Here is a 142,303-nt window from a genome sequence, read left to right as displayed (position 1 = left end):
CCAGTATCACATTAACATTTTTAGTTAAATGCCCCTGACTCACAGAAAGGCCAATTATTATAGCTCACTGACAACCTGGTTACCGACACATGAAAATTTAAGGAAAAATTCACCCATTCAAGAAGTAAGCATTGGCACAGCTCTTTTCTGGTTTCACGTCATCTGAAGTGTAACACCTAAGCACTGCTTCCTTCTACACAATACTCCTGTACCTGCCGGCATTTGATTGTGGGGGGGGGCTAACAGAATGTGTGTGTGTGTGTGTGTATGTGTGTGTGTAACACCAGACACTTTAGGGACAATTCTGCCCAACAGATATACATGAAATATGTCTAGCAGAGTAGTTCTCTACCTTGATTCTTCTTCTTTTTTTTTTTTTTTTTTTGGTAACTGTTATTTCTTCATCTTGACTTAATGTAAAAAGAAATGTTTTACTTCCCACCTTCCTTGATGAAGGTAGAGTCCTTGGGTGGACATGGCTGGGGGCTGATTTTGGCTTCCTGGAAGGGAAGCACTCTAGAGGTTAAAGTTGCCGGAAGACAACTGAATGGGACTTTTTGGACCAGAAAGTGGCCTGGTCTTGCGTGCATTTTCCCCCAGAGGCTAAATGACCATCTGTCCGTGTTGCACTGCCCCTTCCTATGCCAGGAATCCATATTCCCAGAAACAAACTAGGCCAAGAGCAGCCCTCCTGCCTCCCAACTCCAGGTCAAGAAAGGCACAAAGAAGACCAACAAATAATACCGAGGCGGTGCTTTGGGTCCGGGAGATCTTGAGGTACCAGGAGAAGAATACTGACGGCCCCATCTGGCCAATAGGAAAGGTGAGGCACGGAGAGATTGACTAAATACTTTCAGTTATAGGGGAGAGGGACGCAGGAATGTCAGAGGGAGATTCTCTTTTTCCTCACGTGGGGAAGGAGGGGAAGATACACTGCCAACCGTAGTGAGCACGACCCTCACAGCAAAGAGGCAATTCCAGCTCTTCTGCCACCACAGTAAAGTAATTGCCCTCAGAGCAGTTGTGACGATTCCTTCACAGAGGGAATCCGACACCCCAGACTCTCTGGGGCCCACTCTTGGGGCTGCATCCAGGGCTGGAGACTGAGGCAGAATTGGCCTGGGCAGGCACATAAGGTAGCTCTGCTTCTTAAGGCGTGGCTGCTGTCTGCGAGGAGTGGGCTCCACATTGGGAGGTGGCCATCGGACACTGCCTCCCCTGAAAATACCCTGCAGGAAAGCTCAATCGGGGGAAACACTGCTGCCTAAGGAATCCGCCTCCCCCGAGGGGCTGGGGGCTCCCACTAAAGCTAAACAGCATCACCAAACCAACTGATTTCTTGTGTCACTTGGGAGAATGAGGGGGAAAAAACCCAAACTGATCATTATTTGCAGATGATTGTCTAACTAGAATACCTAGCGGAATCAAGGGAAAACCTATCAGAAGACAGACCAGAATTTAGGCAGATTAAAAGTCTAGCACACAAAAATCAATAGCTTTTGGGTCACTTGAGTGTGGCCTAATACCCTGGAAGAGCTGTGCTTTTCTGCAAGGCCTCCGAGCTTTGTGCAACTTGCCATATGTTAAAAGACGAAGGGGAGCCAAGGAGATGCCTCCTCCACTGCAGTTCCCGCAGTCGCCTCAGACACCAGTATGTGAAAGATGCCTGCGGGGACTACTGCAGGAGGGGGCAGTCACCTCTGCACTGTCTCCTTGCCCTCCCCTCCCCCAGCCTCGACCCAGACCCTTTCTCCCAGCTTTTTTCTTTTCCAACTCAACAGACACAATGGGAACATTGGCAAGGACCGGTGCGATGCGGGAGCCACCAAGGTTGGATGTGGTCAAAGACTGTGCTATGTCATTTCCAAACGAAGTCAGTTTTTAAAAACAATGGCGGCGGACTGAAAGGTCTCACACGTCGGTCCTCTCATTGCCTCATTGGTCAGAAGCCTGGCGACGCTGCGGTGCCGCGCCCAGACTGGGGACTCCCACGGTCCGGTCAAAATGGCCAAAAGAGGCCCCACGGGGCTGAACGTGGCACTCCGGCCAGCGCACGGCGGCGGTCATTTACGGTCCAGGCTGGCGTGCAGCTGGGCCTCGCGAACCATGCGATCGAAGGAGCGCGTGTTGGTTTCCTGGCGTACCTTCTCGCGCACGTGGAAGGAGGCCCGGGCTGTGGAGCGGGCGCTCTCCAGCGCGCTGCGCCGGTCCCGGGACAGCTGCTCGCTGCGCTCCAGCTTGCGACCGATGGCTTGGAGCAGCTCCCGCCGGCGGCAGTCTTCGTCCCTCTCCACCTTCTCCTTGTTGGCCCGCTGGGCCCGCTCCTTCTCCATCCGGCTCTGGCCCACGCGCCGCGCCTTCTGCTGCACCGCCTCCTCGGCCGCCTGCGCCGCGTGCTGCAGCCGCCGCTCGCCCACCCGGGCCAGAGCCTCCAGGTGTGCCTGATGCTCCCGGTCTTTGCGCTCGGCCGCCTCCTTGGCCCGCCGGCCCTGCAGCTCCTCCCGCCGGGCCCGCTCGCGCAGCTCCCGGGTGCGCTGCTCCACCAACTGCTCGTAGTTCTCCTGCGCGCGGCCCAAGCTGGCCTCCAGGGAGCTCCGCAGGCCCTCGCGCTCCTGGCGCTCCAGCCGGGCCCGGCCTTGCAGCAACGCCTCATGGCGCGCCCGCTCCGCCCGGCTTAGCTCCCGCTTCTCTCGCTGCAACTGGCCCTCCTGACTCTGCTTGGCGCGGGCTGCGCGCTGAGCGCGCTCCCTGCGCACCTGCTCGGCCCGCTCGCGCACTTCCTGCAGCCCCTCCTCCCGCTGCTTCAGGTTCTGTTCCTGCTGCAGCTTGCGGAGTCGGTCCTCCCGGGCCGTGCGCTCCGCCCGCTCCCGCCGCAGCAGTCCCTGGCGCTCGGCCAGCTCCCGCCGCCGCTCCTCGCTGCGCTCGCACTGCCGCTGCCGCCGCCGCGCCTCCTCGCGCTCCTCGCGGCCCCGGCGGCCGCGCCGCTCCTCCACCTGCGCGGCCCAGGCTCGGCGGCCCTGCTCCAGGGCGCGCTGCTTCTCGCGCTCCTCGCGCTCCCGTCGCTGCTCGGCGCGGACGCGCTGCTGCTCCCACTGGCCGTGGGCCGCGGCGCGCTGCTCCAGCAACAGGCGCTCTTCCTGGTGCCGCGCCAGCATCAGCGCCGCGATCTTCCGGTCGCGCTCCGGCACCGCGCGCAGACCCCGCTCGGCGCGCACTTGGCGCACGATGCGTTCCACGTGCTGAGCCATCTGTGGCGAGTGGCTCAGGTCGCCGAGACTGAAGCTGCGGCCGGTGAGGGGAACCAGGGCCAGGGCGGATGGGCGGCCCAGAGGGTTGGGAGCAGAGGACGCCGACCCCGCCGGGCAGCTGTTCCTGGCCGAGGCCCGCGGCGGCCAGTGCAGCTCCCGCAGGCTCTCACCGCTGTAGGACGACGACGACGCGCCTGACTCGGAGCTCAGGGCGCCCTCCCGCCGGCGGGACAGGGAGTCTAGTGAGTGGCTCTTCCTTCCTGCCCGCGACCGCGCGGGCGTAGGTTGGGGCCGGGCCGGGCTGGAGGAGGCCTTGCGGGCGGCGCGCGGTGCGGGCGAGGCCGGGAGGCTGGCGCTGCTGCAGCTGCTGCTGCTGCCCGCACTAGGGGCCGAGGCCGCGGCGGCCGCGGGGCCCAAAGGCGTGAAGAGGCGCCGTTTCTCCTCGCGCACGATGCGCTCGCGCTCTGCCCGGCACTGCTGCAGCTTGGCGCTCCGCTCCGCCTCGTAAGCCTCGTACAGGCCAGTGGCTACTCGCATAGAGCGGCCGGGGGCCTCGCGCACCAGGTCCGCCAGGGCCCGTGGCAGCAGCTCCACGGGTTTAACGGCGCAGCGGGCGCAGGCCTCTAGCGAGCGGGGACTGGTCAGCACGTAGCGGCTGCCCTCGGCCTCCGGACAGTCGAAGTTGAAGAGGTCGAGGTGCAATAGCGGGGACTGCTCCCGCCGCCCGCCTTCTGCTGCGCACGGGACTTCAGCCTTACGGGGCGCCGCGGCGGAGGCCGAGGCCGAAGTCGCCGCGGGCTGCGGGGCGCCCTGGGAGTCAGGAGGCACGGACGCGGCGGCTTCGTCCCCTCCGGAGCCTCCCGGCTCGGCTCCCGCCTTCTCCTCTTCAGGCACGGGATCCACCATGGCTGAGCCCTGTCCCTTTGTGGAGGCTCTGCGGATGACAAGGGAGGACATCGAAGAACACATTTGAAAGCAGTTTCCCCCTCCCCGTTCATATTCACCGCCCCCCCAAAAAACTTAATCCGCTTTGGGATTAGGCTCAGAGGCCCGGTGGAATGTAAATCATAATACCGATGCCCTGAAACCCCAGCGGGCGGGAGGGTGCACAGAGAGCAGCCTCAGTCTCCCTCAGCGCCGGAGTGCTGGGCGGAGGCCTGTGGCCAGGCTCCCCTGGGCGTCTGGCCCGTTAGATGCATCTCCTCCCTGTTGCGAGTTAAAATGAAAAGATCGAGGAGCAGGCAGTAGCCGACCAGAGAGGCTCTGGAGGATTCCCGGGAGGATTAGCGTATTTGTTTGTAGCTTAGGCGGGCGACCGGGGATGCAGCTTTGCAGGAACAAAAAGGAAGAGGTCTGTTCATCCCCAGAGTGCACTGCTGTGAAGACCCCATTTGCCTAGGGAAGAAGTTTATGGTTGATTTCCATTTGCAAAGGAGACCCAGGCGCGGGGCCCAGGGGTGACGGAAGGGCGCAGAGAAATACCTCAGTCCGAAAAGACCTCCGTGGGACGGGTGATCGATTCTTGCTCTTGCCTCTTGGACAGGGCTTGCTAGGAGCTGTGCCCGCCTTCCCCCGTCCCCCCCACCGGGTGTTTGCCAGGGATGGTGAAGGAGCTTGGGTCCTCCCCGGATGCACCTAATCCTCTCTAAGTCCATGCTAAAAGCTCCATCCACCTCAGTCTAGGCTCGGACACCTGCCCCCAGATGTCCTCCGAGTCCCCCCCGCCGTATCCAGCTGGGCTACTGGAGCTCAGCGAGCCCGTCCGCTCCCGGGTCCCCCGGCCGGTTAGCTTACCGCACGTCCCGCGCGGCGGGCTTTTGTTCGCAGCTTGCCGCTCTCGCTTGCGCCTCTTCAGTCCCTGCGTCGGCGGGGTCGGATTACTGCCGGCCGCAGCCGCGATAGGAGCCCCAGCTGCCACCGCAGCCAACGCCAGCGTCTCTCCATGGGGCCCGCGCACACCCCAGACGCTACCTACCCGCGGGAGGGGGAGTGCGACAAGGTCTCCCTAAAATAACGCAGCTCTGCTCCCTTCCCTCACACTGATTCTTAAAAAGGGAAGCAAGCCGGCTTCCATCGCTGCGGCATCCACCGCCGCCTCTCCAATCGTGAAGGTACCGCAGGTCTTTCGACGGCCCCCCCACCGGCGCCTCCTGGTGGACGCTCAAGGGTGTTGATTTCCTTGCTTATAGGGCAAAGGAGAAGTTGTATGTGTGTGGGGGGGAGATGTATATATATTCTCTCTCATCAACAAACCCTGTTCTAGCAGCACCTTAACTAGGTAGAATGAAGGAATAGCTCATTCCTTCTCAAGGCGACCCTGAGAAGCAAACAAAGTTGATAGCAATAATTTGGTAGAACTCTGGCTCCTGATCCAAACCATGACTTTATTTTTTTAAGAAAAGCCAACCAAACACACTACTGTTTAATGCAACATTTTAGGACTTCCTGGTTCCAGACAGTACAAATTAAAACCAGTCAGTACCAGTTAATGAGTGCTATTTTGAGATACCTCCTCCCCACCTCTTCCAGTTTGAGTGGTAGTGGCCACAGCAGACAGATGGAAGGAATATTTAAGGGAGGGGGTTGGAGCGTGGGAGGGACATAACGTTTAGAGAGCACTGTGAACTCTGTCCTTAATAAACTTGACATTGTCAGATAGGCAGTGAGGAGCAGGTGAAAGGCCTAAAGCAGGGAGATGACATGATTTGGCTTATACTTTAGGAACATAACTCTGGCAACCATGGGTTGAGGGCTATAGGAGGGCCAAAGGGGGGCAGGAAACCCAGTTAGCTGGACACTACAGTAACCCAAGGCAGGAAGGATTGGGACCTGAGGGGGACAGCAGTAGGAGGCCTGGGTCTGGTGGGAGGTAAGGGTGAACAGGTTCCTGAGGTGGAGAGTCGAAGAAGCAATACTCAAAGGGAGCTTGGCTCTGGGGTGTGAGGAGTGGTGAAGGGGCAAGGATGGCTTCCTGGAGTGATGAGGTGGCTGGGTGAACCACAAACTGAGAGTGTGGGTCCAAGAAGGAGGATTGGGTGGTGTGGAGGGCCAAGGATGGATGGGTTCCTTTTAGGATCACTTGAGTTTGAGGTGGAGCCCCTCAGCAGGTGGCTGGGTAAGTTGTGTCACAGGTCTGGACTAGAGCTAGAGTTTGGCACATCAGCACCATATTTGAGGTTTCTAAAGCCAGAAGTGTGAGTGAGATCATCCAGGGAGGGCAGGCGGAGCAGTAGGGAGGTGGGCAGGACATTGACGGGGCTGCTAAAGGAAGAGGAGCCCATGAAAAGGACGAATAAGGATAGGCAGGCAAGTGTGGTCTCGTGGAATCTAATGGTAGAGCGCTTCAGAAGGAGGGTGTGCCCCTAGCGTTAAGGCTGCAGAGGTCCAGAAAGATTTTGCCAGAATCAAATACCCACTGAAACTGACAGTGAGAGGGTCTTTGGTGACGTCGGCAAAAATAGTTTCAGTATTGTCCTAGGAGCTGATGCCAAACCACAGGAGGCTGCGGTGCAGTGGGAGATGAGAAGGTGAGAGTTACTGACTCTTTTGACATTTGGATGAGAGTGTTAAAGACTGTGAAGGGCTTGAGATTTTATCCTACGTACATGCTAACAAGTTAGCCTGCCACCGGTTCATTGATGCCGGCAGAAGACGTGAAACTCGTGGGTCAGAAACAAAGGGCTTTGTTACGCATGGCACAGTAGGTAGCATGAGGTTTATGTTCTTGTTGGTCCCCCTTGCTCCCCAAGTCCCGTGGGGCAATGGAGAGGTGGGCTGAGATAGATATTTTACATATAATGGGTTTGTGTCCCAGCTGAGTGACCCTAAGCTTAGTAGACCCTACCCTTTTAAAGGGGACTGCTAGCAAACCTGTTTAAACTTTGCCCCAGAGGGAGCCATTATCTTTATTATCCTGGGAGAAAACAAATTTCCCCCCTGACGTAGAGGGAGACTCTATCTCTGTCTTCCAAGGATGTTTGCTGCACAAACATCCTTGAAAAGTAGTCCCGAATAAAAGCCTTTACAAGACATGCAAAAATGCCATGAATTGCTCTCAATAGAGAAAAGGAGCAATTGGTCAGATGGCCAGTAAGAAATGGGGCTGGGATTTGGACCTGGCTCTGTCTAATCCTGAAGTGGGTCCCATGTATTATATTTCTACACCAAATTGAACATCTGGAGAGATGTGGATTCAGATGGAGATAAGTGGGGTGGGCAAGTCAACCTCTTCAAACCTCTTTACTTCGGTTTTCCCTTCTTTACAGAAGATCCCACTACATTGCCTACCTCAAGGATTAATAATGTCTGCTATGTAAATGTCATCTTTGTCGTTAAATAGAGACAGTATTAGGTACCTTTCAGGGTTGTTGTCAGAACTGGAAAGACTATATGCGAAGTATCTAGACCAACACATTTCAGTAAACAGTGATAAAATTGTTACTATTTATTTTGATAAAGCTCATCTAATAGGGGTGATCAGAATAAGGACACGTGTAGTGTCTGCAAGATTTTAAGGGAAAACCCAACAAATGTTCCATCCTTGATTAAGAAACGATTCTTCATCTGGGAGGGTCGTGGAAGCAGCGGCCATGGGAAGGGGGCCCTAAAATAGGACAGTGACCTAGCCAGCCAATTCAGCAAAACTGACTTGGCAATCCATGGGGTGCCACTGGACAGTCAGATATCTCTCACCTCTCATCTCTGCGTGCCTTGGACATTTCAGGAGATGGGCTTCACACAGGTTAAGCATTGATTTCCTCCAGATCGGGAATCCCAGCCTGCCAAAGATCAAGGGTGTTAAATGCAACTTTATTAAAGCAGCCCAGTTTGGGAACACCCACCTGTCCCTTATGAGTGGGGTAGTGGACATAGTGAGCTTAAGAGTCAGACAGATTAATCATTCAAAATCTGGCCCAGCCAGGCTCTATGATTTGAGGCAAGTGTCTTAACCTCTCTGAGTCTCAGCTTCCTGAAAAGAAGGCACAATATGGACTGTTATTTTGTCTTGCAAAGACCCTTAGAGATAATAATTTATTAAGGACCCCGTTAGATCCTTTAATGTGATAGCTCACTGTCTTAGTCAGTTTGGGCTGCTATCACAAATTACCATAGACTGAGTGGTTTAAAAAACAAACATTTATTTCTCACAATTCTGGAGACTGGGAAGTTTAAGATACTGGCAGATCCGGTGTCTGGTAAGGACCCACTTCCTGGTTTCCAGATGACCATCTTGGTGTATCTTCACACGGTGGAGGGCAAGCTCTCTCCTGTCTTTTCCTATAAGGGCACTAATCCCATCATGAGGGCTCTGTCCTCATGACCTAATTACCTCCCACAGGCCCCATCTCCAAACATCATCACATTGGGGGTTAGGGTTTCAACATATGAACTTGGCGGGGGGTGGGGGGGACACACTCTACAAAGCACTCATCTAATTTGGACCAAAAAAATACAACATTAAATTCCTTTTTCTTAGTCTCCACCACCCACCTCAGCTCTGTGCGTTCATCCCCCTTCCTTTCAATGTAATCCCGTTCACAGAACAGAGATGATTCAATCTAAAGTTCTAAATCAGGAGTTGGTAAATGATGATCTGTGGGTCAAAACCACTGGGTATTTTTGTAAATCAAGCTTTATTGGAACAAGCCAGGCTTATTTGTTGACTTGTTGTCTATGCTGTGTTTCATGCAACAATGACAGAATTGAACAGTTTTGACAGATCGTATGACTCAGAAAGCTTAAAATATTTACTATCAGGCTCTTTATAGAAACAGCTTGGCAACCCTTATTCTAATTACTGATAGCAGTTTGTGCCAGCTATGAATTTATTGCCTTATACCTCCAGGTTCACCCATCAGTACTTGCTCTGGGATAAGCGTTTTCTACTTGACAGCACAGTGCTAAGGTTTGCCAGCAGAGGGCGCTGCAGGGTCCTCGCCGGAGGAAGGAGGCTTCTTTTCTTGGTTCCTGTGTGCTGTGCTTTTTGCTTTTTCTTCCTCCTGCTCCAGAGTGAGTGGTGCAGGTGTGTGGGACTACCCTGTGGCCCCCCCCTACTGCAGCTGCATACTCAGAGCAGTCCCTTGGCAACCTCGCAGCCCTGGCCCAGGCCTGCTAACCACTTTCCCATGCCTCCCTGAGGCAGACACCATGTGCTCTGAGCCTTGAGCCTGTACTGTCCCTCTACTCCCTGTCACCAGCCTCTGGACACCTGTGCCCATGACGATTGTTTCGTGTCCGCCCAACAACTGCAAAGCAGCTCTGCCCCAGACTTCTCTGCAACCCAGTGGGCTGTAACCACACCCTCTCCAATGAGGCAGGGGCTCCCCTTCCAAGTTGTCCTTCCTTGAGGACTCTCCCTCAGCCTTAGGGAACCTTTGAGCCTTCTCTTTATATCTTTTTATTTACTCCCTTTTCAGAGCTTAGTAACTTTTTATATTAAGCTTCCTCTGTTTACATTACTGCGTGGTTTCTGTCTCCTGATTAGACACAGTGTAAAGTGTAACCGTTCCCAATGCTTGAGACTAAGGCCTTAAGAAGAAATTTATGAAACAAGCTAGCAGGTACAGGTAATATTTGTTAAACATAAAGTGCTCTCTTTCATACTTTATTGAAATAATATATGTTCATCAGAGTGGGAAATTAAAAAGTAAGAAGGAAAAAAATTACCTGTAGATAAATAATCACCCAAAGCCCACCAGCTCAGTTACACAGCTTGGTGTGTAGGTGGTAGGGACTTATAACTTATGGGAGGACAAGTCCATGTCTGTTGCTGCTCACAACTGCTTAGGGCCTGGTACATTGTGGGCCCTCCTGCTGAACGCATCAATGAGAGGGAACAGGGTCTAATTGGTGCTACTTTGCCCAGTGTATGTCCCGTGAAACTGGCCTTGTCAAGATATTTTGAGCTATTAGGCCACTTGGATGAATCTTTAGAGTTAAGTATCTTAAGCAGGTGATGTTCATGTTTGAGGACTGTCCTGTGGGACAGGAGACCCCAACCTGCACTAAACCATGGAGGTGCGTCAGCAAGGAAATCTAGAGGGAGTCTTACAATTAATCTAGTGGGGTTTTCTCTCACTTCTGGAAGGGCCATACTCATTCCATTTTGTGTGATACTGGAGAAGGGTCCTCATTCCTGAGTATGGCCAGGCCCTGGGGGCCCCCTGGGCATTTTGACTATGAAATGTTTATAGGTCTACTCAAAAGAGGGGCTACTGCTCAGGAGCCAGACTTGTCTTCAGTCTCTGCCTCTTTTGCTGGGTCATCTGTGTCTGGCATGAAGCCACCTGCTCGCACAGTGCTTTAGGCCCCCTTCTGTTTTCAGAGGCGCTACTCTGAAGGTATAACTCCTGTTTCCACAGGCCTTTCCCCCCACTATCTGGCAACACACACACACACACACACACACACACACACACACACACTTCTTTTTTAAAAGACGGAAATTTTAACGCCAAACATTGTGCATCACTGCCTTCCACAATGTCTTAGACAGTCATCCTGATGTTTGTATTTGGAGATTCAGAGATGAGTCATATTCCATTACTGGAAATGGTGGCCCCTTTTTTGCATGTTTCTCTTGAGGACCGGGAATCTTCCACCAGGCTCCTTGTTGCCCATCCAAATGTGGCAATCAATCACACAGAACAAAGAATGCATTGAAAAGTTATTGGTAAAAAGCACCAAGCTGAGCTAGGAAGTCTGGGAATACTGAGAAGGGTAAGACCGTCCTGGTCCTGGGTGCCAGTTGAAGTAACAGTACCCAAATATTCAAGAAGTTAAATAATACATGAGATCAGTCAGTTATAAGAGTTGGTAAACAACATAAAAGAGTGATCACAAGACAGAATATGATTAACGGATTACTATTGAGTGTATTACTAATTAGTTATTACTACTTACCATCCAGTGTTGGCTAAGTCCTTCTACCTCTCTGAGAATGATTTCCTTTCTTGACTATATTAGTTTGCTTGGGCTGCTATACAAAATCCCACAGACTGGATGGCTTAAACAATAGAACTTTACTGTCTCACACTCTGGAGGCTAGAAGACCAAGATCAGGGTGTCAGCAGATTTGGTTTCTTCTGAGGTCTCTCTCCTTAGCTTGTAGACGACCGCCTTTTTGCCATGTCCGCACATGGTCATCCCTCTGTGTGTGTTTTCTGTGGACTAATATCTTCTTATGAGGACTCCAGTCATACTGGATTAGGGCCCACCCTAATGACCCCACTTTAACTTAATTACCTCTTTAAAGGTCCAATTTCCAGTCACATTCTGAAGTCCTGGGGGTTAGGACTGCAGTATATGAGTTTTGAGGGGACGCAATTCAGCCCGTAACATTGGTGAAATGGAAATAATTATTCCAGGCTATCTTCAGTCATTCAAATATTGGCTGAGTTCCCTACTGTGTGCCATGCACTGGGATTATAGTGGTGGAGCCCCATCGTCATGGAGTCTATAATGGGAGAGATGACTATAGATTGCTGGGAAGGAGAGAGACTGCTGGGAGAACATCAAATCAGGCAAGAGATGGCCCTGGCCTGGACTGAGGCAGCAGCAGTGAAGACAGAATAGAAAAATGTTAAAGATATCTATGAGCATCATAAATTGGAGAGTGATTAGGTGTGGGGTCAAAACTCTCAGGATGCTGGCTTAGGCAACTGGATGGGCAGAGGGTAGTGCCGTTTGCTGGGATGGGGAATGCAGGAGGAAGAGGAAGAAGCTTGGGGCCAATATGATGAGTTCTTCTTTGGACCTGTTTAATGGCCATATCCCTCAGGCGTCTAACCCAGTGGTTGAGAGCGTGAGCTTCTGAGTCCACAAACCTGGGTTCAACTCCCAGCTTGTCTGTGTCCTGGCTGTGTGATCCTGGGAGAGTTAGTCAACCTCTCTGAACTGCCCTTTGTTCACTATAAAATAGGTATAGTAGTATCTCCCTTATAAGGTTGTTGCTGAGAATTAAATGAGAGGAAATATGTTCAGCGCATAGCACAGTGTACCCATGTCGCTGGCACATGGTAAACACTCCACAAATAGGGACTTCCCTGGTGGTCCAGTGGTTGGGACTCTGCTCTTCTAACGCAGGGGATGCGGGTTCAGTCCCTGGCTGGGAACTAAGATCCCACATGATGAGCGGTGCAGCCAAAAAAAAAATTTTTTAATTAAAAAAATAAGTTTAAAGGCCAGAAAATCAGAAAATATTAAAGAAAACACTCCACAAATATAATATCACTATATGGCTACTAAATTTGGATGAAATGACAAGCAAATCCAAGCTTTCTTATGGCTAATTTCCTTTATGCCTCTAACTTGGATTTCAGGTCCTCGGCTCCATTTGGAAACATTGCCCTCTACTTAATTTGCCTTTTGTTCCTGGAGATCAGAGGATTTCCCTGATGCTTAGCTCTTTAGTAGAGCTGATGGCAGGCAGGATTGTTTTTGTTTACTGAAGGCAAGTTTTAAGGAGGGAACGCTCCACACTCTGGCCACCAGGTGGTGCCCCTCCTCTGTTCATCTGCTGGTGATTTTTTTTTTTTTTTTTTTTGGCTGTGTTGGGTCTTCGTTGCTGCGGGCGGGCTGTCTCTAGTTGTGGCGAGCGGGGGCTACTCTTGGTTGTGGTGCGCGGGCTTCTCAGTGCGGTACGGGCTCTAAGCGCGCGGGCTTCAGTAGTTGTGGCATACAGGCTCAGTAGTTGTGGCGCACGGGCTTAGTTGCTCCGTGGCATGTGGCATCTTCCCAGACCAGGAATCCAACCCGTGTCCCCTGCATTGGCAGGAGGATTCTTAACCACTGCGCCACCAGGGAAGTCCCTGCTGGTGGTTCTGGTGCTGTTCTCTAAAGTGAGAAACCAGGACCAAAAACACCACACCAAACCCCTAAAACCCGAGGGGTGTCAAATGCACTTGAGGGACAGTTCTACGAGGGAACTTGAAGAAAATGGCTTCCTCATTTTGGCCCTAGGAATCGACTGGTACCTACAATTCTCTCAGCAGGCCATGCCATTTCATGCTTCGGCGTCTCTCTGCATGTGCCCTTTGCCAGCAATACTTGTTTCTTGCCCCTCCGCCTCACGAATTCCTTCTTGTCTAGCAAAACTCAGCTCAGATGTCCTCTCCTCGATGACACCTTCCCTGACTGGCCCTTCAGTCTGGGTTGGACAACCCTCTACCGGGCTTTCTCCACACCCTGAGCACTACATTTGAATAGAGCTACAATATGTATTTTTAAACATTTTATTGTAGAGAACTTCAAGTATTTTAAAAATTAGAATGAGTGATCTAATGACATCAATTTTGCTAAAGTGTAATGTCTGATTTTTTATTCAGTTTACCCGCTAGATAATGACCTCTGTGAGGAGAAGGTCTGTATTTTATGATTTTGTCCCCAAACCCCTGTGCCTGACAGCGATCCTCAAAAGGTTTGAGGAATAAATGGACACGATGCATACTTGGTCTCATTTCTCTGTTCATACTCTGCCCCCTCTTTCCTCCTTTTTGGGGAGGCTCTCCCCATCATCGCCTTGGTCTTTGAGAGGCAAGCAGGGAGAGGCAGCCACGGGCAGTCCCAGCAGCACTCGGGGCTAAGGCTCACCATGACACCATCCTCCACTGAGGCTTGCTATGGGCTTCAGGGCCACGCACACAACTGTCCAAATTTCAGATCTTTTTTTATGAACGTGACAAATTTTTGAACATCTCTGAGCCTCGGTTAAAACAGAAATTGTTTGCTTTGAAGAGCTGTTTTGAGAGTCAAGTAAGATACCCAATGGCTTGGCACATAGTAGGTGTGCAATGAATGCTAGTTTCCTTCCTGTGGGTTTTATGTTGATCCCAGGGAAATGACTTCATCCGTGGGAAGAGTGGCTGTTATTCATTATGCAGGTGGAGCAGTGACAACACGAATCTTTGGGAAACACTGGCTTCCCCTGCCCGGGCATAGGAAACAGAACGTCAACCTGCCTGCGTTCCCAAGCCCTCTGTATCTGACCAGGGAGGCCAGGCAGGCTGAGGCAAATGACCAGGGCAGCGGGGCCTCTGCAAGTGCCCTCCTGTTCTGTTTGTCCCTTCTTCCACTCGTTTACTCCTTCATCTGATACTCCATGCTCTTGAGTGCCTTCCGTGTGCAGGCACGGGGTGAGGTGCTGGGACTGGCAGTGAACAGGCAGAGGTGGCCGCTGCCCTCACAGAGCTTACGGTATTCGTGGCTGGGGTGGAGGGAGAGACAGGTGCACATTGCAGCAAGGGATAAGGGCTGTGAATAAAGAGTGTGGTCTATGAGAGGGAAGAGCAGGGGGATCTACCCTAGTCTGGAGGAAGGGAAGGCTTCCCTGAGAAAGTGACGTTGAAACAGAGACATAAAAGATGAATGGAATACTACTCAGCCATAAAACAGAACAAGATAATGCCATTTGCGGCAACATGGATGCAACTAGAGATTATCATACTAAGTGAAGTAAGTCAGAAAGAGACAAATACCATATGATATCACTTATATGTGAAATCTAAAATATGACACAAGTGAACCTATCTATGAAACAGAAACAAAATCAGGGACATGGAGAATAAACTGGTAGTTGCCAAGGGGGAGGAGGGTGGGAGAGGGCAGGAGTGGGAGTTTGGGATTAGCAGATGCAATCTGGTGTCTACAGAATGGATAAACAACATGGACCTACTGTATAGCACAGGGAACTAAATTCAATATCCTGTGATAAACTATAATGGAAAAGAATATAAAAAATATATATGTATAACTGAGTCACTTTGCTGTATAGCAGTAATTAACACAACATTGTAATTCAACTATACTTCAATAAAAAATAAATTTAAAAAAATTTAAAAAAAAAAGATGAATGGGAGTGAGCCAGGCCCAAGTGTGTAGGGAGAAGAGAAGCTTTCCATCCTTCCACCCCTAGCTCATCCACTCTCCCCATCCGCTTGTGGGGCACTCCAGGTGGATCTCCCCCACCCTGAGCTCCCTGTCACACAGCTCTACTCGAGCCTCACCTCCCAAACCTCCTAGCTCAGCCCCTGTAGCCCTCTTCTCAAGTGGCTGCAGGAACTAGTCTCCTTCTCCCCAAGGAAGACTCCTAAGATGACAGCTGAGAACATGATGACAGCTGATGCCTCCCTAAGATGACAGCTGAGAACATGTCCACTCAAGGAGCACTTGCCGTCTACTCAAGGAGGCATACAGAGGAACTGTTTTTAAAGAACAGATTCCAAATACTGAGCATCTCAGGCACTTTCTGCCCAGTGTTTTGGGAAATCATAAGTGGCTTCCCTCCTCTCTCTCCTTCTCTCCATCACTGCACCCCTTAGCTTCCCCCCCACCCCCCGCGCCCCAGAGCAACGCAGCAACCCCCGGAGCCTGTCTTCCTTGCTTTGGTACAGCCAGAGGCCAGAGCCCTGAGCAGCCCAGGGGATCAGACTAGGACACGCAGGTGTTCTGTTGCCAGGCAACACGACCTGGCCCAGCCCAGGGCAAAAAGTGAACTTGACATCAGCCCTGGGTGAGGTCAGCCAACAAATGGCCTGTGAGCCTCAAAAGGAAAAGAAGGATCACCAAGAACAGAACCAGGGTGCTTTCATTTCCTTTTCTTGACTAAGTTGGCAGATCAGGGCAACACTGGCAATCAAAGGCAAGGTCCTGGACACCCTTTGTGGATGGGGTGGGGAAGCGCGTTCCCGGTCAGACTCCAGCCTTCTGCTGTCACCTCTAGTGGCAGTGCCCTCCCGAATGCTGTTCAAGGGTTTTATCCACAACTTGGTTGTAGACGGGGTGATCAAAGATGACACTAATCTGGGCAGAGAAATAATAAAAGTAACTGTAACTAGATTTATATGCCAGGAACTTTTCACCCTGTCACATAATTTTTACTTTTTAGTTAATGGTCGTAGTCCTGGAGAAGTAGGGATTATTACAGTCCCCAGTAGACAGATGAGGAAGCAGTTTTCGAGGGGCTAAGCAAAATGCCCAAGGTCCCACAGCTAGCAAGTGGTGAGATGGGCTTGGAAAACCCTTTAAAGCTCACATCAGCACTGACAAACTGCATTCATTCATTTGTTCATTCATCCATCCATCTATCCATGCAACATATATTTATCGAGGTCCTTCCACGTGCAGTATGTGAGGTAAAGCAGACAAGATCCCACTCTCTTGGAGCTTACATCCTAGTGGAGAGAAGGGGCATAAAGAAGTAAGCAAATTAAAAAGATGATTTCACAGAAGTGCTATAAAAAATAAAGTGGGATAAAAGGAGAGGGCCACTTCAGGTTGAATGGTCAGGGCCGGTGTCTCTGAGGAAGTGACATCTGTGCAAAAAGGAACCATGGTGGGGAGGACCTGGGGGAAGACCCCAAGGCAGAGTGGGTTTGGCACCTTTGAGAAACAGAGCACCAGACTTTACTGGGTACCAAGGGAGCTGTGATTCTGGACTGAGTTTCAAGAAATTGATTAGGATACACGTAGAGTCTTGTACCTGGACTCAGCACAGCAGTTGCCTAAGTCCAGGAGACTGCCTAAACTGGGCTGGCATGAGAGAGGCTGGAGTCTCAGCTGACCTGGTAGAGTCAATATAATCTGAAGTTGCTCTGAGGAAAGCGGGGTAGAGTCGGGGAATGGGCCCTCTGCTCTTGGCACTGGTCAGACCCTGCCTGGACCCTAACAGACAAACTAGATTGTCTTACCTCGATGATGGCCACACTGCGGCAGTGAGCGGGATGGGCCAGAAAAACCATTTATCCCAGGTGGAGATGTCTGGGGCAGCATAAGAGCTGTTTCCAGAAAAACCTGGGGTCTGTGGGAAGGAGTTTTAAGGGAATCCGATTTCTTTTTCTCTTTTCTTTTCTGCTGATAAAAGGAATCTGTGCAGACATTCCTTAAAGTAGAAGAAAAGTATAAAGAAGGAAAAAAACCACTTTTAATTCCATTATCCAGAGGTAATCATCGATAACATTTGCCATAACTCCTTGTAACACTTTTTCTAGGCTTTACAAGATGTAGCGAGAGCATACTGTGCAGACACACAATTTTGTTGATGCGCGCGTGTGTGTGTCTGTGTGTGCGTGTTTGTGTGTGTATACACGTCTAGAGAGCAGTGAAGCGGAGTGGTCAGAGGGTCGACTCCGGGGCCCTCGGCCCGGGCTTGAATCCTGGCTCTGCCCCTCATCTGATGTCTGACCGTGAGCAAAGCACTCCACCTCTTATCCCTGTTACCTCATTTGTAAGATGAGGATAATATTAGTATTTACCACATAGAGTTGTTTGAGGTGTAAACTAGCTAATTACTTGTAAACACTAAAAAGAGTGCCAGCACATACCAAAGTTACATAACGTTTGATAAATAAACACCACCCTTCTTTTGTTTAACCTTATGTCATAAACACTATACACTGGCATCAGATGTTTTATGTAAACATCTACTGTCTGAATAAAATTCCATCACTTATTTTTGCCATCTTTTTTTTTTTTTTACATCTTTATTGGAGTATAATTGCTTTACAATGGTGTGTTAGTTTCTGCTTTATAACAAAGTGAATCAGTTATACATATACATATGTTCCCATATCTCTTCCCTCTTGCGTCTCCCTCCCTCCCACCCTCCCTATCCCACCCCTCTAGGCAGTCACAAAGCACCAAGCTGATCTCCCTGTGCTATGCGGCTGCTTCCCAGTAGCTATCTATTTTGTTTGGTAGTGTATATATGTCCATGCCACTCTCTTGCTTTGTCACAGTTTACCCTTCCCCCTCCCCATATCCTCAAGTCCATTCTGTAGTAGGTCTGTGTCTTTATTCCTGTCTTACCCCTAGGTTCTTCATGACATTTTTTTTTCTTAAGTTCCATATATATGTGTTAGCATACGGTATTTGTCTTTCTCTTTCTGAGTTACTTCACTCTGTATGACAGACTCTAGGTCCATCCACTTCATTCCAAATAGCTCAATTTCATTTCTTTTTATGGCTGAGTAATATTCCATTGTATATATGTGCCACATCTTCTTTATCCATTCATCCGATGATGGACACTTAGGTTGTTTCCATCTCCGGGCTATTGTAAATAGAGCTGCAATGAACATTTTGGTACATGACTCTTTCTGAATTATGATTTTCTCAGGGTATATGCCCAGTAGTGGGATTGCTGGGTCATATGGTAGTTATATTTGTAGTTTTTTAAGGAACCTTCATACTGTTCTCCATAGTGGCTATATCAATATACATTCCCACCAACAGTGCAAGAGTGTTCCCTTTTCTCCACACCCTCTCCAGCATTTATTGTTTCTAGATTTTTTGATGATGGCCATTCTGACTGGTGTGAGATGATATCTCATTGTAGTTTTGATTTGCATTTCTCTAATGATTAATGATGTTGAGCATTCTTTCATGTCTTTGTTGGCAGTCTGTGTATCTTCTTTGGAGAAATGTCTATTTAGGTCTTCTGCCCATTTTTGGATTGGGTTGTTTGTTTTTCTGTTATTGAGTTCATGAGCTGCTTATAAATTTTGGAGATTAATCCTTTGTCAGTTGCTTCATTTGCAAATATTTTCTCCCATTCTGAGGGTTGTCTTTTGGTCTTGTTTATGGTTTCCTTTGCTGTGCAAAAGCTTTGAAGTTTCATTAGGTGCCATTTGTTTATTTTTGTTTTTATTTCCATTTCTCTAGGAGGTGGGTCCAAAAGGATCTTGCTGTGATTTATGTCATAGAGTGCTCTGCCTATGTTTTCCTCTAAGAGTTTGATAGTTTCTGGCCTTACATTTAGGTCTTTAATCTATTTTGAGTTTATTTTTGTGTATGGTGTTAGGGAGTGATGTAATCTCATACTTTTACATGTACCTGTTATCATCGTTTATTTAAATGCTCCCCTGTTAGACATCGTTTATCTCTAATGTTTCACTATTTATAAATGTGCCAGTGATTGTGCCAATCATTTGGTCTATATTTTCAATTAGTTCATTTGGATCGAGTTACAGAAGTGGAATTACTGGGATAAAGGATGTGGACTTTTTGGGTATTTTTATTGTATTAAATATTTTATTTTTAGACAGGAAGATGTACAAGTGGTAAAAAAGAATTCAGACGGTATAAGAATATACAGTGAGAAGGAGGTCTACCTGAGACTCCTGTCTCCCAGTTTCCCACTCAGTGGCACCAAAATTGCTTTCTTGTGCATGTTTCCAGAGATGATGAGTGTAACATCAGATATATGTCTATATAACCCACAGTTTTTTAGAAAACTAAAATTGGTATACTACAAACACATCTTACCCTTTTTACATAGTATAAATTAGAGATGTCTCCTATCATTACATAAAGAACTTCCTCATTCATATTAATAGTTGCATAGTATTTCTTGTTAAGGATAGACAATAATTTAGCTAGGGATATGGGTGTTTTAAAGATGTTTGATGCATATCAATTAATCAGCAGAAGTGAGCTCTGGTTTACAAGAGAGAAGTCCCTAACCCCGGCTAATTAGTGGAACCAGGATTAAAATCCAGATCAGCTCAAAGCCATGCTATCTCTGCAAAGATGTTCAAAGACTAACAGTCCTGGAGAGGGAACCAGTTGTGGGAGAATACCTTCCTCATGCCTCCCAGAGAAGATCTGACTGAAAACGACTCATGAGGTGTAAGGCCTTCCGTTTTTAAAAGAAAAAAGATTGGATACCATCCAGATAATTGAATCCTTAGAGGAGGAGCTTGCAGTGCAGAGCAGAGGGCCCATGGCTGTGTGAGAACAGGCTTGCTCTACCTAAAGGCACTCATGTTCAAACACATGTATAGGCTATGTTGAGCAACGTCAGCTTGAGACCTTCAAGATGGCAAAGAGATCAAACTGCAAAGCAGCAAAAACAGCAAGCTCTGTGTGGGCATGTGGCTGGCTGTCTAGGTAGGTGGACACGACCTCCATCAGAACCCTGAGTATCTTTTCTGAGGTCTGAGTCTTCTTGCAAATCCTCTCAGGTGTAGAATGGAGAGGAAGCAATGCTGGTGAATGCCTTCCCCAAGTGGCAGGGAGAGTGGCCTACAGAGGACATTCCTGGGGGGGACAGAGCCTATCTCGGTCCCATCCAGGGCCAGCTTCCTGGGCATGAGGCCTGTGCAGTCTCCCAGGGTCCCACATTTAGTATAACTCTGCCCTTAGTTTAATGGTTTACTGTTTTCAACTTGAAATTCTTAATTTTTTTTTTTTTTTTGTGGTACGTGGGCCTCCACTGTTGTGGCCTCTCCCGTTGCAGAGCACAGGCTCCGGACACGCAGGCTCAGCGGCCATGGCCCACGTGCCCGGCCGCTCCGCGGCATGTGGAATCTTCCTGGACTGGAGCACGAATCTGTCCCCTGCATCGGCAGGCGGACTCTCAACCACTGCGCCACCAGGAAAGCCCCTGAAATTCTTAATTTTTGACCAAGGGCCCCCAGATTTTTATCTTTGCTCTGGGCCCTGCAAATTACGTAGCCAGTCCTGTTCCTCTCATTTATAGGAGAGTGGTGACACAATTTTTTGGCTGCCTTAACCCTACAAAGGCAAGACCCTGGATCTGCCTGGAAGGCTCCTAGGCCTCCTGTCTTAGAGCAGAGTTGTGAGCGCAAGAGTGCTTTGCCTGGAGATAAAGGGGGAAGAGGGCGGGAGGAGGTGGACAAGAACCCTGGAAAGGTTTTGTGCCCTGCCCGCCCTGAAATCTCACCCACTTTCTTCACCTCACCACAAAGGTGAGGTACCCAGGGGAAAAATGTGGCCAGCAGCCAGCACACACCAATGCACTTAGGGTCTGAGCCTGGCTGTGTTTTGGTCTGATCCAAAACCTGAAGGGAAAGAGCTTGGGCGCCTGCTCTGGGCTGGACTCTGGGATAAGCGCGTTATATTGAAACAGGTACTGTACAGATAGTATTACATCTCTTTTACCAAGGATGAAACTGAGGCTCCATGGGGTTAAATAATTGGCACAAAATCTCAACAGTATAAAAGTATAACAAACAAGGAACGGGAATCACTTCTAATCCCATGATTCACAGGCAACCACTGATAATATTTGGTAATTTCTAAATTAGGAGCTATCTCTGGAAAGATACACAAAACTCACTGCAATTGTCTCTGCGAAGAAGTGGTGGGAGACCGGTTTTACTTCTCACCTTGGTACCTTTTGAATTTTGTACGATGTACATAAAAAATGTATTATTTATATAAATAATAGTAAAGAGTAGGCTCTTTGAACTTTATAAGAAATAAATTAGAAGTCTTGTCATTTGGACTGTTTGGAGTATATAACATGTGGTTTCTTTTTAAATTAAGCTCATCTGCGGCGCGCTTAAAATGTGTTTATAAATCTTCACTTTAAATATAACCTCCCCGAAGCAGACCTCAATCTAAGCAGGCACTCCTGTGTCGTTTCATCATGGCTCCGGGCATCATCATAAAAAGTCAGCTTCCCATAGGCCTCTTTTCCCTATGTGCTCACCTTAGAGTTAGAAAACCCATATTCCAGTTTTGGCTATCGCACTTACAGCTGTGTGACCTTGAGTGAGTTACTTAACTTCTCTAAGAAAGAAGAGCCTTGCTCTCTCCCTAAGTAAAATAAGGATACAGAGCCACCATTCCTCATTCATAGCTGCAAAATCCCAGAAATTCTAAAAATTGAATTTTCCCCTAAGTTTGGCTGTAAAAACTGGTTAGGTGATGAAATCTGACCTGGGCTGATGTGAGGCCATTTATAGTTTTATTTATCACACTTAATGTGACTCAAACATTTCACTATGGAAAAGTTACTGTGTGGGCTACCTAGTGCTGTACCAGACCCCCAGTGGGGGCATTATATGACACGCAGTATAAGCTCCGTATCACCTTTATAAAACCCAAGGAATTCTGACTTCTGAAACACATCTAGCCCAACAGTGACGAGAAAGATAAGGTACAAAAATAGCAGGGCAGGTATTGCTAATTGCTTACCCGATATCCATTCTTATCGTCTTGCTTAATATAGAACCCGGATTGATTTGATTAAGAATAGAAATGTGCCCAGCTAAAGTACTGCTTTCCAGTCTTCCTTGCAAATAAAAGTGGGCAATGAGATGTAATTGGAAGTGGTTGGGTGGGGCTTCCAGGAAAACAGCTCTTTTCTTCTGGCCCGCCTTATTTATTTATTTATTGAAGAATAGTTGATTTACAATGTTGTGTTAGTTTCTCGTGTACAGCAAAGTGATTCAATTATGCATATATGTATCTATTCTTTTTCATATTCTTTTCCATTATGGTTTATTACGGGGTTCATAGTTCCCAGTGTTATACAGCAGGACCTTGTTTATTTTATATATAGTAGTTTGTATCTGCTAATCCCAAACTCCTAATTTATCCCTCCCCTACCTCTTTCCCCTTTGGTAACCATAAGTGTGTTTTTCATGTCTGTGGGTCTGTTTCTGTTTCATAAATAAGTTCATTTGTGTCATTTTTTTAGATTCCACATATATAAGTGATATCATATGGTATTTGTCTTTCTCTTTCTGACTTACTTAATATGATAATCTCTGTGTCCAACCATGTTGCTGCAAATGGCATTATTGCATTCTTTTTTATGGCTGAGTAATATTCCACTGTGTATATATACCACATCTTCTTTATCCATTCATCTGTTGATGGACACTTAGGTTGCTTCCATGTCTTGGGTATTGTAAAAAGTGCTGCTATGAACACTGAGGTGCATTTATCTTTTCAAATTATAGTTTTCTCTAGGTATATGTCCTAGCCCATCTTCTTACTGCCTGAATATGGATGGGATGGCTGGAGCTACAGCAGCCATCTTGAGTGTGTTTAAGCCACAGTTTGATATCTTTTAAAGGTAATACTAACTGAAGCAATGGCCTAATAAAAAGTCTGAAGGCTTATAAGTGTCAAGAAAGTCCGTAAGAGCACAAAAGAAGAGATGTGGTACCCATGGAGATGTTCTGATGATGTTAAGGACAGCCCAAAAGGAAGGAGTGAGCTGGTATCCCCTCAGCTTCCATTTGAGCCTGAGTTCCTGCCATGGGAAAGAAGCACTCAGGAGTCTTATTGGTGTTCAATTTTCCAACCAATGACGCTAGCTTCAGGGAGAGAGGGATGAGGCCTCTAGGGTGGGAGTATAAGAGCCCAGGAGGGGCCCTTGGCCCCTTGGAGGACTTGCAGAAAATGATCAGTCAGTGGTGGTGGGCTTTCATCTAATTCTGTTCCTGAACCCAACAAGTCCTGAGAGGGTCAGTCTTATGAGGGTTAGGGTGGGGTGAGGGTTGGGGGTTGCGAGAGCCTTGGCTCTGAGTGGTTCTGGGGAGGACTGCACGTCTGGAAGGCTAGAGTCAGAGGGTGGAGCCTGAGGCACGCTGCAGGACTGCTGTGGTCGGGGGAAGCCTAAGACATGGCTCACAAAGTGAACACTCATTGCTTCCACAAAGGCTACCGAGGGGCCGACTGGGAAAGGACAGGAGGGCTCTTGGTGCTGGGACCGGGTAGAGGGGTCTAGAGGACCTTCTGCAGGGCTCTGAGACCAGAGAGACCATGGGGATGTTGGGACCCTGCGTTAGTTAATTGTTTGAGATCATTGGATTGTTCATGATGTGGTTTTCTCTGCAAAATTCCTGTGACTTCTGTCCAATTACTTCTTGTTTTTGAGTATCTATGTCGTCGCTTGTCACAAAAGCCTCGTCCTCTTCCAAGCCATATTACAGAGCAATACTTTAGAATAATCTGTGAAGCTGGGAAACCCAGAGAGCAGTACTGTAGACAGAGTGTCTTTGTTAATATGATTACAAAATATTGAAATGTCCCATAACTGGATGAAAAAATGCATTCATAGATGCTTAACTCCGAAAGATAAAACCGTGCGTCCTTCTTAACTCCAAGTTCCACGATATACTGCTAGAACTGACAACTGTTTATGCCTGAAGGTTAGTATCAAAGCTGAATTGTGAAAGTGTAAGTCACATTTGTTGACTCCTCGGGGTTGTACAGAGCCTGCAGGTGCTGGGTGGAAGGTCCTGAGCAAGTGTGTGCAGGCCTTCCTGCCTTCTCGTCTCTGGCCTCCTTCCTCCATCCCCAGCCCTTCCCAGCTCCATGGAGATCAGAGCTGCTCCCTCGACCATACAAAGCCATTGCTGGAAAAGCCACAGCAATGCAGCAGCCCTTTGATGACTGGGGCTGGGAGTGGTGCCAGGCCAGAGATTTCGGAAGGGCAACCTTCCAAAGGCTGGATTAAGCCCCTGGAGCAGATGTTGCCTGTGGATCGCCAGCATTCAGAGAGTTGAGCGGGAGGTAGGCGTGGATGGGAATTTGGCTGGCTCACAAAACTGTTGAGCAAAGCCCTGGAGACACTGTTCCGATGGACAGGCCGAGGGAGGGTCAGCTGTCAGGGTCCCCAGGAGAGCCCCTCTCAGTGCCTCAAGAGACTGGAGTTGCAGTGACTCATTTCAGACAGAAAGAAAGGGCACAGAACAGGCATTCCTATGAGCACCTCCCCGATACCATGACCACACGGTACTCCATGCATATTCCTCCTTCTTTCAGCTTTACACTCAGCCTCCTCGTTTGGAAAATGGGAACAACTTAATGCCTGAATTTTGCTTTCAGCAAAGGAGTCAGGCTTTAAGAAACAGTAGGAATAACATAGGCATCATATCCATAAACCATGTGTTTTGTACACGGAGCCCAGAGCCTCAGACAAAGCTGATCTTGCCCTTTGGCATAAGTGCATGAGGGACCAGAGAGGTATGCCGACCGGCGAACATCCCTCTCCATGGGCATGTTATCATGCCTGAAATTCTACCACTGCCAGTCGGAAGAAGTGGGTGGCTGAGTCAGGTCAACGACGACCCACAAGGTGAGGCCAGGAGGCCTAAAAAGATGTGGTGAAAGATACACTTTGCTGACTGTGCTAATCTGCTTAAGGACAGCTTTGGGACAAAGACGTATTATTCAACAGTGTGCCTTGGACTTGGAGTCAGGTAGACCATAGTTTGAATCCTGCTTCTGACAATTACTGGCTGGGTGACTTTGAACTTGTTACTTGACTTCTCTGATTCCCCATTTCCCGTCGCTAAGGCAGGGTATTGATTTCTGCCTCCCAGGCTTGTGATTGTGAACACGCTCTCTTACTGAGACCTTGAGCACATGTGTAATTTATTAGCAGTGGCAGCCCCGAAGTGTCACTGGCATTGCCGGCGCCGGGACGTTCTGTTAGCCGAGGAGATTCTCTCTGCTGTGATTGTTCTTCTCAGCCCAAGGCCCCTACTTGTTCTGGGGCGGTTACTACAGAAGCTGTGGTGACATTCCCCGCAAGCTGTTGAGAGGCTGGCAGCTTGGATTTCACCGAAGCCTTAAAAGGTATTTACATTTTGAGGCTGGTTTCCCTTTGTCATATTTTTTCCATTTATTTTCAGCCTTAGGGAAAAGGTTTTCATCTTTCTGAAATTAATCTTTCTCTGGAAGTATTTCTTACTGCCAAGGAAGATCTAGGCCTGCCCCCAGGCACATTTGCAAAGGAGAGCAGGACAGAGAAGGAAGAGCTGGAGAAAAGTTGGAGTGAAGTCGGGAGAAGGAATGGTGTGACAGCAGCAAATAGAGAAAGTGCAGGAAGTCAGAGGGCAGAGGAGGGGGGCCTTGAACCTGGAGGGTCTCTCCCTGAGTAACTGTGGGAACCAGCAGTCCCCATGGACATACTTTCTCCCAGGGACTCCTGTCCGCACCAGAGCAGCCTGCTTCCATGGAGCTGTGCAGGGGATGCTTATGTGTAGATTCTAAAATCAACATCTCAGGACTTCCCTGGTGGCACAGTGGTTAAGAATCCGCCTGCCAGTGCACAGGACACGGGTTCGAGTCCTGGTCCGGGAAGATCCCACACGCTGAGGAGCAACTAAGCCCGTGCGCCACAACTACTGAACCTGCGCTCTAGAGCCTGCCAGCCACAACTACTGAGCCCATGCGCCACAACTTCTGAAGCCCGCGCGCCTAGAGCCCGTGCTCCGCAAGAGAAGCCACCACGATGAGAAGCCCGCGCACCACAACGAAGAGTAGCCCCAGCTCACGGCAACTAGAGAAAGCCTGCACGCAGCAATGAAGACCCAACTAAGCCAAAAATAAAATAAATTAAAAAGACACAAAACAAAACATCTCATTTGCCCTCAGAGTCTTCTAGCTCTCCTTTCCATATGCCCTCCTGCTGCCTCTGAGAGGCCCATGGATTCTGCTGGTAACTGCTCTCACTAAGCCCCCTTTCATTCACTACCTATCACTACCCTTTGTGGGGTAGGCTTCCTGGGTGTGCTACCTGTGTGGTTATACCAGGTCCTATGCTCCAAAAGAGCATTAAGTCTGCCTTGGTTTTTTGTTTTTTGGCCATGCCATGCAGCTTGAGGATCTCAGTTCCCCAGCCAGGGACTGAACGCAGGCCCCAGTAGTGAAAGCCTGGAATCCTAACCACTAGGCCACCAGGGAACCCCCAAAATCTGCCTTGGTTAATGCTCTTCTTCTGTCTCCATCTTGAAATTCTTAATAATTTATCCTTTGAAATAGATAAGTGTTTTGTAAGTGAAATCCAGTGGATCAATGGAGCACACATGAGACAAGACAACAGATTGGGTAGGCAACAGGAACACAGAACAATGGGCTTAGTGGCCCCACGTGCACATGCATGCCTGGCACAGTCTGGGGCACCACTGGGCTCCAACGTCGCTGGGCCAGACCTGGGCCCAGATTGGTGGCAGTGACAGTGGTGGCAGCAGTAACCGCAGGAGCGGGGAGGGGCTCTACAGGAAGGCAGCACTAGATACCCCACTGGGAGGCCTACTTGTGTCCCTGGAGCCCATCCTTGCAGTGTCCGTACAAAAATTAACTCTTGGATCTGAGCTCCCAGACAGGAATTCCTGGCCTTCAGGCAGTAGACTTTGTCAGTAAATTATTACAAAATAAAAACATATATCTAGACGTTGTAATAGAGCATATCAGGGAATTATTAGAATTCTTCAAGGAGTTTAGAATCTTTAAAGACTACTGAAAAATTGCAAAGCAAGTATTCACAGGCTTAGAAAGAAGGATCAGATTGAAATCGAATTGTCTCATTCAATGAAAAAGAACACTGTATTCATATGAAGCTTGGATTAAACCAATCATTAACAAGCAAGACAATTTCAAAATTAATGTTTCTTGTAATTGAAGATACAATGAAAGAATGAAGAAATAGGTGTTTTAAATTATATACGAAAGATGAAACCACTTTCAGTTTCTTATATGACCTCAACATACAGGAAATGTCAGAAGAAACATTAAAAGGCCATTGTGTAGTTTACATTTAAAATCAAATTCAGACTTGCATGAAACTGATTTGTATGAAGAATTCAATCTGCCTGGAAAAATTTTTCCATGAGAATCTTCAGCTCTAAATGTACTAAAATTTATATTTTGAAATAATTTATCAGAAATGTATTCACAGCCCATAAAATACTCTTAACAGCTTTAGTAACAGTTGCATCGGCAGAAAGCGCCTTCTCAAAATAAAAAAATTATTGAAAATACTGCAATCTGGGCTTCCCTGGTGGCGCAGTGGTTGAGGGTCCGCCTGCAGATGCAGGGGACGCGGGTTCGTGCCCCGGTCCGGGAAGATCCCACGTGCCACGGAGCGCCTGGGCCCGTGAGCCATGGCCGCTGAGCCTGCGCGTCCGGAGCCTGTGCTCCGCAATGGGAAAGGACACAACAGTGAGAGGCCCGCGTACCGCAAAAAAAAAAAGAAAAAGAAAAAGAAAAAAAAAATATTGCAATCTTACATTTGCCAAGAGCAACTAACATCACTCTCCATTATACTGATTGAAAATAAAGTTGCTAAAATTATACATTTTTATGACCTAATAAATGAATTTGCAGAAAATCAAGCCAGAAAATTTTTATAATCAATCAAGATCTAACACTAATGAAGTATTATTATATACTGAATTATGTAAAATAAGTTACCAAAATTACATTTTTACAATTTGTGAGTTTATGTTGTTACTCATGTATCTCTATTACCCCTCGTAGATTCTACAAGTAATAAAAATATTTCAAAGGCAAAACCTTTATATTCTAGTACCTTTAGTGGCACATTTTTCCTGCTCTTTGAACAGGGGCTCCCACATTTTAATTTTGTACCGGACCCACAGATTATGCAGTCTGCCCTGCTCGGTACCTTGAAGGCTCTCTAAATTCCAGCAAAGCCCATAGACATATAAACTCTTACAATTTTTTTTTTTTTTTTTTTTTGCGGTACACGGGCCTCTCACTGTTGTGGCCTCTCCCGTTGCGGAGCACAGGCTCCGGACGCACAGGCTCAGCGGCCATGGCTCCCGGGCCCAGCTGCTCCGTGGCACGTGGGATCTTCCCGAACCCGGGCACGAACCCGCGTCCCCTGCATCGGCAGGCGGACTCTCAACCACTGCGCCACCAGGGAAGCCCAACTCTTACGTTTTAAGAGTTTCTCCAGACTCCAGAGCAGTGGTTCTCAACCAAGGGCGATTTTGTCCCTCACGCAGGGGACATGCGGCAGTATCTGCAGACATTTTTTGTCGTCACAACTAGGGGGCTGGTACTGGCATCTAGTGGGTGGAGGCCAGCGGTGCTGCTCAATGTACAGGACAGGCCCACAACAAGGAGTTACCGGCCCACAATATCAATAGTGGGGCTGTTGAGAAACCCCGATCCAGTCTCCAAGTGTGATTCTGGACCAGCAGAACGGCGTCCCTGGTGGGTTGTTTGAAAGGCAAACTCTCAGGCTCCACCTCAGACCTGCTGAATCAGAATCTGCATTTTCACAAGCTCCCCCAGGTGATTGGTGTGCACAGAAAAGTTTGAGAAGCGCCGAGCTAGGGGATGTGAATCTCTAACGGTGTATTTTAGACATGTGGGAGGAGCTGTCTCTGACCCTTCAGTCATGCCAGGTCAGGCCAGCCCTGCAGAGACCCTAAGGACCACACTGTTCCTGCCACTTTCTTCATGCTTCTTGTTCATCTCCCAGGCCCCAACCCCAGACGTGTGATGGGTGGGCCCAGGTGCAAGGACACCGTGAGCAGTGTCTGGTAGCACCTCAGCCCAGGCACTCACTCGGATTTTGACCTCGTACCTCTGTCAAACAAGTACGCAGGGAAAGACAGCAGGCTGGTCTCAGACCTCGGAACTTCCAAGTGCTGGCCTGACTCCAGCTGGTCCCAGGCTTCCCTCTGCAGCAGTGGGCCCGAGGGCTCTGCCACATGCCTCCATGTCTTCGCGACTGGTCTGCAGGCATGCCCCTGCTTTCAGAGCACCGTTTCCTCCTCCAGTGACAGGTCCTTTCCCTCTTTATTTGCCTCCCGCTGAGGGTTCAAGGCTCACTCACTTGCTCATCCTGGAGGCTTTCTGTTTTCCTCAGGGTCCCCATAGCTACCAGCAGACAGATCTGTGACAGTGGCCCCAAGCTCCAGGGTCTTCAAGACAGGGAAGGTAAATGAGGGCCAGCTGGAGACGGTGGTATACGCAGAGCCCACGACCAGACAAACAAATGCAGGCCCAGCATGTACAAAGCTTTGGATTTTGAAAGAGAAGCAGGAAGTCTTGCTTTTTATGTGAAATCTTCTCCTTTTCAAATACTGGTAACTAAATAAAAAATTAAAACAAACTGAAGGCTGACCACACCCCTCTACAGGAGGCTAGAATCTCCGATAGACAATTTGCTGGTCTATGTAAACACTTACTATCTTGCGTTGTCATTATTTGTGGACATCCTGGTCTTCCCACTCAGCCTGGTGGCAGCTTGAGGGTGGGACCTGGAAGAAAGTAGTCCTTAACACATATTTGGTGAGTGAATGAATGAATGAATGAATCAGTGGGTGCTGCTGCTACTTCTTGTGCTACTTCTTGTGAGCCCTGGTCATCCAGTGGGTTTAAAGCCATGGTTCATTATGGGCAGTGTCACCTCCTAGGGGTTGTTTAGACACCTGTGAGGGTATTTTTGGTTGTTATGATGATTAACAGCACCACTGGCATTTAATGGGTGGGAGTGGTCAGAAGGACAAAAATAATATTTAAACACTTACTTTGTGCTCATTGTGTGCCAGGCTCTCTTCCAAGCACTTTATTGAAAAGAACTTATTTAGTCTTTACAACAGTCTTACAAGCTAGATACTGCCATCATACCCATTTCACAGACGGCAGGGTGGGTGAGGGGTGCCAGTAGGTCTGCAATGGACAGGACAGCCCTGCACGTCAAAGAACCACCCTGTGTTCCACAGCTTCTTGTATGCCCTGCTGGATGTTTATGCAGGAAAAAAAAGCTCCTTTGTATAACAATCAGAAATACAACAATCACAACAATTGCAGGAAGAGTGTGCTTTATTTTTCAGCACTTTACCAAGAGCTCACCGTTTCAGAAAAATCATGCAACAGGCAGCAACAACGCTGAAGGCATTTGAGTCACTAAAACTACATACGTACATCCATCTGTGTTTATAGTTACCAAAGTCATGGTAATTCTAGGTGCAAGCATTGGATTGATTGATGTTTTAGGGTTTTTTAAGTAAATTTTTTATTAACTAACTACATACTTCAAAGAAGTGAACAAATCATAAGAATATACCTTATGAACTTTTGCAAAACGAGCACTTGTGTAACCAGGACTCAGGTCAAGAAACAGAACGTTCTCAGCACCCCGGAAGTCCCCTCATACTCCCTTCTACTCACAATGCCCCCCTAAAGGTAACATCCTGACTTCTAACACCTTACATTCATTTTGCCTATTTATCTTTGAACTTTATGTAAATGGAATCATGTAGTGTATACTTCTTTTGTGTCTGGCTTCTTTCAGTCAAGATCATGTTCGTGAGATTCAGCCACATGTTCTGTGACTTGGAAGTTTGTTCATTCTTGTCACTGCATAGTATTTCATTGTATGAATATACCACACGTGTTTATGCCTTCTGCTGTAGTTGGACTTTTGGGTTGTTCCAGTTTTCGGCTATTGCAAATAACGGTTCTGTTAATATTCTTTTTTTTTTAACATCTTTATTGGAATATAATTGCTTTACAATGGTGTGTTAGTTTCTGCTTTATAACATAGTGAATCAGCTAGACATATACATATATCCCCATATCTCTTCCCTCTTGCATCTCCCTCCCTCCCACCCTCCCTATCCCACCCCTGTAGGTGGTCACAAAGCAACGAGCTGATCTCCCTGTGCTATGCGGCTGCTTCCCCCTAGCTATCGATTTTACATTTGGTAGGTTCTCCCCTAGGTTCTTCATAACCATTTTTTTTAAGACTCCATATATATGTGTTAGCATATGGTATTTGTTTTTCTGTTTCTGACTTACTTCACTCTGTATGACAGACTCTAGGTCCCTCCACGTCACTACAAATAACTCAATCTTGTTTCTTTTTATGGCTGAGTAATATTCCACTGTATATATGTGCCACATCTTCTTTGTCCATTCATCTGTCAATGGACACTTAGGTTGTTTCCATCTCCAGGCTATTGTAAATAGAGCTGCAATGAACATTGTGGTACACGACTCTTTTTTTTTTTTTTTAACATCTTTATTGGAGTATAATTGCTTTACAATGGTGTGTTAGTTTCTGCTTTATAACAAAGTGAATCAGCTATACATATATCCCCATATCTCTTCCCTCTTGCATCTGCCTCCCTCCCACCCTCCCTATCCCGCCCCTCTAGCTGGTCACAAAGCACCGAGCTGATCTCCCTGTGCTATGCGGCAGCTTCCCACTAGCTATCTATTTTACATTTGGTAGTGTATATATGCACATGCCACTCTCTCACTTCGTCCCAGCTTACCCTTCCCTCCCGTGTCCTCAAGTCCATTCTCTACTAGGTCTGCATCTTTATTCCCATCCTGCTCCAGGTTCTTCATGACCATTGTTTCTTTGTTTTTAGATTCCATATATATGTGTTAGCATACGGTATTTGTTTTTCTCTTTCTGACTTACTTCACTCTGTATGACAGACTCTAGGTCCATCCACCTCACTACAAATAACTCAATTTCGTTTCTTTTTATGGCTGAGTAATATTCCATTGTATATATGTGCCACATCTTCTTTATCCATTCATCTGTCGATGGGCATTTAGGTTCCTTCCATGTCCTGGCTATTGTAAATAGAGCTGCAATGAACATTGTGGTACATAACTCTCTTTGAATTGTGGTTTTCTCAGGGTATATGCCCAGTAGTGGGACTGCTGGGTTGTATGGTAGTTCTATTATTAGTTTTTTAAGGAACCTCCATACTGTTCTCCATAGTAGCTGTATCAATTTACATTCCCACCAACAGTGGAAGAGGGTTCCCTTCTCTCCACACCCTCTCCAGCATTTATTGTTTGTAGATTTTTTGATGATGGCCATTCTGACTGGTGTGAGGTGATACCTCATTGTAGTTTTGATTTGCATTTCTCTAATGATTAGTGATGTTGAGCATTCTTTCATGTATTTGTTGGCAATCTGTATATCTTCATTGGAGAGATGTCTATTTAGGTCTTTTGCCCATTTTTGGATTGGGTTATTTATTCTTTTGACACTGAGCTGCCTGAGCTGCTTGTATATTTTGGAGATTAATCCGTTGTCAGTTGCTTCGTTGCAAATATTTTCTCCCATTCTGAGGGTTGTCTTTTTGTCTTGTTTATGGTTTCCTTTGCTGTATAAAAGCTTTTAAGTTTCATTAGGTCCCATTTTTAAATTTTTTTTTAATTTTTTAATTTTTTTTTCTGCGGTACACGGGCCTCTCAATGTTGTGGCCTCTCCCGCTGCGGAGCACAGGCTCCAGACGCGCAGGCTCAGCGGCCATGGCTCACGGGCCCAGCCGCTCCGCGGCATGTGGGATCTTCCCAGACCGGGACACGAACCCGTGTCCCCTGCATCGGCAGGCGGACTCTCAACCACTGCGCCACCAGGGAAGCCCCCCATTTGTTTATTTTTGTTTTTATTTCCATTTCTGTAGGAGGTGGGTCAAAAAGGATCTTGCTGTGATTTATGTCATAGAGTGTTCTTCCTATGTTTTCTTCTGAGAGTTTTATAGTGTCCAGTCTTACATTTAGGTCTTTAATCTATTTTGAGTTTATTTTTGTGCAGGGTGTTAGGGAGTGTTCTTATTTCATTCTTTTACATGTAGCTGTCCAGTTTTCCCAGCACCACTTATTGAAGAGGCGATCTTTTCTCCATTGTATATTATTGCTTCCTTTTTCAAAGATACGGTGACCATATGTGTGTCGGTTTATCTCTGGGCTTTCTATCCTGTTCCATTGATCTATATTTCTGTTTTTGTGCCAGTACCATACTGTCTTGATTACTATAGCTTTGTAGTATAGTCTGAAGTCAGGCAGCCTGATTCCTCCAGCTCTGTTTTTCTTTCTCAGGATTGCTTTGACTATTCAGTGTCTTTTTTGTTTCCATACAAATTGTGAAATTTTTTGTTCTAGTTCTGTGAAAAATGCCGTTGATAGTTTGATAGGGATTGCATTGAATCTGTAGATTGCTTTGGGTAGTATAGTCATTTTCACAGTGTTGATTCTTCCAATCCGCGAACATGGTATATCTCTCCATCTGTTTGTATCATCTTTAATTTCTTTCATCAGTGTCTTATAATTTTGTGCATACATGTCTTTTGTCTCCTTAGGTAGGTTTATTCCTAGGTATTTTATTCTTTTTGTTGCAATGGTAAATGGGAGTGTTTCCTTAATTTCTCTTTCAGATTTTTCCTCATTAGTGTATAAGAATGCAAGAGATTTCTGTGCATTAATTTTGTATCCTGCAACTTTACCAAATTCACGGATTAGCTCTAGTAGTTTTCTAGTAGCATCTTTAGGATTCTCTATGTATAGCATCATGTCATCTGCAAACAGTGACAGTTTTACTTCTTCTTTTCCAATTTGAATTCCTTTTATTTCTTTTTCTTCTCTGATTGCTGTGGCTAAAACTTCCGAAACTATGTTGAATAATAGTGGTGAGAGTGTGCAACCTTGTCTTGTTCCTGATCTTAGTGGAAATGGTTTCAGTTTTTCACCATTGAGAATGATGTTGGCTGTGGGTTTGTCATATATGGCCTTTATTATGTTGAGGTAAGTTCCCTCTATGCCTACTTTCTGGAGTGTTTTTATCATAAATGGGTGTTGAATTTTGTCGAAAGCTTTCTCTACATCTATTGAGATGATCATATGGTTTTTCTCCTTCAGTTTGTTAATATGGTTTATTACATTGATTGATTTGTGTATATTGAAGAATCCTTGCATTCCTGGGATAAACCCCACTTGATCATGGTGTATGATCCTTTTAATGTACTATTGGATTCTGTTTGCTAGTATTTTGTTAAGGATTTTTGCATCTATGTTCATCAGTGATATTGGCCTGTAGTTTTCTTTTTTTGTGACATTTTTGTCTGCTTTTTGGTATCAGGGTGATGGTGGCCTTGTAGAATGAGTTTGGGAGTGTTTCTCCCTCTACTATATTTTGGAAGAGTTTAAGAAGCTTAGGTGTTAGCTCTTCTCTAAATGTTTGATAGAATTCGCCTGTGAAGCCATCTGGTCTTGGGCTTTTGTTTGTTGGAAGATTTTTCTTTAAAATTAATTAATTAATTAATTAATTTTTGGCTGCATTGGGTTTTTGTTGCTGCGTGCGGGCTTTCTTTATTTGCAGCAAGTGGGGGCTACTCTTCATTGCGGTGGCTTCTTTTGTTGTAGAGCATGGGCTCTAGACATGCGGGCTTCAGTAGTTGTGGCACGTGGGCTCAGTAATTGTGGTTTGCGGGCTCTAGAGCACAGGCTCAGTAGTTGTGGCACACGGGCTTAGTTGCTGCGTGGCATGTGGGATATTCCCGGACCAGGGCTCGAACCTGTGTCTCCTTCATTGGCAGGTGGTTTCTTAACCACTGCGCCACCAGGGAAGTCCCTGTTGGAAGATTTTTAATCACAGTTTCAATTTCAGTGCTTGTGATTGGTCTGTTTATATTTTCTGTTTTTTCCTCATTCAGTTTCAGAAGGTTGTGCTTTTCTAAGAATTTGTCCATTTCTTCCAGGTTGTCCATTTTACTGGCATAGTTTTGCTTGTAGTAGTCTCTCATGATTCTTTGTGTTTCTTCAGTATCAGTTGTTACTTCTCCTTTTCCTTTTCTAATTCTACTGATTTGGGTCTTCTCCCTTTTTTTCCTGATGAGTCTGGCTAATTGTTTATCAATTTCATTTATCTTCTCAAAGAACCATCTATTAGTTTTATTGATCTTTGCTATCATTTATTTCATTTCTTTTTCATTTCTTTTTGATCTGATCTTTATGATTTCTTTCCTTCTGCTAAGTTTGGGATTTTTTTGTTCTTCTTTCTCTTACTGCTTTAGGTGTAGGGCTGGGTTGTTTATTTGAGATGTTTCTTGTTTCTTGAGGTAGGATTGTATTGCTCTTAACTTCCTTCTTAGAACTGCTTTTGCTGCATCCCATGGGTTTTGGGTCATTGTGTTTTCATTGTTATTTGTTTCTAGGTACTTTTTGATTTCCTCTTTGATTTCTTCAGTGATCTCTTCGTTATTTAGTAGTGTATTGTTTAGCCTCCATGTGTTTGTATTTTTTACAGATTTTTTCCTGTAATTGATATCTTGTCTCATAGCATTGTGGTAGGAAAACATACTTGATACGATTTCAATTTTCTTAAATTTACCAAGGCTTGATTTGTGACCCAAGATATGATCTATCCTGGAGAATGTTCCATGAGCACTTGAGAAGAAAGGGTATTCTGTTTTTTTGGATGGAATGTGGTATAAATATCAATTAAGCCCATCTTGTTTAATGTATCATTTAAAGCTTCTGTTTCCTTATTTATTTTCATTTTGGATGATCTGTCCATTGGTGAAAGTGGGGTGTTAAAGTCCCCTACTATTATTGTGTTAGTTTCTATTACAGGGGAAATTAAAAGAAATATTCATAGTACACCTCAGGGGAGGTGATGGAACTGACATACTTTGGGGGCATCAAATCTTTTTCACACACATTCCCTGGTAAATGGAGACTGTCTAGGGTCTGGCTGTCTCTTAGGGGTACCCCACATATTCTCTGCCCTCATTCACCTACTGGCTTTACTGTTGAGTGTGTCTAACCCTGGGCCACCTATGCTGGGTTCACTGTTCCTACATGGCAGCTTCTGCAGGCACACGTGCTGGTAAATATTTAACAACTTGTTCTGGGAGTGAGGGTTGATTTGTAGGGGTTGCTAATTTCTGTGGTGTAAGTACTTCTACCATGTCTAATTTCAAGGTTTTAATGAGATGTTGTTGAACCTGGAATTGGGAAGAGATTCTAAGTAATATAATATTATACAGTATTTCCACCATACGTACATAATGGATGTAAATGGACTTGAAAGCATAGGTAAAAGCACAATGTAGTACAACTAGGAACTGATAAGTTGGGGTATTTATTACTTTAATGGTTCTTGAGAGACAGCATGAGCAGGCTCCAGCACAACACTGCAGGTAACTGGCTCTGGTTTCCCTTTAAAAAAATCACCTTTGGGGGACTTCCCTGGCAGTCCAATGGTTCAGACTCTGTGCTCCCAATGCAGGGAGCACGGGTTAGATCCCTGGTCAGGGAACTAAGATCCCGCACGACCAGGCCAAAAAAACTACCCCCACCAAAAAAAAAAAAAAATCACATTTGTTTTTTGCAGTGCAAGTTGCAGTTGCATTCCGTAAGAGGTAAGCAGGCCTGGCCCTGCTACTTAAGTGTAGCCTTGGCCTTATCTTTAACCTCTCAGTACCTCAGTTTCCTTCCACAAAATGCGGATAACAGTATTAATACTAACTTCACAGGTTACTGCAGGGATTAAATGAGATCATGTAGGTAAAACCATTAGCACGGTGCCTGGCAGACAGTATGGGGTACTTAGTAAATCGGCAGTGGCACCAGAGCTTCACAGCCCTGCCTCTGCCTCCCAGGCCCATCTGAAGGGAGGGGGCCACTCCATCCTCATCCACTTGCTGTCAGAGGTAGCAGAGCCAATCACACCATCTGCCTTCCCACCATTAAATCACTTGAAAATGAATGGTCAGGACAGACTTGAGAAAGAAAGGGAATGGGTGTCAAGTGACCAGGAGCAGCAAGGGCGGAGGGCCACTTGTGTCTGGAAGGAGCTCAGGACACCGCTGCCCCCAGGGCCTTCCTCCTTCCCTGCTGGCAGCCCCCCAGAGCCACTGCCCAGCCCTCGGGCCAAGGCCAGGGAGAAGAAGCAGGAAATGAGGCTGGCTGGCACCTGTGCAGGCGGCATCTGGGCAGTTCCCGTCTGAAGACACAGCGGGTAGATGCTCTCTTTGCTGCCTTGGCTTATCTTGAGTGTAAAACGGGGCTGATACTTTTACCCTGCTTACCTGGTCTGTGTCAGAGATACAGATGTCATCAAAGACTTGTCAGTGCTTCAGAACAACAGGAGGGGTTGGCTCATCCCCTTACACACACCTGCTGACCGGGCAGCCTCAGGTATACTTTTTCCAGGGCTGGGCTCAGGGTTGGGGTGAGCAGGGAATCACAGTTGCTGCTCTGGGAAGCCCCGCTCTGACCTCTGACCTCTGCAAAGCCCCTGGAGATCGGTGGCCAACAGGGACTGGGCCACCAAGCCTGACTCTCACAGTTTCCTGACACACTTGGGGAGAGGTGCCACAGTTGACGCACAACCACCTGAGCTCAGGGTCTTCCTCCCCCGCAGTGGGAACTGCTCTTCAACTCTGCGTGCCCAGCCTTGCCTAGCCCACCCACCTTGGATTCTGACTTGCTGTGGGGAAGGTGGCTTGAATACCTCCACCTCCCCTGGGGTCAGATGGGTTTACTTGTTTACTTTGAAGGCTGCCCAAGGAATCTTTAATCAAAACAAGAAACCCCATGCTAATTCCCGCCTCAGGTTAGGCAAGCCAGAAGTCTGCTGGATGCCTCAACTTCCTTACAGGTAAAACTGGAGGATAATAATGTCTCACTTTATGGGGAGGATGTGTAGATAAAATGAGCTGGTGTGCAAGAAAGTCCTTTCAAAAAGATCAAGAAATATGTAAAGACCATTTGGGTCATTATTTGCTCTTTTTAAAAATTGGGGACAGGAGAAGGCATATGATTTATTTGAAAAAGTGTGACTTTTTTTTTTTTTAAACCCTGGACATAGTAGTATCTGCCCAACAAATTAACAAATTAGGGCTTCACATTTCTTTTTTCTTATGAGTTCTTGTTATTTTTTTTTTCTTTTACTATTTATTTATTTATTTATTTAGGCTGCGCCGGGTCTTAGTTGTGGCACGCAGGATCTTCGTTGCAGCATGCAGGATCTTTAGTTGCGGCATGCGGACTCCTTAGTTGCAGCATGCAAACTCTTAGTTGCGACATGCGGGATCTAGTTCCCTGACCAGGTATCAAACCTGGGCCCCCTGCATTGGGAGCGCAAAGTCTTACCCACTGGACCACCAGGGAAGTCCCGAAAAAGTGTAACTTTTGGAACAGACAAGAGTGGATTCTGGTTTTGCAATGCTATGTAGTTTCTGATGTCACAGAAATCTCTGAGAGACTGTTTCCTCACGTGTAAAGTGGTGTTGACAATATTTAACTTGGGGGTGTTGTCAAAATTAGTGGTTACATGTATAAAGTCCCTACCAAGTATCTGGTACACAGTAAGTGCACAATAAATAGCTGTCATTCCTGCTGTTATACGTAATAGTGATAACAACAGAGATACCGAGTACAGTTGACCCTCGAACAACACGGGTTTGCACTGCTTGGGCCCACTTACATGCGGATTTTTTCCAGTAAATATTACAGTACTATATGATCCCCATTGGTTGAACACTGGGATGTCAAACCATGGATACAGAGGAACTGCATAAAGGTGGATTGACTGTAAATTACAAGTAGATTTCTGACTGCAGAGAGGTTGGTTCCCCTAACCCCACCCTGTTCAAGGGTCAAGGTACAAATTCTGAACCTTTTCTCGCTTTCGCTTTCAGGGAGCCACGCTCCTCTTTCCTGCCCTCTAAGTGGTAGAGGCACAAGCTTCTAGATTCCTGGGAGAGGGAGAAGGCATACCGTGCCCTCTGACTCATTCCATGGGAGTGACCGATTCTTCCTGGTTTGCCCAGGACTGTACTAGTTTTAGCACTGGAAGTCCATGTCCCTGGAACGCCCTTTGCCCCAGGCAAACTGCATGATTGATCACTCTACTCACCATCAACCTGGGTCTAGCCACCAAGCCATTTTCCAGTACCTAGATTTAGAGTATAAAGATTTGTACTGGAAATCTGGATGGACCTAGGAATATTAGCTTGAAGAGCCATCTTAAGCCCTTTTAGTACAAGGCAGGGGCTATATAAATAAGTGAAAATTAAAAAATTAGCTCTGGCCTTAAAATTTATTATGCTAGGTGTAAGATACAAAAAAATCAATTATGAAGACCACATCTTGTAGGATTCCATATACAAAATGTCCAGTATAAGCCAATCTATGGAAACAGGAAGTAGATTATTGGTTGCCTAGGGCAGGGGTTGGAGTGGGAGGAAATGGGGAGTGATTGCTAATGAGTATACAGTTCCTTTTGGGGATCATGAAAATGTGCTAAAATTGATTGTGGTAATGGTTGTACAGCTCTGTAAATATACTGAAAACCATTGAGTCGTACATTTCAAATATACAATTATATATTTAAACTGTGAGTAGTATGGTATGTGAATTGTATCTCAGTAAAACTGTTAAATTTTCAAAAATATTTACAAATTTTAAAACAATTTTTTAAATTAAAAAAAAATCAACTGTTCCTCCCACTTGAGAATCTCTAAATTTAAATTATTCTTAACTCTCATCTTGGAAATTATCTCTTTAATGGCCTAAAATTATTTAACCTCTGCCAGGGCGTACCATCTCCATTTTGCAGATGAGACGAGTAAGGCCCACAGGCAGAATGTAACAGGGGCTTTTGCTCAGCTCTATAGAGGAGGCCACTGGAACCTGGCAGGAGGGGAAGTGGTGGGAGAGGAGGGGCTGGGGAGCCAGCATTTACAAAGGGAGAAAAGAGATTCACCCCTGATCCTGGCAATATAAAGCAGAAGGAAATATGTGCTAAACTGAGGATCATCCAAAATGCCACAGAAGAGCAGAAGGGAAGCTCTAGAAAGGTTGCGAAGGGTGACTGGGGAGGGCATTCCAGGCAGAGGAAACAGTGTGGCATGGGCTCTGAAGTGTGAAAGTAGGTGGCTTGTTAGAGGCGTGCAGGTGGTGTGGGGAGGCTGGAGCGTGGGATGTGTGGAGGGATGGAGAGGATCTGGGCCAGACTGTAGGGTGCACAAGACACAGTCCAAGACATGCTCCAAGTTTGATTTTGTTCTGTGGACACTGGGATGTCCAGGATAAGATTTTTAGATAGTAACAGATTTGCATAGGGTCTCAGAAGCCATTTTACAATGTGAGGTAGAGGGTCTTGCATGAAGTCACCCATCAGTTAGTGGCCAAACTGACTGCAGTGCAAAACTAGGGGCTCCAATGCCTGGCTTAACCCATCTTCCATCACGCCAAGCTGCCTTCTAGGATGATTTGCCCGCTTTTCTTTTCTTCTTCTCTCATCTGTCTTCTCTGACTCCTCCCTAGCCCTTCCTTTGCTTCCAACCCCCTTGTTGCTTTCCTGGCCCTTGGGTCCGCCTGGGGTGTTCCTGCAGCCGACAGCAGGTTGCTGAACTCTGTTGCAGATCCAGGCAGATCTAATGTTTGCTTTCAACCCCCTTAGTGGTCTGGGCAGTGAGGCCCCAGTAGAGGAGGAAATGAGTAGGAAGGGAAGGTGTCCATCAACTGCAGTGAGTCTGGATCTAGGAGATGTTAGAAAACAAAATTCAACCAAGTAAATTTGAAGATCTAATTGTCTTTATTCAATGATTCAGGAATCAGGGAGCATCCCATCTAGCAACTAGAAGGGTGCTCAGAGGAGTTGTACAAAATGGAAGGATTTTATAGGAAGAAGGCTGGGGCAAGGGAGCTATTATTAAAAGAAAAGAAACGATAATTTTTAGGCCTGAAGGTCTTCTTTTTTTTTTTGGTGGGAGGGAAGAGAACTGCCAAGGGTTCTATTATGCAGATTGCCTCTTCTTCCTCTGGGGAATGGAGAGGGTCCATGTGACAGATTACTATGTGATAGCACCTCATTGGTGCTGACCAGAAGATTCCAAACTGGTTGATTACATTTATGGTGAAGGTCAAAACTGCAATTAGGTTAGGTATTAAATCTAGGTTTGGTATCACGGGCTTTAGCACAAGTGATGCCATTTTGGGCCTGTGGGTTTTCTCTTTAACAGAACTCAAGGAGGAAAGAAGGCAGAACAAAGACAGGCTTATGGAAGAGGAAGCAGCAGCCATACGTTCTGTGGGGCCCAGAATGGGATGGGTGTGTGTGCCTGGTGGTGGGGTCGGGCGGGACTGGGGTCGGCATGACACCCTGCTTGCTTTGTTTGAGCTACCTCAAAAATTCAACCAAAAATTCAATTCAATTCACAGCACTCTTCCAGAGAACCTGTTAGAACTAGGCTAGGTGAGAGGCCCTGAGAGGGTGTCCAAAGGGCATCAGAAAGGAGAGCCTGCCTTACCCAATCTGCAGCAGAGGCTTAAGTCTCTGGGTCCGAGCGCAGACTCTGCCACTGTTTTTCAAGTAGGAACGCCTCAACATTAATTGAGCTCCTCTGAGACAGGCACTGTTCAAGGCCCTGGGCCACAAAGTCAAAACTGTTGTCATTAAGGGGTCACAAGCCCTGTAAATACAGAGGACGTATCTCCTAGGGCCGCAGTGGGATCACTTATAGATGCTGTAGCTATAAAGTCCACAAACTAGCATATGTTGGAAAATAGCCCCAGGAGGCAAGGCTCAGGATGGGAAATAAAGTTAGGTGGTGGCGGGGTTCTAGCCCGGACTCTGCCAGTCCGCACTCTGAACTTCAGTTTTCTGAACCTTGAGATCCGTCGCGTGCTTTTAGTGTGCTGAGGAATCCCTTAGGAATGCTTTTTAAGATAGATTCCAGAGTCCAATCGTAGCTTTTTCGAATCAGAATGATGGGACGTTGGACCCTAAATCTGCATTTTTACACCTGCACTCCTGGGACAATTTTGAGGTTGGTAGGCTTTGCAACATAGTTTGAGGAGTACCGCTTAATAGGGAGAAGTACCGCTTAGCGACAGGCCTGGAGAGGGATTCCTGAGCTAAGAAGGCAACAGGAATGAAAGCGCCTTGTCGACCGGAGAGTAAACCAATTCTTTGCAAATAATAGTAATCCAAATAATATCCGAATAATCCAAAAAGTAATACAATAATAATAGTAAAAGAACTGGAGAGTGCAGCGCAAAGGCATCTCAGTCTGAATCTGTACCACCGCCCGGTCCACTCTAGCAGCGCTGGCGTGACGGTGCCTTTAAGAACACCCCCCGCCCACCCAGTCTCGCCTACCGCGGGGCTTGCGGGCCGACCGGCGGCGCTTGCGTGCTGCCAGCCGTCGACCGGCGGGGCTTCCCAGCGGGGCGGTCGCGGCAGCGCGACGCCGGCGCTGGTTGCGTGCGCGCCTGGCCCCGCCCCTCGCCCGCCCCTTCCCCTCCCCCGCCGCGGGCCTCCCCCGCCCGCGCGGTACAGCTGGGCCGGTGACGCGCGTGCTGCTGCCGTTGCCTCTGCTACGGCCGCCGCGTTCCATTCTCCTAAGCCGGCGACATCCTCGTCCCCTGCCTCCCGCCTCCTCCTCCCGCAGCGCCGGCCAGCGCCAGCCAGACAAGGGCCCACGGGGTCTCGCCTAGACCCAAGAGGGCTGCGGGCGCGCGCAGGCGGCGGAGCGGATCCCGGCGCCGCGGAAGCTGCGAGCGTCCGCCTCCCGGAGGTCGCCGCGCCGTTCCCCGGGTGAGTTGTCACCGCGGCCGGGGGGCGGCGGGGCCGGGCATTGTGTCACTGGCGCCCTCGGCCGGCTGTCAGGGGCGCAGGACCGGCGCACCGCCCGGGAGGGACGTTGGGGAGCCCGGACGGCCGCCCCGCGTCGGCTGCTCTCCGCGCTTCCTGCGCCGGCCCGGCTGTCACCACGACGCCCGGCGGCGAGCCCGGTGCCGGCTTGGGCGGAAGGGCGGCGGGGGGGAGCTGTGCCGAGGCCGGGAGGAAGACCGGCCGGCCGGCTTGCGGCCGGGAGCTTGGTGGCCGGGATCGGGGCGCTCCGCCGGGGCCTCGTCGGGCGTGCGGGGTCGCGCTCCGGCTCGGAATTCACGGTGGAGACCACATTTTGCAGGTCGCTGGGAGGTAGTCACAGGCTGGCTGTCTTTATTACTGTTAATGTTTTTTCGTCAAGCCAGCTAAAGTTGCGGGTCCTGCGCTGGGGCAGGGTTGGCTTAGCGATGGTGGACTTCCGAGGGTACCTTGGAGCCCGGGTGTGCGAGCACCGGAGCTTTCTGGAGCCCCCGCACCTCGTGTGGTCTTTAATCTCAAAAACTTTTTTTAGTATCCGGGCTGAGACGCACCGAAACCACTTCCTGTTTATGTATGTAGACTTTCTTTTTTCACTTCTGGTTTTTAGAGACAAATACTGGTGTCGGTCTGACCCTCCCACAGGGTTGTGACTGTGGGGCTGCTGAAGTGGGAAAAGTTACCTGTAAGGAGGTCAGGAGGGGGAGGTGGTTTTGGGGACCGAAAGACCCAGGAGAAAAGAGGCGTCGAGAACAAATCTCCAGCTGGTTCGAGGGAAGTTCAGCAGTGAGGCCTGATGCTGCTGTTCCCATAGAATGTCCCCTGGTGGCAGGCAGCTCGCTGGGCTTTACTGCTCTTGCTAACTGGGCTTGTGTGTGCTCTGTACAGAGGTGCAGTGAAACTACCCAGTTCAATTAAACCGTAGGTATTTTACACCCTTTCTAGGTCTGCAGAGGTGACAAGAGTGTCTTTCCATCCTTTACACTGGTTAATTCACTTCTGTTATTTTCATTGCTCTGATTTAAAAAATATGTATGAATGGGGTGAATGCATACATACACCTTTTCTGTTTTGGGAATTCCACACCCAGATTGTCACCACGTAGTGAGGCTAGTAGAGACATGTACTTGGCATTGAGTTTTGAATTTTCTGGGCTTTCCATTTTTAGCTAGATGCATATTCAACCAGAAATGAAAATTTTCAGAGTTTGGGGCATGGGGAGTACATCTACCTTCCCCTCAGTAGAGGAGATATTTAATAATGAAAAAATAATAGCAATAACAGAGGAAAGTTCTTGAGGACTTAATGTGAACTGAGTTTTGTGCCAAGAACTTTACTTTTTTGATCTCATTTAATAAACAGCAAACTTTTGTGGTAGATTTTGTCATTATCCTCATTCTTTCAGATGAGAGCAAAGCCAAACAAATAACTTGCCCAAGGTCACAAAGGTATCTCATAGTAGAGCCCTCACCCTGAACTACTAGATTATACTGTTAATTTCTAGTTTGCTTACCATCTGGTAAAATTGAAACTGGAGTCTTTCTAGACTCTGTCCAAAGCACTACTTCCTCAGGCTTTCTCAGATCATGCGCATCCTTATTTCTTTCTCCAAGGTGCACATTTATGGTATGTTTGCACAACATTCGTGGGTTCATTCATTCTTGTTTTTAATTTAGTACTCACAAGTATTTGTGATACAGAATATATGCCGGGCACTGTGCTAGGTATTGGGGTTACTGCAGTGAATGGCAGTGCAGAACCCTGCCGTTTCTTGCAGAGTTCATGGTTTTTAAGTCAATTTATTTTGGCTTATGTTGTTAATTTTCATTGGTGGCCATTTGCTGCTTAAGGAAGTCCTGAGCAGTGCATTAAATAGAGAACAATACTGATACCAGTCCTGATAAATAGAACTTCCTGTCCACAGGGTGGTCTTTTGGGTACTGTAGTAGAAATGGCATATGAAACCAAACCTTGCCTACAGCTAGACGGGGACAGGTCCCTGAGTGCTCAGAGTAGGACCTGCCTCTCTGCCCTGCAGTGCTTAAACCCGGAGAGCAAACCCATTGTCAAATGGCAGTTCAACTTATTTACTGAGGCTTGCCTTCTCAAAGCCCAGAATGTGGGCAGATAGAAAGAAGAGGAAGAAAGGTAGAATGAGGTGTTACAGATGCAGGCTGGCAGATGAAGAGACCTCAGCACTTTGTCTGGTTTCCTGGCAGGTCTCCATTATGTGGTGACTGAACTTGTGCTCTTACATAATGGTGCATCTCCTGGCAGGGGGTTTCCTCCTTGCCGTTCCCAGGGCAGCAATTCCTCTAGCTACCCTCCCCCTCGATACACACACATATGCACCGTCCAAAGGGAATAATTTATCTGGCTTCTTAAAAGTAAGAACTTATTTCAACTTTATTGCTACTCAGCGTTGTTTCACTTCCTCTATGCTTTTACATTCTCCAGAAAAAAACTTGCCTTATGTTTTAAATCTTTCCTAGTACTCTCTTTCCGCATTCTTAGCTCTTCTGATAGCCAGGTAACTACTGGTATCTGTCTGTGGGCTCAGAGAATTACAGTATTTTTTTAAAAGTTAGTGAGCCACGTAATCTTCCTCGTTTCCGTACCAAAACAAGTGAACTGGGGAGAATGTCTTTAGCAGAGCCTCTTGCAGGCAGAGAAGGAAGGCCAGAGAGCACATGTGCTTGTCTTTCCCTCTAGTTTCCCATTTACTCAGGGGCGATTCACCGAGAGGCAGCAGCAGGGATGTGATTTCTGTTTACAGGCCTGAACTGCCTGCTTGGAGGCCTGAATGTCTGCAGACCCGCTAGGCCCGGTTGTGTACTTGCCATGCGTGAAGTGTTTTACTGAGCTCCTAAATTTGACATGCGATCTCCTAGTGAAAGCTGCCGAGCAGGATTCATTTTCCCTCTTTCATCCACCTAGACAGTAGGGAAGTCTTGTGTAGAGTGCATTCCCTCAAGCAGTAGGAGAAAGATGGGAAGGAACAAGGAGAGGAAGAAGCCCAGTGCCTTTTTTTTTTTTTTTTTTAACTTTGAAAGCAAATATTGCTGTGGTGCAGACTTGAGTGTTGAGGATTAGGACACCTGCTTGTATGATAATAGAGACTCTTTCCCCTGGTTTCTCCTCAAGATGGCTTCAGTCTAGGGGCCACCCACATATCCCACCGTGGTGAGGCTTCACTTAATGGGAATGGTTGTTAAAAAATTAGTATTTTTAAGTTATGTTGCCGCATTGCAGGAAACTAGAGCAATGAGAAATGATACCTGTAATGTGGTAGGGCTGTTTCCCCATTGGCGGGAATGAAGGATGCAGCTCAGGGTTGGGGCTGGGGTGTGTGTGTGTGATGAGTATTTGAAGGTGCTAACAGCTGTGGATCTGAGACTAATGACAGTTTCAGGACAGCATGGGGGTGACCGTCCTTGAGTATCAAGATGTGTTCACTCCTGCCCCGGCTAGGATTCAAGGCAGCAGCTGTTGTTCCCTTAGATGGCTGTAAGTTCCAGTGTATCCGTGTGAAACCTTTATCTGAAATAGTAGAGGTACTGCGGAAAGAGGCACCTCTTACAAGGGTTAGGTTTTAGTGGCAGAGCCTGTCAGGCACCTGTGGATGTTTCCTTTTTCTTGTGCTCACCTGTGTCCGTGATGCTTTTCTTTTTCTTTCCCTTTTAGTTCTTTGGCCTAGAAACCAGCAGGATTCCTCTATTTGCTCTCTCATCCTCTGGTTCTTACCTGAGTGTGGAAGTCTCCACTCTGTTGGTAGGCCTCTCGGTGGTGCCAAGTTGGGTCACTTCAGCTGTGAAAGGCCACCTGTGCTGCTGTCAGGACTAGGGGACAGTTGAGTCTCCGTGAGAGACTCATGGAGCAGAAAATGCAGCGACTGTGGTGAGAACTGAACGGGTTTCACAGACTCTCGTGTTGCCTGTGATGTATTCTCCCTCCCTGGCTCTTATATCTCAAAAAAGGAAAATAGCCACGCTTGAAGCATCTGAAGCCGCGTGCCAAGAATTCATGCAGTACTCCAGAGACAGGATATTATTGAAGCATTTTTCTCAAGCAGAAACAGATGTAGCTCCCTGTTACTGTCGCCAGTGTTGGTGGATCCTTAAAATTACCTGATAGCAGTGTGCCCTTAAATGTATTCTCCCCTCCCACACACACGTACCATTATTATTATTATTTTTTGGCAGAGCCCCATTGCTTGATTTGGGGACAGGTAGCCTGGGATTCCTGATGATAGTAAGAGGTTCTCAGTGGGTTTGCAGACGGCAGAGGTGGTGACTGACAATTATTTACTACTCAGAAGAGGATCTTCTGTGGTGAAAGATTAAATGACTCAGGATTCTTTCCTCCTGTAGTTGGAGATTGGACACAAAACCTCAGAGGACAGACACAAATAGGGGCTTTTCCCCAGCTTCCCCTTTCTTTCTATCATTTTTTAAGGAGGGGGAAAGTCTGATCTTTCCAAATCCAGCCTCCTGCCAGCAGTGACTTGCCTTCGCCCACAGAAGTTTAAGAACAGAACATGAGTTGCCCTGTGTGTAGACTCTCCTTGCTGAAATTTTGGCTAGACTTGGCTTTGGTTTCTGACAAAGCCAGGAAAATGAAACTAGCTTCTGGGAATAGGAGAGGAGGAGTGTTTATCCCATTCTTCCTTCTTTGGGTTCTCAGTTGATCTCAATAAACTAAGTGGATGGAAGTTTAAAAAAGGGAACTTGAAAAAGAGAACAAAGTGGTTTTGCTTATTTTGCATTTTACGTTGTAGTCAAGGCAAACTGAGGGAAGACTGAGGGGTTTTTTTTGTTTTGTTTTTAATCGTCAATACGCTGGGACAAGATTGCCGAAAGCTTGGAAAATAGAGGGGGGGAACCACTATGATTCTACCAACCTAACACAAACATCATTTCCATGTATTCTACTTTTTCTTTTAGTTGGTAGTCCTTGTAACATTCAATTTTGTATTTAGTTTTTTTTTTTCATTTAATGTTATAGCATAAACATTTTCCTATAATAACACATAGCCTTTATAATTATTTTTAGTGGCTTTATAAAATTCCATCAAATAGATCAGCTGTGATTTAAATACCCTCTCTCGTACATCTCTCATCATCTCATACATCTCTCATCATCTCATACATCTCTCATACAAAACTTAGATTATTTCTAAGTTTTCTCAAGGAGATATTTTTTTTTGGAGGGGTGATTTTATTTTGTCATATGACATTTTTTAAAAACAGCTTTAAGACGTAATTTATATATCATAAAGGTCATCCATTTAAAGAGTACAAGCGGTGAATTTTAGTATATTTACAGAGTTGTCCAACGATCACCATAATCTTACCTAATCTAATCTTAGAACATTTTCATCACCCCCAAAAGAAACTCCATTAGTAGTCAGTCGCTATTCCTCTATAATCCTCCTAGCCCAGGGGCACCACTCATCCGCTCTATAGTTTACCTGTTTGGACATTTCGTTTGAATAGAATCATACAATATGCGGTCTTTAATGATTGGCTTCTTTAACTTAGCATGATGTTGCTGAGGTTTATCCATGTTGCAGCATATATCGCTACTTCATTCTGCTTTATTGCTGGATAATCTGTTGTTTAGATATACTACTGTATTTTGTTTATCCATTCATCAGCTGATGGTCATTTGGGTTTTTTGTGTTTTTTGGTTATTATGGATAATGCTGCCATGAACCCATGGGTTTCATGTAGACATATGTTCTCATTTCTCAGGGAGATATTTTAAAAGCTGCATCCATATTTCTACTTTGGAGTTAACGTTCTACTTGGTTATGTAGTTTGTTTGGGCAAGAACAGTGTAGCGAAATCTCTTGGTCCTGTGGTGTTGAGGGTGTTGCCCTGAATTAAGAAAAGGTGCTACATACACATATACATATATATACCTATATTATATATATGTGTGTATACATATGTATATATATACACGTGTGTGTGTATATGTGTGTGTGTGTGTGTGTGTGTGTGTGTGTGTGTGTATATATATATATATATATATATGTATAGTGTTTAAGAGGGTTGAACTCTCCAGTAGCATTGTTTCCAAATCTTTGGTGCGGAACTTTAAACAGTAGTGAGTTGACAGATGCGTTAGTGCCTCGATTCAGTGCACATGTACTGCTGCTTTAAAAAAGGAGGGGGGCGTGGTTTCAGCATGAAGCCTCAGTTGTAAATTGCATCATTGTGTCTTTTGGAGAGAGTGTTGCCATGAACCCCACAGAGCCTTCCTTATCAATGTAATTTATAGTTCTCAGAAGTTTTCCCTTTCCTTATAAAAAATTCCACGCGAGGGTTCTGTGCACCTGCTTGGAGGCTGCTGCTAGACTGGGGAGTGGCATGCTTGCTGAATAGAGAGCCAGCCCGTGAGCGGGGGAGGGAGAGGGGCTGTGAGTGTGGTTTAAACGCAGGCCTGAGAGAGAATGTTCTTTAGAATGGCTCTTATGGGTTCTTACTGGTGGACCTTAGTTGCACCCGAGGTTTAAAATATAGATCAGGCCAGACACAAAGAGGAACAGATGGTGCTGCTGGGAGTGTCATTTCCTCTACAGATTAATCTACCCCTGGGTGGTTTTACATCATAGCAGCCTCAGTACTGAAATAGTGCAGTGCCTCCTTTCACTCTTGTTCTAATTGGAATTCCTAGCATTCGCGACCAATAGCTGGTCTTGCTTTTCCTGCTCCTAGATCCCTCCCAGAAGCTCTTGAAATTGTGCATGTGTAGGCCACCTAAGGGTCAGAGAGTCAAGATGGTTCTACCTCAGAAACACATGGGACACAGGGCACATGCCCGTTGTCCAACAAGCCAGACAAAAACTAGGAAGTTGAATCATCTTCCCCTGTACCTGTTTCAGGTTCCTTCACCTGGAGCCAAGTCCAAGGACCAGTTTTTCCAGAAAGTTCCCTCGTGTGTGTGTATAAATGTGTATGAATACAGCCATAGCTTCCCTGCCACTGTTCACTGCCAAAAGTTTTAGATTTGGAGTGGCTCTACCTGGTAATACAAATTCTGTTCCCAAGTACTAGGAGTCTCAGAAGGCTGAGTAAGGAGACAGGACTCTTATCTGAAGATTTGAATGCTTGACTGTAGTATCCAGATGTTACCAAAACTTCTTGCACAACAAGCCGAGCATGTGACCAGAGAGAGCTCATGAAATGCTCGAGTTGGGAGGATGGGACTCCGAGGATGGTCTCATTTTACAGCCTCACTTTATAGAATAGAAAAATGGGAAATGGTTGCTCAGAGCTCATTTTCCTGAGTGATGACAGGGCCAGGGGAGAAGCCAGGGCTGCAGATTCCTAGTCTGGTACTTTTTCTATCCCAGTGTGATCAACTTCTCTTCTCTGGGCCTGTTCCAGGAAAGGGGATTGGAGCCCAGAAGGGTATGTGGTTGATATCGTTAGGAACAAACTCCTATCCCTTCTGTGATTGTGGTTTTGAGTCTAATAGTGAAATTACAAAAGGGAATGAGTCTTTAAATTCAGTTCTTAAGAAGAACTGTTCTTAAAATGGGAGTTGTGCTTAGGCTGGGCCTGCTTAACTCTTTTATCTCTGTACTGTGCTTCCTTACAATTTAGAAAACACCACCTGACTCCAGGCCAATGGGATGTGGTTCCTGAGTCATTTTCCCCTTTGGGTCTTGGTCACCCAGGTGGGACAGTGGCAGGTAGGTGCTGGTGGCAGCCTAGATGTAGTAGGACTGCCCAGTATTTGAAAACATGCTGTCTAGGACGGCTGATGGCCCCTCCCTCCTAGCAGACTGAAACCCTTCACAACTGTGGTTCTGATATCCTCAGGTTTATTTCATGTGGGTCAGCCACCCGTCCAAATGCAGTGTGAACACACGTCTCTAACTGTGTCTCTAACCAGCCAGGAAGGAAATAGACTTCTTGGGTTGAGGTGTCATATATGCTAGCTTTCTCCATCCCAGAAAACCAGTGAGCAGTTTGGTGTTCAGTGGGTGTTGTTCTTTCAGTTGGCATGCTCAGAACATTTTTAGAGAATTAACAAATGGTATGTTGGCTGGTGCGCACTTTTATCAATCCTTGATTCTCATCCACTCCCAGGTAGACACTCTGCCGTGGGAAGGCCATCTACCGCCTCGTTTCAGTCCTGTGGGAATTTTGCTTGTTACACAGCAGGATGGCAAGAAAAACAGGCTCTGGGTTGCATAAGATTTCATTGGTCCATCTTATTTTCCCCTTTACATGCACCTTCAAGTTCTCATAATTTGTGAGCTGAAAATCTGGTTGGGCTGTGATGTCAGGCTGGTGGGAGGTGGCTAGAGGGTTGCTGCAGAAACCAAGAGGAAGGAAGGAAGTCAAGTCATTTGTGTGGCCGGTATTCAGTGAATGCCCATGGTGGTTAAGTGCTAGGTATGCAGTTGTGAACAAGAACAAAATGCACACAGCACTTGCCCTCATGAAGTTAACAGTCTGAGGGAATACCCACGCTTTATTTAGTCTGACAGTAGCGTTGGAGGAATCTGTTGTGTAAAGCAGACTTTCAGCTTGGCTGCTCTGAAGGAGTGGCTCTGGCTTTTTCAGGGACATTTGTGCTCCAAACCAGCAACCACCCTGGAAGGGAGGAGGACTTGAAAAATACCCTTGAAGAATTCCTCCTGGCCTCTCTAGCAAGAGAGCAATTGCCTTTCTCTGTAGAGCAAGCTCGGTCTAGGAGTTTGGCGTGAGGATTCCGTTTTTCCAGCTTTACTTAACTAACCAGTTTTTAATGTGGGAATGTTTTCTGACCCTGACGTGGTTTTTTTTTGTTTTTTTGTTTTTTTTTTAGTTTAGAGAGAAAAGCGGGTGTGAATTCAACAGTGCGAAACTGGGAGAAGGGAAATAGGTAGGATCAGTGGTGTGAATTCCTTAGGGAATCTTTTTTTTCTCCATGTCCTTCAAGCCTCAATTTTAGATATGTTAATTTGTGTCTCTTCCTGATATATCTGGCTTTATAACCTGCTGGAGGCAGTAAAGGACCTAGAACACTACTGGCACAAATAAGGGTCCCAATAAAAGCACATCCCCGTATGTTTTACCTCTGTGGGTAAGCCATCTCCGTGTAGGCTCAGGTTCTAGGCTGAGACTGGAAGTTCCCTGAGGTCAGTGACTGTCTTGTCCACTTCTTTATACTCAGCTGGTTGAGAAGGATTGACCAGGTATAGAGGATTAAAGTAAAAAGGGTGAGAGGGCAAGGTGACCTTGAGTCCATAAGCCTTGATGACAAGGAATGTAAGAGTGGTATTATTGATGAAATTCCAAAAAAGAAACATTTGGAGGGAGGCTTGGTTTGAGTGAAAACCAAATAGAAACAAGGTGATAAAAAGCTGTTAACATTTACTAAGTTTACTCTGACTGGTGGCAGGAAAAGAAGACAGCTCGGGAACCATGGAGGTGGGAGGAGGAGAAGCAAAGAGAGGGTATCGGCTGTTGTCCAAAATGTTTTAGCAAGGCCAGTCAAAAACAATCTATAGGAACCCGTAGGAATTTTGATCCGAGACCAGAGAGTCACCCCTTCTAATTTTCAAGTGCAGGTCTTTGTTTCTGGAAAACTCTGTCATTCTTTTAAAAGCCTCAGGAGGCATCAGTCATACCCTAAAGCAAATTTACATGTGTGCATCTACTGGTTTGGCCTTTTTTACATATATATATGTTATCCACTGTGAATCTGGTTGCAGGCAAGGAAGTAGTTAACACAGGATGGCTTGTTTCTGTTTGTTCTCCAGAACTGAGCTCTTCTGGGGGCGGTTCTTTTGCTCCTGGAATTACAGAATATAATTGTGTGGGTCATCTCATTTGAAGGTCTGTGAATGCTTTTGAAAAATCACATCTTTGAAAGAAGGGCTGCTCTCTGCAAACGCTGATGGTTTTTCTTGGGATGTGTGTGTGAGTGACAGTGAATGAACAAATTCCAGAGCCTTTGGTGTTGGTACAACTTTCTGTGGATGGTAACAAGTAGATGTTTGTTAAGCAGTGCATCTGAACTCATTTATTAATTGAACAAGTATTGGATGCTCTTTCCCATATAATCATCTCCTCACAGGGATTCTTTGCAGCACAGTATAAGCAAGGTTTTGAATTGTCCTCCAGTGTTTTGGTTAATCTTTTCCCCTCATAGATGTCAAACCCCTTGAGGAGGGAAGGGGTGGTTTAAGTTTCCTCTTCATTTACTTATGTAGGTGGGGCATTCATATTAATAGCAATAAAGATATATTTATTTTACAAAGTGCTTTCACATAAGAAATCAGATTATTACTGTGAGGAAGGTTTCAGTCCCGTTTTACAAATGGGAAAGCCAAGGCCTTTGGTAACCAGTGGACATTTAGCATCCACTGTGCTTGTAAATAGGGATGCTGAGTCAGCCAGGGCTGAGGCTGAATCAAACACTGGTATGCTGCTGGGGAATAGGAAAGCTCTTGGAATTGCAGACTTGATAAATTTTAACTTCTGTGTGGAAAGCAATGTAACAACCCCTTTCCTCGTCCCTACCCCCATCTCAGCATAGGTACTCTAAAGGTCGGTATGTTTTTGTGTACTGATGGGACAGAGATGTGAAAGTGTGTGTAATTAGAAAGGGCAAATTTCATCTCCTAACTAAGGAAAAAGCATTGCCATATAGTCTGAGAAGGTTTTTACTTTTATTTTTTGGAGGAGCAGGGAGGCCACAGGGGCAAAGCCCTGGTATCTAGAATCCTGTGCAGTTTTCAGGTTATTAGAGGTCCATTTGGGGGTGAGCCAGAGCGGAAATTCTAAGTTCCTTGGGTCTCAGGGCCCTGTGATGGGGGTTTTGAGGGCTCTGCAGTCTGTATCAGCATTGCTGCAGTCTTGTTCTGTTTTTCTGCAGGTGTGTTCTGACTCTAGGCACCAACTGTGGGTCCGGGCCTTCCTGAGATGCCCCCCGCAGCTGTTTCCAAAGGTGGACTGTCTTCGCTTCAGTACTCCTAAGAGCTCCCTGAAGAGTGTCCTTTTTTGCTGACAGGGGGATCCAAGGTCTCCTGTAGGCCTGGCTTGACCTCCTCTTCCCCATTGTCCTGGCTTTACTTTCAGAGGCAGAAGATGAGCCTGCCTGGGCAGTGAGGAGGTTGGAGGTGAAGGTCCTGCCTCATCCAGGACAGCTTAGATTTGAAAAACATAAAGCAGTGCCAATGTTCCTGGGGCAGGGTGTGCTCGGACAGCCTGTCTGCTTTTTCCATTTGGTTGGGAAAGTGGAGAAGTGAGACTGGCTGTGGGCCAGGCAGAGCTTCCCCCTTTCCTATGGTGAATGAAAATGGACGATTGTTTCGAGGAGTGGGTACTGAGTGGGAGGCAGTGGAGGAGAGCGGCCTTGGGATCAGCCTCGCCCTGCTTCCCGTCTCAGCTCAGCCACTTCCCAGCTGTATGGCCTTGAGCAAATTTAACCTCTCAGATGCTCAGTTTTATCACTTGTAAAATGGAGGTGATAATGTTACCACTACCTGTCTGTAGAGGGGTAGCTACCAGAATATTAACGATTACCTGGGGTGGGAATTCTGGGGTGATAAAGGGTAACAGGAAACTATAGCTTCTTAAACTTTCTTTTTGTTTCATTTGAATTTTCACTATTGGCATGTATAACTTAAATAATTAAAATTATGTTGAAAAGTAACCCCTCATGGGATTGTTATGAAAACCAAATAAAATGGGATAGTTAAAACACTAGATTCAGTGTCTGTCAAGTAAAAGATACTCACGGCAGTTTATTTGGGGAAGAAGTGGTATTAATTAGTATTTGACCCTTGCTTTTTGTAGTGTTAGATTTTCTGCCTGGCTTGTGTACTTCGGATAAGTTTCTTTGTTAAGCCCCAGTTCTTAAACTGAAAATGGGGGTTAATATCAGTATCTACTACATAGGGGGGTTTGGAGGAGACATGGAAAGCAGCTAGCCTGGTACCTGGCCCATAGTAAGTGCTCAGTAAATATTATCTGTTACTGGCTATTATCGTCTCAGTTACCCTGGAAGTGAGGTGGGAGTGACGCCCACTTTAAAGTTACAGAATGAGAGGCACAGAGTAGTTTAGGACAAGTGTCCTGTCTTAAGGCCAAGGGCTGAAGTTAGCAGCAGAAATGGTGATGCTGGTGTGGCCTGTTGGCCCACGTAGCAAACCAGGGAGGTCTCACCGATGGGCAGACACGAAGCACTGGCCAGGTGCCGGATGTGAAACATGCTGCTGGTCTGGACAGCGGAGATTATTGAGGGTCAGTTTGTCCGAGAAGGGGAGAGGCCAGTTTAGGGCCACATCCTTCCTCTACTTTCTAAGGCAGATGGACCGCATCCAGACTGACAAAAGGGAGGGGATTGTTTCCTCTTGCTTTTCTTTCACATCCTCCTGGCTTGTCAGGTGGTGGACTCCTGACCACTGCCTTTGTTGTGGGTTCAGTTTTCTCAGCTCCTCCAGTCTGGCCTTCTCCGTTAACTGCCCTGCTGCTGGAGTCCACGCCGACAGCCTCCCAGCCCTCCTCCTTCTGTCCTGGAAGGCCAGCGCAAGGACGCTCAGCTTCTCTGGGGTAGGCCTGTTTCCACACCACTTCGGTACTGCTGGTGGCTTCCTACCTGCTCCTCAGCCAGCTGCCTGTCTGTGCGGCTGAATGGGTGAGTTGAAGCCACACTTGGTGGGAAATCAGTTTTGAGCTTCTCTGTGGGCTCCTGTTCTGTGTATACACATTTTGAGAGGAAAAAAACGCTGAGTGATTTCTGCCCAGCATTGTTTTCAGAGAGTGAGAGATTCTCATCCCCAAACCCAGTTGTGAGGCCAGAGCTGATTATGCCCCAGTTTCTCACCTTCGGTTTGTACTGCATGCTTCTCACCCTTGCCTTCTCAGTTCTCTCTTTACCACATTTGCCTTGCTCCATCTTCACAAGGGTCATGAAACACCAAAAATTGGTCAACAATACGGGCAATACAGTGTTTAAAGCTTTACCACCCCAGGTTTGCTTAGTGGGCTAGAAGAAGGAGTGTGCCTATTTGAATATTTATTTATTTGGCTGCATCGGGTCTTAGTTGTGGCACGCAGGATCTTTGTTGTGGCATGTGAGATCTTTTGTTGCAGCGTGTGGGCTTCTCTCTAGTTGTGGTGCACAGACTCCAGAGTGCGCAGGCTCAGTAGTTGCAGCACGCGGGCTCTCTAGTTGTGGCGTGTGGGCTCCAGAGTGCATGGGCTCAGTAGTTGCAGCAGGCGGGCTTAGTTGCCCCACGGCATGTAGGATCTTAGTTCCCTGACCAGGGATCGAATCCGCGTCCCCTGCGTTGGAAGACGGATTGTTAACCACTGGACCACCAGGGAAGTCCCAGGGGTGTGCATATTTGTACAGGCTCTTGCACATGATAGTTTTTATCCTGTTTTCGTGTGTTTCAAATACACCTTTTTCCATTTGTGTTTAGTGGTGGCTGGTGAACCCTGTAGTCCATTTTTCTTTGGGGTACATCCTTGCTGTAGGTGTTGGGTTCACATTTTATGCTTAATTCCCCGTCAGGATCTGAAGAATAGGCCTGCTGTTGAGGCATCACAAACCAAGTCATTGCACCTTGAGACAAGTCTGCTCTGACTCCCAGGCTGCTTTCTTTCCCTTATCTATGGTGGCCTGAAGACCTCCATGAAGTGCATCAAAGTGTTTCCTGTTGGCTTGGCAAAAGGAAGGTACTTGGAGGAGCTTAAAGACCTCGTGGAGGGGACCCTCTTACTCTTAGCTAATTGAAAAATAAGACTCTTCAGTGGAGAAGCTGCCCTCCCACCTGGTTTATGAAAGCCCCTCTGAAACACAAGTTGTTCCTGCTGTTTGTCATGTTTCTGTAGTATTTATCGGGTTTTGAAGAGACTTGCTTAAATTAATTCTGGATATAAGGGTGATGCTTGGAAGTTTTCGAGGAGGTACTTACAAAAGAGTCAAGCTCCGGGCTTATTTCAAGTCTAATCATGAACTAGCAGTAGCAGCCTTCGGGCCCCAGGGAGGGAGGGGTGGCACACTGCCTTGGAGCTGTCGTGGAGGATGCCACCTTTTGGGAACCAAACTGTAGGCAGTTCCTGGCCTGTGCGAAGTTGTGCCTGGGGCTTATCAGAAATGAACCAGATGGTGTTTCTAGCAAAACTGGCAGATGTTCTTGCTGTCAGAAGTGATTTAAAAATTTTACATGTAAATGTGGAATTATGGGAATTTTCCTTTTGGGGTTTTTAGTTACATGTGGAAATGCTACCCTTACCTTACAGAGGCCTTTATTTATCTCCTGCTTCTGCCACAAGTGACTCTCAACTCCGTGTCCTCCCATCCCCTCTGGTTACTTTTCTCATTAAATGGGTCATTTGTGGTGGGGAGATAGAAGGTGACCAGTCCTCTCTTTAGTGTAATTTGAAGGTTGCTGATGGGACCATGTGCCCAGAATGTGCCTGCTACACAGATAACATTGGGGACTAAAATGTTCCTCATTTGAGTCACTCCTTTGAGTTGAGACCTTTGGATGTAGCAGGTGTGATACCTAGAAAGAGTGACTGTATCAGGGTCCCAGAGCCCAGGAAAGAAGGAAGAAAAATCCCGTGGGGAGCGGGACAAGGCAGGAAGTATTGAGTGCACGCTCTGTGCCAGGTCCTGTGCTAGGTGTTGTACCTAGGAGGGCCTGTCTCCACTTCATGGATCAGAAAACCAAGCTCTGAAAAGCTAAGTACTGTAAGTAGCTGTGTGCAGCTCGAACCAAGGTTGGGAGGATTCCGAAGCCTGTGTTGTTTTCATGGCAGATAAAATACACGTGCATTAGGAAGTTGTTGGCGTGGAGGATGAGGTGGTGAGGGAGGCAGAAAACAAATGCCTGGAGAGCAGAGGACAGGGTCAGGTGGGGAGCTGCCGGGGGGCCGCTGGGGAGTGAGTGGTGCTGGGTGCAGGATGCGGAAAGGGGAGGTTGCTTAGCAAAGTGATCTGAAGTGGAAAAAGAGAAGAAGAAAAAGGGTTACGGTATCACCCTGAGGGGGTGCACCATCGGGTGATGGCAGCTCTTCCCTGAAGGAAGTGCTGCGGAGTTTGGGGTCTGGAGGGCCAGGTAGACTCTGTCTTTAGGCCGGTGGCAGTCGGGCCCCACAGTAAGCCTTTTAATCCCTGGTGTTTATAGACTGGCCTGTACTCTACTCAAAAGCAACTCCCATCTCAGTTAGTGAAGGCAGCATTATTCGCCTTTGAAACACCGCATTTATGGATCCCCGTTTGGCCCGGCAGGAGGGGCTGGGTAACGCCGTGTTATATTTTCCTGATTCCCTGCTGCCTCCGAGGTTGTGCAGGGACAGTTCTGCTATTTCCCTCTAAGTGACCTCTGGCTGCTCCCTCTCCTGCAGCTGCTCCTTTTCCTCTCGGGGATGAGGTGGGAGTCAGGACTAGGAAATTAGCCCTCTTGTCTCTGTGTTCAGGGTAGGCAGGGATTCCCTAGAACAGGGACTCTGATTTGTTCTCCCGCTCCCTGCCTTAAGGCTGGGGTTGCTCTGTTTATAGCACGGCTAGCCCTTGCTGTAAACCTTCAGTGCAGTTCAGCCTTGATTTACTGACGCCTGCTGGCATGTGTGTGGGGAGTGGTATCCAAAGATGATGGAGATGGGTCTCTGACCCAGTGACTGGGACTAATGAGCAAACAGCTCATGAGGAGCAGGCCAGGCCAGTTCCTTTTCCTTATAGCAGGAAGCATCCATAAACTTTTAAGTCCTGTCTCACTTAAATGGTTATTGTGAGGGCTGATTGTAGTAATAATGCATTGAGACTGCTTCAAAAATATAAAACTCTAGATTCATGCAAAACTTTCTTAGCACTGCAAGGTGGAGTCATAATAAAAGAGAACACGTATTGAGTGCTTTCTGTGTGCCAGGCATTGTTCCAAGTGATTTATATATATGAGTTTGTTTAATCTTCGCAGCAACTTCAGAGTAGGTTGCTTATATTATACCCATTTTACAGTTGTGAGAATTGATGCCAAAAGAGGATAAAAAACACTTTCTAGGATGGCACAGCTGGTATGTAGCAGTAGAAGCAGACAATCTGAAGTCTTGGCTGGACTGTGTGGCCTCTGTGAAGACCCTGCGGAAATCAGAGAATAGAGGGGGTCCCACCTCAAGGGCAGGCAGCAGCCAGGACTTACCCTCAGAGACCAGAAAGGATCAGGGAAAGATCACTGGTGCCCAAGAAAGCACTAGCATTTCTGTACAACTTAATCAAATTACCAAAACCGTTTCCGAACTTGGAGCCATCTTTCTTGGATAGTAATGCAATTGACATAGAGATAATTTAAGCCAAAGAGGAAGGACAGAATCGGTGAGCTCACACATGTGGATGGACACTTACTAACTCTGACTAAAACACAGAGAGGCAAAACCTTAAAGCGAGAGTGCATCTTTATTCAATTTACAAATGAGTGCAAAGACCTAGGCAACAAGCTTTGTGTTGGGACTTCGAAAAATCACACATTAAAAAAAAAATAACTCTTCCCCACTCAGCCTTTTGGTGTTGAAGTTTCTATTAAGGATATCTGAATTTGGTCATTAATATGCAATGTTAACTGCTTCTTTGGCAGTTCTTTTTCAGAGGAATCAATCTCATTTTGGGGGGCAGCTTCTAGCCAGGTTATTTCAGATGTGGAAGATTAGGGGCACATGGCTTCCTCAGATGATGCAGGTCTGTAAAGAGAGCTTTGGGAATTGAAGTCTCTGAATTCCTGCTTCCCCCCACTCCATTCTATCAACAGCTTTCTTCACATGCGGTGCCTATGACTGAAAGTGATTATCTGTCTCATTAGCGGTTCGGGGGAATTAGCCATCAACATCTAATGACCTAGTTCTCAAATCCTGCAGTGGCTTCAGAAGTTTGCTAGAGGGGCTTCCCTGGTGGTGCAGCGGTTTAAGAATCCGCCTGCTAATGCAGGGGACATGGGTTCAAGCCCTGGTCCGGAGAGATTCCCACGTGCCGCAGAGCAACTAAGCCCATGTGCCACAACTACTGAGCCTGTGCTCTAGAGCCCGTGAGCCACAACTGCTGAAGCCCATGTGCCACAACTACTGAAGCCTGTGCGCCTAGAGCCCGTGCTCTGCAACAAGGGAAGCCATCACAATGAGAAGCCTGCGCACCACAACGAAGAGTAGCCCCCGCTCACCACAGGTAGAGAAAGCCCACGCGTTGCAATGAAGACCCAACGCAGCCCAAAAAATAAATAAATCAATTAAAAAAAAAAAAGTTTCCTAGAATACCCCAAAGCAGTGTTTCTCAATGTGTGCTTTAGAATCACCGGATCCACCCTATACCTGAGGACTCCTTCCCTTGTTGGGGCCCTGGAGTTGGTCTGCATGTTAAAAGACTTCCCTCTGCTTAGGTTCTGAAGTAGAGCTGGGAAGCCAAGTCCAAGCCCACTCAAGAGGGTGTAGAGCTGCAAGCAGCAGTGGGAACAATCTTCAAAGCTTCCTGTTTTCTTTTTATAGTGAATGGAAGTTTTGCCTCTTATTCCATAGTATATCCAGGATAATTCTAATACTTAAAATGAATTACATTATCTAACATGGAATTGATTTGAACCTCTAGCAAGACTATATGCTTTGGGGTCAGCCTGCTTAGTTTGTAACCTTGCTATCTCTGTGACTTTGGACAAGTTATTTAACCACTGTCCAGAAATGGAGATAGTAGTAGTACCTACCTTTTAAGGTTCTTGTGAAGATTAAATCAGATATTAGATGGAAAATGCTTAGATTCCTGTGCAGTGATTAGACAGTCAGGCTCCAGGTAATAATAACAATGTTGTTATTATTGTTGTTATTTTTATTATCCTGAGGTTTCATGTGACTGGGAGTATGACCACCCCAGTTACAGAGTAGAGTCCTGCAGGGTCACAAAACATCCCTCTCCCACTGACACAGCCAAGCCACCGGCTTATGAAAGGCCTTTTGCCAACCATAGGAAGCCTAAACCAAGCACTGGGAAAAAGCTTTGTGATAACATATTCTCAGCATCCCAGTTTTAGTCCTCCGAGCCCCTGTGTGAAGGGTGTGGGTGACTGTTCTCAGGCAGTCAGGATATGTCACAGGTGGGAGGGAAGCACTTGTTTAGAAAATGTCAGAGAATCCACCAAGTTGTTTTAACCAATAACTGTTCTTCATTCAGTCTGCACTCTTTTTTTCCTCTTCTTCTTGTTTAATGGTTAGGAAAGAGGGCTAAGTTGCACTTTCCCTTTGTAATGATACACATGTCAAATTCATTTCCGCCATCAACTTACTTGTTTTCAAAACATTTAAGAAACCACAAGTTCTACTTGTTTCTTGAAGAAAGGATAGGAAAAACAGGTCACTTGCAATCATGGAGGGAGAAACTCAGCCGTGACTTTTCCTTCCACAGGTCACCACCGTTCTCCTGTTATTGTGCTGCTTTGGTCTAGGATGATCAGGGATGGCGGTGGCTGGCAGGGTGTCCGGGTTCTGAGGAGGGGCCGCCTTTTTGGGAGCCAGGCTGGCCTTCTGTGGCTCAGAGCCTTGCACTGGGCAGCTCTACTTCGGGATGAGCGCTTGGCCAGTCCTCAAGCGTCGTCTCCCCTGGAGAGCAGTTACTGTGGAAGGCCAGCTGCTTGATCCGTTGATTCTGTGTACTCCGAGTGTTTGGGGCCTGCTTCGCGCTGATTCTGCCGTCCTGATCGTGTGCTCATTTTTCATGTAGCCAGGTGGGGTGGGATCTTGGGCCTCTTTTCTCTGTAGGAACTGGTCCTGGCTCTCAAGGTTGATACTTTTCCATCTCTTGCCTCTGCCTTGCTAAATGTCGCTGGGGAGGCTCTGCCTGGGAGGAAAACTCACTGGGTAAGGAGAACACTGCCTCAAGGCTTTTAAAATGTAACGCTTCCTCCCCCTTTTCTCCTCTTCACAGAATACGAGCTGCCAGTAAAACTTTAGGGCAGGACTATTGAGATGTATTTATTACTGTTGTGATGGACAATGGAATTGTCAACTCCTCATCGATCTCCTTTACCCCCTTGCAGATGGGAATTACAGGAAATCACAACTAGCATAAAGAACTGTGTGTGGATGGGAAGGATGGAGTGTGTAACCCTCATTCCCAGAAATGGGCAGAATGGTGGAGCCGACTGACCTTAGCATTAGGCGGTCAGTGGGCCAAAGCATGGGCTGAAGGTATGTCACCATCTGGGAACTGAAATCCGAGTCGTCCTGCTCTCTGACTTTGTGTCATCGTGACTCCCCTCTTACGAGCGCCTCCTGTCTAGTCAGGAACCAGCTCCTGCCATTTCTTTCTTCTGTAGGTTTCTGTCACCACCACTCTGGCCCAGACCTTATCATCCTGTCTGGCCTCCCAGGCTACTTTAGTCTCTCTTGCCAGGTTCATGTCCGGTTAACATTGTTCTTATCTCAAGTGAGACTAGGTAAGAGAATGCAGCCCTATGTGTGTGGGCGGTCATATTACCATCCCTTCCCATGGTGGCGGTGCTCCTTGAGGGCGAGGACTGAGTATTCTGGCGCCTCTCACATAGTAGGCCTTTAGTAAATGCCCGTTGAATTGGATTAGGTCATGTTTCCTGCTCGAGAACATTCATTGGCTCCCCGCTACCTACTGATCCAAAGCTGAATTTCTCTGCCTGTTTTTCATAGCTGTACAATCTGGCCTTATTTTAAGTATTCGGTTGAATACTTAATACTTTGTGGAATAACCAGAGTCTGCTGTGTGACAGATACCAGGAAAACCGTAAGAATTGTCCCTTGCCCTGAACGATCTCAGATGGATTTTTTTTCTGTTCTTCCCTGATTCTTGACTTCTTTCCCCACCCCTACCTTCCTAATTTATCATGCGTACTTAAGCCTTCCAGCCCCAGAAATTCTCTCTATCTCCATACTTACTCAGCACTCAGGGCTTTCAGGTCAGATCTCCCTTCCTTCCTTTTTACGGCCCTCTTTAATTGTCTTGGTTCAGATCCCTTTCTGTATCTTTTTTCTTTCCATTATTCTGTCCATAACTCTCAAGTAGTTGCTGTTCTTCCTTATTTTCTAAAATTCATACCTCACGATTTAGTGGTTGTGTGTTTTTTTGGCCGCACCGCGCAGCATGTGGGATGATCTTAGTTCCCAGACCAGGGATCGAACCCATGCCCCCTACAGTGCAAGTGTGGAGTCTTAACCACTGGGCCACCAGGAAAGTCCCGACTTAGTGTTTTATTGCACCCACATGGACTACTGAAATAGATACTCCTGCCTTATTGTGTGCCTTGATTGTTTGCTGTCAGGGTAGACAGCTTCTCCAGCTCCACTGAAAGTTCCTGGTGGGCCGGGGCCTGTGCTTTTTGTACATTTTGCAAGCTTTATATAGAGGACCGTCAGGAAACGATGATTCACAGAGTGGACAAAGGTGAAAGGTGATCTGACAGTGCTTGGGAGTGGGGTGCCTAGCGGGATTTTGGATGGCCTGGAGCAGAGCATGGGCTGGAGGCTGGAAGACCATCAAGGAATTTTAGGGCTCTGGAAACCCAAGACCTGAGAGAAAATGGAAATGTCAGAAAGAGTCAGGCTTGTCCCCCAGGAGCTGGTCTCACTCTGAGATTCTCCTGAAAACCCAGTTCACATGGAAATTTTGTTCATCCTAGAAGTTGGCCAGTGTTTCTTGGGGAATTGTAGTGAGGCCAGATGCACGTGTGACGAATCCTCTCAGAAGTAGGATGTGAAAGGTACGTGGCCACAGGGAAGCTTGTAGCTTCAGGGAACAGACCATTAGGGGCAACGGTGATTTATTTGTATTAATGGCATTTGTATTGATTCCTCTGGGAAGTTTAGGGATTTAAATATATTCCGTAAATACGTTTTTTTCTTTGCTTTGTCACTGATGGGGCTTATGGCTTATGTTGCATTTTTCCTTCTAATAATAGACTCTTGCATGAAATTAAAAGCAGTGTCTTCCTCTTCTGACTTGGGCAGAATTATAAGTGTAGCACTGACTCCCTGCCCTCCTTCCCCCACCCCCCTTTATTTCTCAGATCCAACTAGGACTGTGAAAACAGGTTGGTAACATTTATGGGCTGGGACCAGTTTCAGCCAGCTAAATTCCCTGTAATCCAGTCTAAATCTGAGGGGCACACCTAAACTTCCTGGAATTCTAGGTAGGAAGTGTGGTTACGGAGGCAAAGCCATTTAATTGTAGCTTGTATGAAAATAAAACCAGCTTGAATACTCTTCTCACAAACTTTCTCTGAAACACTTCTTTAGATCTTTTATTTTTGGCAAATGGGTTTTGGGGTGGCAGCCTCATTACTTGTGATGGAGCGGTATAATAAGCCAGTGGGTGATTTCCCAGAATCCTGAGCCTTTGAAAACTGCTGTTCCTTTTGGGAAGTAAGACGTGCAGAAGCCAGGCTGCGCGTCTCAGATTTATACCCTCTCCCCATTCTCTCTCCACTAGTAACTACTGTGGCTTCAGTCTGCCTAAAAACATAATGGCTTAAATTTGTTTAAATGTTCGTAGCAGTTTGGTAATGAAGTTTAGCCCTTTAATGATTATGATGATGGTGATAAAAATAGACAATAGCAGGCAGACTGAGTTGTGAACTGCTTCTTTTAAGGTTCCCAGGAAGAAAATCACTACCTCACTTTACATGTCAAGGTCTTAGTGTTGAGTAGAAGAGGCAGCATAGTGGAGTGTAGGGAAATCATCTGCCCAAAGGTTACCCTCTAGACAAGTACTTTGAAGGAAGTTGTGTTTTTCTGTTTGGAATGGGCTGTGTTGCTTCTTCTGAGAAGCCTTTTTACAGTAGTATAATTGTTCCTCTGGAACTCCTAGCAGGGTTCTTTGTCTGCCCTCTCCTGTGTTTACAGCTGCTTTTTCTCCCTAGGGGAGCAGTCGTCTGTTTTAAAAAGTGAAGAGAGAAGACCAGAAGTTCTCTCAAACTGAGGTTTGGAAGTCAGAACTGCATTTGCCTTTCAGGAGGGCAGGTTCTAAAGGGGTGTGGTTTGGGCAGAAGTAAAGGAAGTAGTGTCCCCATTCCCTACCCTTACTGCACACCCCACGCTCTACCCAGAGCTTCCTTGTGGCGGCTGTGAAGGAGTTTGGGGTACAAGGTGCCCATTATGGCCCTTTGTTGTACTGGACCAAACATTGCTTTTCAGCTCCTGAGTAAGTCAGTTTTTCAGGCAGGCTACTTTCTGGCCCTGAATATCCATGTCCAGGGTCCTGGGCTGGTGTTGGCCCTAAAGGCCAGGACGAGCCTCTGGTGATAGCACTGGAGCGTAGGGTCAGAAGCAGCATCTGAGGGCGTTTAGGGCAGGACAGATTCTGATCATTAGGATGCTTTCATTATACCAGTGCTTCAGGGCCTTGAAGCTGGCGTTTGCCAGGCATCTAGATGAGGTTAGTAAATCAGCTTAACCTCAATGCCCCTTAGCCTCTTTCCACCCAGTTTTTACCAGATAGCTGGTTGTGGACGTGCATCGTTGTTTTATAAGAAGAGGAATCCTGCTTTGCAGTTGCATAACTGTGCCTTCTATTTAGGTTCTGTAGAGGGTTACATTTGAAAAGCAAATGAGTGTTTTCTTCCACTGTGCGCGCACACTGATCCAGAGTGGGCTGGAGGCTGGGGGACCTTTATGGAGCAAATGCTGTTGAAGGTGGATACTGAGGTGACAGTAAGGGCAGCTGGTGTGCCGAAGCTCCAGTGGCCTGGCTCCCTGGCTGATGGCCCATCCCCCAGGGCTAGGTCAACTGAGAGGGCTTCGGCTTCCCTGAAATGACTGCTTCTTACAGCTAGGTTAGTGTGACCAGCCAGGGGAGAGGGTGGGTTTCCTGGGGAAGAGGGTGGGAGGGTCTTAATTAAGCCAGTCTGGTTTGGCAGTAACTCAGACTCGCCTCCGTTTCTGTGTTGGCTGATAATTCCCTTCAGCTCTCAGAACAGCCCTTTTTCGTTTCCAAACACACACACACACTCACACTCTCACACACACTCTCTCTCACACACACTCACACACACACACACACACACACACATACTCACACACACACAGTTCTTGGAGACTAATGCTGCTGGACTTCCTAATCTGGCAGAATTACGAATGGGCGGCAGCCATTCCTTGGGGGCTCAGAATGGACGGAGCACAGTGAACAGTGCTGGGGCTGGCACTCTGAGGGGGCTCAGTGGTTAGACTCTGATTGGGAGATATTTGGGGAACCTTGTTTATTAGTGAGAGTTGGGAGAACTTAGTTTTGGTTCAGCCACTAACAAGCCCTGTGTCCCCAGGGCAAGTCATAATACCGCTCCAGGCCTCAGTTTTTCCCTCTTAACACGGATAGGTTGGACTTCGGGCTGTACTGTGTTCGGATCCCAAGACAGACCCATGAGTCTGCTCCTGGTAAAGAAGGTGACCAGAGGCAGCAAAGGTGGGTGCAGGAGAACCTTGGATAATGCTAGAGTTGTTTTTGAGGCTCATCCCACCGTGGCAGAGCATTGGGTGACGTTGCTACCCCACCCCCAGGGTGCGCTTTCCAGAGGATGCGTCCACCTGGGTTTGGGCCTGGACCTTGCCCTGCTCCGCCCCATCTTCAGCCGTGGGGGAGGGGCGGGCAGGCACGTGCAGATGGCTGTCTGCCAGCTGCCTGGGGCTGGGCCATCTGCTGCCTGTACCAGCGGGTGGGGTGAGGGGCGAGCAGCAGCCTAATCTCCTCCACTACACTGACTTCTCAGCAGAGTCCAGCCCCCCTGCCCCCCACATTCTGTGCTCTGTTCCAGGGCTCTGTTGTGCTACCCTTCAGCATGGTCTTGCTTTGTTCCAGCTGCCCCCACCCCCAGGAGAACCCTTGCTGCGTTTTTGTTTACTCTGTGTGTGTGCTTTGCCCTTTAGCCCGTGCCCCAAGAATCTTTCTGTAAGGTAAGACAGCAGCAGCAGCAAAAAAAAAAAAAAACAAAAACAAAACTTTAGAAATGAAACTTTGGACTCCTGTTGGTCTCTGTTGAGATGCAAATGATGAATCTCTTCCCATCAGAGTTTGTACCTTTGGGTTCACCTTCCCTTTCTCCATCCCGCCTCCTGGGGAATCTTTGAACAGCAGGGGTGGGCTGAATCACTCTCAGAAAAGCTCTAATTTGGCCTGTGCTTCAAGCCTAGCTTCTTTCTCCCCTTGTGTGGATGTAGGAAAGAGGCAAGGAGAAAGGAACCTGTCCCCATGACTCTTGTGACTCTGGATTTGGAAGTTCTGAACTGGTGTGTGTGTGTGTGTGTGTGTGTGTGTGTGTGTACATGTGCACAGGGTGTACAAGGAGGTGGGGTTAGGGTAGAATGTGGACAGAGTCTTGAAAGTCATCTTTACAAGCGAGGAGATGACAAAGCAGAGAATAATAGAAGGGCAGCATACCCTAAACCAGGACTTCTCAAACTTTATTTATTTTTCAGTTTTTAAAAATTTTATTTTATTTATTTATTTTTTACATCTTTATTGGAGTATAATTGCTTTACAATGGTGTGTTAGTTTCTGCTGTATAACAAAGTGAATCAGTTATACATATACATATGTTCCCATATCTCTTCCCTCTTGCGTCTCCCTCCCTCCCACCCTCCCTATCCCACCCCTCAAGGTGGTCACAAAGCACCAAGCTGATCTCCCTGTGCTATGCGGCTGCTTCCCACTAGCTGTCTACCTTACGTTTGGTAGTGTATATACGTCCATGCCTCTCTCTCGCTTTGTCAAACTTTAGCATAGGAGTCACCCGGGGAATCTTATTAAAGTGCAGATTCTAATTCAGTAGATCAGGGATGAAGGCTGAGATTCAGCGTCTCTAATAAGCTCCCAGGTGATGCCGGTGCTACTCTTCAGTGGCCCTAGCCTCCCGCTTCTCCTCCAAACACTGGTGAAAAGATTGACACGGGAAAGGCAGGAGGGAGGCTAGTAAGGACTTTCATATTTTAAACCTGAGGGCCTGGGCTGGACTTGCAGCCAGTGTTTGCAGAGCCCTTTCTGGGTCGCTCATACCTGAGCTCCAGGCTTCTCTGGACCTCCCCTTGGCCGGGTTCGGTTTCCACAGTAGAAGAACCTCTGTCCTTCAGAGGGTGGATGTGCATACTCACGACTAAGCTGGATCCTTCCCCTTTCTCTTTGGCTCATGATAAGGCCAAAGCTAGCATTTCAGATAGAGCTGGAAGAACGCTCAAGTCATCTTTTCCAACCTCTCTATTTTACAGAGGAGGAAATGGGCCCAGAATAGTTTTGTGACATGTCCAGCCAGTATCAAACAGCTAGTGGCAGAGATGGGGTGAAAACCCAGAAGTCTGAACCCGTAAGCTCCTCTCTCGAGGGCCTATAAGCCTGAGTTAGGGACAGCGGATCAGGGGACAGGTGGTAGGACAGGAGGCTTTCCAGTGGTGTGAGGGAATTTGCAAGACATGCACATCTACTGGCATCTGCTGCAGCTCAGTGCTCATCCACTCAGGCCAGGGTTCTCACCTGCAGCACAGTTGACGTTCGGGGCCAAATTCTTTGTTCTGGGGGCTGTCCTGTGCATTGTGGGATATTTAGTGGTATCCCTCACCTCTACCCTCTAGATGCCAATAGCACCCCCCAAGTTATGACCATCAAAATGCCTCCAAATGTTGCCAGAAACCCTGGGACTGGGGTGGAGTGTAGAAGTGTCCCCAGTTGAAAACCTCTAGTTCAGGCAGTAAAGTATTTTGGGAAGGAGGGTCCCTCTTGGACACCTATACTGGGTTTTTTTTTGAGAGTGTGGTGGTCTCAGAGTTACAAAGAAAGCATAAAAAACAGATGGGGCCCCAGCTTTCCCAGGACCTTATAGTTTAGTGGGCCCAGAACAGATAAATTGCCATTTTAATGGTCCCTCCAGGGTAAGGCCCCAGGCTGGACTCTGAAGAATGGGGTGCCAGCCCAGGTGCTTAATGAGGAGGAGGCTGTGCTACCCTGGGCTGGATCGCATAGCTAAGAATTGAGTAACTCTCATTCAGCTCTTAAGTTACTCTTACCTATTTCTCAAGGAGCATTCTTCCATTCTGAAAAAAACCTTTTATCTGAATCTGTAAAGGCCAGTCAGACACATTAACCAATAGAAGTGTACACTTGAGGAGAGGGAGGCCTCGTCAGGCCTGATGCTGGTGAGGCTAACTCATTCCTTCATGAGATTTACTTTTTATTTTTTGATTTTCTTCTGCTATGGGATGAATCCTCTGATAGACCTTTCTTGTCTTTTCCAGTGTGTTAAGGAACATGACTACATAAGAGCTATAGTCTGTAATGTTGTGAGTCCATAGGTATAAAATATGGGTAAAACATGGCTCTGTATGAACCTGAGAGTCTTCACCCCTTTTTACTCTTCATAGGATGCTGCACTTGCAAATGTTTGTAAGGCCACTGGGCTTCCATCTTGTGCTCAGCACAGGCCTCCGTGAAAAATATTACTGCAGAGCACAGAAAGCATTTGTGATGGGGACTTCTTAGTTCTTGTCAACTTTTCCTTCACCAGTGTCAGACTGATTTTTTCCCAGTGCTTTGAACATGATGCTCCATTGCCTCCTGGGCTGTTTTGTTTATAACAATAGACTTGCTGTAATTCTTTGTTCCTCTGCACCGTCTCTCCTCCTAACCCCTCATGGCTGCTTTTAATATGTTCTCTTTAATGCTAGTTTTCATCATTTTGATTACAATGTACCTTGTGTTTTCTTTTTGTGCTGCTTCTTGGGATTTGATGAGCTTCTTGAATCTGTGGTTTATAGTTTTCATCAAAGTTAGAAAAATTTCAGCCATTGTTAAAAAAAAATGTTCGTGCCTACCCATATGCCCTCCCCGTGCCCCAATTATATATATGTTAGGCTGCTTGATAGTGTCAACACTTCTGACTGATGTTCTGTGTATGTCACTTTGGACAGTTTCTATTGCTGTGCTTTCAAGTTCATTAATTTTTTTCTTCTTCAGTGTCTAATCTGTTAATCCCATCCTGTGTATTTTTCATTTTAGATATTTGTATTTTTCCCTCTAGAAGTTCAATTTGAGTCTTCATTTTGTTTTCCATTTCTTTCCTCATCATGCTGACGCCTTCCTTTTTTCTCTTGAACGTACAGAGTATATTTGTAATAGAGATTTGAATATCCTTGTCCACTAACTCTGTCATCTGTGTCATTTCCTTGTCCATTTCTATTGTTTGATTATTCTCCTCATGTGACCATATGTCATGGTTTTAATTTCCCGCCTCTTTGCATGCCTGTTAATTTTTTTAAAAATAAATTTATTTATTTTTGGCTGCATTGGGTTTGTTGCTGTGCATGGGCTTTCTCTAGTTGCGGCAAGTGGGGGCTACCTTGTTGCGGTGCGCGGGCTTCTCATTGTGGTGGCTTCTCATTGTGGAGCACGGGCTCTAGGCACGCGGGCTTCAGTAGTTGTGGCATGTGGGCTTCAATAGTTGTGGCTCGCGGGCTCTAGAGCGCAGGCTCAGTAGTTGTGGCGCACGGGCTTAGTTGCTCCGCGGCATGTGGTATCTTCCCAGACCCGGGCTCGAACCTGTGTCCCCTGCATTGGCAGGCGGATTCTCAACCACTGTGCCACTAGGGAAGCCCTGCCTGTTAATTTTTGCTTTGAAGCTAGACATAGTTGGCACAGACATAGTTGTGTGTTGGTGGGTGCTGGAACTTTTTGCATTCCTTTAAAAACTCTTCAGCTTTGTTTTCAGAAGCAATTCAGTTAGTACTTACAATTGGTTTGATCCTTTCGAGGCTTACTTTTCAGTTTATTAGGGTGGGTCCAGAACAGCCTTTAGTCTAGGGCTAGGATGGTCCCACTGCTGCGGCAAACCCTTCTGAAGATTCCTTCCAATGCCCTGTGGGTTAGGAGATTTTTTCCATCTTGGCTGGTGGGAACATGTAAATTTCTGGCTCTGCGTGAGTGCCGGGGGTTATGCTGCCTATTTCTTTCCTTTGGTTCTTTCCTCAGCCTTGCTAGTTTCCTCAAACACCTGCACAGATCAGCATACTCACCTCTGCAGATCTCTGCACTTTTTTCTCTTTGCAGCTCCCTCCTTTCGATTACTTTGCCCTGCACTTTCTAGCCACCTTGGCATCCCCAAATTCCCAACTCTGTCTCTTCAACTCATTGAAATTGTTGAACACTTTCAGGTTTTTTCTCCCTACTCTGTGACCTGAAGGCTCCTTTAGGGGATTGGCTGGGGCACTAGTAGGACTCACTGCATTTCTTCCCCTTTTTTCAAGGATCACTGCCCTGTGCTGCCTATTGTTGAATGTCTGCTACCCCACTTTCATATATAAGGAAACAAGAGGCTCACAGCAAGCAGGTAAAACAGTACACCTAGCACCCCTAAGAAGCAAGAGGCAGAATCAGGATTTGAACTCCCTTTTGTATGACACTGAAACTCACATTGTGATTGATTCTGTAATTAACTGTTTCATTTCCCTCTTCTGGCTCCAGCTTACTTCCCTGTTTTGTCCTTGACACTTTGGCTGTATATCTCCAATGTGTTTTCACTTTTTACCTCATTATAGTTATTTGTGTATGTATCTTATCTCCCCCAGTGGACTATAAACTCTTTAATGGTATGAGCTTTCCCCCATCTTTGTACCTTTCGTGTGAATCTAGGGTAAGTAGGTGCTCGTTATATGTGTTGAACAAAGTCAGTAAGCTTCTTAAGAAACGTGTGTTGGGAATGAGGGAGATATCAGATGATTCCCTTATTAAGTTATGCTGCTTCTTTTCTTTTTTATTTTTTAACATCTTTATTGGAGTATAATTGCGTTACAGTGTTGTGTTAGTTTCTGCTGTATAACAAAGTGAATCAGCTATATGCATATATATATCCCCATATCCCCTCCCTCTTGCATCTCCCTCCCACCCTCCCTATACCACCCCTCTAGGTAGACACAAAGCACCGAGCTGATCTCCCTGTGCTATGCGGCTGCTTCCCACTAGCTATCTATTTTACATTCGGTAGTGTATATATGTCAGTGCTACTCTCTCACTTCATCCCAGCTTCCCCTTCCCCCTCCCTGTGTCCTCAAGTCCATTCTCTGCATCTGTGTCTTTATTCCTGTCCTGCCCCTAGGTTCTTCAGAGCCATTTTTTTCTAGATTCCATATATATGTGTTACGGTATTGTTTTTTTTTTTTTTCTGACTTACTTCACTCTGTATGACAGACTCTAGGTCCATCCACCTCACTACAAATAACTCAGTTTCGTTTCTTTTTATGGCTGACTAATATTCCATTGTATATATGTACCACATCTTCTTTATTCATGCATCTGTCGCTGGACACTTCGGTTGCTTCCATGTCCTGGCCATTGTAAATAGTGCTGCAGTGAACATTGTGGTACATGACTCTTTTTGAATTAGGGTTTTCTCAGGGTATATGCCCAATAGTGGGATTGCTGGGTTGTATGGTAGTTCTATTTTTAGTTTTTTAGGGAACCTCCCTACTGTTCTCCATAGTGGCTGCATCAATTTACATTCCCACCAACAGTGGAAGAGGGTTCCCTTCTCTCCACACCCTCTCCAGCATTTATTGTTTGTAGATTTTTTTGATGATGGCCATTCTGACTGGTGCAAGGTGATACCTCATTGTAGTTTTGATTTGCATTTCTCTAATGATTAATGATGTTGAGCATTCTTTTATGTGTTTGTTGGCAATGTGTATATCTTCTTTGGACAAATGTCTATTTAGCTCTTCTGCCCATTTTTGGATTGGGTTGTCTGTTTTTTTGATATTGAGCTGCATGAGCTGCTTGTATATTTTGGAGATTAATCCTTTGTCAGTTGCAAATATTTTCTCCCATTCTGAGGGTTGTCTTTTGGTCTTGTTTATGGTTTCCTTTGCTGTGCAAAAGCTTTTAAGTTTCATTAGGTCCCATTTGTTTATTTTTGTTTTTATTTCCATTTCTCTAGGAGGTGGGTTAAAAAGGATCTTGCTGTGATTTATGTCACAGAGCATTCTTCCTGTTTTCCTCTAAAAGTTTTATAGTGTCTGGCCTTACCTTTAGGCCTTTAATCTATTTTGAGTTTATTTTTGTGTATGGTGCTAGGAAGTGTTCTAATTTCATTCTTTTACATGTAGCTGTCCAGTTTTCCCATCACCACTTATTTAAGAGGCTGTCTTTTCTCCACTGTATACTCTTGCCTCCTTTATCAAAGATAAGATGACCATATGTGCATGGGTTTATCTCTGGGCTTTCTATCCTGTTCCATTGATCTATATTTCTGTTTTTGTACTAGTACCATACTGTCTTGATTACTGTAGGTTTGTAGTATAGTCTGCTGTTTCTTTCTTATCTGCTGTGTTTATCACAATCTCTTAACGTCTTCTAAGATGATACCTGGACTTTATGAAGTTCTTCATTTGATACCTCTGCCTGAACTTTGACTAATTTGAGATAACTTTCGAGTCTGTATTTGGAGATTTAAGGGAATATTCCTTCTTGTGAGTTAACCAGATTCCTTTCTTCTCCGGTCCTGACTTAGAACCCCACGTGGAGAGAACTGGAGGTATGGTTGGAGCTAGACCTAGAGCATGCAGGCATTGGTGGAGGGGCTCTGTAGAATGAGAGGGTCATGTAAGGGCAGAGGTGGTGCTGGGGCGTGGCACTAATCAAAGGGGAAGGAACAGTAGGCAAGTTCCTGCTTCTCGTTTTTGCTTGGGGCCTTTCAGTCCAACCTTGACAACTTACAGGAAGTTTGGGTAATTTGTGAGGAGGAGGATGGGAAGAGTCATGGTTTGGTTATAAATTAGGAGGCTTCTTGGAACTTATACAAGATGGAGAACAGTTTGGAGCCAGAGGCAGTGTCTTGTTTGTTCTAAATGTGTACCTCACTGGGGCTGTTAAGCTTCAGTAGATGGAGGTGAAGAACATGCTTCTGGAATCCTGAACCTTAGGGGAAAATACTCGGCTGACATTTGAGTAGAAAGGAGGGAAATGGCAGAAATCGAGACCATATTTATGGAGCACCTTAAGGCCTGAGAGACACTAAGTCCACTTCTCTGGCCCTGCCATTAGGTTGACTGTTTCTTCTCACTCATGAATCCTACAGAAGAGGTAGTAGTTTTGGAAAAAGGGTGATGGGGTGGAGAGGCTTTTGTTGTTGTTGAACATTAAGGAAGCAGGCAGGTCTTAAATATTCATCCCCAGCGTCTCCACAGCTTTGGCAACCATAGTGTGTGTGTCTGGGTGCTCATTCGGAGGGACTCTCGATTGGGTTTGGGGGGAGGGTGTTTCAGAGCTATCTGGGCAGTTCCAGAAGCTTTAACTGAAATCCTTGGGTTAACTGAGAAAGTACAACTCATAATATATTTGGAGCCAGAAGCCATCATCCAGTGTTTCTTCTCCCTTCTTTTCCAGTTCCAGCCACCCCCAATTGTTTTGCCCTTATTGTGTCTGCTTTCTCACTTTGAATTCATGTTAAAGTCAGCATGATCTGCCCTCACCACTCTAATAAATGTGCTCTTGAGGAGGTCACTAGTGATATCCTAGTGGCCAGATCCAGTGGGTATTTTTTAGTTTTTATTTACTGGACCTTTGCTGCATCTGCCACTGTGCCCCCTCACATCCTCCTTGAATCACTCTGTCCCTACCTTGACAGCTGTGATGCACAGGGTTCCGGTTTCCTTGTGCTTTTTGGAGTGTCTTTCATGGTGTCTCCTTCCTTGATAGGCCTCTTTAAAAAGTTAGTGTTCTCCTCAGGATTCTGGCTTGACTCTCTGCTCACTCATCTCTCTCACCTAGGTGAGCTCATCGTCTATTTTGCATGGTTTCAGCCATCACTTTCAGGCCAATCACTCCAGGGCAGTACCCCAAGTTCGGAGCACTTTGCAGACTTTCATACTCATTTCTAACTTGCCTGCTAGACTTTTCTACCTGGATATCCTTCAAGTACCTACAATTCAACCCACCCAAAAATAACCTGAACTACATTCATCATATTCTTCACCAAAACCTGCTTGTCTACCTGTGTTCTCTCCCTCCTGTGGTAGCTTCTACCATTCACACAGTCACAAGCCAAAAACCTAGGTGTCATCCTTTATCTTACTCATCCCATCCTATTAGTTTCTGGCATCTTCTACAGCCTTTGGCACATTATGGACACAGAATGAATAAAAGAAAACGCTTATTAATTTCATCTGAAATTAACTACAGTTTAGCACTTTGGTTTTGATAAATCCAAACATCTCTGATTACACTTGTAACTTTCGGGGAAGGGCATTTGATTTTTGACCACATTCAAATTATATTAAGGAGAAGGCACTTTTTTGTTTAAAACAGGAATACTTTGTGGGGGGATTAGTTATTATTAGAAATGGGTGGATTAGCCACATGCTGTCTTTTCAGGCTCCCTAAGGAGCTGCTCACAGTTAAAGATAAGGTGGATGAAGCCGGATTGTGCTGGCCCAGGAGGGTGCTGTCCTTCATGAACATGGGAGTAGAGGCAGCAGTTGTGGGTGAACTCGCCATGTGCTATGGCTTTCATGTGAGTCATAGATAGACTTTTCCCTTGGGGAGGGTAACACGCCCCCTTCAAGCTCATTGATGGATTTCCTTAATTGTATTCTGGTGTTTCTAACATAAACATTGAGGATGTGTCAGTAACTGTCATGCTTCTCCAAGTTGATCTCCCTTCCTTTCCATCTAACCCCCCCCCCCAAAAAAATAGAAAAGAAAATAAAGAAAAAAAAAAAAGAAAAGGAGAAAGTGACTTAAAGACTCATAGGATTTTGGAGCCAGAGAATTTCTTCAAGTACTGGTCATCTAGCTCAGCCCTTCCGTTTTCAGATGATGATGACAGTAAAGATAGGTGGTGATATAACTATAACACCATTTTTGATGACTTACTGAGTGCCAGACACTATACTAAGTGCTTTATATATATTTCCCATATGATACTTACAATAGCCCTATGAGGTAGCTGTTATTAGTGCTATTTTATAGATAAGGAAACTGAGGTCCAGAAAGATTGGAGAACTGTATTGGGGTTAAGAGGATGCTGAAGCAGCTGTTGTGCAGAGAGATGAAGCATCTTGCTTTTTCAAGGTCCGGTTTTCCACTTAGAGGCAGAACATTAGTAGAATCCAAATCCCCTGACCTTGAACTCAGTAAGCCTATATTTTTGTTTTCACCTGAGAATTCATTCTCTGTGGTCATTTTTGTCTCCTCTCTCGCTCAGCCCCTTTTAATTACAGTGAAATTGAATGAAGTAGAGGAAAAAGTAGAGTTGGGGTTTTTGGTGAGTTTTTAGTTTATTTTTAAATAGGCAGCATTCCCAGACTGACTGGGAATGTAGCAGAAGGCCTGAGAACCAGGAAGTGACACAGACCTGTTTATACCCTTCCACTTGGGAGCCTTTGGAAAGCGATCCACAGAGACAGTAAAAAGTAAACACAACTGCTTCAACCAGTTCTCTTGGGTTTGCTATTTTTGACCTGGAGGAGGTGTTTCCTACACAGCTATGAGTACATACTTTGAAAACCAAAATCTAGCACTGAAACATCCCCTTGAGTGAAGGTATATAAACAGATATTTATTTCCTGTTACCAGACAGCAGCATTCAGTGACTCCTGGCAGACAAAATTATCACTTTATTTTTCCTCTCTCCCTCTGCCATCCTTTTTTTTTTTTTCTCTCTCTCTCTCTTTATAATTAGCGCTGTGCATGCAAAACTGCCCCGGGGGCTTCCCTGGTGGCGCAGTGGTTGAGAGTCCGCCTGCCGATGCAGGGGACACGGGTTCGTGCCCGGGTCCGGGAAGATCCCACATGCCGCGGAGCAGCTGGGCCTGTGAGCCATGGCCGCTGGGCCTGTGCGTCCGGAGCCTGTGCTCTGCAATGGGAGAGGCCACAACAGTGAGAGGCCCGCGTACCGCAAAAACAAAAAAACAGAAAAACTGCCCCGGGAGCGCACTGAATCCGTGTGTGATCTTCAAGGTCCAGCTCAAAGCTTTCTCTGTCACCTCCCCCTACTCCCAACCAGAAGCCTTTGTTCTTATCTCCTCTGTGTTCTCATAGCACTTTTTAACATTAAAAAACAAAACAAAAACACAAACCCTTGTAACAGTTTCACAGTGTGATGTAGATAAACATGTAATTCCTCTCACATAGATTGAGAATTCCTTGAGAGTAAGAACTATGCCCCACTTCATCTCTGTGATCACCCAAGTCTTGCACTGAAGACAGCCAGTAAATATTTGCTGAATTGCAGTAGAGTCACTGCAAACACTGAGCCCTAAGAAATCAGATTTAGCAGATCAGCTTCCCAGACTTTATTTGCCAAGTGGGTATTGAAGCCTGCTCCACTCAGCTCTGATAGGAACCAAGAAGAGGGGTGTGATGACACATAGATGTATCTCTGGGTCTAGGAACCAATTACAGCCACTTCTGCCAAACATCTGTTTTGCTACCTGGCAAAACTTCAGGATTTATATACCCTTTTCCCCTCCTGTTTTATATCTGCTGCTACTTTGCCATCTTGTATTTCCTATACAAATTATGGGTTTGGGGTTTATCTTTTCTTCCCCTTCCTGAACAAATAAATGTTGAGCACTTTGGGGCACAGAAAGAGGCGGGAGTTGGTGCTCTGCAGGAATTTACTACCTGCAGTAAATGTAGCATACAACAGTTAAGTAACTGTGAGTGGGCCTTGGGGGAGGATATGACTGGTTCTCCCAGTCTTCCAGGCAGTGATGCTATGGGTTCAGAAGAGCCTTCCATGCTTGTGGGCTCAATTGAAGAGTTTTCCCAGAGGAGATGCAAATAAGCTTGACCTTGTATTTGGAAAAAAGAACAGGGAGTCCTTTGCAGTAGGAAAGCAAGAGGAGGAAAGACTTCTAGGCCCCTTTGATTCCATCTATCTGTAAAATAGGCATAGTGGCACCTATATAATGAGGTAATGAGTGTGTGTGTGTGTGTGTGTGTGTGTGTGTGTGTGTGTGTGTGTGTGTGTGTGTGTGTGTGTGTGTGTCTCAGACATGTAAGCTCTGTGCCCTTATCCTCTCCTGTAGCATATTCAGGCTAGAAAACCTCCTTGGTCCCTCTAGACACACATATCACTTCAGTATAGTCACATACATGATTATTTAATTTTGGGGGGGAATGTTAAGTTCCTTAAAAATATATATTTTCAGAACTTCATGGGAGAGACCTTTGGAGGTTCATTTGTTTAAGCTCTTGGCTCTTCTTTCATCTAAATTAACTGTGTTTCGAGCCTAGTCTGGGGGCATGTGTTTTCAGCCCAGCTGAAACAGTACCCTTCGGGGGTCTAGTGGGGGCTCAGTAACATCCTTTTACAGCAGGAAGGGGCCTTCAACAGCACTGATTTGAGGGCCCAGTGTTCCAGACATTGTCCTGATCCTTCACGTTGATCCCATTTCCACTTCACGACAGCCCAATAAGGTGGGTGTTATTTATCCAGTTTGTAGATGGGAACTGAAAATAACTTGCCCTAGGCCACCTAACTAATAATATCCAAGCAGACCAGAGATTCCGGCACAGCCTACCAGAATCTTTCCACGGATCCAGGCTCTCTGAGAGAGAAGTATTTGAATTGTTTCGTTTTACTGATGAGGAAACAGAGGCATCAAGAGGCGAACTGATTGGTTCTAGTTTAGCCCATCCGTCTAGAGGAGAAGTGGTTTCCTGCCTTCACTGTTGGAAATTTATGGCCTGAGCCAAGTGCCTGTGAGCAGGCACTCTGCCTTTTCTCTCCTTTTTTCTGTCCTGTCTTGAGCCTGTCTTGTTTTGTTCTCTTGTGTCCTTCTCTCTTGCATTTTCTCTTTCTCTCTGGGCCCCTACAGCTCTGCAGTGATGTGTGTGTGTGTGTGTGTGTGTGTAGGCTGGGGTTTTTTGGTCAGATGTTTGTTATTTTTGGAAAGCACTTTAGGAACACTGTGTACGGATGGCCTATACAAATGTGCTGATGGATTGATTAAGCTCTAAATGGAAAAGTTGGAGTCTCCTGAGTTTGCTGCAGTGCAGAGGGAGATAGATTCTAGGATAGGTCTGGGGAGATGCAGGGGGAAAGGACTGCTCTGCGGAAAAAAGAGGATGGATTTAACATTTCTTCCTTCTAGTCAGAACTTTTGTTGACTTACGTTTTCAGGAGAAATACTTCTGGGCTTCTCCTTTTTCCTAAAAGACGTTCCAGATTCCTTAGAACTCAGAGGGCATTTGGGGATCATCCAGACCTACCCCGTGAGGACCAGGAAGAATGATTGACTTGCCTGAGGCCAATCTGCTGTTGGTTGGTGGAGCTGGGACTTAAGGGCTGTCTGCTGCACTCAGATCCAGGCTGCAGTCATCCTGCTGCTAGGTTCTAGAAAAGAGATGCTGGAGACTATTGAGGAGAAGGTTTAGTGTGTCTGCTGGTGTCCCTGCTGTCTGAAGCCTGAGCAGTAGTGTAGGGGAAAAGTGGGACAACAAGAGGATGTAGTGAGCAGTTCTGGGGAGTGAGACAAGAATACAAGGAATATTAAAGCAATTCAAAAAAGCCTCAAACACCTACCCTACCCTGGCTTCAGTGGTTTCTGAGAAAAGCTGAGGGTTATTTTTGTGATTTGTAGGAGGTAAATTTTTTTTTTTTAGGAATTTTATTTATTTACTTATTTATTTAATTTGGTTGCACCAGGTCTTAGTTGTGGCAGACTCCTTAGTTGTGGCTCATGGGCTCCTTAGTTGCCGCGTGCATGTGAGATCTAGTTCCCTGACCAGGGATCAAGCCCAGGTGCCCTGCATTGGGAGCGTGGAGTCTTAACCACTGTGCCACCAGGGAAGTCCCTGTAGGAGGCAAATTTTGACAAGAGTTTGATGTTTGTGTCCTTTGGGCTTTGGAGCTGGAGATGAAAAGGAAATGGATAAAGGAACTTATGGCTGTCAAGGATCTCAAAGTCCGATAGACAACTTCGTGCCTATTGAAGGTACTCAGCTGCTGGTGGCACAAAAGAAAGGGGAAGATACAGAGGTTAGGAAGATTGGAAGGAGCCATTTATCCCCAGGGAGGAAAAAAGTAAACTGAAGACATCTAGAAGTAATACAGTTTTGTCATTTTGTGGGAGAGGAGTGGGAGGCACTAAGGTCTGATACACATTGAGATACCTTTTGCTGCTGTGGCCTAGGCATTTCAGGGCGAGTGGGAGTGAAGGGGGGGACACTGCAGGCAGAAAGGGAGAGGTAAGGGGGGGCCTCCCAGCACGTTATTCCCTTCTCTCGTCACACCCTCTGGGGAACTTTGGACTCCAGAGTTAGCACTTCTTATCTTTACAGTCTAAAATGTAATGGTTAAGTTCTGTTCCAACTTCATGAACTGTTCTTTGTCTCCCCCCATCACATGGTAGTATTAATCAAAGGAACAGACTCTTATTCTAGATTCTCCCACCACCACCATCCCCTTTCCAGACTAGTCTGAGGCAAGAAAAGGATTTATGTTGGTTGTACCTGTCCAGTTCCCTCTTGTAACTAATGGAGAGATGGCCATGGTATAGGAAATAATCTGTCCTGAGGATTACATGTAAACGGAGGCTGAGCTCACAGAGATGTAGAGAAACTCACGTAGCCCCTGGGCGCCAAGCGTGGCTGAGTCAGGACCCTTTGCCTTCACAGAGGAGCGCTCGGTAGAGTGTGACATGACTGCGCCTCAGCAGGACTGTGACAGTCTCCACCCGCAGGGATAGGCCCCAGGGCAACCCAGACGCATGAGCTGCGGAGATCTGGGCCCTGCCCTGCGTGTCTAGGGGACTGGGCGCCCTGGCTGTTCCATGGCTCCCCACTCCCAGCCCCTCCCCCAGCTGCTGCTGCCTCCCTAAGCTATGAGCCATTTTTCAAGGTGACTCTAAGGATACATTTCACCTTAGGCAGGCTTTTTGGTTAATCTGGAAGCATCTGTGGCAACAACAAGTAAGCAAATTGCGTGAACTTCGAGCTCGTGTTACAGGTTCTCCTCAGCACCAGAAGCCTGCATGCTTATCATCATCTTTTTTGTGAGCGGTTCCTCAGGTCACCCTCTGCTGTCTTGGCTTACAGGCTAAGACTGTAAATAGGAGGACCTGAGTCTTACTAGTTCACAGAGCAAGCAGCCTTTTATATTTTGTCCCTTTTAAACCTCACTATAGACCGGTGAGATATTCACTGGTGAGATAGTCAAAGCAAGCAACACCTCCATTTTACAGATGAGGAAACAGAGGCAGAGATGTGGGACGGTTCTTCCCCAAGTTCAGAGCTGTGGCTTAAGGGCAGTGTCCTTCCTCTTGGAGGGTCACTCTGGGCAGGAGACGAGTGTTCATGACATCACATTCAGCAGAGCAGTCACTCAGCTTTTGATGTTTTGGGTTCACAGAGGTGGGGAAAGGCCAGATTCTGACCTTAAGGGGCTGGCAGTCTAGCTCATGGGGGTCTCCCCTTGCTACAGGCTGTTGAGGCGGCAGTGTTGGTCCCAAGAAGGAAAGTCAGAAGGGTGAATGCAGACTTCCCATGACCCTGCCCCACCCCGTGTTTTGGAAGAGCTGGAGGAAGAGGTAGGTTATACAGAGAGAAGCGTGGATGCCCTGGAGAATTCTGTGATTGAGAGAGACCTTTGAGCTGCTTTTAGGTATGAAGACGGAAGCCAGAGGAGAGTGGTGTGAAGTACGTTCATGATGTTGAGCAGCCATCACCACCATCCGTCTCCATAACTCTTTTCATCCGGCAAAACTGAAACTCTGTACGCATTAAACAATAACTCCCCATTCCCCCCTCCCCTTAGCCCCTGACATCCACCATTTTACTTTATCTCTAAATTATAATGTTTTTAAATCAGGGGAAGTGGTCACTAACACACCAGCGGAATACTGAAGCAAAATGAATTCTTTTTTTTTTTTTTTAACTACGTTTTCGTCTATGTGTTTCTCTAAGGGTAATAATGAATACTTTGTCTTAATTTGTTCTAAGTGTTCTTCTTTTCACTTGGTCTAAAGCCATGATTCAAGGGCAGGCTTTATTTTGTTTTTTAAAATTCTGTGTTCTAAGTGGATTCTTTCTGAAAATGATTAGATGTCGTGTGACCCTTTCTTCGTAGTAGCTGGGTTTTCCCATTTGGGGTGATATCCTGGGGCTGTGGGGATTCACTTTTCTCTGTATTATTGTATTATTTCTGAAGCACTGACCCTTGGCTCAGCCTAGCATATAAACATTCCTTGACTCTCCTCTGTTCATCTTTTCTCTTCTCTTTGCAGAGCCCCTTTTTCCATCACCCCATTTGTTTTGCACTTGATCAGGTCTTAGGCTTCATGGTGGAATCGGTCCCTTGGCCCAGGTAACTGCTTAAACAGTAAGGGAGGAACCGGCTGTTTCTAGAAAACGAAACAGAACGTGGGCTCATTTGTGTGCATCTTCTCCCCAGTCCCATACTGGCTCCTCCCCCACAGTGTTCATGAGTTAGGCAGACATTTGCTGCCTGCCTGTCAGGTGCCAGGCCCTGTGCTGGCTTATGAAGATTCCAAGTTGAGTAATTCACAGTCCCTGCCTTCAAGGAACTTTGAGCCTAGTGAGGTGAGACAGATAAACAGATATAATAACTTGATAGAGGTACAGTCAGAGTAGGGTGCTCAGGGCACTTTGGGAGTAAGGAGGGGGTTAGTTCTACTGGAGGTGGGCGTGACATGTCAGAAGAGTTCCTCCAGGAGATGAGGCTTGTGCTGAGCCCTGAAACTTGACTGTATTCCTGGCAGAGAGAGCAATCAGGTTTATTGGAGTGTCAGTCAGTTTGTTGAGGGAGGAGACAGGTGGCTTACAGGAATGCCTTGCTACATTAATTTTATTCTGTATTTTATCTGTCTGAATAGGTAATGCATACACAAAGTACAACACTCAAGAAGATGAAAAGGGGATACGTACAGTGAAAAATGAGCTTCCTTCTCTGTTAACCACTAGATTCCCTCGCTGACAGCACTTGGTAGCTACCAGTTTCTTGCGCATCAATTCCAGAGAGAGACTTCCAGTGCATACAGGGGTGTGTGTGTGTATGTGTGTGTGTCCTTTAAAAATACATGCATACACACACATAGTTTTCTTCACATACTAATTTTGGAAGTCATTCCATATTAGTACAGACTGAACTGCCCAGTTCTTTTTAAACCACTGCGTGGTATTCTATTATGTGGGTGTATGACAACTTATTTAACTAGTAACCCTTCAGTCTTGTGCCAGTAAAAATAATGCACTGAATATCCTGCATATATATCATTGCACACGTGATTTCTCAGGACAGATGATAGAAGTAGAATTGATAGGTCAGAGAATGTGTGCATTTTGGGGACATATATTGTCACACAGTTCTCCAAAGAGCTCTATATTAATTATAAAATACGAAATGTAAGATTCTTTACCACTTGGTAAGCCCCCCACCACGCCAGTCCTCTAAAATCCTTGCCAGAGTGATCTTCCTAAATGAATTTGGTGTTGTAACTTCCCTGTTTATAATCCTCGTAAGCTTCACGTGGTCTTCAGGATAAAGTTTAAACTTAGCCCAGCCCCTGCCTCTAGCATCTGCCGGGAGTGCTGGGTTCCATTGCTCTGAGCCACTTGGACTTGGTGTCTCTGTTTCCTTTTCCAGTAGACACATCCTTTAGCAATCTGTTTAGCATCCCGTCCTGTGGGTAATCTTTCCTCATTCCTCCAGGCGGGCACGGAACACTACGCGTCACCCTGATCCAGCCTCATCCATTCACTGCAGAAGTATTTGTTGTGCATGTGCTGTGATGTGGCACGGGCAGGTGTCATCCTTGATGATCCATTGGTTCTTGCCTTGAGGGGATGATGACTGCCTGGTAGGGTTACCTGCTGTGGCTGCATGTACAAGGGCAGCACCAAGGACCCATTGCTGACTGGCTGGTGGCCCTGGGCATATCCTTTAACTTTTTGGACCTTGGTTTTGGCATCTGTCAAAAGAGGAGGTGAAGCCTGATGACCTCCAAGGTCCTCGACGCTCAGATCTTATTAATAATTACGATAGCAACAGCCGCTGGTGTTTACTGAGGACTTGCTAAGTGCCAGGCACTGTGTTGAGCACTTTGATCCTACTCCTTACATCAACCCTGTGAAGATGATGGTATCGTTACTGTCTCCATTTTACAGATGAGAAAACTGAGGCTAAGAGAGTAATTTGGCCACAAGGTCATAATAAAGGAAATAGATTTGAATTCTGGCATTCTGACTCTACCATTCTTAGCCACAAAACTGTTTACACATTCCACACATTTACGCATGGTTTTGTGTACTGTTTTGGGTCAGTCACAGACTCCACCCCTAGACCTCTCCATGAACCATCCCTGTTCTGCAGCCATAAAGGCTCAAGTTGGAATCTGGGTAAAAGCTGGGGACAGAGGACTGCTACAGTCCCAACTACTTGGGGGTAGTGGATAAAGACCCGGTGGCTAGCTCTGTTCTTGAGCCCCTGGCTCATTCTCATTGGAGACCCTCATAGCTGCTTTTCCTTTGGACTGAGACAATTCATACTGCTGTTTGAAGTAACTCTCTTCAGAAGGGGTGCATAGGCTTGAGTCAAGGCTTCATACATGGATTAAAGTCAGGCCTGGGTGTTATCCCTCAGGGGCATCCTTTATTAGGGTTGTAGATGGCAGCCTTCTTTATCTATTTACATAAAGCCTTGTTGGAGAAGGAGGTGTATATGGAATTTAAAAAGGAAGTGTAACATTATTTGGAATACCTGTTATAAACTAGGATAAATGAAATCCCATGGGTTAACTAAAATATAATAGGCCTATATCATAATGTATCATCAACCCTTCTGCTTCCCTGAAGGCAAATAGAAAAAAATCCTGAAAAGTCTTAATCCTTGCTTTTATTATTATTTTTTTAAGATACCGGTTCCTATTCTTCTTACGTTTTTGTCTGAGCTAGAGTGGATGGTGGGGTAATTAAGAGTTACAGCCCGTTCTCCGCTCAATCATTGTCAAGTGTAGCCAACAAATGTGGGCTCTGGGGTCACAGGTGTGTTGGGTGAGCCTTGATTAATTAGTCCGTTTTTGAGATTCGTGGCTGTGGAGTCAGAGCCAGGTCCTCAGGGGCTCATCCAGCCAAGCCCCGGGCCCTTGGCTCCCGCTGCTGCATTCCTTCTCTCTAGGTGGTGTATTTCTCCCTTTAAGACATGTGTTCTCTATTTTTTTTTCTTTTCTTTTCTTTTCTTTTTTCTTTTCGGTTAGTTGAACTTGCTCTGAGTCCGGTGGCAAAGGCAAAGCCAGACTCTGGTGTAGCAGCTCTGAGTCAACAGCCATCTATCTCCTCCTCTTTGCTCGAGCCTCCAAGGCAGGCAGCAGGGCAGAGCCACAGCAGTTTCTGAAAGCTCTGCCGAGCCTGACAGATCTCCAGGTGAGCCGGCGCTTGTCTCCTTGTCCCGTCGCAAGGATCTGGCGCCCGGATGCTGACGCCAATGGCAGCTTGCTTCGGGCCTTGGCATTTCCCCGGGGAGGAGTTGGAAAGCCGCTTATGTGCTTGTCTCTTCTCCTGGCAGTAGGGATTCAGTTGCTAGAATTCTTTCAACTTTGTATGTGATTATGGCTTCCTTACCGTAAAGTGCCTATTGTAACTAACTTATGGCTAAAGTTTTCACTTATGTCCTTGTTTTTGGTTTGTTTTTTGTAGGTGAATCTACCCAGGGCTGACTTCAGTGTTCTTACTTCTGGCTTTTAAATTTTTTCTTTTTAAAATAACTCGGACGGATGAAAGATGTGCCATGGCAGGATAGCACCAAAGAGCACCTCATTGTTTGCCGCGGCCTCCGCGGGACATGGCGTGTTCCTTCTGCTGGTGATTCTTAGCACCCTCCTTGGAGACGGACTTGCCTCAGGTGAGCCCCAGCCTGCCTCCTGTGTGTGGGAGGGAGAAGACTCAATACCATTGTTTCTCCTGAAGGCTGGGAGAAGGGATTCTTTGTGGAGCCGTTAGCAGGGGAGCAGAGAGTGGGGGCTTCTGTTCTGTTGGTACAGCAGGGAGCCAGCTGAGGGCGTGGGACTGGTGGCTGAGGTGCCTAGTGAGCCAGTGGGGGGCGGGGGTGTAGGAGCCTGCGGGGATGACGTGACCACTCCCCTCCCCTGGCTGTAGTCACGGGTGGGACGGAGGTGTAGGGTTCAGGGTGCAATGTGCAGGTACGGGTGCCGGCTTTGGAATCCACTGCCTGTTTTCAGAGCCCAGTCCTGCTACTTGCTGGCTCTGTGACCGAGAGCGAGTCTCTACTTCTGTAAGCCTCAGTTCCCTCACCTGTGCTAGATGGCAGAGTTGAGTAATTGACAGACCATGTGGCCCCCAAAGCCTAAAATATGTACGCTTTAAAATGTTTGACCCTTTATAGCAGAGGTTTGCCACCTTACCCCCAGCCCAGAACAGACAGTGCTCAGTAAGAATGCCTATGAATGGAGTGGCTGTCAGAGTAGGAAGGAAGGAAGGACTGACTGGTCAGAGCTAGGATGGACCTCAGAGGCTGTGCACTGGCCCAGGGCCTTAGGGCAGCTCACGGCAGTGCCTGGACCAGAACCTCGCCTAGTGCCTGGTGCGCTACCACCACCATCCTCTTCTAGGGCTCTGCTGGGGAAGCGGTCCTGGTATGTTACATGGCAGTATGAGGGCAGAGCATCTGCCTCCAGTGTCTGATGCCTTCAGCCTCTTTAGCTCCATTAAGCCATCCCCTGTACACCGCCACTCTCTCTTTTATGGGCTTCCCTCTTTCCTCCTCCCATTCCCCACCCCATTTTCCAGCTACCCACACCTTCCCAACTTTCCATTCAAGGTCTGAAATCAATTATCAGGGATCGATGCTTCCAGACTGGCTGAATAAAGGGATTATTATTTTCCAGTATGGAAAAATGTATCTGTAGTGTGGGCTCAGACCAGGATGGGAAAGTTGGCTCTGTTGTTTTCTTTCCCTCCCCCATCTGCAAAGAATCCTTCCTCCCAATGCCACCCCACTCTCTCTGCCCAGTCTTTTTTACTCTCCATAAAACAAACGTACTGGCACAGAGCAGGGTGCAGGCAGCGGAAGGGGTTTCATCATTACTTCGATCCAGTGCACCAAGTTACGATGTTTTTCCCTCTCTCTGGAGTGGCTTCTGGGGGAAGGAGGTACCCACACCTTGGCCTGAGACCCAGAGCACACCTGTACGGCTGTGCCCGCCCTGAGCAGCGTGCCAAGCAAGCTTGCCAAGAAACCAAGGCTCTCAGATACTCTGAAGTCGAGGAAAGGCAATTCAGGTCAGGCAAGGTCTCCTCTTCCTTTTCCTGCATTTCTTACCTGCTCCTGTAGCTTCCCCTGAATACCCATTCCAGAGGCCTTTTTAAATGAGGCGCTCGTTACCCAGTGAGCTCTAGTAGATATGCTCGTGTGTCTCGGCACATTCGCGACGGTGAGAATCCCACGGGACAGAGGTCAGTGGGCACCCTCGGTGAGGCGTTGGCCTGCACAGTCTCTGGTCATAAGTCCCACAGGCGCCTCTAGTCTTGGCCATAATTGCTCAGGTTTAGAAAAAAGAATCACGTATGAAGAGGCACTTGAGAGTTCTGGGGTAAAGTTCTGGGAAAAGTTACATATGTCATGTTCAAAGTTCAGTTTTCCATCCTGGTTCCTCTTATCTGCAGCTGGAGATGTGGAGTTATAACAGAGAAGTGGTTACGGAGGCATTGGGTTCAGCTTGCCCCTTGGTCATGCCTGTAGCAGAGATGGAGAGAGTTACTGATAAAGTTCCCTTTTTCAGGGTGGCAAAAGGAAGCATATCTTACTCTTCACACTTGGTCACAGCCTGCAGGGGAAGACCAGATTTCAAAATAAGATCTGTGCTCGCGCTACCCAGCTTGCTTTTCTTGGACTAGGGAGGAATTAGGATCCCAACTGTGTAGCAGCCTCTCCCAGATCTCTCTCCTTAAGAGATCTTAAGGTCACAGATCTCTTTACCTGTGACCTTAAGAAAGTTGCTGTGTGTGTGGCCTGAGGTGAATCACTTGCCCTCTCTGTGTGCCCTGTAAAACAGAAGCAAGATGCTTAAGGATGTTAGGTTGGTGTTGTGTAATAAAAATGATTGGAAGGCCCTTGACACAAAAATGCTCAGCGTAATTCCTAAATAACAGCAGCAGAGACGGTGTTTGACCTCCTGTGGAGTCATGTTGGGCAAGAGACTTCCTGTGGATGACGTCCTCTGCTGTCTTTAAAAAACGAAACTGGAGATGCAGAGTCACTTTTTGGGTTGGGGATGAGGGGTTGGGAGGAGGTGTCAAACTTGACCAGTTGAGGAAGGATTGAATACTTCCGGAATCCCTTTTGCCTTCCATGTTTGCATAGTTTGATGGTCTCAACCTAGCTCATGTAAAAAGCTTTTAATTTCCATTCTCTCCCTGTTCTGAGCATATTTATTGAAAAAAAACTTAGTATTTTACTTGTTTCTGATTTTTTTTTTTCCTTTAAGATGTTGCCACACACTCAGCGGCCATGTTAAACATCACACAAGCACCTAAGCAGGGAAGGCAGCCATTTGCATTTCCGTGTGGCAGAGGGAGAAAGCCAGGCACTTAGTGCTCACTGAAGATGGAAGATGTGGAGAGCTAGGCTCTCAGGGGATGATACGGCTTCAGCCGTTAGCACTGCGGTGGCAGAGAGAGATGTTGGCAGGTGGCCTGGCTCACCTCACGGTCTCTGAAGGGACCTGGAGTCAGAGGTAACATACACTGAACTGGGAAAAGCGAACAGGTAGGGAAACGATGCCTGTGAGCATCACTTGTGTGTCGGGCTCTGTGTCGTCACGTGTGAAGTTCTCAGAGTGCCTGTGAGCTACATGGTCATGTAACTGTTTGACAAGTGAGAAAACGAGGCAGAGTGAAGTTAGGTAACTTGGTCAGAGACACTGAGTCGTAGGTGGGGAAGCGGGCTTGGATTTGCGTGCAGTATGTCTGACTGTGTTGCCCGTGCTCTGCTGAGAACTGTACTACCTGTGCTGAGTGGCAGGCTTCTCTGAGACCTGTTTCTTGTGTTGCTCTGTTGGAGCACTCAGATCACCCTTCAGAGGGTAACTTTGACAGAGGAAGAGAGGCACCATCTGTTTTCTTCCCTGGATATAGGATGCAGGAGTCATCTCTGGGTTACCATATTTACCTCTGTGGTTGTTTCTGTTCTTATCTACAGTGGCCCTTGGTGGTTTGGGTCCTAGTTTAGGCACAAGGTTTGCCAAGGCAGTTCTATTCTTGGAAAGGAACAATAGGGACCACAGCGAATTGTTTGCTAAATGCGGCTGTAGTTCCCAAAACATCCGCAGAGCATCTTCCTGTCAGCTGCTGGCGTCGTGATGTAATCTCTCCATGGTGTAATTACCTGTGACTATAAAAAGACTGGGGATTGTGGTAGGAGGCTGGATGGGTCATTACAGAGCTTGCTGAACCCTGGCGTCATGAAAAGACATTGAGAAATTACCCTCTGCAGGCTGATTGTTGTGCCATGTTTAGACCATTGCCAACGCATGGTACGAGCTTTGCACTGTAACTTTCGAACAAAAGAAGACAGGAGTCCACCAGACCGAACACCTTAGTGGCTCTCATCTGGGTGAAAGCCCTCATTAGACACAGATTCCACCTACCAAACAGAGGTGCCCCACTACCCTATCCTTAACTGCAAGCTTAGAGGTTATCCTTACCTGCCCAACTCTTTCCACAAAAGGGGGTCACAGGGCGCTTAAAAAGAACAAAAGAAAAGGGCTTCCCTGGTGGCGCAGTGGTTGAGAGTCCGCCTGCCGATGCAGGGGACACGGGTTCGTGCCCCGGTCCCGGGAAGATCCCACATGCCGCGGAGCGGCTGGGCCCGTGAGCCATGGCCGCTGAGCCTGCGCGTCCGGAGCCTGTGCTCCGCAACGGGAGAGGCCACAACAGTGAGAGGCCCGCGTACCGCAAAAAAAAAACAAAACAAAAAAAACCAACTAGGGTTAGTGCTCAGAGTCTTTAATTATTCTAGGTATGTTTTCAGATGAATTCTTTGACCACCTCTTACCCACTGGAGGTTCCTTTCTTCTGCGTCACCCCAGCAGCATGAGCCTGCGAGGATGTGAGCAGCCCTCCCATCCCAGGTGGCTGGTACTGGTGTAGCTGGCTGCCTGGACTGGGGCCAGATCAGGAGTGACCTTGGCCCGCCTCGTGTTTAGCTCTGGGGCCCGGAGGGACAGCAGTGTTTAGAGACAACTTTGCCATGGTGTGGTGTGACTGAGGGGGGCGCTGGCCGCTGGTTTCTCCCAGCCCTGTTCACCCAGTGCACCTTCAGCCAACCTGAAGCGTGAACTCTGAATTCACTGGAAGATGAGGGTGAACACTGCCTCTACGCCTAGCTGCCTGTATTACCTTGGATAATCTTCCAGACGACATTGTCGATGTTCCCTAGAACAGGGAAGACACTAGATAATCTTACTTATTAATACACTGTTGTGAGGATTAAATAAGATAGTATATATAAAGCACTTAGGACATTGACTGGCATACAAAGAAGTAATTCCTAGGTTTGAAGACCAGATTCTAGCACCAGTCGATACCAGTCTACACTTACGACACCAAAGCTGATTAGCTCAGGTTGGAAGGAGCTCCTTGTTTCTTCCGTGTGTCTTGGATTCTCTTGGATTCAGTTCAGTACATCCTGAGCAGAGTTAGACACGTACTGCATGAGTTCTTCATAGTTCACAGGTTCCTAATTCTCAAATGCCACATGTTGGCATCTCACGCATGAAGCCATGCAGAAAAGAGGGGCCGTGGCCCTTTGCGCTATTTGTGCTGAGGGGTCAGCTAGGACATCTCACAGCCAGCCCTTCCCTTCCGTGAGGCTGTCTTGTTGGCATCTCAGAGCTGGGATTCCTCGAAGCTACTATTTGTTAGGAACTTTCAGAGTTTTTTTGAAATCTTAAAAATCTGAGGATGCCAAGGGTCTGTTCTTTTAAAGAGGTATTTCATTTCATCAGCACTGTGATGTATGATGGAAGGATTACATTTGAAAGAATTCCTAAACACATCCGTGAGAATGCAACATTAGAATTGAAAATTAAGAGCTCTCTTCTCGTCTCTCCATTTTGGTAGTCCTTTTGCCTCCTCCTACTTAGCTATATTTGACAGCATTTCTGCTTGTAAGAAGCCTTTTCCTTCCTAGATTCACTTGCTTCCCCAGAGACAAGGTTTTCCCCTTGCTTAACTTCTTTAACTTGTTAGCTTTGCCAGTAGCCAAATCTTTTAAAAGTACAACTGTTTAATCATTCAAAATTCTGGGAAGTAGTGCAGGGAACACAAACAGATCCTCATCAAGGTTTATTCTTTGCAAAGCGTTTTTTCTTTTCAAATTCACAAAAGTATTTTAGGTGTTTCGACCAAGGAGGGGAAATGTGTTTCAGGAAGTTATGGCCAAGTACTCCCTCAGGATTATAAAATAATTCTGCTCTAGCCTTTGTTATTCTGAGTAACTAGTGACACTTCATGAAATACAATGGGCCCGACGATCAGTTCTTCACGTGCAGTAGACACATGTCTCCCTGGGAGAGGGCGGGACCTGTGTGTTTATTGTCACTGGCTGGAGTACTGACAGCTCAGCCTTGTTGACTCTGGCAATGGTGGGAGGCACAAGAGAATGTCGCTGGGATTGTCACACACCAGACAAGGACTGAGTGGGCGTGGGGAGTCACCTGTCAGTATTTGCCGAGCACTGATCTTGGCACAGCAAGGTACGGGGGCCGACCGGAGAGAAGCCTTGGATGTTTCTGCTTCCCGGTTGGTCTCATTACTTTGGAGGCCAGATTGCAGAGGACCCAGGGGTGTCTTGAGTCAGTGCAGCCCCACTCGGGCTCCTGAAAACCATGCACGGTCTCCCCGAATTGCTAATTAATGGTCCAGGAAGTTAGGTGGTGACATCAGTAGGTTGTGTGGCCCTCTGCTTTCTACCTGTCACACAGTAGACCCCGTCAGTCTCTGATCTTTGAGTCTTCTGTACACGAGCCACTTGATCTTAGTTCGTGTTCTTTGTTCTTGGTTTTGTAAGTGTTTGCATATAAGCTCGTTGAGGGCAGAGCCAGTCCTTTGTACTTTGTTATAACCAGGCCAGTGATCATCCCAGAGGGGGGTCACTCCTGGCAGGATTGTGCAGGCTCATGGCCTGTCCTGTGCGTGAGGATAAGCAGGACGAGTCCGCGGCCCTGCGAGCGGCAGCAGCCTGATCTGTGGTTCCCCGTGAGATTCTGTCCACAACCTTCTTGGGAGTGGAGGAGGATGTGAAAGTGTCTTCATGCCTCAGGGGATGCAGGTGGTGGGGCTCTTCTGAGAGGAAGGGAGTGGGACTGGGCCGGCTGCCCAGAAGAGTTTATCACAGAGTGCGCCGACTTTCAGCCCGAGTGAGGATCTTTGAACCCAGCGTGGGTCCCTTTAGGTGATGAAGAGGGAGGAAAGGAAGGCTTTCATTACCTACGTACGGGGAATGAAGTCATGTGGAAGAATGCATGTGAGAACTGTGCTGGCTCTAAAAATGTACTGGCATTGGAGGGGGGGGAAAGTCAGCTTGCATGGGTGTGGCTTCCCTTCCCCACCCACAGCTCCCTCTACCTCTGTCCCTAAAGTCAAGGCTAAGGGGACTCCTCATTCCCCTTCCCTGAACACTAGCACAGTCAAGCCTATCCTCACGCTGTTCTTTGAGTGGCTAGATTCCTGTGGCTGGAATCCCAGCCTCCCCTCCCTCCTGTACTTCACTTCATCCTTTAAGATCAAATTCAAAGTTACCTCCTCTGAGACACCACCCATCCCCTTACCACTAGAATTAATAGGGTCTGCAGGAAGGAGAGTAGGCTATGTGTGTATTTGCTGAATGGAATTCTCAGGAGCTCTTTGGTCTCAGTCCTTTCTCTTGGGAGGATGTCAGAGAGTTTTTCCTATGAACGGGATTCCAACTCCTAGAATCTTAACTGTTTTTGATTATTTGAAGGGATTGGGCAGCTCGTTAAGACTTCAGCTTTGGGGAACCTGAACTCTTAGTTCTGCAGATCATGACACACAAGCCCTATATGGACTTGTTCCAAACCCTAATGACCAGGGTTGCTCTGGGACAGATTGGGTTTGGTGTTTTCATAAGCGGCATCAGCTCGTTTAGCAAATGTGTGTTGATATAAGGCGGGCAGGGAGGACAGCAGGAGATGGGTAGTGCCGTGAAGGGCTTCCTGGGGCCAAGTACTGGACTGGCTCTTGTTGGAAGTTATCACATCTAGTTGGTCCTCACAGTCAGCCTGTGAGAGGTGGGCGGTTGCAGCCAGGAACAGTACTTTATACCAGGAGGGATGCAGACGGGATGGTTCAGACTCTGATTTATCCACAGTTATTTGCTGAGCGCCTGCTGAGTGCTGCGACTGTGCCAGCTCCAGTCTGTGAGATACTTGCTGTGATCAGGGAAGTCATTGCTGCACTGGGATACACACGGGCAGGGGTCCTGATTCAGATAGGGGTGGTCGTAGAAGGCCTCTCTGAGGGAGAGGAGTGTACACCGAGACCTGGAGGCAAGTAGGGGGACAAGATGACATAGTAAGGTTAAGAATGCAGTCTTGGGGCTTCCCTGGGAGAGTCCGCCTGCCGATGCAGGGGACACGGGTTTGTGCCCCGGTCCGGGAAGATTCCACATGCCGCGGAGCGGCTGGGCCCATGAGCCATGGCCACTGAGCCTGTGTGTCCGGAGCCTGTGCTCCGCAACGGGAGAGGCCACAGCAGTGAGAGGCCCGCGTACCACCAAAAAAAAAAAAAAAAAAAATGCAGTCTCTTGGACCAAGCAGGCTGGTTTGAATCCTAATTCTGCCACTAACATGTTGTCTAATTTTGAGCAAGTTTCTCAGTGTCCCTCAGTTTTCATAGGTGTGAGATTGGGATAACATACTTAACGTATAGGGTTGTGGTGTTACCGTCGTTATGTTACTCTCTGTCACCTCAGCCAGCACGTTGGGGGCAGTCTGGAGGGAGGAGAGGGAGAGAGTTAGCTTCGCGTCTGCTGTGCTCACCTTGGCTCTTCCTTCCTTTGGAACTTGCAGTGTCACTTCTGTTGAAACTTTGGAAGTCCAATATGCTCTGTTCTCTAAACTGGTTTTCCTCTTACCCTGCTGGATAAGTGAGTGGTCTCTTCTACTTTGGTGGAGTATGTTTTTTTGTTGTTGTTGTTTTTTAATTTATTAATTTATTTATTTTCGGCTGCATTGGGTCTTCGTGGCTGCATGCGGGCTTTCTCTAGTTCCAGCGAGCGGGGACTACTCCTCCATACGGTGCACGGGCTCTAGGCACGCGGGCTTCAGTAGTTGTGGCTCGCGGGCTCTCGAGTGCAGGCTCAGTAGTTGTGGTGCACAGGCTTAGTTGCTCTGCCGCATGTGGGATCTTCCGGGTCCAGGGCTCAAAGCTGTGTCCCCTGCATTGGCGGGCAGATTCTTAACCACTGTGCCACCAGCGATGTCCCTGGTGGAGTATGTTTGGAAGCTGGGGTTTCAGAAAAGAAAAATGAAGTCTGTCCTTAGCCTCAGAGTTCAGAGATGGGGCTGAACATCACCAGAAGCCCAGTTTGGGGGAAGCTCCCAGGGGGTAAGATGCTGGTGGAGGCAGGTAGGTGCCCTTCCTAGCTGGCTTTCAGAGCTGTGGAGGGGTAGGGGGCGTGGAGGAGGAACAAGCTTGATGTGAAAGATCAAAGGGTTAAAGAAAAAAGCAAACACCAGTTAATGGATTAAGGGTTGAATGAGTCTAAACAGGGAAATAAGGAGGGCTGGCAGAAGGTGTTGATTTTGGTACAAGTTGTGGAGAAGATGGGGATGAGAAGAATGGGCTTCTGTTTGCCTGTGGGAACAGGAAGTGACTGGCTCAGTGAGGCTGCCCCTCCAGGGCGTCACTCAGCACAGGCCCTTCATCCTCTTACCTCAGCCCAGCCAACCCGTGGGGGGCGTGCCTGACAAGGATGGCTTATTGCAGCCAGTCTGATGCACTGCACAGGGTCCCCATGTGGACCTCTGCGTCAGGAATTCCATGGGGAAGTTCCTAATGCTCAGGAAGGGAGGAGAGAGGAGCAGCTGGCCACCGGCATGTGCGTGTATCCAGGACCCCTCAGCTGGGGTCAGGCCGCAGTGACTGGAGCTGTTGCGGTGAGGACTCTCTGTGATTTGATGTGTTCAGGGTGCAGAGAACCGCTGTGCCTTCCGGCAGAGATGTGTCTCCAGTTTGGCCACGTGGCATGTGGGGATCTTAGTTCCTCCACCAGAGATCAAAACTGTGTCCCCTGCAGGGGAAGCATGGAGTCTTAACCACTGGACCGCCAGGGAGTCCCAGTGTCTCGAGTTTCTTGAGAGAGGCTTTCAGCAGAGGAACCCGTTCTCCACGCTGTGGTTCTTAGCTTTGCAGTCCGTCTCAGTGACAATTTGTCAGGCACTTGAGAAACTTGGCAGTCGGTTTCAGTAACAGAAATTCTGTTAACCAGTAATGGCAGACCCTGGCCCTGCAGGAATAATTAAGAGTGTGAACGATAGGATTAGGTGAGATAATATATGTAAAAGTTCTGGGTAAATAATAAAAGTCTATTCCAATGGAAAGGATTATTATAGTGCTCTTTTTTTTTTTTTTTTTTTTTTAAAGAGAGTATCTCTTTTCTGAATTGCTCAAAGCACTTGGTTAATACTAACCAGTTGATCCTTCATCCATCCCTGGGCAGGAGGCTGGCATATGATAGCCCCCTTTGTGCAGGAGATCAAACTAAAGTTTCCAAGAGAGCCCCAAATCTTGAGTCTGAAGCTCAAATCTATGGAGTCTAAAGCTTGGACCTCCAGATGTGAGAATGCCTCACTCCTGAGAATAGAGAAAGTGAGAGGAGAAATGGAGGGATCTTTAAAAAAGTCTTTTTTTTCACAGACATGGTCATGTCAGACAAGGTTGTTGTAGTCAGGAATTTTAGAGGCCTAGAAATCTGACGTCCATTTTCCTCTGGGGGCTTCCCCTCTAGCCCAGAGTCACTACGAGGAATGAGGGCCTGGTATAAGCTAGAGAAGCAGAAGGCTAATTACGGCAGGTTTGGACACGGGTCCTGTTCTATTTAGGCTGTGGTTGGCGATACCTGAGGCACCAGATTCTGCACCACGGTACCTGCTCCCTGACACATACCAGCGGAAACCCACTCACCACCCCAATGTGACCCAGTGTGTCAGGGCACCCACAACAGGTGCCCATTGTATTCTGCAGGCCCCATGGTAAAGCCCCACGGAGGCAGGATCAGGCAACTCCCTGAGTGTCTGACCCAGGCCAGTTTTCCCGCAGAACAAGTACTGCAGCCTCCATGGGGCAGGATGGCATCTGGGCAGATCAGAGTCATGTCAACTCTCCAGTCAGGAAGAGGCCTGGGCCCTTTGGTCCACCGTCGTCCCTTCTGAAGTCTGGTCTCAGCAGTGTAGAGCTGGCGAAGGGAGGTTCCGTTTTGTTCACATTACTAGGTCAGGCCCTTCAGGGTCCTCGAGACCTTTCTCCCCAAGTCTGTGCTTTCCAGCCTCTGGTCACAGCTTCAAGGACAGGTTGTGTACTTTCTTGTACAAGGCCTTGAACCTTGGAAACGGGGGAAGAGGATGCTGAGTTGGGAAGCTCCTCCTGCCTCCAGTGGCAGCTCCGTGGGCTCTTGGGCTTGAAGTTCAGGTCATTCAGCTGTGCCAGTTAAGTCACCTACTTGTGAGAGAAGCAACAGGCTGAAGCATGTACGTTCTAAGCACCATTAGGTGTCAAGTTTGAGTGTGCGTTAGAATCCCCTGGAGGGCCCAGATTGCTGGGCCCTACCTCCACCTCCAGTTTGCATCAGGATTTCTCCTGAGTTCTTACAGGCTACTGCTGATGGTCTGGGGACCACACTTTGAGAATCACCAGTTTACAATGGGGCTGAACAAGCCCACTTAACCCTTCCAGAGCAAATTTGATAAGGTGGAGACAGAGGGCTGGAGAGGTCGTGAACCTCTGGGGAGAGAGGAAGTTCAGAAATAGAATGCTGCAGGTGGACGAGCCTAACTTGAAAACTGAGAAAAGGTTAAATGATTAAGGGAGGTGCTGGCAGGCCTCTTGTTACCTTCACCAGCTGGTTCTGGTCCTTGCTGACTATCCAGCAGAGAGGGAGGAACCAGGCCTGGTGCAGCCCTGGAGGCATCACCTTGGGCATCTCCTCCCTCCACTTCTTCTTCTGCCCTCTCAGGCAGCGGTGAGCTCCGAAAGTCTGCATTTTAGAAAGTCTTGCCCCAGCTTGGGATCTGTGGTATGAAGAGCAGGGCCCTGAGCTGGGGTCCCGGGCCTCAGCCCCTGTACTGCCTCTAATGAGCAGTAACTGAAGGCCCCTCACTTTGCTCAGTGGTGAGGTAAGGGTTGGACCAGCGCTCCAGGGCCCTTTGAGCTTAGATACTGCATATTCTTTAATGCCTTCTCTGACAGCTTCCTCTGCAGGGTCAGGAACTTCTGCTTGCTTGTTACATGTTTTTTTTTTTTTTTGTGGTACGCGGGCCTCTCAACTGTTGTGGCCTCTCCCGTTGTGGAGCACAGGCTCCGGACGCGCAGGCTCAGCGGCCATGGCTCACAGGCGCAGCCACTCTGCGGCATGTGGGATCTTCCTGGACCGGGGCATGAACCCATGTCCCCTGCATCGGCAGGCGGACTTTCAACCACTGCGCCACCAAGGAAGCCCTGTTTTTTAGTTTTTAATGTGTGTGAAAACTTCCATTGACACGCAGTACTGAACCAGAATCCCATCTGGAAAGTGAAACTAGAGAAGTTTGGAAATTGGAGTAACTTTTCTTTTTAGAGAGCCTCTGGGCTCTACAGTTATGCTGCTTCCATAAAACTGTCCACAGAGGAATGACTTAGCATCCTTGTTGGGTGCTGATCCCTTTACTCCAGATCATCACACTTGTCGACTGCAGTGTTTCCCAGGCTGTCTGATCAGTTCTTATTTCCAGGTGCTCCTGCATTCCGCGCTGCCTGGCACAGTGCTCATGGTAGGCCTGTGAAAATCTTTGCTGGTGGATGGAATAGAGGGGTGTGTATCCATGTGCCTCTTTTCCTTTCCTTTGATTTCTCCCTGCTTAACTTCGTGTGATAGTCCTTTTGCCCTCCTCTCTCTTCCTCCTCTGTGCTCATTTTAACTACTCTGCTCTGACAGAGCTAGCCGTTGATGTTTGTACGTTGTGTGTGTAGGGGTTGGGGTGTGCCTGGGGAGGTCACAAAGGCCCTACATACGCCATCTGTGTGAGGGGCACATCCAGAGCTCCCCAGTCTTCTTCTTTCCTTCTCTCTTTTGCCCACTTGGTCTGGGGTAGCTGTGAGTTACAGAATGTTTTTGCCATCCTAGGGGAGTTTGCTATTCTTCAGATTGAATTTGACCCCGTTTACAGCCTTTATTTCCTGCTGTTTGTATTGGCAGACTAAAGGACTCCTGGCCTGGAGAAAATTAGCACATCCTGCCTCAGAACCATTGTGTGACCCTGTCTCTCCAGCCTCTTTCTGAAGGGGCAAATGAGAGATTTCCCAGCCTTGGCTAATCGTCACTTAGCCCCTCTGATCCTGCGTGGGTGGCTTTCAGGCAGCTCAAACACTGAGTAGCCTGAGGTCTGCTTTGAAACAGGGAAAGACTGAGGTTGATTTAATTCATTTTAAGTGAAATCACCAGCCTTTTGATGATTCCATTAATTTCCTCCCTTTTGAATACCCTCATGTTAGCAGTAATTGGAAATCCTGACTGTGTTTCTCATTTCCCCCCACTCCCCTGCTTTAATCTGAGGCAGCTGGATACTGCACGCTGCTTTTTCATTTACTGGAAGAGCAGTTTGAGGATGATTTTAACGACCGGCTTTGACAGTACTTCCAGAAGCTGAGACTGTCGCTGTTCTTCAGTTTACACCCACTCGGGGGCCTAAGGCTCACTCACCTTGCTCCTATAAAACTCTACTTAGTTCTTGGTGTGCAGGTGGGAAGGGCTCACTGTGAGAATGCTCTCTTGTCCCAAGTTCTGTATGCAGGCTTTTCATCACTCAACATTTACAGACCTCCTGGGTGTGCCAGGCACGGTCTAGTTACTGAGTGTTTCCCTGCCCCTCCTCCCTGCCCTGGTGGAAGCACAGAGGCCTGAGTAGCTGAGGTTCCAGCAGGCAGACCGTGGGAATTGTCTCTAAGGCTTTCTCTGTGTGTTTTTATGGTAGGAATGCCTGTTTCAGTGTTTTTCCTTTCTTGGCTCTAAAGAGGAATAAATAATATGAACCACCTCCTGAGATCAGAGAAATAATGGGTAGCAATAGCTGTAACAGCGTACTACTGTTGGCAACTGACAGGAGGTAAAGCACTTTCTTGTATATCATGTCATACTGGTGTCTTCACAGTAACTTATCACAGCCAGTAAAGGGTAAAGCTGGATTTGAACCCAGGTCCTCCCTTTGCAAATGAAATAAATGCTTTTTGTACTACACTGTGTGTGTGTGTGTGTGTGTGTGTGTGTGTGTGTGTGTGTTTCACACTGACTTTCCCATGCCATTGTCTTTAGGATTATTTCAACCACTGAAGTGTTAAGAAGCTATTATGTATGCACTGGGCCCTCTGCCAGAAACTGAGGTCCTCATAGTCTAATTGGGGAGAAAGATAAGACAGAATACATCTTGAGTGGTTCAGGTACTGAGTGCTATTAGAAAGAAGAGAATTAACCCTGACGTCATCCAGGAAGGCTTCCAGAGAGCTGAGACTTAACGCTGGGCCTGGTGGGAAGGCAGGATCCAAACCAAGGGAGAGCTGGAAAGGGGAGTTTGGTATTTGGCCACCTAGGACTCTGGGATACAGAAAAGGTGGTGAGGTTTGAGTCCTTTATCAGACTAGAGAACTAACATCCTCTGGGGTGATGCTTTTCGGACTTTACTGTGCTTTTAAAATCAGATTCGCATACCCCATGCCCACAAAGAACCATTCAGTCAGTCTGGAGTGCAGCCCAGCAATATGCATTCTTTAAAAGTTTTAAAATAATATCAGTCTCCCAGCCCTTCAGTTGTCTTTCCTGAACAGAAGAAAGCAAGGGTGCAGGTTTCATTTGTTCCCTTCCAGAGGCAGAAGCTATTTAACACACTGTTGCACGTCGTGAGAGTGGCCTACCCTCTGAGAAACACTGTATTCCAAGGAAATGCCCTCCATGTTGCAGGAAGCATGAGGGGCTGGGGATCTGGGTTTTGACACCATAGAGAGCCCACTCCTGAGGACTAAGTGTTTAGGATAAACTAAGGAGGAAAGGGAGGAGTGGTATTAAATGATGTAAGTGAAGTTGACTCTGACAGTGGCTGGGTCCGTCTGGCTGCTGTCTTGAATTGAAGGCAGGTGGTGGGGCCATTGAGGCTGAGGACCTTCAAAACAGTACATGCTCAGTTACTGCATGTGCCTCTGACTTTTAAGAAAAGCATTTTTACAGATGCTGTTTGGTATCTTAGCTTTCAGATGAGTTTTGGGGGTGGGAGCAGTCAAGGGTCAGTCAGTGGGTAGGTGGAGGAAACTTCTTTGGGATTGAGGGTCATATACATTGAGAGCCCTGAAAGAGGTAATCCAGTGTCTTCCATAGGAGTGGGCAGTCTTGGTGAATCTTAAGATTTCTGTCTGTATTTGGGGACCAAATGGGACCTAGGGTGGTTGTGAAGAATCAGAAAACTTACCAAGTTACTAAATACCCCGTTAAGAAGTGACATGCCTGGGCTTCCCTGGTGGCGCAGCGGTTGAGAGTCTGCCTGCCGATGCAGGGGACGCGGGTTCGTGCCCCAGTCCGGGAGGATCCCACGTGCCGCGGAGCGGCTGGGCCCGTGAGCCATGGCTGCTGGGCCTGCGCGTCTGGAGCCTGTGCTCCGCAGCGAGAGAGGCCGCAGCGGTGAGAAGCCCGTGTACCGCAAAAAAAAAAAAAAAAAGAGAAATGACGTGCCTGAGTTTTGGGGTGTTGTGAAATACCTGTAGTAAATGTGCAATATGTTTCAGGTAGTAACCACTTTCAATCTATTATCCCATTCTTAGTTTTTCAATGAAAATTTTCAGACATTAAAAAAATACAGAGACTTCAGACTATACTACAAAGCTACAGTTATCAAGACGGTATGGTACTGGCACAAAAACAGAAAGATAGATCAGTGGAACAGGATAGAAAGCCCAGAGATAAACCCACGCACATATGGTCACCTTATCTTTGACAAAGGAGGCAGAAATGTACAGTGGAGAAAGGACAGCCTATTCAATAAGTGGTGCTGGGAAAACTGGACAGCTACATGTAAAAGTATGAAATTAGATCACTCCCTAACACCATACACAAAAATAAGCTCAAAATGGATTAAAGACCTAAATGTAAGACCAGAAACTATCAAACTCTTAGAGGAAAACATAGGCAGAACACTCTATGGCATAAATCACAGCAAGGTCCTTTTTGACCCACCTCCTAGAGAAATGGAAATAAAAACAAGAGTAAACAAATGAGACCTAATGAAACTTAAAAGCTTTTGCGCAGCAAAGGAAACCATAAAGAAGACCAAAAGACAACCCTCAGAATGGGAGAAAATATTTGCAAATGAAGCAACTGACAAAGGATTGATCTCCAAAATTTATAAGCAGCTCATGCAGCTTAATAACAAAAAAACAAACAACCCAATCCAAAAATGGGCAGAAGACCTACATAGACATTTCTCCAAAGAAGATATACAGAGTGCCAACAAACACATGAAAGAATGCTCAACATCACTAATCATGAGAGAAATGCAAATCAAAACTACAATGAGATATCATCTCACACCAGTCAGAATGGCCATCATCAAGAAATCTAGAAACAATAAATGCTGGAGAGGGTGTGGAGAAAAGGGAACCCTCTTACACTGTTGGTGGGAATGTAAATTGATACAGCCACTGTGGAGAACAGTATGGAGGTTCCTTAAAAAGCTACAAATAGAACTACCATATGACCCAGCAATCCCACTACTGGGCATATACCCTGAGAAAACCATAATTCAAAAAGAGTCATGTACCAAAATGTTCATTGCAGCTCTATTTACAATAGCCCAGAGATGGAAACAACCTAAGTGTCCATCATCGGATGAATGGATAAAGAAGATGTGGCACATACATACAATGGAATATTACTCAGCCATAAAAAGAGACGAAATTGAGCTATTTGTAATGAGGTGGATAGACCTAGAGTCTGTCATACAGAGTGAAGTAAGTCAGAAAGAGAGAGACAAATACCGTATGCTAACACATATATATGGAATCTAAGAAAAAAAAATGTCATGAAAAACCTAGGGGTGAAACAGGAATAAAGACACAGACTTACTAGAGAATGGACTTGAGGCTATGGGGAGGGGAAAGGGTAAACGGTGACAAAGCGATAAAGAGGCATGGACATATATACACTACCAAACGTAAGGTAGATAGCTAGTGGGAAGCAGCCGCATAGCACAGGGAGATCAGCTCGGTGCTTTGGGACCGCCTGGAGGGGTGGGATAGGGAGGGTGGGAGGGAGGGAGACGCAAGCGGGAAGAGATATGGGAACATATGTATATATATAACTGATTCATTTTGTTGTGAAGCTGAAACTAACATACCATTGTAAAGCAATTATACTCCAATAAAGATGTTAAAAAAAAAAAAAAGAAAAAAAAAAAGGAAAAAAAAATACTAGACATAAATCAACTATATAATTCAGCCATTCTACTCTTAAGTATCTATCCAAGAGAAATGAAAGCGTATGTCAATTTGAATAATTTATATGAATACTCATATATTTATTTGTAATTATCAAACACTGGAAACTGCCCAAATGTTCATTAACAGGTGAATGGAGGGAAAAAAACTGTGGTGTATGCAATAAAACACCCCTCAGCAATAAAAAGGAATGAACTATTATTACACACTATGACATGAATGAATCTCAAAATAATTATGTTGAGTGAAAGAAATCAGACAAAAAATAGAGTACATAATGTACAATCCAATTATATAAAAGTCTAGAAAATGCAATTGCTAGTAACAGAAAACAGACCTGAGGTTGGAGATGGGAGGTGCAGGGAGAGTCAGGAAAAAGGGGTTGCAAAGGAGTAAACTTTGCTGTTTATTTGTGGTGATAGTTTCATGGAGATATATACATATATCTCAAAACATATCAAATTGTACACTTTAACTGTACATTTTTTGTATGTCAATTATACCTCAATAAAGCTATTTTTAAAACGTAAAAAAAAAAAAATAAAAATAAAAAAAAAAAATACAGAGACTAACATAGCTGGGTACTTACCACCCAGATTTAATATTTTGCCATGTTTGCTTCAGATCTTTTTCTCCAGAGATATAGCCAGTATGCTAAATCAATGTGTATCCTTCCAACCGTGCCTCTGTTTTTACATACTTACACATGTATTTACATGCATTTTTTTTTAAGGGCCCTCAGTCTGTGGAGGTTGAGTTTTAGTGGGGTGTGTGGGGTTTTTTTTGTATTTTTTATATAACGTGTACAAGTTTTACATATTTATACATGCATCCCTAAGCGATATAGGATATCATTTTATTTATTTATTTTTACATCTTTATTGGAGTATAATTGCTTTACAGTGGTGTGTTATTTTCTGCTTTATAACAAAGTGAATCAGTTATACATATACATATGTTCCCATATCTCTTCCCTCTTGCGTCTCCCTCCCTCCCACCCTCCCTATCCCACCCCTCTAGGTGGTCACAGAGCACCCAGCTGATCTCCCTGTGCTATGCGGCTGCTTCCCACTAGCTATCTATTTTACGTTTGGTAGTGTAAATATGTCCATGCCACTCTCTCACTTTGTCACAGCTTACCCTTCCTCCTCCCCATATCCTCAAGTCCATTCTCTAGTAGGTCTGTGTCTTTATTCCTGTCCTACCCCTAGATTCTTCATGACATTTTTTTTTCTTAAATTCCATATATATGTGTTAGCATACGGTATTTGTCTTTCTCTTTCTGACTTACTTCACTCTGTATGACAGACTCTAGGTCCATCCACCTCATTACAAATAGCTCAATTTCGTTTCTTTTTATAGCTGAGTAATATTCCATTGTGTATATGTGCCACATCTTCTTTATCCATTCATCCGATGATGGACACTTAGGTTGTTTCCATCTCCTGACTATTGTATCATTTTATGTTTTAAAATGCATGTTATCTTCTGTAGCCTCCTTTTTTCGTTCAACATTGTTTTTGAAATTTAGCCACGTTGATACATTTGTTTTACCTACAGTATAGCGTTATTCCATTGTGTTAATATGCCAGAATATTTGTAACCATTCTCTCATTAATGGACATACAGGTGACTTCAGTTCTTCATCGTTAGGAACGTACTGCAGGGAACATCCTTGTACATGTGTATTAAATATGTATACAAGATTTCTCTGGCATATACATGTGGCAGTGGAGTTGCTGGATTATTAGAAATGTACAACTTCAGCTTTCTATATATTGCCAAGTAGGTCTCCAGAGTAGTTGTATGAGTTTTCACCACTAGTGATACATACGAAAATTCTTAGTTCTCCACATGCTTTGCAACAGCTGGTATTGTTAGATGTTAATTTCTGCCAATCTGATGGATATAAAATGGAATCTCTCCGTGGCTTGAATTTTGTATTTTCCTTGACTGTCTTCTCCCAGTTTGCAGATTATTTTAACTTTCTCTATGGCAGTGGTTCTCAAGGGTCGTTGGGGTCTTTTCAGGAGGCTGACAAGGTTGAAACTATTTTCATATTAATACTAAGATGCTATTTGCCTTTTTGCACTCATTCTTTCGCAGGTGTGTCGTGGAGTTCCAGAGGCTACATGACATGTGTTGACACAATCACTCTGATGTTTATTATTGTTTTTATTTACTTTTAAATTTTTATTTATTTGTTTGTTTATGGCTGCGTTGGGTCTTCGTTGCTGCGCGAGGGCTTTTTCTAGTTGCGGTGAGTGGGGGCTACTCTTCGTTGTGGTGCATGGGCTTCTCATTGCAGTGGTTTCTCTTGCTGTGGAGCACGGGCTTTAGGCGCACGGGCTTTAGTAGTTGTGGCACACGGGCTCAGTAGTTGTGGCTCGCGGCCTCTAGAGCATAGGCTCAGTAGTTGTGGCGCACGGGCTTAGTTGCTCTGCGGTATGTGAGATCTTCCCGGACCCGGGCTCGAACCTGTGTCCCCTGCATTGGCAGGTGGATTCTTAATCACTGCACCGCCAGGGAAGCCCTATTATTATTTTTAAATGAATTTATAAAGAGTAAAAATTAGGTTTATTTTCAACTGTGGTATGTATTGATAGCTGTAACACACAGACAACTTTGGGGGTCCTCAGTAATTTTCGATAGTATAAGGGGGGCTTGTGAACAAGGGGTCTGAGAACCACTGCTACTTTATTCATATTTTTTTTTCTTCCTGGAATATGTTTTCTTTTTTGAAATTAATTTTTATTAGAGTATAGTTGATTTACAACGTTGTGTTAGTTTCAGATGTACAGCAAAGTGAATCAGTTATACATACACACATACCCACTCTTTTTTAGATTCTATTCCTATATAGGTCATTACAGAGTATTGAGTAGAGTTCCCTGTGCTATACAGTAGGTCCTTATTAGTTATCTATTTTATATATAGTAGTGTGTATATGTGAAATGTTTCCTTTGACTTGCTTAAGAAATTCTGTCCAAATTTCATGAAGATGGGCTCATATTTTCTTCTAGAAGTTTAGGAATGTACTTTTGTGGGTGCTGTCTGCCACTTCCCAGGCCCGTCAGCTGCTTAATTTTGCACCTTCTCAAAACATTTGTATAGCCTGAATAGAACGTTTTCCACATGTACCTTTATAGTAGAATTCTTTTTGGCGGGGGGCGGGGGGGGATTGTGGGGGGCATGGGAAGGGATGGAAGGACAGGCAGGGATTTAGTCACTTTTTCCAGACCCCTTTGTTCAAGATAGTCGCCAAGCATTTTGCAGAATTCAGCAGTCTCTCCTTGAGATGCTGTACATGCTCATTTTGGATCCTTGTGTTCATCATTAGTTCATTGCCAACTTGCTGTCCAGAGGACCAGAGTTCACTAGTGACAGGGATTCTGGAAGTGCGTCCCCTCTCTAAAGCCCCGGACATTTGAGTTCCTGTCAGAGAAGCACTAGCTTTCTTCTTCCTGGTTGTGTCTGGGCTGGGCTGGGGGGTGAGGGCAGTGGGCGGGCAGGCAGCCACCAGGTTAACTACAGTGAGGGGTATGGTGGTGGCCCCTCCAAGAATAAAATAACACTACTGACATCCCAGGCTTCATCACCTCTCACCAGACTCTTACTGACTCCTCTGTTTGCAGTGTATTCCCCACCTCCCTCCCCTCAAATCTGTCTTCCGCCTTGCTGCCAGAATAACTTAAAATCTCAGACTTAGCGTGATACTTCTCCCCTTAAAACAAACGAAAACAAATCCAGGTCTTGCTCTAAGGCTGCTCTTAAGGTCTGTACTCCCTAGCAACGTAACCCTCACCTGTGCTTTCTCTCTAGCCGCTGCCCTAGCCTGTGCTCCGTCCTGGAACATCACCAGGCATTTTATCATTCCCATAACACACCATCGAATGTGCCCCCAGTGCCTCACTTATGCCGTTCCCTCCATCTCACATGTTGCTCCCCATCTGAGAGCTTGTTTGACTCTCAGTCCCCACAAAACGCAAATATAAATTCTGAGAAGATGATCCCTTTTCATCTTTGTCTCCCCACTAACTCAGCGTTTCCGATTAAAATGAAGACTTGGAGTAGTTTCTTTTAGTCTTTGTTTCGCTTGGGGGACAGCTGCTACATCTCCATCCCTTCCCCGCAAGTTCCTTCCCTGTAAATTGTGTTTACCTGGTTGACTCCTGTTGTTATTTTGCATCCCAGTTCTTTAGTAGGAGGAGGGGATTTCTTTTTTGTGGTTAAGGAGCTGATGTAGACATCCTAATAGATCTTCTTCCGGCATATCTTGCTTGCAGGGAGGGAATGTGCTGAACAGCCGAGTGAAAGCACCTAGTCCCTCGTTTTCCCTACCAACAATTTAGTTACTGCGTATTTTGAAAAATAATAAATTGACGTTTATTTTAAATTGACTGGCATATTGTAAAAGCGATGCGTGAGTTGTACGTATGCATTAATGCTGCCAGCGGAAAGGCCCTGCTCAGGGAAGGGATTCTAGATGTTGCTGTTTTTCCCGCTCAGCCCCACCCAGCCTCCTGCCTCCCCTTCAGCGGCTTAAAAAATAAAATTTCACAAACCCTCGAAATCTGTTAGAGATGCAGATTAGGTAGATTACCTTTTATTTTCTGAACGAGCTTTGTAGCAGGAATCCACGTGAGTACGGAGAAAGGGGGCCCCTGCTGGAAAGACTGCAGGCCTGCGTGCCTGCTGTAAGAGGTTGGGGTGGGCACCTGAGAAGGATTCAAGTCCAAGACTGTAAGCTTGCAGGAGCCTTCTTCACATCGTTATGGTGTCTGAAAGAGTTGACTTTCTTTGGCAGCTTGTTTATGGCCCTTCCGTTGGTTCTTGAGAACGGTCGCTAGGTAGGTTGGGAAAGTAAGACAGCAGAAGGGGAAGAGTTGTTCCTTGGCTCGTGTTGCTGATGAGGGCAAAGCTAGGATTTGACGTGTTGCACACTGCCTTCTGGTCCATGTAAACAGTCCAGGTGGACGTGAACTCTCAGGTTCAGGGAGAAGGGGCTTATGCCAGAGAAGTGAGGTCTGAACACACAAATGCTGGTTACTAGGTATGGAAACGTTAGGTCTTTATATGGATATGGACCTGAGAGGTTTCCTTGGTGGGTGATGCTTTTCTTTCTTCTTATTTGAAGAGTACTGCTAATGTTGCTGTACTGTTTGATTAGTACTAGTTATAAAGATGAAATATGAGGAGAAGTTAGTTAAGCCTTGAAGATCAAGCACAATGATAGGAATTTTCTCCTTCTGTCCCAGTTTGCTCATGCCCCCTCCCCTGAAACGCAGACACTCTGCAATATGTGAGAAAACAATCCTAATAATCAAACCTAACGTATGAATTACAAAATCCACACCCCCATTAAAAAAAAAAAAGTGTGGTTATTTTTTTTTTAATATTTATTTTATTTTATTTATTTTTGGCTGTGGTGGGTCTTCGTTGCCGTGCGCGGGCTTTCTCTAGTAGCGGCGAACGGGGGCTACTCTTCGTTGCGGTGTGTGGGCTTCTCATTGCGGTGGCTTCTCTTGTTACGGAGCATGGGCTCTAGGCGCGCGGGCTTCAGTAGTTGTGGCACTCGGGCCGAGTAGTTGTGGCGCACAGGCTTAGTTGCTCCGCGGCATGCGGGAGCTTCCCGGACCAGGGCTCGAATCCGTGTCCCCCGCATTGGCAGGCCGATTCTTAACCACTGCGCCACCAGGGAAGTCCAAGAGTGTGGTTACTGCAAAAGGATTTTACCATCCACCAGAGGAGTCACTGTGCAGTTGTTTTGCATCATACGGCTTGCGGGATCTTAGTTCCCCCACCAGGAATTGAACCTGAGCCCTGGCAGTGAAAGCACCGAGTCCTAACCACTGGAACACCAGAGAATTCCCTGTGCAGTTGTTTTTAAGTAGAAGTGTTCCTGGCCTATGTGAAATACTGCATTAGCACCCAACTTCATAGGGTCACGTCTGTTGTTTAAGGTGTGTAAGAGGAAGAGAAGATTGTGGAGCTCCCAGTGGCACCTTGGACAGTGTGAAATGAGGTGTTAGGTTGGGCCTCCAGCTCTGAGAACTGCTGTGTTCTACATCTGGCCGTAAGGATTTGCCTCCTCCTTCCCCTGTGGCTTGTCTCCCCTGTTCCCGCACAGCAGGCTTCTTTGCCAAGGACGAGGAGCCTGGATGTCAAATCCTTTCTCTCTGCCCTGGCAAGGGAAGCTGTTCTATTTGTTTTCCAAGAAGCCTTCTGCACTTGGGGAATTTTTTCTTTTCTCTTATGGGAAGTTGCTTCATCATTTCCCAAAAATATACTGCACCTCTTGTTTAAACAGGGTGCCCTTGAAGAGCTTTGGAGCCTGAAGCGGGGTGGGGGCATTGTGAAATCCTTTGTTTGACGCTTTGATGCAAGCTGGAATGCTGGCTGTCTGCAGGCAGAAGTCTCCGAGTCTGCCAGGACTGGGTCCAGGAGTGGGGTGTGGGGAGGAGAGATTCCCTGAGAAGCAAGAGCTGGGGACTTTTTAAGCATTTAATCAGTCCACGTTGTAAGAGGTGTCAGCCCTTCTGGACACAAGCTCCATCAGGTATTTGTTCAGTGCCTTCAATGTGCCCAGGCTGGTGAAGGTGGGTTCTCTGTTCTTTTGAGCTGCTCACGGTACCCTGGAGAGGTAAGACCGACTCCCACGTAGCAATGGCGAACAAAATGGTATGTAACTGTGGGCTAGGTTGTGTAGTCTTGGGCACTTTAGTTCAGAGAAAGGAAATTCCTGTAGAAGAAAGCACTAAGACCAGGCCTTGCACTATGGGAGGGGTTTGAGTTGATGGAGGGAAAGGAAGGATATTGAGAGGAGGAGAAGAAGGAGCTGAGAAGAGCCAGAAGGCCCATCTGAGGCCATGAGTGTGGGTGAATAAGGCCAGTATGGGTAGCCTAGTGGGACTTGACGTTGGAGAAATGGGACAGACCGAATTGTGGAGAGCCTGGCGTATCCAGGAGAAACACAGACTTATATAGAAAGAAATTGGCAGACTTTCAAAGATTCTGAGAAGAGAGCATCATTAGGAAAAATGTGGTTTGGGGGAATACTAGCTCATCAGGGTGAGTTAGAATATGCCTCCAGGTGGGCAGTAGGAGAACCCCAGCTCCATCCACAGTTCTTGGAAGGAAGTTGTACTTGGGTCCTAGGAGGGAGGGGTGGCCTGGTAGAAGGCTTCTGTCTTGAGTGAGCACGGTCCCACAGTGCCTGTGGCCTCTGGCCTCCTGCAGCTCTCCCTGGCAGGGCACAGCAACTCAGGCCATGAGGTTAGTGCTGGCTGAGTAGGACCAGCCACTAGGTGCCAGCTCGAGTTGAGCTTTGACCAGGCCCACCGTGGAGCTGTGATGTGCCCTGGTGGGCCCAGTGGAGCCAGGCACAAGGTGCAGTGAGTTCCATCCCTCCAGCTGGTCATTTTAGGATGTGATTGACCAGGGACGATTGCTCAGATCCAGGTGACACAAGTCACCTCATGCCTAATCAGGAGTTGAAAGAGTGCTGTTTCTAATATCCTTGCCAGTGCTGAGTACTATTACCGTCCCCTGTGCCTTGCACTCCCTTAACAACTTTAAATAAGGAATTTGGGTAACTTTGGTCAAAGAGTATCAGTCAGAAAGTGCTCTTTTTTAAAAAAAATTATTTATTTATTTTTGGCTGCGCTGGGTCTTCATTGCTGCGCGTGGACCTTCTCTAGTTGTGGCGAGCGGGGGCTACTCTTCGTTGTGGTGCGCGGACTTCTCATTGCGGTGGCTTCTCTTGTTGCGGAGCACAGGCTCTAGGCACACGGGCTTTGGTAGTTGTGGCACACGGGCTCAGTAGTTGTGGCTCGCGGGCTCTAGAGCGCAGGCTCAGTAGTTGTGGCGCATGGGCTTAGTTGCTCCGCGGCATGTGGGATCTTCCCGGACCAGGGCTTGAACCTGTGTCTCTTGCATTGGTGGGCGGATTCTTAGCCACTGCGCCACCAGGGAAGCCCAGAAAGTGCTCTTCTTAATCGACTGTCTAGTAGCTGCTCTTTGAGAAAAATGGAAATTGAGAAAATAAATTTTTGTTGACAGAGTTTGTATCGGTGGGGACAAACAAGCATAAACACGTTTTGCATATCACAAGATCTATTAATTTCCAGTAGAAAGAGGGAAAAGTAAATGATTGCCAAGGGAGGTACTGCCCAGTTCGCCTAAGTCAGAAAAGGAATCACAGTTTCCGTACCAGCTGCTGGGCCTGGGCCTGGCCTGCCACTCCCAGCTGACCCACCCCAAGCTCCCCAGCACGGACGCACAGCATGGCCAGGGCTGATGTCAAGTTTGCAGCCCTGGGAAGTGAGCATTTCCTCTTTGGGGATCATCCCAGCCTGTCACCAGGCCAGGGTGTCAGCCTTGGCTCTCTCCACGGAGGGCTTTGGGGCCCTGGTGCAGGGGAGGTGCCGGGGCTTAGCCTAGAGCCTTGAAACTTCAGCTTTTACCTCATGTAAAAGGACCAGTGCTTTCTTCCCCTTTTTGTGAAAACTAAGGCCCCAGATACTCTGTTTGGATTGCTGGTTAGATAAACTGCTGAAACCATTCTGAGTAATCACTTTGTTACAGTTGAGTAACAGGGTGGTCCCTAAAGCGAGGTTTGACTTTAGTGGCCAGGGCCACATTTGCAGAAGGCCCAGCTGTCTTTGCGTTTGTTTTTCTCCGTCCCTCTGAGAGGTGAGGCTAGCTGGGAAAATTGAGGGGATTGTTGGGGAGAAAGGAGGAGGCCCAGAGTTCAGAATCAGTTGCTCTGCAACTTCTGTGCTGTCTTGGGGTGTATGGTTTCATTTGGTTTTGTACAAGGGCTGCGAGTACAAATGGCCTAGCCCCAAAGGACTGCCCACCCATTTGTGTGGAGTCTTTGAAGCACCTGGATTCTGTCTCCCATAGGCCAAGTTGCTCCCGGCAGTGGGGAAGGAACTATTGTTCTGCTAACGTTATTTCACTGCAAGGTCTGGCTGGAGGCATCTGGGATCCCTGATTGCGCGTGTGACAAGACCTTTTCCATCAACAAGGCAAAGAGGCTGTGTGACAAGACCTTTTCCATCAACAAGGCAAAGAGGCTGCGGAAACCCAGGATGAGCTGTCATCCTGAGTAACAGGCCTGTGGCAGGTGCTGACTAGCTTGACTTCCCTTGGTGCTGTGCAAACCTCTGCACCCTGGCTGCAGTCCTGGCTTCTTTGTGAAGTGCAGGTGTGTGTGTTGCTGAGTGCCCGTGATCCTTGGACACATTCCTCATTTGTATCTGGGCCTACCTAAGAATGTATTTTCTTCAGGTTCACCAAAATGATTCCGGGCCTTGGGGGCTGGGGGAGCGAGGGGCGAGGGGTCCACATTGGATGCCTCGTGAGGTACTTCTGAAGCAGTGCTGAGCAGTCAGCTTGTAAACATTTGTCTTAGGAACAACCTGTACTTTGGCGCATTGTAAGTCGACACCCCACTCACCTTTGGGTAATGAGTCTGGACTTTGGTGCAGCAGCTGAGAAGGAACCTCTGGGTGGTGGGTCTGCGGTGTGGCTGCCTGCCGGTCTGCAGCACACGCTGAGCAGCCTCGCTGACTCCACCTGTGCAGCCGTGTGCGCTGTAGCAGTAACTTGAAGTTTTGGACATTTATGCTCTAAGGGTGGTTGAAAGTGGGAAAATGACATCACTGATGGTAGTTAGAAGAAGGGTGGGACTTCTAAAGTTGATATAGTAGAGGAAACGATTCTGAAACTCAGTGAGCATGCCAGAAGTAGGGAATCATTAGTGTCAGTTGAACGCTTGCTGACTCTTAAGTCAACAGCCCTGCTCAGTTATGAAGAGGAAAAAAACACAGTTAAAGAATAGTGTAAAAAAATGCCCAAATTATGTTGTCCAAGAGTGTAAAAGGCAGAGTATTTTACCATCTTGTTTGGCTTTCTGAGAACACAACTTCCTTATAATATGTAAAGCTATTATTTAACTTTGGTGGGGGGGTCTTTTCAGGGAAATGGGGGGGGACTATCTAAAACCAGGTTCTGCAGTGACCAAGAATTGTGCAAAAACAAAACCCTTTTTTTAAATTAAAAAATATATATATTTAATTTGTTTTGGCTGCACTGGGTCTTAGTTGTGGCACGCAGAATCTTTAGTTGAGGCATGCATGAGGGATCTAGTTTCCCGACCAGGGGTTGAACCCAGGCCCCCTGCATTGGGAGTGTGGAGTCTTAGCCACTGGACCGCCAGGGAAGTCCCACAAAACCCTTTCTGTAAATGTGCAGGGCCCTTCTGGGACTGAGTGTCCTTTGGAACACAGGCCATATTGATCTGCTCTCTTGGTGCACCGAGGCCTTTCCCCTTGCATTGTACTCATGTATATGCTAGTTTCTGTCATCTTTTTTTCTATTTAGATACTTTTAACCTATGATTTTTAAGCTGTCAGATGGGCTTTATTTATTTAAAAGGATAGGCTGCTCAAACATTGCTAGCCTTCTCTAACTGGGAAAGCCCCACGTTTGGGGAGGTAAGAGAAAACCAACCACCAAAAATAAACCAGCTCCTAGACTGTGAACTTTTTTATATTCTCCAGTCTCAGTCCCCGACTTTGTGGGTATAGAGTTTTATTATGTGTGTACTTTAAACAACTAAGTGTTTAAGAAACAATAACCGACCTCCCACACCAGGGTACCAGTATAATGGAAAGAGAAAAATCCCTTTAATTGTAGCAGTGCTGCGGGCTTCTCCCATGCCTGGCTGGCCACGGCATGGAGTTGATAAGCATACAGTGTCTCTCGTACTTGCCATTACAACATGTTAATTACGAGAATTCAGCTGTGGCACCAGCTGGGGATGTCTGGCTTTGTGGAAGATTGCAATTAGATGCTTTATTTTCTATTTTCTTTTTCCCCTTTCAACTTTGGTGGAATGCCTTTGAGTAGGGGCTTTTAGTCTCAGCAGTATAAATACTTTAATGTGCCTAATTATGTAATCATACACTTACACTCCTCTGTGTACACACACATCATTTTATGGATTCTTATCCCCCTTTCCAGTACATGGGACATCCAGCCCGCTTTTTGGTTGGTATGGTGGAGTCAGACTCCTCCGTGCATTGGGCAGGAAGAAGGGGAGGGCCAGAGGCAGTTAGGGGTTTTCCTCTGATTATGTCCCTCTGCTCCGTCTCGCCTTGACCCTCTCACTGATGAGTCCTTTATCTCTCAAATAATTAATGTCTCAGTAGTTTCCTAGCAAAGTCAAGGTAATTTAAAGGAAATTGGACTTTATAATACTGTATCTTTCCATTAATTTGCAAGTGCAGTCTTTCAAAGTGTGTAGTGTTATTTTTCCCAGTCCTCTGCTCCAGGCAGGCATAGGGCAGGAGCCTGGACACGAGAGTTCATGCGTGCAGGCACAATGGAACCCATTGATTTCCGGCATTCAGCTTGTGCAGAGAGGTCCTGTGACCCCAGCTGTTAGACCAGGACCTGGGAGCAGCTGCTTTCTGAGATCCAGTCCTTCAGGGATAGGCCATCTGCTGCCATGCGAGAGAACCCTGGGAAAGAAATTGACCGCAAGATGTCTTTGTACTCCTTTTCTCCACTCTAGTCCCTCCAGTTTTTTCTGGCCCCCTTCACCTCGGCAAACTTAAGAAGCATGATGCATCTGCACTGGGAAACTCACGTGGTTTCCCCTTCTGTTCTTCTCCTGTGCCCACTCCACCGCACCAGCACGGCCAGCTCCACTGAAAAATGGTTGCCAGGGTAGGCAGGGAGACGGAGACGGCTGGCTTCTTCAGCTGGATTAGTACCGTAGAGCAGGCTTTCTTTTTATTAGTAGTAACATGACTTTGCATTTTGGGACTGGAAAGGTCCTTAAAATCTTATTTTATGGAAGAGGAACCCAAGACTTTTTCATTCCTTAGCTATGTAGTCAGGGCCCTCCCTGTTCTGGCGCCAGCCTGATTTTCTCAATTTCCAGCCATCTCCTGCTAAACCTGCTGCTTTCCACAGACACACACACACACACACACACACACACACACACACACACGGCCTCTTCTTGCTCCTCTGCCTTTGCTGCTCATGCCCTTATCTTCCCCCTTGCGTGTTCTTCCCCCTTCCTTTAGCCCAGTCACAATCCTATAGTCACAGTCTTTTATCCCGTGGTCACAATCCTGCTTCCCCCTAGAATTGGAGTTCTGTTATCATTTCTTTCTTCCTTTCTCATCTCTTCCTCATTGGATTAATCTTTCTTTAGAACCTCTTATTTTAGCCCATAGTGATTTCTAACATGTGTCTATTGTGATTATTTATTAGACAGTAAGCTCCCAGAGGGTAGGACCTATATATCTTTGCCATCTTCCCAACCCTCCTTCTCCCATTGCCGGCTACAGTGCTTTGGTGCTTAGTAAAAACTTGTTGAAAAGGGCTTCTCTGGTGGCGCAATAGTTGAGAGTCCGCCTGCTGATGCAGGGGACGCGGGTTCGTGCCCTGGTCCGGGAAGATCCCACATGCCGCGGAGTGGCTGGGCCTGTGAGCCATGGCTGCTGAGCCTGCGCGTGCAGAGGCTGTGCTCCACAATGGGAGAGGCCACAACAGTGAGAGGCCCGCGTTCCGCAAAAAAACCCAAAAAAACAAAAAAACAACTTGTTGAAAGAATGAATAGATACATGTAATCCCTACGTGAACTCTGGGGGATAAACAGCGTAGATGTTACTATTATTATAAGGTACTTGGGCTCCTCATCTATCTCCCCAAAGAGTCTGAAGTCTCCTCAGGGACAGAACTGTGTATTATTTGCTCTTCAATTTCTAGCACCAACCTGGCACATTGGTAGGTGCTCATAGATATTTATTTGTTACATTGAGGAAGGCATTCCTATTAGGAGAGTGAAATGCAGAGAGAATAAGAATCAATGCTTGCAAATGTTTTTTACCTCTCTTCTGGGTGAAAGGCATTCTTTGGAATACAAAAGATTATCTCCTGAGGCACAGAATGGGTGAGGCTGCAGCAGGCAACAGTCTTCTGACCAGGAATCTCGATTGGTCAGGCAAAAGTGGCTTGCCAGGGTCAGGGGTCCAAAGACCGAGAGGCCAGGGGAGGTAACAGGAGCGTGGGCCTCAGTGTGGCAAATAAAAGCGTGGTTGAGACTCTGTCTCCAAAGCTTCCGTAATCTCTTTTGGGGTCGCTCTGTTTAACGATCAAGGAGTCTTGACAGTATGTCAGAGTCAGGCTAATAAATACTCAGGCTAAAATCAAAGGGGAGGCCAGTCCCTGATGTGTGAGAAAGCACCTTGGGGGCCAGGGGCCCTGCTTTGGACCTGACAGCGGGTTTGAGTGGATTCACAGGAGGTGAGAGGCTCTCCTGTCTTCCTTGCTGCCTGGGGAGAGGAAAGGGATCTGCTAGGAGTACCCTGACTCCATCTGGTCCAGAAATTTAGAAAGATCCACAAGTTGAAAGTAGGGAAGAACAAACAAACCTCTGGGCGGATTTGACTCCTCACCGCCTTTGGTCAGCTAATGATAGCGCAGGCTGATAAGTTCCCCTTCTAGGAGATGCAGAGGAAACCAAGAAGGCCTGACAAGCTCCTTTTCCTGTGCTGGTTATGTGAGACGGGGTGGTTTAAACAGATGAAGTGTTTAAAGAAGAGAATCCCATCCCCCACAGGACGGAGAAGACTCTCCAGATGAGTGGACTCTGTAACTTTTGACTGTATCTTCCCATGGTCCATTTGTCACAGTGTTCCTTATACTTGTTGGTTCAGAGGTGATAAAGACAAGACCCCTAGCCCTAGCTTCATTCCCCATGCCACCCACCCCCCTCCAAAAGAACAGCTTTTCCCTTTTATTATTTCCTTTAGTCTCGTGGTAGGGTCAGCCTGACACAAGCCCCTACAGAATATACAGGGCTCACTTCGTGGCCTGCCTGAGACTCGTAGTCTGTTATTTGCACCTTGTCTGTCACAGGGAGACCCAGTCACATCTGTTTTTTCAGGAAAGATTATTCAGGCCTTTACCCCTCAATTACTGGTGAGTGTTTTTCAAAGAAGTGTGGTGCTTGCTGGTTTTAGGCCATCCCCCTAGCTGATTTCTGCCACCTCAGCTGATTTTTGCCACCGTCCGTGGGTAGAGTTTATCGATTGTTTCCTTTCATTCTTTGCAGTTGTGTGGGCCTCGGTAAGTAGCAGTGGCTTGTTGAGCACCCAGCATAAGCAAGACGCTGCCTGACTCACTGTTTGGAGATACACGGCAGAGGAGGCTGTTTATTTTGGGCTTTGGCAGAGCTGCCCCAGGGATCCTGTGTATTCTGGGCAGCTGGCAGAAGGGCAGCCCTCTATCTACTCTAGCTCGCGTCCCTGTTCTGCATTTAGTCAGGCATCCCTCTTGGAAGGCTTGTGTTCCCAGCTGAAAATGCCCCCATACCCTCTCCCACTTGCAGCTTTGGGATCTGTACTCCTTAAAGCGCTCCATTGTTTGTAATGCTCAGAGCTTAGTGAAGGACACTGTCTTGCCTTCCCCCCACCACTTCTCTGGGAAAATGGGGCCCCACTTGAGATACGAGCTGAGTCCTCTGGGCACAGGCAAACTCACCAGTCCACATTCTTCTCCAAACAGGAATTACTATAACATTTGTCAGATGGACCCCACCCCCATGCTATACTTCTGTAGGTCTTGGGGTAAGTTTTTCTGGTGGCATCTGTAGACCGGGAGCTTCCCTATAATGGGGGGAAAGGCAAGCCAGAGTTGGAATCCAGACTCTACTACTGGGTGGCTGTGTACCCTCAGGCCACTACTAAATTCAGAGCCTCACTTTCCTTCCTCACAGGATGGGAGAATTAATTAGGATGGCGACTTTAAAGTGCCTAGTGTAGCACCTGGTGGTAAATGTTAATTCTCTTAGTCACTTCCACCCTGTTGGGCAACAGAGATCTCTAAATTTATTTTAAATTTAAATTGGTGTTTCTTGAAGGCCTGCTGTGTGTGCCTGGCACCAGACTTGGCATGAAGCATTTCCATTAGATGGCAGAATTGGAAATGAAACCACAACTCTGAGCTTTGTACCCAAGAGTGCAACCCTGTTGTAAACTCCAAGCCCGACTCCTAAGTTAATTATCACTCGCTCATCAGTTATCCTTCTGAGGTTGGACAGTGCCTTAAGCAGCTGACTGGGGCCTTCCTCCGGAGGACCAGCCTACCTCCTCCTGGAGGTGAGGAATTCTGAGGGCGAGAGCCGACTCGTGTGCAACTTCCTTAGATGATAGGATGAAGGAGATGAGACCAGGAAGTAGCAGTTGCTGATGAGGAAAAAAATAAACATCTGCTTTCTCTTAACCCTTTAACTACCACTCTTAAGGGAACACAGTATCATTTTGTTAATGCCTGTGGAATGGCCTGGCTCCCTAGCTCTGCTTGTGTCCCAACATCCTGGGGGCGGGGGCGGCAGACAATTGTGGGCGCTGCTCTGTAGGTCACTGCATTGGGTGGGGGGCTTTGGATGCTGTACAGCCCAGGCCTGGAGCAGCAGGAGAAGGCGAGTGGTCCTCCTGCCTGCCCGTTTTATAGCAGTCATACAGTTTAGGGGTGGGGTAGGGCGTGCAGTCCCAGCTGACAGCATGTCCCCCAAGTCCCTGAGCTGTGAGAAGGGGTAACAGGCCATATGGAGGCCACTTGTCAGCCAAGAGCAGCCCAGTCTCTGCTGAGAAGTGGGGGAGGGGCTGGCATATTACTGAGCTGGAGGAGGAGGTAGCAAAGCAAGCCCCTCCGAAGTATTCATCCTTCTCTGCTCTCTGCCTGTCCTCTCTCCAGATATCCAGAAATTTCTGAAGCAGTCCTTTTTCTTTTCTTTGCCAGAGTCTTTGCCCTGCCCCATTCCAAAAACCAGAGGTGGGAATTGAGTTTACAATGTGAAAATAAATGTGAAGAATTTATCAGTGCCTACTGTGTGCCAGGCATGATGCAAGACAGTTTCAGGTACACAGTTTCATCTGTCCCCTCAAACACTTTACCGAGGTGGGTATTGGCTGTCAAGGAGCAAGGCTCAGAAGAGCTCAGGCAGTTGACAGGGTTGCAGGGCAGGCCCCTAGGCCCCCTAGGTCAAACCCAGATTCATCCGTCAGACCGTGCTCTGACTCTTTGTGGCCCTGATCCTGGTTGGCTGGGAGAATATTTTCACTGGTAGATGCCAACTTAGAGAACATGAGATGTACTATGCAGAGGGAGTCTCTGCTGTAAAACCGTGCAGCTCAGATTGGGACTTGAACCCATGTGCCAGGACTCGAACCCAGCCTAAAGCGAGATTGGGACTTGAACTCACCGTCTTTTAACTGAGATCACACACCTGGTTTCAGGACTTAACGAAGCTCAGGTTCTTGATGTCTCGTTGCAGAAAGAATTCAGTGAGAGACAAAGTGATGGGTAAGAAGTGGATTTATTTAGAGAGAAACACACTCCACAGACAGTGGGCCATCTCAGAAGGCGAGAGGCTCTGGAAATATGGGGTGGTTAGTTTTTATGGGTGGGGTAATTTCATAGGCTAATGAGTGGGAGGATTATTCCAACTATTTCTGGGGGAAGGGGCGGGGCTTTCCAGGAATTGGGCCACCGCCCACTTTTTGACCTATTATGGTTGGCCTCAGGACTGTCATGGCGCTAGTGGGTGTTACCATTTAGCTAATGCATTACAATGAGCGTACAATGGGGCTCAAGGTCCACTGGAAGTGGCATCGTGGATCTGGTTAGTTCTAACCAGTTTTGTCTTGTCCTGTGGCTGTGTCATTCTTTTAAAGGTTGTGCCCTGCCCCCTTCCCTCCTGTTTCAGCTGTTACCTGCTCCTGACTTATCTCAAATCGGAAACCATGTGACCCTTTGCATTTACAAACAAGGTAGTGCCTTGAAATGTGGGCAAAATTTTCCAAGTCAAGTCAGTTTTCTACTAAGCGTCTACTCTCTGCCAGATTCTGTGCCGAGTTCTGGGAATACAAGAATCAGAACAGGAAGGAGAACAGATGCTTGCCCTACAGCTTGGGTAGGTGGGTGGGTTCATGGAGAGGTGGGGGAAGGACTGACCTGTGAGAAAATAATTGCAGAGACGGCAATACAGTGATGTTTATAGAGAGGTGTGAAGATGCTAGGGGAAAACAGAGGAGGAGTGATAAGCTGCTGTTTATTGAGCACTTGGAGTGTGACAGGCCCTTCACCGGGTGCCTTACTGCATGATTGTGATGAATCTGCACAGCGCCCCTGTGAGGTACACACCTTTAGTGTCCCCATCTTACAAATGAGGGAACTGGCGCGTGGGAAGATCCCCCTGAGCCCACGTGGTGGGAGACTGTCAGAGCGGTACACACCCCGGGTGCTCTCACTGTAGGCGCAGGCTGGTAATCTCTACCCTGTGCTGCTGAGTTCTCTTTGGGACAGTGTCCTGGAGCAGGCGACCTTGGAACTGAGTCTTGAAAGATGGGCTGGGTTTCAGTTGACCCCGTTGTAGTTTCAGGTCAGGGTTTCCAGGCAGAGGATTAGCACTTCTTCTTTCAGAATGACTAGGGACTTTGATGGCTACTTCCAGGTGACAAGAGTTTTTATGTTCGGGGCAGGGTTCAATAAAGAAAATGTTCTTCCTTCTTGTGGGCTCTGACCTGCTGGCTGGCATGTCCCCTCTCCTGTGAGGTCGGGGGAGTGAGGGACTCAGGCCTAAGACAGGAGGGACAGGCTCTGAAGCCGGACCCACTTGTGAGCTGCCAGGCCCCCGGAGCAGGGCTTGGGCTGGGCCCCTCTCAGGCAGGTGGTGCTAGGGGCCTGCGAGGAGCTGTGGGGACAGCCTAAGCCGTGGTGGCTTCTGCCACTGAGCCTCCACCCCGGCTCCAGGGCCACACCCTGGGAAGGCCTTGAGCACCCTGCAGCTGGCCCTCCTCCCGGCATGTGGAAAGTTCTCATGAGAAAAGGGATCCTGGCAGGACAATGGGCTTCCTGTCTGACTGCTAGGAAGGTTTGTCTTAGAGGAGAGGAAGGTTGCAAATGGCATGAGGAATCCTCTCTTCCCTCTCGCTGCAGCCTGTTTTAGACTTTTGACTATTTGAGTGGGGTCAGGAAGGCAGAAAGCCAGGGAAAGCCATGGACAGAAGCAGCCCTTGGTTCTCTCTTGAGTTAACTGACCTCCGCCTGCCTGGTTCTCTGACCTCACCACGTGCCCAGGGTAGGAATCTGCCCTGATGCTGGCTGCAGGAGCCTCTGCACAGACAGGATGGTTTTCCTGGAGCCTCTCACACCCTGTGCTCAGTTCAAAACTGCGGTGGCTGTAGGACTTTTATGAAGGAATCTCAGGAGGTGGTGAGGCTGGCCGTCCACCCAGCTTACACAGATTTGCCAGTGGCAGGCTCGGAGGCCATCTGGTTCAGTGCCTGTGTGTACTGAAACTGAGTCCCAGAGAGACCAGTGTCCACGGGCAGCACTCAGATTTGTCTTTGTCACTGGGCTCCTCTCTCTGTGGCTCCCCTTCCAAGATGCGGGTGTGGGAGGAGAAGCTGGGCTCAGCACCCTTGCTGCTGCCCAGGGAGTGCCGTGGAGTGGGCCCCACCCCTCCTGGCTTCAAATCCTGACTCTGCCTCTTACCTGCTGGGTGACCTTGAGCAAGTTTCTTAACCTCTCTCACTCAATTTGCTTCCCTGTATAATGTTATAATAATGTTTCTTACAGGGTTTCTGTGAAGTTGAAATGAGGTAAACATGTAAAGTGCCTAGACTGGTACTTGGCATATAGTCGATGGTCAGTGACTAGGAGCTGTAATTACTGAGATTTCTAAGGGAGACCTCAGAAGGAACCTTTAGACTGTAGTCAGATGTGATACCCCATCCCCCCTTGCATTTGTCTGGAATGCCCAGTACCAACTTTCTGGGGAGGTTTTCTTGAGGAGAATCCTCTCCCCTTTGAACTAGCAAGCTCACACCTTTCACAGAGTAGCTAGATGTTCCAAAGGCCCTAGGCCTAGTCCATCGGGGGATGAGCCGCAGAATGGAGCCTGGTGTCCTGCCCTCCTCTGCAGGCCCACCTTGGCTTCGTGGTCAGGCCTGCAGCTCAGGAGCCAGAGCGCCTGTTGAGTCATCTAGAGATGTGTGGCTTGGAGCATTGTTCTTACTATAAAATGGAGAAGATATAGCACCTGCTTCGTGTAAAGAGAGAGTTCAGAAGAGTGCCTGGCACATGTAATAATGCTGTTTGCAATAATTATTATTTTCCTTGTCTTACGTGCAAAAAGAAATCTGCACGTTTGAAATCTGCACTTTTTCTTTTCTTTGCTGTTTTTGCCTTGCTTTTTCTCTGGTTCTCTCTGTTCCTAGCAAACCATTGAGGGCTAGAAGTAGAAATTGGACCTTCATATATCAAGAAAGGGCTTTGAGAGCAAGCACATAGACAGTGCTCTAAAAAACAACCTGAAGGGACCCTCAGTGCTCCGTGGTGTCTTCATCTGCTGCTAGCCTCCTGTCTCACACTCAGTTGTGTGGTCTGAACCCTTCCCACTGTTCTCAGATCCCTAGCACCTGTGCCGTCCTGTACGATGGCCACTAGCCCCAGGTGGCTATTGGGAACTTGAAATGCGACTAGTGTGGCTTGAGATGTGCTGTAAGTGTTGACTTATTATGAAAAGAATATAAAATATCGCATTAATAAATTTCTATATTGATTATGCGTTGAGCGATCAAAAATGTATTTTGCATATATTGGTTAAATAAAATATATTATTAAAATGAATTTCACCAGTTGTACATTTTTAATGTGGCTACTAAGAAAATTTAAAATCACCTGTGTGGCCGCATCATATTTCTGTTGGACAGTATTGTGCTAGGTGTGTGCTTTCCATCCATTCCTTCCTCCCCTTTCTCCCGTTTCTCTTTGCCTGGGCTCTCACCTTCCTCTGGTCGCCAGCGGTTCTCAGATGAACAGAAAAGATGTCCCTACCCAGAAGGTCACCCCAGGCCAACAGAAGAGCTCACCTTTGAACACGTCCTTCTTTCCTTTACATCAGAGTTGGCTGTGCGTGTGTCCGTGTCCTGTAGACTGTAAACTTTCTGAGGGCATGGTCCTGTCTCCTTCGCTTCTGTGGCCCTGCTGGAGCGTCTTGTGAGGAGAGGCTCGCTCTTAACTGTTTGATGGAGTTATAGCCACACAGGGACACGTCTGATAATGCCTCAGCTGTGTCCCTGATGGCCACAGCTGCCGTGTTGGTGTGGTGAGTTTGGGGGAACCACTTCCTTCTCCCCTGAATTCCCAGGGAAGCTTTTCTCTGGCCATCCTTTGAACACCTTCACTGAGCACCTATTTCTCTGTGCTCAGTTGTGTTCTCAATGCCAGTGCACTGGTTTTGGTGTAAAACGACATTATTTCAAACCTGCAAGTGAACACCGACACAGTTTCTTAAGCCCTCAGGCGCTGTGTGTGGGAGTATAGTGTTTTCTTGATAAGTGACATCAGATGGACACCTCTTAGGTTGAGTCTTTTTAACTGTGCTAGGTGTTTACATGTCTGCTTCCTCTCCTCAAGCTGAGCTTCACACTCCCTACGCCCCCACACCTCGTTTTAAAGGGGCTCAGGTATTTGTTCAGTTTGTTAAACTGAACACTTTGACCCCAGGGCCATTCCTGGAGCTTGTTTTGATTCCCTTGCTACGGAATCTTACAAGACTTTGTTTTGTCTTTAATTTGTCTCTTCTTCCTAAAAGTCTGGTCCCCAAAACGGCAAAAGCAAAACACATTTAGAAGTGCTGACTGGGGGTTCTTGTTGGTTTCTGCTAATGGTTTTAGGCTGCGGGGACTCTGGGGTAGAAGTATCAGCCAGATCGCCTTGCGTCTCCTCCGACTGCATCCTCACCAGCTGGTCACATGGTCTCTCGCTCAATGGCTGCTGTGCTCCAGGCACTCTGCGGGGCCCCCTGGAGAATTACCTCGCTGCTTCCTGTGCTCACTGGAGGCCTAAGTGGGTGTAAGAGATAACAGAAAGCGGAGAAGGAAGCTAAGGAGAGCTAATTGATTTTTTTCTGTAAAATTTCCATCTTCTGGCTTTTCTCCCTCTCTTTTTGAAATTACGCAGCTTTGCCAAATCAGATGAGTTCATTGTCTTCTTGGGACTAGGAACACAGCTTGAAACTCCCCCTGCGGACCTGGGTTGTCCTAGAGCACGCCTGATTAAGTCAGCCTCTTGCCCAGAACAGGGGCTTCCGGAAGCCACTGAATGATTTATTTGCTCTTCCTGATGTTCTTCCCGTTCCTGTGAACCCCAGGCGTCACTGAGAGGGTCTCTCCAGCACCTGCTCTTTGCCACGGCTCTCCCACTCTGCTCTTTGATTGGGCCATATTTTTTTCCTTATGTTCTTGGCGTCTTAAAACAATCTTGCCTTTTTCTGACTTTTCCTTCTAAGGCCTCCTTATTTCTTCCTCGGACCTGGGGCAGTCCCTTTGTGACGCTGAACCTAACGTAGTGTAGTTTGTTTCCTTTGTATGATCCTCATAGACAAACATAAAAGAACTTTTGTCCAGTGTATTTCACCATGCAGGGGTTGCTCTACAGCTGACCTACCCTAAAAGCTCTCTCAACTTCTGTCCATCTTATATCAAATTCAGCTCCTCTTGTAATTCTGCCCATTGAATATAGTATAAACACCTCCTGTTGCAGCCAACGCCTCTACAAGATGGTTTCATCACAGTATTATTATTACTACTACTACTGTTATCATTATATTTTATTTATTTATTCATTCGGCCAAGTTTTCTTATGCAGCCAAGCTAACCTAGGCTACTTGCTGCTCTCTGGGCTTCATCTACACGGTCCCACTTTGGCGCATTAGCTTCAAACCACCACCTCCTTTCCTGCTGAAATCAAGCCCCATTGGAAATGCCACTTCCTCCGCGAGCTGTTCCCAGCCGTTCCCCACACAACGCTGGTCTCTCCTGCTCTGAGTTCCCTCTCTTGTGACACTAATCCCTTTCTTTGATGTGTATTAGAATAAATCTGTGTGGAGTATCTTTGGAGAGAGGCACTGACTAGGAAAGGAGAAGGGCTTACTTTCCACATTCACCCTCTTCCTTTTTGGATTTTGTACCATGTATATGTTTCCTAAGATTTTTTTTTTTTCTATGAAGGTATTATCTGCATAACAAAGGACCCAGTCTATAAAACGTTAGAAGAAGATATTGGAGAGTATGTTTAGGAAAATGTCCTTAGCCAAGACACAAAACCCAGAAGCCGTGAAGAAAACAACTTTTAAAATATATGTGTTGGGACTTCCCTGGTGACGCAGTGGTTAAGACTCCAAGCTCCCAGTGCAGGGGGCCCGGGTTTGATCCCTGGTCAGGGAACTAGATCCCACATGCATGCCGCAACTAAGAGTTCGCATGCCACAACTAAGGAGCCAGCAAGCCGCAACTAAGGAGCCCACCTACCACAACTAAGACCTGCTGCAACCAACCTAATTAATTAATTAAAAAATATATGTGTGGACTTACTTGTCATACCCCTGTTTGGCTACAAGTACCTGAAGTGCTTATCTTTCTATCCTTTTTCAGAGCATAGCACAATGATCCCTACACAGTAATCAGTAAATATTAGTTGAATTGAAATAGAATTGTAAGTCGCCTCTCTGTAGACCTCATTTTTTGCACGTAAAAAATGGGTGCCAGGTGATGACCAGGGCCCCTTTCAGAGATTCCGTGAAGATGTGGGCTTTATGGGCAGAAGTACCCAGCAGAGCGGGAATGGTTTTAGAATGAGCAGCCCTTCCCCTGGGACTGTCTTCCCCAGCACACTGGACCTGTAAGTGGGTCCTGCCTGTTTTCGGGAAGTGCCCCCCGGGTGCTCATCATTAATTACCCTGAGGAAATGAACCAATTAGACACAACCCAAGGAGAGCCGGGAGAATCTGTGGCAGGCTTGTTGCCCTGAACAAAAGAGGGTAAGTGTAAAGGGTAAAGCAGTTTGCTGAGGTTCGTTTGGAAATCCAGCTGGCCGGCTCTTTGAACTGCTTGGCCAGAGTTGAGAGAGGCGCCAGAAGGAATGTGATGCCTGTGTCTCCCTCCTGTTCAAGACCTTGGGCGAGGTGGGTGGTGTGGGAGGAGTCTAGAGGAGGAGGTGTGTGCTTAGAGGGGACTGAGGGGGCTTACTGGGCTCATCTGCCGGGTTCAGAGAGGCTGCCTAGACGTCTCTGGATCCCTGTGGACCTGCCCCAGGGTTTTAACAGCTTTAAATATGGAGTCTTTTCTCCTAGTCTCAGTGATCAGCAGCCCAAGGGCAGGGAGCCACCATCTCTTTTTCGACTTAGTATCCACCCCACAGCCTGGCTGGCAGTCATCTTGCTTAATAGCAGGTTGAAGGGAAGTGGCATTTGGTGAGAGAGTGGTGGGTGGTCCCATGAAGGGAGAGCACCTTTTCTCAGACAGTCAGAGGCTCCAGGTCTGTTAGAGGAAGTGAAGAAAAGAAACCCAGCAGTTCTTATTCTCATACTGATGTCCTTGTGGTAGTCACGATGGGGACAGGGTATTTGTCAGCAAAATCAAATGTCCTTTAGAGACTTTCATCTTTCCTGCCTTGGTAGGTAAGGCTTGTGGTAAGTTGAAGTTTGTCGGTGCCTGGCCACCTGCCAGCATGTCTTCTCCGCCAGCCCAGCCTTCTTAACAGTGATCCCATAGTGCCCCTCCTGTCCCCTCCTGTTTTTGCTAGGCATACCCCATGATCCATTGCCTGGGGACTTCAGTTCTGTAGTGTCTGTCCAGGCTCAGAAGGGGAGGCTGCCTTCTCCCTGGGCTGCTCAGGCCTTCCGGCTCCTCTGATGTATTACTGCAACTTACCTATACACCAGCGTTCCCACCACACTTAGGTACCACTTGCCATCTCCCTAACTGACCTGTTCATGGGGGAGGCAACCTTGACATATATGCACTCCTTAAAGGCCTGCTCACTCCTAGGGTGGAAGCAGTGTCTGCTGGTGGGAAGAGCACAGGTTTTACAATCGGAAGCCCTGGCTCTGCTCCCAGGTCTGCCTGACTTGGCTAAAAGTCATTTAACTTTTGTGGGCCAGTGTCCTCATCTTCAAAGGGAGGAATGATAACTACCTCACGGAGTTGTCAGAGGAATAAATAAGATAGGAGGTCAATGAAGGTGCTTTTAAAGCTAAACAGTCCTACCTGAATGAAAAATAATGGGCGTTACCATGGGATAGAGACGAGTGATGCCAGTGACCGCTCTAGTCAGGGAATGGGTGGTGCATGGGGGCCTGGGAAGCCTCCCAGGAAATGCATCAGAAATCCCCTCTGATGCCAAGAAGTCACATTTTTATCATGCGAAGGAATCCTTTCTGGTACTGATGTTGGAAACAAGGCTAATGTTTCCCCTGTGCAGGTTACCAGTGTTTTATCACCTGTCACTCTGATTCGTTGTGTATTTCAGTGAGTTTTATTGAAACCACATTGTGCGATGCATTAGCTCATTCTTTTTTCTCGGCTGAGTAATACTCCATTGTACATACGTACCGTGGGTGGCCCTGGAGATTATCATACTAAGTGAAGTAAGTCAGGGGAAGAGAAAGACAAATATGTATCACTTTCATGTGGAATCTAAAAAAAAGATACAAATGAACTTATCTACAAAACAGAAACAGACTCACAGACTTAGAGAATGAACTTATGGTTACCAGGGGGGAAGGGTGGCAGGGGGAGGGATAGACTGAGAGTTAAAAAAAAAAGAATACACAATTTGTAATCATAAAAGAATAAAATGCTGAAAAAGCCCCACATGCGCTAGATCTCTGCGAGTTCAGCTTTGTCGAAGTCTCCTGTTCAGTGATGGATGCAGTTGTCCTAAGGCGCAGTGCTGGGGAGGGAGGGCGAGGGGAAGTGCTGCAAGCAGCCAAGCTTCCCCTGTTGCCAGGGCGCCTCCCTCTGTCATTGGCAACCTGAACTTGCAGAGTTTGGCCGGCTGCCTTTCCAAGGGGCTGGCTCTTTGCTCCTGGTGTGTTTCCTGCTGAAGCCCTCAGAGCTGCCCCTCTTTGTCGCTGACGGCAGTCTCGCTGGAAAACCTCACCACTGTACCTCTGCTCTCTCTGTCTTTGCAGTGTGTTCCCTGCCCCCGGAGCCAGAGAATGGTGGCTACATCTGCCACCCCCGGCCCTGTAGAGACCCCCTGAACTCGGGCAGCGTCATCGAGTACCTGTGTGCTGAAGGCTACATGTTGAAGGGTGATTACAAGTACCTGACGTGTAAGAATGGCGAGTGGAAGCCCGCCATGGAGATCAGCTGTCATCTCAACGAGGGTCAGTTTGGCGGATGAGTGAGGGGTGCTGCTGGGCTCCTGCTTTCTTCTAACTCCCGGGAAGTGGTACCTGCTCCCTCTGGAGCACCCTGTGCTGTGGGGCAGCATATGGCCCTTCGGATGCCCTGCAGCCTCCTTTCCTTTGGGATTTCATGTCTCTGTGAAAGGCATTTGGATTGCTGGTGCGTGTCCCAGTGCATTTCAGCCGAGCTACCGAGGCATCTGCTGTGCTATGTAAAGTCCCTTTGATGCACTGGATCTCTTGTTTGCCTAGCCCAGTGCCGGTGACCTCCGACTGTGTTCTGCTAACCCATGAGCGCGGTGCGAGCACCTTCTGTAGTGTCTCTTTTATATTATTTTTCCTTGAATGGAAGTGGACTGTTTTGTCACGGAGCTGCAGTCCAGCTGGCCAGAAGACCTATCCCCCTCCGCCTCCTCCTGTCATGCATGACAGGAAATCCAGCTGCCTGCGGGAGAGTGTGTCATGCAGCCATCTTTGTGCTTTCACTCGAACTTCAAGACCGTGACACCCCAGAGAAGGGTGGGGACAGGCCTGAGGTTTACAACTGAAGCTGCAGGATCTTAGAACAGATTGTTATTACCGCCCTGTTCTTATAAATTTTCCTGCCACATGGGTGGGACTTCAGATGGTGGAATGATGTGTGCATTTGGATGGTTCATGTCTTCCAGCCTGCTCTTAAGGACAGGATCAGATGGGGTTTATAAAGGTAAGACCTCTAGGGAAGTGAAGTGAAGGGAATTTTAGATTCAGGAACAGAATAGGGAAACGTCCCCTTTCCCTGATGTAAAAGCCACTCTGCACCGTTACTCCAAAAGCGGCCCTGGCCGTACGGAGCACGTCTCAGCGTGGCGCTGTGCAGGGGGCCCTTGACAGGGTCAGCCGTGGGGCTCACGTTCCGTGTGTCAGGGTACAAAACACGTCTGACGATGGCTTGTTCCCGTAGACAAAGACGCCCACACGTCACTCGGGGTCCCCACGCTGTCCATCGTGGCTTCCACTGCCAGCTCCGTGGCGCTCATTCTCCTCCTGGTGGTGCTGTTTGTGCTGCTGCAGCCAAAGCTGAAGTCTTTCCATCACAGCAGGTGAGCCAGTGGCAGCGGGCGGCGTGCGTCACGGTGGAGGCTGGCCTTTGGCTGGCAGAGGGGTGCTGGAGGGCCTGCTGGCCTCTGCTGGTCTGTGTGCACCCGGGGGAAGGGGAGGGCCCCGCCGTGTGTTAAGCTTCCAGATGTGCCTGGCACTGTGCTTTTGCTTTGCATACATTGTCTTCATCCTCACAGGATCGTTGCAGATTAGGAAACGGAGGCTCAGAGCGGTTAAGTCATTCACTCAGGGTCCTCCCTCTAGGTGACGACAGAGGTGAGATTTAAACCCCAGTCTGCCCAACTCGAGTGGCATGTTATTTCCCCTACATCAATGGTTCCCAAAGTGTGGTCCCAGCAGGATCAGCATCACTTGGGAGCTTGTTAGGAATGCAGATTTTCAGGCCCCACCCCAGACCAACAGAATGAGAAACTGTGTTTCTCAGGCCCTCCAAGCGTTTCGGATGCAGGCTCATGGCTGTGAGCCACTGCCCTGTCTCCCTGTTCCCCTCTCCTGGATGCACGTAGAGGCACCTGTGGGAAACTAAAAACAAACGCCAGCACCTGGGCCTCCATCCCCAGACGTTCTGATTTCTTTAGTTTGGGATGGGTGCCTGGCATTAGTGGTTTAAAAAGCTCCCCAGGTGGTTCTGACGTGCAGCTGGGATTGGCAAGCACTGCACTATACCATACTAGAAACCAAGGAAGTGGTTTTCTTGCCTGCCTTTGTCACTTTCCTTATTCCAGGTGAGTGCACCAGCCACAAATCATCCCAGACTGGATAGGTGAGGTTGGGGTGGGGATGGCCAATGGTGGGGACCTGGCCCCCGGTGGGTCCCTCATGGTGGACTCTCCCAGGCTGGCATGGCCCCCTTACCTGCTTGGGTTGCCCTGGCCCTTCCTCGTTCCCTCTGAAGAAAACAGTTTATGTCCATCCACAGCCCTTCCTCAGTGACTGTTGTCAGGCACAGGCACGAAGGAGCAGACTAAACTGCATTAAATAAAATGCTCCTGGTTTGGAATGCACAGACAAGGACCGGTTTAATATCTGTGTGTACTGTGTGTGTGATTCTTCTTTCTTCTTGTTATTTTGTTTTGTTTGGGGCAGGGGGTAGCAGCTATTTTTAAAGGTAGTTAAACAATTAGTAGACTAGAGAAGATTTGGAAGGGACTGATTATTTGAAAGAATTGGCTACTGCCACGTAAAGTCAACTCGAGCTGTTCCTCATTTCTTCCAAATTAGGGATCATTTTCCCCTGGTAGTTAACTAGTCAGTGTGTTCAAAGTAACTGATTTTGCCTAAGAGGCAGGGAGATTTGGGTTTCATTATAGACCCTGTTTAAATTTTGTACATCTATTACTTTTTAAACAAAAAAAAAAATGTTATTTTGAATAACGAAAGTTAAGCGCATGCCAGGATGCACTCTGCTTTCGGATGCCACCCTGCCATCAAAGTTTCCCTTCTTTCCAGAAATGTCTGAGCACTTTTATGAGTGCCACTTCTGTCATCCTCACTGTGTGTGTGCCATTTGAACTGGGTAGTACAGATTTTTATCTGCAGGTACAGGTGAGGAAATTGAGAACAAATAAAACAGTCCAGCAATAATAATATGGTCCAGCCATAGACCTTACTGTCTCCTGGTGTGACACACAGAAGAGGACATGACATCACAGACAGTGCTGGGGCGTGTAGTGTTCTAGGCTGAGATTGGCCTGTTCTAGATTAAAAGAGATGCAAGAGACAGGACAACTAAGTGCAATGCATGATCCATAATTGGATTGTGGATGAAAACAAACAAGACAGCAGCTGAAGCAGATATATTTTTGGGTAGTTGGGAACATTTGTATTACAGTATTATACCAATGTTATTTCCAGGATGTAAATATTGTTGTAGTTAACATAGGAAAAGAGGTTCTTGGGAGGTGTGTGCTAACTACTGTTTTAATTAGTAAGAAATAACTTATTTTCAGAATGGTTCAGGAATTCCCTGGTGGTCTAATGGTTAGGACTCTGCCCTTCCACTGCCGGGGGCCTGGGTTCAATCTGTGGCCTGGGAACTAAGATCCTGCAAGCCTCACAGTGGCCAAAAAAAAGCGCATATATAAAAGTAATTCAGAAAAGAAGTATTTGCATGGATAAATCTCCCAAACGTTATGTTATAATGTTGAGTTAAATACAAAGCCAGACACACACACACACACACACACACACACACACGCATTTATTGTCTTTCCCATTCATATAAAGGTCAGAAATATGCAGAAATAACTGGTGTTGAAGGATTCATGTTTAGGCAGTAAAATTACTAAAATAAAAGTCAAAGGAACGATTTTCATGAGAGTCAGGATCGTGGTTGCTTTTGCTGGTGAGGCGATAGGAATGGACACGGTGGGGGTGGGCTGGGCGGTGCCAGCAGTGTTGTTTCTTGACCCAGCTAGGGCTTGTACGCCATGTTACCTCTGGAATAAGTCAGCTGTACATTTTTCAATGTTTGTCTAATATTTGTGTTATAATTCACATATTTTTTTTAAGTTTACGAAGTTAAAGAAAATTAAATAAAAGGCAAGCAAAGTGGCTGAGTCAAAAGAATAAAATTCTTCAGTTTTTGAGTCCAGTGTCCCATTTCCAGACCACGGTGCTGCTTTTCCTCCTCCTCTTTTTAAAAGGAGCTTGATGGAGATGTCAGTTACATACCGTACAGTATACCCGCGTGAAGTGCGCAGGCAGGGGTATATTCACGGGTATTTGTAGCCATCATTCTCCCACTTTCCTGTCTTAGCTGTGCTGAGTGAATGGCTTTATTTCTGGGTCTCTAGCTTTCTCGTTTTTGCACAGGACCAGAGAGCTAGGTGCCTGTGTACCCAGAGGTTAAGAACACAGTCTTTGGAAGCAGGTGGAATGGATTCACATCCTAGCTTCCTCCCTTACCAGCTGTGCGACTGGGTAGGTTACTTAACTACTCTGAGCCTCATCTGCATTCTTGGTCAATCTACCTGAAAGGACTCAGGTGAGGACTCAGTGGGGCAACGTGTGTAAAGCCCTTAGTGCCATGCCGGGTACCATAGTAAGTGGTCAGAAACGGTTGGTGGTGTTGATATTGTGATATTTACCTGTGCGTGTATTCTGATTCTTCCTTTGTCCTTCCCTACGGATGCAGGCGTGACCAGGGGGTGTCCGGGGACCAGGTGTCCATCATGGTGGATGGAGTCCAGGTTGCGCTGCCGTCGTATGAAGAGGCTGTGTACGGCAGTTCCGGTCACTGTGTGCCGCCCGCTGACCCCAGAGTGCAGATTGTGCTGTCAGAAGGGTCTGGGCCCAGTGGGAGGAGCGGGCCAAGGGAGCAGCAGCTGCAGGACCAGGGGGCCTGCTCCTCCGCAGGTGGAGAGGAGGAGGCCCCAGGCCAGCCTGGACTGTGTGAAGCCCGGGGCTCTCGGGGCTCGGAGACTGTGATGGTGCATCAGGCAGCCCCCTCTTCCTGGGTGGCCGGCTCAGGGAACAGCCGAGTGGCACACAAAGAAGCCCCAGATTCAGAGAACAGCGACATACAAAGCCTCACGTCGGAGGACTACACAGATGGTAGGTGCTCGGTGCTGATCGTAAGTTATTATCTGCTCAGGGTCCTTGCTGGGAGTGAGGAAGGAAGGGGAACCTTTCTGATAATTGGTGTATCTGGCCGCAAAGAAAGATAATACCTGGGGGATTATCCTACAAAATAGAATTTTACCCTCGGAGCCCCAGGTAGGCCTTTGGGCTCTGTATAGGGAGGCTTTTCACTGTTGTCTGTGAATTTTAATAGGTTTGGAGTCTCCGAAACTATTCATGGCCTCAGGGATATGCTAAATCAAAGGGTAGACAGCCAGTTGGAGGTGGAGTGGGGCCTGTCCTCTTGTCATAATTTTTATGTTCCTGAAAGAACAGGAATAACAAGGAGGTGTGGGGTCTTATGACAGAGGAAACTGAGCCTGCCTCTCCCGGAGCATTCCAGCTGCTTCATTTTAAATGGGAGCATGCCAGGTCCCGTGCTAGTTGGTTTCCTTGCACTGTGTCAGTCACACCTCACAGTGATCCTGAGAAGTGGGTATTATTACCAGCCCCATTTTACAGATAGGGATACTGAGGCTCAAAGAGGTTAAGTCACTTGCCCATTGGTAGGTGGCTGAGCTGGGATTTGAAGCCGATGGATCTGCTCCCAAACTTGCGTTATAGCCCCATGGTGCCATGCTGCCTCCCAGGTCACTCCAGGTCCTTTGTGGCAAACCAGCCAGAGAACAAAATTGCCCCCTCCTGACACCTCTGCCTTTACGGGAGCCTGGAGAGTCGAACATCGGGATTGACTCTGTCACTTTAAAAAACATCTTTACGTAAAATCCCACTGTGTTTCAGGATGCAGACCGAATCTAGATGTTTCCCTTTAGAAAGTGAGGACTTCTGTACTTACCAACCCCCCCCTCCCCCCCGTAAAAGAGCCTTAGAGAAAACTCTCTGTTCCCTGGGAGTCCTGGGCACAGTTCATGTGTATGGTTTAGAATAGCTGAAAGCAAAGAAGTTGGAAGTTCTTAAGTGCAGATCAGGTGTAGGGTTTCCTGATTGTCAGCAGCATGCCTGCTTTTCTCTTGGTGGGATGTAGAGCTAGGAAGGGGCCACTAAATAGGTGGCCAGGGTTTAAAGGTGGAAGCCAGTGACCCCACGGGCAGCCAGCTTTGCATATCGTGTGTCTGCACGTATTGACACAAGCCTCAGCCCTTATCCTTCCTGAGGAGCCAGGGTGGTGCCAGCTCTTCTCCCTTCTCCTCCTTTTGCTCCCTTGCTTTGTCCCAGGTATTGAACAAGCGTTTCTAAGAGCCCCTCTGTGCCGGGTGCTGGATTAGGTTTCAGGTGTGATGGGAAGAGCTGTGAAACATGCTCTCTGCCCACGTGGATTGTCAGTCAGTTGGGAAGATGGAGCCCATACTTGAGAAAAAATGGAACCAAGAGTGGTAGGGTCCATGTCAGAATGAGGAGTGCAAAAGAACAAGACGCATAGGTTATCGAGTTGGTTGCAGGCTAAGCCTGAGCTGTCTGGGGCTGACAGTACTGAAGGAAGCCAGGCCCTTAAGGTGTCAGTCTAAGCCCGGTGACAGATGAGTCAACCAAGACCCAGAGATGGGGAGTGATTTACTCAGTATCACACAGCTGGAGGATGGCTTGAAGGAGGAGGTGAGACTTAACCAGGGCTCAGGAGCCTCATAGGGCGAGAATAAGGATAGAAAGAGAAGCAACTAAACCAGCATAGTTAAAGCAGAGAAGAGGGTTCAAGGTGGTAGGACCAGAAGGGGTTTGAATACCCGACGGAATGTTCAGATTTTGTCACACAGGCAGAGGGAGAGATGAGCAAGGAAGGCGTAGAAAAGGGTGAGGGATTTAGGCTACCTAGAAGCCTGTGAACAGGGCATTTTATTTCTTTAAACATAGGATCCCTGCGACGGGGTCAGGTGTGCTGCAGAGTCACTCACACAGGCTAACCACTGTGCTCTCCGTCCTCCTCTGCCCGCAGATATCCCACTGTTGAAAGAAGCATGAGGGCTGCCGCTGGCTTCTCTCCTCTCTGCCCTCCCTCCCTCTCCCTGTGGGTTTGAGCACCGCGTACTCCAGCTGCCCTGCCCGGATACCTGAGCTGCCACCTGTGTATCTGTGTATCTCTGTATCTCTGAGGGCCTGCAGGCCCACCTTGGCTGGAAACTCAAGGAAGATTCTCACCATCTGCCTGCTGGACAGCTGGAGGAGCTGGCTTTTTGCCTGGCCCAGCCTTCCTGTCTGTGTCGGGGACATCGTTGAATGTGCTGGATTGAGCCCTTCCTTCCCCGAGCCCTCCGGGTCCGCTCCAGCGAGCGAGCGCTTGGGCGGCAGCCCCCGTGGGCCCGAGAGCGCTGCGTTTACTTGTGCCTTCCTCCCGCCCGTCCAGTGTCCCTGTCATGCAGGCTTGTTGCTGTCCTGCAAGCCTTGGTGGCGGCACTCTGCCACGCAGGGGGCCGGGCCTGGGTCTGGCCTGTCTCCTTCGGGGGCTGGCACCGCGGCCCTTAGCAGGAGCAGATCCGATAGTGGCTCGAATTGGGGCAAGCTGTGGCTCCCTTGGCCTGAGCTGTCCCAGCGCCCAGCTCTGTAGCTCAGAGGTGCCAGCGCCTGGCCCTGTCGAGTTTCCAAGAAGCATCCAGAAGATCCCAAGGGAGGGGAGGACGGTGGCTGATAATGATCGATCGCCTTCCGCATATGCAAGTTCTCACTTCCTACTTCCAGCGTCTGGCCTTCCTGGCCCCGGTCTTTTCTCTTTCCCTGGAGCATAGGGGGGAGTTGCATGCGGCCTCCTGGGTTTGATCCTGCGCAGCTCCGGCTTCCTTGCCGGCCGAGGCCTGAGGCGTATCATCCACGGGTCGGGAGTGTTGCTGAGATGCCATGAGATGCCCATCTGGTCGCTGGCAGTTGGGGCCAGTTGCCCTGTTCTGGGTTCATGGTGAGGGAAGGGGGCCTGAGAGGCGCCGGCCGACCGTGTCCCCAGGCAGCTGCAGGCAGCTCCGCCCCGGTCCTGAGGGTCCTCCTCACCACAGTCACGTGCCTTAGTAACTGTGCCCAGGAAGCATCCTGCTGCTTGCCTCGCTGCTGCTTTTCCTCATTCCACCCTCCCCTGCCGCCCCTCCGCTCGTCACAGCTGGCAAACGACTCCCTGGTCTTCCCGGCACCGGGAGGGCCCAAGACACAGTCGGCACACCCCCCCCCCCCCCCACAGCTTGTTGGTGGAGATGGTTTGGAAGCAGCCTGGCTCCGGGGCCCTGCTGGGGCCGCTCCCTCGGCCGAGGGTCCCACACTGACAGGGCTGCTGCCTCTTCAGGAGATGTGGCACTACGGAGCGCGTGTTACTGTTTTGTTTCTGAAGCACCGCGCCTCCGCTCCTTCCCCCAGCCTCTGTCTGGGGTGGTGAAAATAGTAGAGCCCGATGTGTTTTCAGTTCCTGGCCTAACAGGGTAGCTCCGGCGCTGCGGGTGGCCTCCAAGAGGAGAAGAACGAATGGCCCGCCCTCAGCCTCCCGCCTCCACTCTCACACGCGCACTTTACTCCGGGCTCTGCCGGGGGGCTCGCCGCCCCTGTAGTCTTCCCTCGGCTCAGGTGAGGGCAGCGCCTGCGTGCGTCCGGCTCCTCCCCGCGGGAGCCCTCTCGTGCTGTGTGCCCTCAGCCCTGGCCCGAGAGCTGGAGGGAGGGAGACGGAACGGAGCAGGGCTGTCCTTGGCCTCAGAAGAGGCCGTTTTTGGAGACGTGCCTGCTGGCCGTTGCTGGCACGGGGCCCATCTGGAGGGCAGGGTCCCCGGCCCCGCCGCTTCACCCTGCACAGGTTCTGTTCCACCCACCGGCAGCCCTTGTCTTCCTCCAAAAGAGAGCAGGGACCAGTGGGGACCAGCGGGAGGCATCCAAAGTCTCATTGCTGAGCCTGCAGCTTCTGTTGCCCAATCTTCCAACAGCTGAATTCTAGTCTAGGATCTTTCTTTAAATGGAAGCTCTTACCTTTTTCTATCCAGTTACTCTGGGTTTGTCACCCAAGAGATTGCACTTTTTGTTTGCGGTATATTCAGCCACAGAGGTGACCGGCTTGGCCCCCCTGCCCTCTGAACCCTTCTTCCCCTTGGCCCGCCCGCCCTGGGGATCACAAGCCCAGACTTGCCACCCGGTAGGGAAGAGGGAAAAGTCAGGAACCTCCCTGCCACGTCCCCCACGTCACTGGCTTTGCTGGGGCCTCCCGGAGTCCCCCGGCCTGTGGGTGCAGAGCCAGCCTCATTGCTGCTGACACCCACGACGGCTTACCGCAGTGAGCTTTCTGCTCCCACATCAGCCATGCACTGCTGTTTCTAGAGCTTCTGGCCTTTGTCCCTTGCGAAGGATCAGGGCCCCCCCACAGCTGCCTTGGAGTGGGGCCTGGCTGAGAGACAAGGTGGTGCTTGGGGCTGCCAGAGGGGCCTGGAGCAGGTGGGGAAAACTGCCCATGGTCTGGCTTCCCGGGCTCCCCTCCAGGGGAGTCCAGCAGAGGACTTGCCCAGGAGAACGGTTGGCACCAAAGGACTTTTAAAAAGGGGTGTTTTGTTTTGTTTGTTTGTTTTGCATACATGAGCTGACTCAGTGCAGGTTTTATATCCTGGCAACTTGCAGTCACATTCCAGTGACTTTCAAGGGCCAGTATGTGGTGAAAATTACTTAAAATTTCCATCCCTTTCAATGCCTTAGTTCAGCACGTAGGCTCTATCTTTTGCCATTTTTGAGTTTTGTGTGCTATGCTCCCACTTCACTGGGTGTGAACCGTGAAATGGGCCGAGTCCTGGCCACTTTGTGAGTTCTTTTGGTTTTATAAGGTATTTCAATGTACATCCTGCTAACACTCCATTTGCAAACAGAACTCACGTTGTCATCCGCATTCTTCCTGCCCTCCTCCTCTCCCCTTCCCCCAGCTTTAAAGCTCCGTGGAGAAGCTGGATGGCAAGACAGACAAAGGTACACTTTTCCTGCTAAGTTAGTGGTGGCACAGGAATCCTAGCACTCGGCCTTTCCCCTCCCCATCCCAGAAGAGCTCAAACCACTTGCTTTCTACATAACAATGTCACTTCCATTCCCAGGGAACATCTTTACGTAGGGAATGGAAAATGCTGCAAATATTTCTAGATCCTTGCCTGTTCCCCTCCTCCCCCCCGCCCCCCACCTTGAGAATAACGGGCCCAGGAGGGGAGGGACACGGGCTTGACAGCTTAATTCCAGATGTGCTTTGCTGAGGATAGAGGCTGGGAGCGTTTCTCGTGGAGCCTGCTAGGGCTCCTGGCTCTCAGCATCGGGCCTGTCATTACTGGTGTCTGGTGAGGGGCTCCGAGAGGATTTTTTTTGACATATGGGTGCACCGAGTGGTAGAGTAGCCAGTTCCCCGGAGAGGGAAAGGCAGGCTCAACTTTCCTGGGAAGCGACTCCTCTTAACCGCCAGTTGAAAATCTGGTAGAATCTTGAATGAGAACCCCAAGGCTGAGCCCTCTGCTAGGAGCTGGGGAAGATGCAGGGGCAGAGCACTCAGATCGCCAAGCAGGGAGGAGAGAGGGGCGAGGAGGGTTGCCTGGCAGCCCACCACACCCTGCCCAGGCTTCTCATCACACCACTATGGAATCTCTGCAATGGTTTCACATGACACACGCATCATTGACTGTGCAGGATGTCAGTCAGTTTGGGTTTGCTTTATTTTATTTTATATATATATTTTTTGGTATCCTGTACATTGCAGTGGGTGTGAAGATAGTATTTTAATATTTGTACAAAGTTTAATTTAATTTTAATTGTTCTATGTATATAACTGCATTTCTAAATAATAATAATTAAAAAAAAGTTCTTATGAAGGCAGTTGTGAGAGGTGTGATCCTTCCAGAAAGTTTTTGCAGCAACCCTCCTATGGGCAGGAGCTCGTGAAGGGATGAAGCGCTAGCTCTGGGGAGAGAGGTACCTGGTAAGAGGAGACAGGATGAAGGTACAGGGAAGGGAGACCACAAACGTAAGTGGAAATACATCACTTCTCTTGGTTTTTTAGTGCTCTGAGTGTGCCCCCCACTGTGCTCACGCTGGGATTCGGCAGTGAGCAACACCGTGAGTTTGGGGCCTGCATGGAATTCCTAACGTATCAGGAAAGCACACAGTCACAACACTATGCAGTGATGGCTGTGATCACCGAAGTTATGTTGGGGGACGGTCAGAAACACCTTTTGGATGAGATGCCACGTGAGCTGAGATGCGAAGGGCCAGAAGAGTGAGGCTGCGGAGCAGGGCACGATGTGTGTGTGGGTGTGAAGGCAGCAGAAAAGCACATTTAGTTTGAGAAACTGAAAGGAGTCTAGGGCCGCCGCAGGCAGGGCTGAGGGCAGAGTGGCTCAGGACGGGCTGAGCGGGGTAAGCAGAGGCCAGTGGTAGGAGGCCCCGGCCAGCCAAGCTGAGAAGTTTCACTTCATCCTAAGGGCAACAAGTGCCTTAATGGTTTTAAGTAATAGAATGACTTAGTAAGCTCTGGGGGTTTTTTTGTTTGTTTTTTTGGGAAGCTATCTCCGTCTCTTAAGAAGAATGAATTTAGGGGGATATAACATAAGTACCAGGAGACCATGTAAGAAGTTGTTGGTCTTGTGGGAAATAAGGCAGTTTGAGCAGCTAGGTAAAGAGCAACACCATTCTCTGAGATGGGGAAATGGAAGGCACAGTTTGGGGAGGGGAAATGATGGAGATCTAGAGATGAAAGGGCAGAGGACATAGAGGTGAAGAGGTCGTCATTGCCAGGTAGGAGAGGCCGACAGTACTCGAGCAGTTGCAACAGGTAGTAAAGTCAAGGGTGTGAGTAGAGAGATGTACAGGGTATTTTGGCATTGAAAACCAGGCCACCCTTAAATTTGCCCTTGGGGTAATGGTCAGGATGTGTTTCTCTAACAGCGTCAGGTGGGAAAACATTCTAGGGGCATCTGTGCCGAACACCCAGTCTCAGCCTCAGAGCACCAGTCCTCAGAAGGGTCCGCACAGACATCACTGACATCAATTGCAAGGAGAGGAAGAGAAGAGTATTGTACCAATAGGAGTAATGGTGATAAAAGCTGATCGTTAAAAAGCACTTACTCTCTACCAGGCAGGCTTCTAAGTAGTCCGTGTGTATAAACTCATGGAACCCACGCAGCAGCTCTGCAAGGTGGGCACTATCCCTGCCCAGAGCCCCAGACGATATAGAATGAAAGTGAGGCCTAAAGAGGTGAACTAACTTGCCCAAAGCGGAGCCGGGATTGAATTCAAACCCAGATACCCCTGCCGGAGCGATCCCCTCCCTTGGCCCGTTCCTGCCCCATCACACCCTTGCCTGCCTCTCCAGGCCCTCACCCCCTTCTTTCTGCCTTTCGGAGTCTCTGTCTCACCAGTGAGCTTCAGGTAGAGGAAAAACACTTAATTTCGGGGCAGGGAAATGGCACACTGTTCACGAGGATAATAAACTACGCTCATCTCAAAGGATGGGACGTACCCATCACCGTGTCGGGAGGAGGCATTTAAGCTATGCAGAAATGTGATAAGACATAAATTCACAAAGCGGCGGGAGTTGTTCCTCTACAAGAAAAAACACAGGAAAGATTGCTTGTTTCAGTGAGAGGTAAGTCGTCTCTGTCGGGAAATAGGTGCAGAAACACGTCCCATCAGGTAAGGTATGCTGGGTAGTCTTGTCAAAACGGGGTCAACCACAGGCTTGCGGCCTTTCTGTTGATGACAGATGAGGGGGACAAAGGCAACAGCCCGCGAAACCTGCAGAGCTGCTGGGGGAGCTGCTGTCTTTGAAGTGGTTGCCTCAAGTTGGAAAGTGGGTGGGAGGAGAGCAGAAGAATTTTCTGCCCTGCTGCTGAACCCCTGCCTCCCAATTTGGAAAGTGGAGACCCCTAGACAAGAACAAAAGTAGTAACAGTCTCCAGGGCAGGGCTTTCTCAGACTACTTAAAATATCTTGCAGTACGCCAAAGTAACACATAGGCATTTGAGAAAATTTAGAAAGGTCGTTACAATCACCCATAGTTCCACCTCTTGCTGGCAGTGTTGTTCTAATCTCATAAAATTTCGTTGACTTCATTTTTAATGGTTGTATAGTTTTCTGTCGTATTGGTAATTTGGACTTTGAAGTTGCCAAAAATTTTTTTTAATTCTTACAACCAGTGGTTTGATAGTATTTTAAATTATTTCTCTGGCATAAACTACTGGAAATGAAACTGCTAGATGAGAAGAAACACACATTTTAGAGTCTTTTGATATATCTCAAATTGCCCACCAAGGAAGTTATTCCAAATTATGTTGTCATTGGCAGTGTTCATTTTCCTAAACAACCTCACCAGCATGGGGAGTTATCATTTTTAAAAATATGCCAGTTGACAGAAAATGGTGCTTTGATTCACACTTGTTTCATTATTCCTGAAGTTGAATTTTAAAATATAATTTGCTTACTCTTTGTAACAAAGACATATATCGAAAACTATCCAAGTTTGACGTCCGAGACATCCATGTTTGAGATGAAAAATCAAAACCGCGATTCCTCTTCTAAATTAAATAATACATTATATATGTAGAGAAAGATAGATGATAGATAGATAAATTCCTGAGGAAAGGAATTAATCTGAACCTGGGCAAGACATGACACGTTCCCAAGACAGGCCCGGCTTGCTGCTCTAAGCTCTGTGGTGGTAGAGGAGCATCACAGGACTTGGGGACCATCCCATCCCACGCCCAGAGGTGAACAGCTGTTTGGCATTTCAGATTTCCCATGATGCCCTACGGCCCCCAGAAAAGGAAATTTCACAACATAGGAATGTCCTGAGCAGCCCATCTGGGGCAGCTTGAACTGTCCCTGAGCCTGGGGTGGCAGACGATTCCCAACTTGGCAGAAAACTGAGGAGGTTTTGGCAAGTGTGGACTTCCCCACCGCAGAGCTTCCTGTGGGAGCAGGTAGTCCAGCCTCCAACAAAGGCAGCCTGCTTGCAGGTTCAGCCTGCTGGCTGGGGCTGAAAGGAAGGACTTCGGCTCCACACAAACACACCAAGCATGGGGGCTGCTCTGGCTTCTGGGGTGGCCTCTTGAAGCCCTTCAACATCGGCTCCAAAGACTTTTTGAGACTTCGGTGCTGTAGCCTTTCTATGGGATGGCCATTCCCACTCCTGTTATAATCATTTGTTCATTCATTCATTTGCTAATTCAATCAACCAAAAAAAAAAATTTTTTTTTTTTAGGATTCACTTTACACAAAGTCTGATACTAGATTCCAGGGGCACAGCAGTGAATAAGACTCAGTCTTTGCCCTCTAAGAGTTTTCAGACTAACAGGGGAGAAAAGAGATTAAATAGCTGCCTGAAACTTAAGGCAGAACTTAAAGAAATCTAATGGCGCACCAGCCAAGTGCCTGGGGAGTGAAGAGGGAAGAGTTCTTTTCTTTCGGGGACGAGCAGAGAGACTCCCTAGGGAAGGTGCCATTTGCTTTGCATCGTGAAGGATGAATTGT

At 47.3% G+C, this 142,303-nt stretch overlaps 2 protein-coding genes across 5 annotated transcripts; one reads left to right on the top strand and one right to left on the bottom strand.

Moving 5' to 3' along the window:
- Positions 1–1,365: 1,365 nt before the first annotated feature.
- On the bottom strand, positions 1,366–4,166 carry CCDC177 (coiled-coil domain containing 177). Its single transcript, XM_079914150.1, has one exon. The coding sequence runs from the start codon at positions 4,152–4,154 to the stop codon at positions 2,064–2,066; it is 2,091 nt and encodes a 696-aa protein (XP_079770276.1). The 5' UTR covers positions 4,155–4,166; the 3' UTR covers positions 1,366–2,063.
- A 38,690-nt stretch (positions 4,167–42,856) lies between these two features.
- On the top strand, positions 42,857–138,648 carry SUSD6 (sushi domain containing 6). 4 transcript variants are annotated; one of them, XM_079912154.1, is made up of 7 exons: positions 42,857–43,128; positions 85,383–85,548; positions 85,906–86,026; positions 127,961–128,158; positions 129,123–129,261; positions 132,417–132,835; positions 134,793–138,648. In XM_079912154.1, the coding sequence occupies exons 3-7, from the start codon at positions 85,906–85,908 to the stop codon at positions 134,816–134,818; spliced, it is 903 nt and encodes a 300-aa protein (XP_079768280.1). In that variant the 5' UTR covers positions 42,857–43,128; positions 85,383–85,548; the 3' UTR covers positions 134,819–138,648. The 4 variants fall into 4 exon arrangements, with proteins under 4 accessions (XP_079768280.1, XP_079768279.1, XP_079768277.1 ...); XM_079912153.1 differs by having other exon boundaries at positions 85,822–86,026; XM_079912151.1 differs by lacking the exon at positions 85,383–85,548 and having other exon boundaries at positions 85,822–86,026.
- The last annotated feature ends 3,655 nt before the right edge of the window (positions 138,649–142,303 follow it).

The sequence above is a fragment of the Stenella coeruleoalba genome, assembly GCF_951394435.1.
Source record: "Stenella coeruleoalba genome assembly, chromosome: 2".
Classification (NCBI taxonomy): Eukaryota; Metazoa; Chordata; class Mammalia; order Artiodactyla; family Delphinidae; genus Stenella; species Stenella coeruleoalba.
This window is presented reverse-complemented; position numbering and strand designations above follow the sequence as displayed.

Excerpts from the sequence above, each read along its gene's own strand:
- SUSD6 (XM_079912151.1), top strand. The coding sequence starts at position 85,906 with ATGTGCCATGGCAGGATAGCACCAAAGAGCACCTCATTGTTTGCCGCG. Across the intron at positions 129,262-132,416 it reads AAGTCTTTCCATCACAGCAG|GCGTGACCAGGGGGTGTCCG; the intron begins GTGAGCCAGTGG and ends CTACGGATGCAG. Across the intron at positions 132,836-134,792 it reads GTCGGAGGACTACACAGATG|ATATCCCACTGTTGAAAGAA; the intron begins GTAGGTGCTCGG and ends CTCTGCCCGCAG.
- CCDC177 (XM_079914150.1), bottom strand. The coding sequence starts at position 4,154 with ATGGTGGATCCCGTGCCTGAAGAGGAGAAGGCGGGAGCCGAGCCGGGA.